The 131,810-nt window shown below is 43.4% G+C and overlaps 8 protein-coding genes and 1 long non-coding RNA gene across 13 annotated transcripts; 5 read left to right on the plus strand and 4 right to left on the minus strand.

Moving 5' to 3' along the window:
- Positions 1-5,632: 5,632 nt before the first annotated feature.
- On the plus strand, positions 5,633-9,388 carry ccdc43 (coiled-coil domain containing 43). The gene is made up of 5 exons (XM_018764301.1): positions 5,633-5,857; positions 6,628-6,721; positions 6,982-7,117; positions 7,738-7,793; positions 8,142-9,388. The coding sequence occupies exons 1-5, from the start codon at positions 5,684-5,686 to the stop codon at positions 8,327-8,329; spliced, it is 648 nt and encodes a 215-aa protein (XP_018619817.1). The 5' UTR covers positions 5,633-5,683; the 3' UTR covers positions 8,330-9,388.
- A 129-nt stretch (positions 9,389-9,517) lies between these two features.
- On the minus strand, positions 9,518-16,296 carry moto (minamoto). 2 transcript variants are annotated; one of them, XM_018764328.2, is made up of 9 exons: positions 16,128-16,296; positions 15,231-15,502; positions 14,420-14,527; positions 13,852-14,018; positions 13,595-13,699; positions 11,501-13,244; positions 11,274-11,408; positions 10,893-11,073; positions 9,518-10,697 (listed from the first exon to the last, which is right to left on the minus strand). In XM_018764328.2, exons 2-9 carry the CDS (start codon positions 15,249-15,251, stop codon positions 10,555-10,557), a joined length of 2,604 nt encoding a protein of 867 aa, XP_018619844.1. In that variant the 5' UTR covers positions 15,252-15,502; positions 16,128-16,296; the 3' UTR covers positions 9,518-10,554. The 2 variants fall into 2 exon arrangements, with proteins under 2 accessions (XP_018619844.1, XP_018619842.1); XM_018764326.2 differs by having other exon boundaries at positions 9,519-10,697; positions 14,420-15,502.
- Positions 16,297-17,119: 823 nt separating this feature from the next.
- LOC108941692 (frizzled-2) lies at positions 17,120-19,632 on the plus strand. The gene has a single exon (XM_018764476.2). It carries the CDS (start codon positions 17,308-17,310, stop codon positions 18,970-18,972), a length of 1,665 nt encoding a protein of 554 aa, XP_018619992.2. The 5' UTR covers positions 17,120-17,307; the 3' UTR covers positions 18,973-19,632.
- An 8,937-nt stretch (positions 19,633-28,569) lies between these two features.
- On the minus strand, positions 28,570-32,442 carry LOC108941587 (CD63 antigen-like). The gene is made up of 7 exons (XM_029254337.1): positions 32,048-32,442; positions 30,634-30,822; positions 30,461-30,535; positions 30,255-30,344; positions 29,880-30,023; positions 29,386-29,469; positions 28,570-28,798 (listed from the first exon to the last, which is right to left on the minus strand). The coding sequence occupies exons 1-7, from the start codon at positions 32,102-32,104 to the stop codon at positions 28,721-28,723; spliced, it is 717 nt and encodes a 238-aa protein (XP_029110170.1). The 5' UTR covers positions 32,105-32,442; the 3' UTR covers positions 28,570-28,720.
- Positions 32,443-35,415: 2,973 nt separating this feature from the next.
- Positions 35,416-56,467, plus strand: LOC108941557 (myosin light chain kinase, smooth muscle-like). Of its 2 annotated transcripts, XM_018764314.1 has the most exons (25): positions 35,416-35,831; positions 37,728-37,872; positions 38,708-38,918; positions 39,293-39,326; positions 40,390-40,470; positions 40,602-40,737; positions 41,066-41,231; positions 41,628-41,673; positions 44,179-44,303; positions 46,646-46,792; positions 47,603-47,755; positions 48,355-48,528; positions 48,903-48,938; positions 49,587-49,714; positions 49,810-49,963; positions 50,073-50,384; positions 50,482-50,578; positions 50,896-51,099; positions 51,700-51,917; positions 52,649-52,772; positions 53,248-53,397; positions 53,493-53,622; positions 54,207-54,297; positions 55,100-55,240; positions 55,939-56,467. In XM_018764314.1, exons 1-25 carry the CDS (start codon positions 35,785-35,787, stop codon positions 56,142-56,144), a joined length of 3,456 nt encoding a protein of 1,151 aa, XP_018619830.1. In that variant the 5' UTR covers positions 35,416-35,784; the 3' UTR covers positions 56,145-56,467. The 2 variants fall into 2 exon arrangements, with proteins under 2 accessions (XP_018619830.1, XP_018619831.1); XM_018764315.1 differs by lacking the exon at positions 40,390-40,470.
- Positions 56,468-58,602: 2,135 nt separating this feature from the next.
- LOC108941706 (coenzyme Q-binding protein COQ10 homolog, mitochondrial) lies at positions 58,603-61,542 on the minus strand. Its single transcript, XM_018764493.2, has 5 exons — positions 61,337-61,542; positions 60,114-60,266; positions 59,620-59,812; positions 59,401-59,502; positions 58,603-58,915 (listed from the first exon to the last, which is right to left on the minus strand). Exons 1-5 carry the CDS (start codon positions 61,435-61,437, stop codon positions 58,754-58,756), a joined length of 711 nt encoding a protein of 236 aa, XP_018620009.1. The 5' UTR covers positions 61,438-61,542; the 3' UTR covers positions 58,603-58,753.
- Positions 61,543-66,958: 5,416 nt separating this feature from the next.
- On the minus strand, positions 66,959-70,871 carry hsd17b1 (hydroxysteroid (17-beta) dehydrogenase 1). 2 transcript variants are annotated; one of them, XM_029254318.1, is made up of 6 exons: positions 70,636-70,871; positions 70,070-70,231; positions 68,147-68,326; positions 67,960-68,053; positions 67,679-67,862; positions 66,959-67,316 (listed from the first exon to the last, which is right to left on the minus strand). In XM_029254318.1, the coding sequence occupies exons 1-6, from the start codon at positions 70,730-70,732 to the stop codon at positions 67,152-67,154; spliced, it is 882 nt and encodes a 293-aa protein (XP_029110151.1). In that variant the 5' UTR covers positions 70,733-70,871; the 3' UTR covers positions 66,959-67,151. The 2 variants fall into 2 exon arrangements, with proteins under 2 accessions (XP_029110151.1, XP_029110150.1); XM_029254317.1 differs by having other exon boundaries at positions 68,135-68,326.
- A 213-nt stretch (positions 70,872-71,084) lies between these two features.
- LOC108941719 (uncharacterized) lies at positions 71,085-95,209 on the plus strand. The gene is made up of 4 exons (XR_001966645.2): positions 71,085-71,256; positions 71,404-71,458; positions 72,326-72,511; positions 95,143-95,209. It is a non-coding gene; the product is annotated as an uncharacterized LOC108941719 (long non-coding RNA).
- An 8,044-nt stretch (positions 95,210-103,253) lies between these two features.
- stk17al (serine/threonine kinase 17a like) lies at positions 103,254-118,585 on the plus strand. 2 transcript variants are annotated; one of them, XR_001966662.2, is made up of 8 exons: positions 103,254-103,654; positions 108,291-108,503; positions 114,838-114,982; positions 115,930-116,056; positions 116,150-116,198; positions 116,407-116,586; positions 118,050-118,396; positions 118,504-118,585. XR_001966662.2 is itself a non-coding variant. In XM_018764720.2 (7 exons), exons 1-7 carry the CDS (start codon positions 103,542-103,544, stop codon positions 118,336-118,338), a joined length of 1,116 nt encoding a protein of 371 aa, XP_018620236.1. In that variant the 5' UTR covers positions 103,254-103,541; the 3' UTR covers positions 118,339-118,585. The 2 variants fall into 2 exon arrangements, 1 of the variants encoding a protein (XP_018620236.1); XM_018764720.2 differs by having other exon boundaries at positions 118,050-118,585.
- The last annotated feature ends 13,225 nt before the right edge of the window (positions 118,586-131,810 follow it).

Here is a 131,810-nt window from a genome sequence, read left to right on the forward strand (position 1 = left end):
GTATACACCTTCAGCTCATTTTGCATTTCTGTGGCCCTCTCTACAGCTTTGCTCAACTGGGTGCCTTTCACCAAGTCCACAAAGGAGCAATTCATCATATCTGCTTATTGATAAACACCATGGTGAATGCAAGACTTACATATGCAAATTAATTCCTTATCATATGACAATCTATTTCTATTTTTAAAATTTCAGTTTAGAGACAGACAAAGACACCTAATGTCTCAGTTCGAAGTTTTTCAAGCGACTCCACGTTCCACCTGCATATTTCTCCAGAAAATCCTCTAGCCACCTACTAGAATGGTTTAAGCATGTCAGGCAACTTCATTTGGACTACTTCAAGTTCAGTCACTCGGAGTCCTGTGCTATTGACAATACAGAAGAATTCTTCTGCTACATTTCTCTCTCCCTACAGCAACGTGCATTGGGAGGTGGGGAGTACATACAGCATATAGTCTCACAGCTGCTAACCATTTTGAACTCATTGGGATATCAGATATACCAGTGGGTACCAGTATTTGTAAAAATATTTGAAATCCCTGCTTTGAATGAAAGCATAATCAAAATTCATTATAATGTACATACATTATTGACAATATTTGCCTCAAAAATAGTTTTCACAAGAATGCATCTAATTCTGTGGCAAAAAAGCTCATGTTAAGTGCAGACTCCTTTTTCAGCTTGTTTCTGAGATGAAAATTAAACCAGTTGGTGTTGAAAAAGCGCCGATCATGTTCAAAATTCTAACTGAACAACAACTCTTTCAGATGCCCATAGCACAGCCTGTACTGTGCTCTGCCTTAATATAAATGTTTGTCACATCTAACAACATTTAAATAGCATTTAAAACTTCACAAACCGGGTGGAGAAAAGAGAATCTTTTCTATAACTGAGCAAGTGGGGATATCAGAGATATCAAACAAAATAATTATATACGTACTCCAAACATTATACTGTGTGAAAATTAATTTATCATTCCCAGCACAATCAATATCTTTGAAAATTCATATTTTACTAATGTAAGAACAGGAAATTATAATGTTATATTGCAAATGGAGGAGGCAAGAGAGAGGAGCAGCTCCATGACCTTCGTTCAGTTTCCACAGAACCGGGGAACCGAGAACTCCAGAAGAGTCCGCTCCAATCCACTGCACAATTAACAAACCTGTCCAGCTCCACTCCAGATATTTTGGCTGGAGCACCGCCAGCCCCAGACGAAACTACACGACTCAACCTCTTGACACCAAATGTTGTCCAGAATTTAAATTATTTTGGTGAAAATAATTGTCTAAAGCAAAGTTATGTTACCAGTTGAAAGTATGAAATACACACACACACATTTTCAGAACCGCTTGTCCCATACGGGGTCGCGGGAACCGGAGCCTACCCGGCAACACAGGGCGTAAGGCCGGAGGGGGAGGGGACACACCCAGGACGGGACGCCAATCCGTCGCAAGGCACCCCAAGCGGGACTCGAACCCTAGACCCACCAGAGAGGAGGACCCAGTCCAACCCACTGCGCCACCACGCCCCCCTAAGTATGAAATACTGGTGTATATTTAAAAAGCAATTCTCTCATATTATCAGTTTTTTGCTAAGCTGAAAGATTCATCCAAAGCTACTAAACATTTTACCTGTTTATTAAGATGGGTAATTTAGGAAAGAATTATCCCCTGATCTTGTAAGTGCGTGATAAACATGTAAGCATTTAATAATTTTTTTCATAATGGAAAAACCTTAATGGAACTACTCATGTAATGGATACTGGTTCATATAGTGGAATGCAATAAACTGACTGCGCTCAAGAATTACTGCATCCACATCCTTCTGTTGATGTAATGCACTCTTTGTGTTGTTCTCTGAGATGCACGTCATTTGAAAAGAAAAGCATCTGCTAAATGTTGAATGCTACAGAAAGGTATCCTTTGCGAACCGCCTACCTTTACACATGATACAGACTGGCTGTTGTGTGATGGTGTTGTGGTTATAATAGAGTTGTTATATCATTACCTGTAACATGTATGTGACAATGCAGCTCCACACAGCAGCCAGTCTTACAACTTACTGACTGTCTGGCTACTACTGTAAGCCAGTGTCTTCAGTCACTAGGCCACATGAACACTCTGGTTTTAGAAGGGTACAAGCAAAGGACTACAAAAAGACGGTTTGTTGAGAATAACAGCTTAGACAATGTGAAGTGAATCCTTTAACATCAGCAGCCACCACCCTTCCATCCTTTAGAAGTAGCTGCTTGTGCAGCACAGGGTCACGATGGCATGGAGCCTATCCTGGAAATATAGGGAATGACGCAGGACATACCCTGGATGAGATTCCCATCCATCACAGGGCCGTCACACACTCATTCTCTCAGTTTTATATGCACGAGGGGAAATGCAGAGACACAAATGTACCTAAAACACGTTTTTGGACTTCAGATGCAAACATGGGGAGAATACGCAAATTCCAAAGAGACTGAATGAGATTCAAACTCGTGTTCAAACCAACAGCACAGGAGGTGTAAGGGACCAGTGCTACTGCCATTGTGTCACCTGCAGTACCCACTACGGGCTATAAAACATTCGGCATCATCCAAAACTGCTCTGCTTGTAGATACTGTTTAGCTTCCACAAGTGATGGATGGATACCATGCTTCTGGTCACCTTTAAACACAGTTTACTCTAATTTAATCACTGATGACATCACCAAAGATTTATAAATGTTGATATTTATAGTAAGGTAAACTGCACTTCCTTTGCAGCTTCCAGAAAGTCCCTACATCTGCATATAATGCCAGTTGATAAGGAAATGTTTTGGCAAGCAAATACTGTTAATATCAGCAAACAAAATAATTGCAAACTGTCTGCAGTTTGAAAGCATTTGAGGAGCTTATTGATTTTAGAAAAATTCCTACAAAAACAGTGTTGTAAACAGTACTGTTTACCGACATGTTCACATTACATCTGGTAGAGAGTTTCTGCCACACAGCATCAGTGCTTATCCTTACTGAGTGGGAAATGCAACTTCAAACTGTCATGATAGTATGTTTATACAACAACAAACAACAATCGTGAAGGAAGAGCAATCTAGTAGCTGACACCTGAACAAACTTAACAGCACCCCACACATGATACTTAACTGGGAAACGGTTTCACATGCACATAATTGTGAGAAAACCAAAAAAATGAATATTACATTTAGAAAATGTAGACTGCATAGACGTATTTTTACCAACTTCCCAGCATGTAACTGACTTGAGTGAGGAGCACAACTAATCTGCTAAAAATGAGGCTATACGCCAAATAGTCCTTGTGTATTTGAATGGAATAATTTTTTTATTTATTCATTTTAATTCAAAGGTATCATTTAAAAAAATCATAAAAAAGACCTAACAGTCATTACGTAGATGCTTCGGCAAATTCACAACCCAAATACCATGAAACATAACCTGGAAATTGCTGTAAAAATTGTGTCATGTGAACTAAGGTCTATAACAAGGAAATACTGTTTCCTCCATCCATCCGCTATCAATAACCACTTGTGCGGTGCAGGGTCATGGCAGTCATGATCCTCAAAGTATAGTGTATTAGGCAGGGTATATACTGGACCTGAAATAGTTCATAACAGGGCCATTACACAACTTCACACTCTAACACATACACAATACAGGCAATTCGGAGTCACCATCTGAAACACATTAACTAAAGAAACCAGAGCACCTGAAGAAATCCACGCAAACACAGAAAGAACATGCAGGCTCTACTCAGCCTTAGCCCCATTCAAATCCACATCCGATCCCACTATCCAGGAACTGTAAGGCACTAGTGCTACCCTCCGTTCCACCCCCAGAGACTGACCTATATGTTTTACATAGATAAGTCAAAAACTGTGAGAATGCTGGTGATAAACAAGGAGAAAGTAATAGATTTAGACCTTTATCACTGGGCGAGGATTTTGATTCCTTGACGTTATCTAAGGTTTGGCTTCTGCTGTAGCTGAAGACTGTGAAGGTCCAGAACCTATACGTGGAAAATCAAAAGTATGAAAAAAGGATATGCCCTGAATAACTGGATTCTGTTGTTTATATCACATTTACCTGATGCTTTTTTTTTTTTTAAGAGAAAGCAACTTACAATGTTAATCTACCAACAATTACTTAACCATTTATGGAGCTAGATAGTTCTACTGGAACAATTCAGGATAAGTACCTTGATCACCAGAACTACCGCTAGAAGATGCAACATTTGAACCTCCAACCTTCAGCTCTAAAGGCAGCTCTTCTAACCACCATCCCAACTATCTTCCTTTTGTCACAGAATAGTTTGGTTTAATTTTGAATGCTGAAACCAGGGAAGTGAGCACACAGGTGACAGTAATGTTTCCCTGTTGAACATGATTATGGTGAAACAAGACTATGAAAGTGATTATTTCATGTTTAAATTAATTCAGCCATTGCTTTTTTTTATTTTCTATTGCTTTTATTCGACCAGCTCTATGAAGTTAAACAACTTAACAGGCCCTGCATTGAAAGATAAGGCCTTAATCTTTAATCTGAAAAAAATATATTCACTCTCAGAATTTGAAAGCTTTCAAACTTCGTTTCATTTTTGAAAAATTTGTCTCTCTCATGTTTCTCAAAAGATACAGAATGTAATTTTCCATGGTAATAATACTTTCATGAGCGTAAACACAGAATCCTTGTGTTTTCTGTGAAAAATTTCATTTTTTAAAACACGTACAGTATCTGCCTGCTCGTCTGAGGCGGCGCGAGATCAAAACCACCATCTCGCAGCCCCACCTGGCGGTAAAAATTTCATTAATTCCATCCCTATTACTACTGAACTCTGAATAAACTGTAATCAATAAAACTTCATACCTTATGTTTTAATTATCTGTCCGGAGTGAGCAATTATATTTTACTTACCATTTTAAGTGAATAATGTAACTGCGTTCTTCTTGCTCTGTTAAAAACATAACGTTTGTTTCCTGTAGAAATGAGTTACAGCGGCATCTTTAAATAATAATAAGTTTTGAAAGTGATATTAAAAAATTTTAAGTTTGGACGACGAATTTGGCAACTCGTTTTTCTCTTCAGGGTCGAATGAAAACCGCTACCGCCTGCAGACCGGCGCGTGCACGTGCGCAACCCGTCCTCGCGCTCATTCAGCGCGGGAAAAATACAGTTAGAATATTTTTAATAAGCGTTAACGAGTTAAGCTTACTGCAATTTAAAAGAAATCATCTACCATTAAAAACTCTCTTTTACAGTATGGAAGGTGAAATATATTTTGTCTGTTACTGAATTATAGCCACCCACCCAGTTAGTTTTATTCAGTTTTCACCTTTACTAACTTACTGTGCGTAGACGAATGTATTAGGCATTCCGTGTTGATACGTTTTCAGTGTTATTACAAATTCTACAGTACTTATTGAGATTAATGTATCCTATCAGGTTTTTTTAAGGAGTTCCAGTTCCTTGATGACTGAGTGATTCGTATCTCATGTGACTTTTACTGAGAAATATACATTTCAGATTAACGAAGAACGTGCGACTCTGTATGACAGCGTCCCGTACACTTGCATTTTTTAATATTTATTTATTTATTTATTTATTTATTTGCTTGCAGAAACTCAACAGGCGAATGCGACGGGCAGTCCTGCATACCGTAGGACCCCGCAGGCAAAGATGGCGGCCCCCGCAGAGGTGGCCGGGGAGTTCGAGCGCTGGTTGAACGGCCGTCTCGACTCATTGGAAGTGGACCGGGACGTGTACGGGGTGTACATACTCGGAGTGCTGCAGGAGGAGGAGAGTGACGATGAGAAGATGGACGCGTTGCAGGGCATCCTCTCTGCCTTCCTGGTACGTGCAGTCTGGCAACGTGGATGCATACTACTAGTAGTCATCAGTCACGATCATCATCGCTCATCGGACCTGCGTTCGCGTCGCCATTATGTCAGCGTAGAATGTGCGAGTGTGTCAGTAGTGGGTCAAAGCCTGGTCTGCTGACAATGACAATGGACCATGATGATGATTACCGCTGTGATCCGTCCGTGTGTCCACTGCGCAGTCAGAGTCTATATTTGGAGGAAACATGAGAGCAGCGCTGTGTGGCCCCTGTGGCTCGCAGCCTCAGCGCTTATTCCACTATATAAGTGCAGTGGACGAATGTTGATGTTCCTGGCTGCTGTGACCATGTAGTCATAGATTGTTGGTTCGAATCTCCTTCCTGTTCTAGAACCCTTGATCAGGTACTTAGCCTGAACTGTTATAGTAGGACTACCTGCTGTACAGTGTATCCACCGAAAAATAATTGTGGAGTTGATGTCATACTGGAAGCCGTGCTCGACGAAGGCCCATATTGTAAAAAGAAAAAAAGTCTGTCAAGTTTTGTTTTTATTTTATTTAAAACCCCATTCTGTGCTGGAGGATTTTTGCAGCTTTGTCCTAATCAGTGCAGTACAGCTGTTCAGTTGACAGGGAGCATCTAGTTTGGTTCCTTTTCCCTATAAAACACACAGGCAGGATACCATTTTTTAAAGGGTGATCTTGGTGAACTCACTTGCCTGAGAGAGTGAGGCTAAAGTGTGTTGCTTTTCACCTTGACTTTTGTGTTTCGGGCTCATTTCAAGGATGAGGATTCCCTAGAAGACGTATGCAAAGAAATCGTCAGGCAGTGGGCCGATAGTTCGGCTCTGTCGGCTGTCAAGAACTGCCAGTCGGAAGGTAAGCAAACCACAACAAAGCTGCACACGGGAAATAGTTAGTTGTGCCCCGGGTGGAATTTTATTCCTGCTCTCCTCTCAGATCAAGGTTCTTACTAGCTGGTAGCGTAGCGGATAGAACCGCTGCCTTTGGATTCAAAGGTCACAGGTTCAAATCCCACCTTCAGCTGTAGCACACTTGAGCAAGGTCCTTACCCTAAATTGCTCCAGTAAAATTACCTGGCTGAAGTCTGCGCTAACTTGTATGTTTTGTGTTTTCAGATGAGGTGCAAGCCATTGCGAACATGATTGAGAAGCAGGCGCAAATTGTGGTGAAACAGAAAGAGGTGACCGAAGATGAGAAGAAGAGGAAGGAGGCTCTACTTGCCCACTATGGCAACATCACAGATGAAGAGGAATATCCTTTAGCTCTGATCTCATGTCCCATAACCTCCGTATTTAGAAAACATTGTATTTGGCTGCATTGCATACATCTAGCTTCAGTTCAAGCTCTGTCGTCTATCCAATTTATTATTTATTCATTTAGCAGATGCTTCTCTTCCAAGTGATTTATAGTGTCAGGGCTGTACGCTAATCTACTGAGCGACTTACGCATTTTTACAGCAGGGTAATTCTTACTATAAACTCTGGGTAAGTACTTTGGTGAAGGGCTCTACTACAGGATGTGGGATTTGAACCAGTCTTTCTGCTGCAGCCACGAGTCTGTTTTTTGCTCCCAACATCAATATTTTCAAAGTCAACTTTATTGTCATTGGGTCTATAGGTGAGTTACACATACAGGAGAACAATATTCCGTTTCTCTTTAGACCCCCGTGCCGCATAAAACATACAGTGCAGTTTGTAAAAAGATAAATGCAACAGACGAGTGACAAGACAGTGCAGTACACAGGCCAGAGTCTGGCGACAACATATGAACAGATTTATGTATAATATGAATACAAAAAAAGGCTATATGGGATGTGTAATTTTACATGTTATTTGATTAATAAGCCATGAAAGCTTCCTTAACATTGATACTGAAGATGGTGCCGAGGAACAAAGTGGAGCAGCTTGTACGTTCGGCGGGGACAAGTGTATCTTTTTACTATATGTCCTTGTGTTTTACCTTAAACGTCAACTGTGGAAAAGGTGTGATGCAGGGCTGGTGTACAGTGCAGTTCTCATGTGTGTATGTATACGTGTGTAAATTAAATGTGTATTCAGTAACTGATAAAACACACTTCATTAACTGCAATCAAATGCTGCTGTGTTATTGGGTAAACAATGACAAAACAACAATATTGACACTAGCAGTTACACCATCAGCAGAACGATGGTGTGTGTGTGTGTGTGTGTGTGTGTGAGTGAGTGAGTGAGTGAGAGAAAAGGTTATCGTAGAAACATCTGGCTTATGTGAGAGATTCTTTCACAAAACACCACAGTGCTCTTCAAGAACACCAACATGGAGGATGTGCTCAACAAGAAGAAGCTGCAGCGGGAACAGGCTCGTGTCGAAGCTCAGAAGAAGAAGGAGCAGGACAAGATACAGCGCGAGAAGGACAAATTGCTGAAACAGGAGCGGAAAGACAGGGAGAAGAAACGCACACAGAAAGGAGAGCGCAAAAGATAAAACTTTTTGGACATCGTTTCGTCAAGTGTTTCTTTTTCTGGACAAGGAAAGCTGTGTTTTTCCTTCAGTCCTCGCAAGGCATTGTTGCAAGTTATATTAACCAATACAAAGTCTGTTGTGCGAGGCATCGTTCACACATTTTAATTTTTTTTTCTTTTTTTTTTTCTTTTTTTTTTCTTTATGGACAACTTTAAATGCTTTGGTCAGAAAATCAATTTTGTAATTGGAAATTTCTACAGAAATTTACGTGAAATGGGTCAGTCCTCTGCAGCCACTGTTCGGAGTTCTGAAGACTGCTTAGTAGCAACTCAACTGAGTTTACTGTGACAACAATTACTGGTCAAAAGTTGTGCAAATACATGTGTAACTTGTGCTTATGTTGGAGCTTCTATTATAAAAAATTGGAATGGGGAAAAATATTGTACATTTAGCTGCACAGTTAAAGTTGAAATCATAGCCTGCTTAAATAACTACTATTAATTAGATAGCCTGTTTTACAAACTATTAAATGATGTGATGTAAAAATAAAAGTGTAAAGGTAGCGATTGGAAATGAGCTTATTTTTAACTTCTGGGGGTTGTAGGGCATTGTGTTCCTAAACATGTTGGAGAATATATCAGTGAGGTAACATCAGGTAACCTGATGCACTGTCCACGTAAGCACTTGAGTACAGCGGTACACACAGTAAACAGTACAACCTGGGGCACATGGCAATCAGTGACCTACCCGTGGTGTTATTCACTATACAGTATTAACTGCGCTTTTCTGTTCTGTATTTGATCTCTTCAAAGCTTCCAATTCTAACAGTTTATGATTTAAAGTTATTACTGTTTTTATGGTTTTGGCCTCATTGTGTACTCAGTTTGCTTGAACTATTCTGTCAGCCTTTTTTGTTCTTTTTTAAACAAAGTTACATAATTAGATCTTTTGATAGTGGAATCGGAGGTACACATTTTAAAATGTATTCTTAATACAGTACATCCAGATCTCTCCTGACTAGCCTAGTGCCTAATGATGATAGCGCGTAAGTACAGAAACAAACCCCCTAGCGTGTACTTCAGGAACATGCGCAATTCATATATGAAACGATACAAAGAGATCTTAGTATTAGTTAATATGTAACAAAGATTTAAAATCTCAAAGGGTACTTCATAAAAAGGTTTATTTTTTTCTCATTTATGCATATGGTTACATGAACTATGCAAAAAAATCGGAATAATTTGGTACAACAAACTTGAAAGAAAAAACTCATACTGAAGCTATATTTAACATTTAAGCTGTAATTAATTCCCATATATTAAACGATTTAACTTGATCATCTTTCCTGTTTTTATGATAAACTCCACAGAAAATATTAATTCTGCTACAGCACACCCGGTCTGGCATAGCACGGGGTGGTGAGGCAGGACGGTCTGAACACATCCCCTGACAAATAACCAATTCGGTATCGTCTCTAACTTTATCCCAAGAGGGGGAGCTGTCTGTGGAAGAGAGCCTGTGCAGCACACACACTGCACTGCTCATCGACACACCTTTGTCTTTCCCTCCCGCTCTCCGTGAAGCAGCTCTTCCCTCATCCTGTTCGCCGACTGCTGGAAACACTAACTGCAGATGGCTACAATGAGTCTGCACCTACTTTATAAGATTTTTTGCAACATGAACAAGATTCTTCAGACTGTCATCCCACATCTTAACAATTAAAAATAAAATAACAATGGTAAATGTTGTGAATTTGCAAATAGCTGATTATTGTGAAAGAAATTACAAGGCACAATTATTTTTATCTAGTGCAAAACAAATCAAAAATTAAACAGATCTAATGACTTTTTTTAAATATTATTTTAGCCGGACTGTAATCATTACATTGTCATAAAATGTATTACTATATTCCATGTCAACATGGAATGTAGTTTTTATTTTATATTGATATTTGTTTCATGGGTGGCAATTAAACAATTATTTATTGCCTAGTACAGGACCATAAACCCAATTTTCATAACTGTATTTATGTAGTAAAGCATAGTAAATATGTTCCCTTGCAGTGATTATGAACTAGCTCAAATATTTATATAGCGACATTGTGTGTTAAACAGAACATGAACTGACCATTCTGCTTGTCCAATGCATTCATCTCGAATGTGTAACTATTGTTTTAAATTCATACTTGACTGATATAAACCAAAGGAACAAGAGTTTGACACCAACCAGAAGAGAAGCACAACCTTTCAAGATTCTGTTCTTGGCTGCTCCTCCACGTTGGGACTGGCAGTTTTCAGCAGTGTCATTTGGACTGTGCACCAAAGAGCAGTGCGGGACTTCCTCGTGGATCCATATAAGTCTTTTAATGCAGCAGACAGCAACAGGATGTCTAAAGTAAACAGGGGCATACAATTTTAGCAATTGAAAGCTACTATTTATGAATGACAGTATTTTAATGTCTTTGTGATTGATATGCTGTATTTTGAAATACTTCACTTTCACAGCAGAAAAATAAAACAACAAAAATAATAATAATAAAGACTGGTTTAAGGGATGAACTCATTACAGTAAAATTCTGCATTACCTCTATCCTCTCTAAAATAACGAACTCCTTGTCTTTGTCTCATTACTGAATTGACACACTCCTCTTTACGATGAGCCTGCACAACGTGAATAGCGTCAAGATGTCTTTCCAGTGCAGCATAAATATTAGCATGGAGAGGGAAGCTGTACAGATGCTCTACATTTCTCAAAACACTTGCAACCTAAAAAAAAAAAAAAAAAAAAAACATTGGGCAGTTTTTATACACCTGTACTGCCAACAAATAGTCAAGTGTTTAATTTCACAGCTCTACAATGCTGTCATTCAGGAAGGTTACTGAAGAGTATTTGTGCTGTTTCTATACTGTAGCAACAAAAACACCCTTAAAAGACAGATTGAAAAGTTGCATTTGCTAATCGTTACCCTTGCTTGCTCACGTAGCTGGTCCACAATAAGACGGTCGACTCGAGATGCATTTGATGGGACCTTTGGAAGTGGACTGCTGCTCACCACTGAGATTTGCTTTCCAGGGAAACTTCTTGCAAGAATGTTCTCTGCCTGTTTAGGAGAATAAAGAAAAACTGAGGACTCATACAAACAATTATTTAAAACACACACGCTAACATGTAAGTAGTATTTAATGTGTTCACCGTTTTCCTCTCTTCTTCCAATAGTTTCAGCTGTTCACGGGACTTTTCAAGATAATGGTAGAGCTGCATTGTGGGAGACCTGTGGTTGTTCGTTACTAGCGAGTATGTCAGAGTAGGTGCTACTCCATCAGGCGGCGTGACTCTGCCTGTTGCATCAGGAAGGTAGGGGTTAAAGGATGTACACTCACTGTCCGGGAGCAAGTCGCACCGATCCATGAGCTTTGCAGCATTACTGTGCAACAAAGTAGACCTTGCGGGCAAATCTCCAGAGTTCAACTGCAACTCATGTGGGGTACGTCTTAAGTCACCCACAGAGTATATGTACGGTAAAAAGGGGGATGGCTGAATCTTTCCTGAAGTGTTCGCTCTGTTTCCACGACCCTGCCTGTGGAAACCATTAACACTTCCAGAGAGGTACGGATTCTGCAGAAATCCTTGTTTCTTGTCCCCTCCTCTTGAGTTGCCAGTTGATGGTTTTATCTTTCCCTCCACATGCTGAACTGAGCACAGCATATTGGCAAAGCTGGTGTGCGGCGTATGATTCTCCAGTTCCAGCTCACATTTACTGTCATCACCTGCCTCTATGAACTCATCCAGACTTAGCCCAAGCTGACTTTCGGCATTCCTGGCATACAGGTTCTGACCAACCCCCAGACCGTTAACTACCAGGTGCTCTGAACCTCTTTGCATTGGCAAAAAATCCTGTGGGAAAAACTCAGGAGCTGAAGATTGCGAGAGCAAATTAGGATTGATATCAGAAATTCCCTTCAATTGCTCGAGCCGATTTGGGTATTGGATTATTTGACTGTGATGGGGAACATACTCCATCACATATCCTACAGTATGATTAGGCATTTGCATTGCATGTTTGTCTGGAAAGGGTGGTAGCTGACTAAAAGCTTCTGGAAGGACATCTGGCTGTGGAAAATGGCCAGAATGATGCTGCCTGTACTCTGAGAAGTCCATCATGCAAAAAGCACTTGGTAGTGACCGCATCTTGACTACAGAATCAGGTGCCCTATAATCTTTAAAGCTTTCTCCCAGCTCCTTTTTAAACCTGTGTATCTGGCCTGCAGTGGTCTGCATTTTAGAGCATCCAAAATCATTCTGCTGAGAAATATGGTCTTCGTAATACCTCTGTCCCAAAGGTCTGTCCTGGCATTCGCTACTGTAAGCATCCTCATTAGTGACTAACAGCCCCTGCATGTCATCAACTAAGTTAATCTCCTTCTTAACTGAAAACTGTCCATTCCTGCTATGTTTCACTTGGTTATGGTTTGAGTAATCAGAATGGGGATTAAAGAACTTATCAGTCATGTTGTTTGATAAATACCCAGAGGGTACAGGCCAATGCAAAGAATTAGAAGAAGAGTTTACAGGACAGAACCCATCATCTTTTCCTGCCGCATTGTAGTCAGGTGCACCAGGACTAGAATTTGGAAGAAAACCAGTAACAGTCTGCACATCCCGGGTCGGCAGTGGACATGAATCAATATCTCTGGTGGTAGGAGGGAAAAGCCACTGGTCGTTGAAATCAAAACCATTGAAATGTTGCTGCAACTCTTTCCTCTGATTAGAATCTGTGTTCTTTAGCTGAACCTGACTTCTGCTGCTTAGATTATGGTACACTGCTGCTTGCGCAAAGGAGGAAACTGACTGAACGTTCGATCCTGACTGCAAGTATTGCTGACTGCCTTTCTTCACCGATTTAGGTGACCAGACAGATGCTAATTCTGATGGTGTCCTGCAAGGATAGGGATAACGGTTAGACACTTAAACTGAAATTTGCTCTGGTCAAGACTTAACTTTAAAATATTTTAGCAAAGATCAACAAATCCAGATTAATTTACCAAATAACAATGAAATACTACAGCTATTTCAAAATATATATATTCTGGATTCCAGACCACTGTCTGTGATAATAATGACATCAACATAAAACTACAATTTCATTTAATATAAAAACTCATCATTCCAATAGCATATATAACAAGTTTTAAAGTGGAACTGTAAACAGATGACGCCAAGTATCTTGCTGTCCTTGAAAGCATCTCCACAACCAATTTTATTAAGAAAGAAATAAAAGCTACTAACATATCTGCAAAGTAGCTATCCTTTTCATTGGACTCTTCCAGAATGTCTGACACTAAGCCATACAGATCTGAATCACTTCCACATCCATTTCCATGTCCGCAATTCCTAGAAAAGGCCAAATACATAAAAACTGAAGACCAGACAGTAAAATAAATTGTTTTTAAACTCTGCAAAAAGCCATGTTTTGAACAAGCGCAACACAATATATCTACATTTAATGTAACAAATCAACCGCTTTGTAGGGTCTGAATTGTTACCTGTTGTTAGCATAGTTCTGGACAAAATCCATCATCTCATATGGATCATCCTGCGCAGCCCATGCAGTAGAGGTCAGTGAAGACTCCTCTGGTGATAAAAACTTAGAGAAAGCGGTTGAGGATGAGAAGGACTGTAGGATTCTACTTCTCTCTCCATTTAAAACTGCCTGTAAAACAGAATGATCAAATTATTGATTTTACCGAGAATCAGAATCAGAAGCGACTTTCAACACTGAAATTACATAACACTGTGTCTGTTATTGCAGCACATAGAAAGATTTTGAAGTGCACTTTTAAGTATCCTCTAACTGCTTCCCCTTCCTCCCTCAGTCCAAAGCCATGTGCTTCTGGTGAACACGTGACTCGAAATTGCCATTTATGTGTGTCTGTGTGAGTATGAGTGTTATATTGCTATGTTGTGTAGGTGGGCAGGTAACTAAATAGGTTAATGTATCTAAAAGTGTACGTCACCTTGGAAAAAGGTGTCAGTTTAAAACTAAATAATAATCACAATAATAAAAGGACATAACATACCCTAACATGTCAGACTTCTTACCAGATTTCTTACCTGGGAAGCAAAGTCATCAGAACCTGGAGCCAAACTCTGGTAACCTCCTAAAGCCATCTTTCCCTCAGTCGCAGTCACAGTGATTTTACTTTTCATAACATTATTTGCCTGGGGAGAAAAAAAACCCATCAAACCACTAAATGAAGGTATTACTCTGAATAAACACATTATATTTTGTTGAGGTGCCACATTTTAAGGCAAATAACACTTTTGTTTACAGTCCATATTATGTGTACATATTAAACTACACGGGACATACGCATTTGTAGTTTACATACATTTTTGGTATTTATGCAAATTTTACGCTCCTTCATTTACAAAAATAACCACTTACTGAGTTAGACTGGTTTTGGGTTGTACACTTGCTAAAGGACCGTTTTAAAACATATTAAGAAACCATGAGAAAAAAGAATTCCCCTCAACATTTAAGGGCATTACGGAATTAAAAAAAATGTGTTCATGTAAAACTACCAAGGCATTGACTCAAGACATTAATATCAGATATTAATTTTATGCAACTGCAGAGAATGTATAACCAGATAAATATTTTAAGTCAAGGTTACCTCAGGACTGTGGAAGGTTAATTTATGTTTTGTCAGCCATCTAATGGACTGTCACATTGCTCAAAATTTTTCATTAGCATTTTAAAAACAACACTTGTAGCAATAAATATTTTTTTTTCCAAAATAGAGACCATTGTCATTGTGTCGCTGAACCGACCTTATTATAACCAGTTGAAGGAACCTGAGGAGATTCAGATCCCCCTCGCTTCTATTCACCACCTCAGTTTACCTGATGTCTACTAACTTACCTGCATCAAATTAATATTCATTTCTGTGAGATTTCATCTGACAAAGTGTTCAAGTTATATTTGCGCACTTTAAAACATAAGTGAAGTAGTAAGTTTTTTAGCGACGACGCTGGACAGCTGCTGAAGCCCAAGCGCGAGCTCGCCTCCTGTTGGCCCTCGAGCGCGGCCGCGCGAGCACCTCGATCAACACGAAGCGCTCGTGGGTACTCTGACAGAAGATGGTCTCCGATTTTGATTGGCTGTATTAAAGGTCCCACCATCCAATCATAGCCCTGCGGAGGGTAATAATAATTAGCGTTGCAAGGGTCGCGTGTTCTTGTCCTAACACATTGATCCGAAACCCTGAGACTTGCGTCTCACACATTTAAAAATGCTCACTTGTTGAACAAAAAAAAATCTCAAAAGCAAAGCAGCTTTTCCTGTCACTGGTGTGTTTTCCTCTCCCTCTCCTATTTGGTCTTTACAGCCTTTATTATATATTCGTTGTTAACCAAAGCAATTTACAGTAAAAGACATATTTAGACAGCTATGTATTTTACTGGTGCAGTAGGGTAACTTACGTAATGGAGTTCTAGGTATCAACCAGCACATGTTACCGCAACTTACAGGACACAAAAATCCAAACTTTAGTCATTTATTTATTTATTACCTATCACCTAAAATGCCCATTCCTAAATGATCAATAACCACTGCACTTGTCCAATGCAGAGCCGCCGTGGTAAGGATCTTATCCTGTGAGTAGGCAGGACACAGCCCGGACAGGACGCCAGTCCATCAAGTCTCACAATATATTATATATAAATATGCACACATACATACAAAGATATTATAGATTATATACATATGTATGTATGTAATATTAATATATTTATATACACAAGGTGGCAATTTAGTCACCTGATCTCCTGATACTCTTGGCTCCGGACTGTAGGAGAACCCCGAAGCACTTGCAAGAAACCCACGCGAACACGGAGGGGACATGCAAACGCCGCGCACATTGAAGGTGGAGCGGTGACGCATGAGCGCCATCAGCCGCGCCGCGGCGCCGCCCTGTTTCCGAGGCCAGCACGTCCGTACTAAGTCACTTCTGCTGCGTTGCAATGACCCGCTGTGGCCACAAGATGTCAGCATTCGTGAACCCCCCCCTCCGTTCGCAATGGATGGAGATTATTAACGCGGTCATAAAATTAAAATTCCTTGGGAAACCGTGTTTTAAGGCAAAGGCGTAATGAAACGAGTTAATGTATTCTAAGCATGTACAATTACGAGTAAGCTATTAGATACTTCGGCAAATCAAATCAAACGAAAACACCAAAGACAATAAAACAAGGGACATAAAATGTCTTCGTAACATCTTTCCAGAGCTTTTGAACGGGAACTGTTCAGTTACGAAGCTTATTTAACTTTTCTCACCAGTCCCCAAAACTTGTGCTGAAAGATAAAATACACGCTGTTTGCTCACGATGAACATAACAGCCACAGACTAATTATTTTGTTCGGTAATCTCGCATACTTCATAACATTTAGAAGCAAATATCAGTTATGTTATAAGGCAGCACATACACGATAAGTGCACCGCAACGGCAAAAAAAAGAAAAAAAAAGTTTAGATCAACTCTCTCCGCCGCGAGGGGTCGGGGGGGGCTCTGTTTGCAGCCAATGGGAGACGGGTATGAGTAGGCTGCGGTCAGCTGATCCCGTCTCGAGCCGGTCCCGCTTCCGTCTCCCGATTGGATGGGAGAACATTTTGGGAAGGGGCTTTTGGGCCGGAAAGTCTGTTTCAAGGCCCCCTCAACCCCCCCCCCTTCCCCCTGTCCCTAATTTCATTGAGCCGCGGGGCACAGCGAGGGGAACTTAAAACCGTCCGGCTGGATGAGGCGAGTCGCACAAAGGAAAAAGTCACTCAGTCTCTTTGCGGAGAACTAGTAGTTCGCTGCGCCGCGGTGCGCTCTGGTCCACTTTTTACAGGTATTTTCCTCTTCTCGTTCTTCATGCCATGAGATTTTAGAGAGAGTCGGGCTGCGTCTGGAGTTAATTTTGGTCTTTTTCTGGCCGCGGAAGAGAGCAGCGGAGCGGGTATGTGGCGAAGGGCGCTCGCGCTGCTGCAGCTGCTGCAGTTGCAGCTGCAGCCGCAGCGCAGTCGGCTGGTGTGCGCGCAGTTCCAGCAGGGCGAGAGCGGCCTCGCGATCCCGGACCACGGCTTCTGCCAGCCCATCTCCATCCCCCTGTGCACGGACATCGCTTACAACCAAACGATAATGCCCAACTTAGTGGGCCACTACAACCAGGAGGAGGCAGGCTTGGAAGTGCACCAGTTTTACCCCCTGGTGAAGGTGCGCTGCTCCCCAGAGCTGAAGTTCTTCCTGTGCTCCATGTATGCGCCCGTGTGCACCGTGCTGGAGAAAGCCATCCCCCCTTGTCGGTCCATCTGCGAGCGAGCCAAGCAGGGATGCGAGGCTCTCATGAACAAGTTTGGCTTCCAGTGGCCCGAGAGGCTGCGGTGCGAGAACTTCCCGGTGCTGGGGGACGGGCACATCTGCGTCGGGCAGAATGACTCGACCGTGACGGCGCCGCCTGTCCACATGCCTGCGCCGGGCACGGCCGGCGTGCTTCTGTACTCGACCCCGGACCGTCCGTTCCGGTGCCCTTCCGTGCTCAAGGTGCCCCCGTACCTGAACTACAGGTTCCTCGGCGAGGCCGACTGCGCTGCTCCTTGCGAGCCCTCCAGGAGCAGCGGGGGCTACATGTTCTTCAGCCAGAAGGAGATCCAGTTTGCACGCATCTGGATTCTGATTTGGTCGTCCCTTTGCTGCGCCTCCACCTTGTTCACCGTGACCACCTACCTGGTGGACATGCAGCGCTTCAAGTACCCGGAGCGACCCATCATCTTCCTCTCTGGCTGCTACACCATGGTCTCCATCGCTTACATTGCGGGCTTCTTCCTGGGTGACAAAGTTGCGTGCAACGAGAGCTTCACGCCCGACGGATACAAAACCGTGGTGCAGGGGACCAAGAAGGAAGGCTGCACCATCCTGTTCATGATGCTCTACTTCTTCAGCATGGCCAGCTCCATCTGGTGGGTGATCCTCTCGCTCACTTGGTTTCTGGCAGCTGGCATGAAGTGGGGCCACGAGGCCATCGAGGCCAACTCGCAGTACTTCCACCTGGCCGCGTGGGCCGTGCCTGCCGTCAAGACGATCAGCATCCTGGCCATGGGTCAGATCGACGGGGACACTCTAAGCGGCGTTTGCTTTGTGGGCCTCAACAGCCTGGACCCGCTGAGAGGCTTCGTGCTGGCGCCACTCTTTGTCTACCTCTTCATCGGCACTTCCTTCCTGCTGGCTGGCTTCGTCTCGCTCTTCCGCATCCGCACCATCATGAAGCACGATGGCACCAAGACGGAGAAGCTGGAGCGGCTGATGGTGCGCATCGGGGTCTTCAGCGTGCTCTACACCGTGCCCGCCACCGTCGTCATCGCCTGCTTCTTCTACGAGCAGGCCTTCCGCGAGCAGTGGGAGCTCAGCTGGATAAGCCAGAACTGCAAGGGCCTGGCCATTCCCTGCCCCCTGCAACACACCCCGCGCATGATGCCCGATTTTACTGTCTACATGATCAAATACCTCATGACCCTCATTGTGGGCATCACCTCCGGGTTCTGGATCTGGTCTGGGAAGACTCTTCACTCGTGGCGCAAATTTTACACCAGACTCACCAACAGTAGGCATGGCGAGACTACGGTGTAATTCACTTGAACTACTCTTGGAGCAGAACTGTACCTAACTGGTTGGCCAGGGACCGTCAGTTATTTGTCATACTTTGATTTGTCTTTTTCTTTGATGTGCGTGCTGGAAATTGAGACACGATCATCAGCTCTTCAAGCACCGGTCAACCAACCTGAGATGAACACGTTTGGTGGGCGATGCGCCAAAACCGTTCTCCATCGCTGCGCTCCCCCGCCCCCCTCACTTCTCAAGGAACCAGAAATAAAGGCCCTGAGTGAGAGACCAGCTGGGGCTCCTCTAAAGTGGGGGGAGGGACAACTGAAAGGAAAGGCCATTCTGCCTAATTGGCTGCATTTTATGTCATTTAACTTGCAAGAAACTGTGCAATTAAAATGAACTGTAAATAGAATTTGTAAAAAATGTCTATATAAATATAATTATATATTTGTATTTAAAGAAGGGATGCTCTGTTTCAATGGTCTTGCAGCTTGGCAAACGTGTATCCCTCGAAATGGAAGCCATAGAATGCCTCAGTGTTGTTTTTGTTGGCAGCCCGGCATGGGCACAATTGAACTTTTCTGTCAAACTCAGATCTGTAATCATTTTTTTTTTTTCCAATGTACCAGATTTAAGGAAGCTGTTTTATATTAAAGGCAGCCTTTGGATGTAAACATTTCTCTGCTTGGGCCCTTCAAAGGAAGTGTTTCAGTGCTACAAAAAGGGTTGTGGGTGGGGGTGGAGAGGGGGTGGGTTTCGACCCAACAGCCGAGCGGCGCTCTGGCTGTTCTTCGGACGGCAAAAACTAATGTTTGTCGGTGATGCTGTTCAGCATGAGGGGAGCCCCCTCCCCTGGATGAACCTGTTGATCCCGATCGATCCAACAGTTGGCTCTGGGATAAAAGAGGAGTGGGACTGAAGGACCACGGTAATTTTCCCACTGCATAGTGGAACGGTGTGGTTTGAATGTCCTCAAGAGAAAACTGCTGCCTTCCGTTGCCTTCAACAGAGGTGCGAAAAAGGCAGCCTTCAAAAACTCCAATGTAGTTCACGCGACAAGAGAGGAGCGTTGAGAGGAAGATGGATGGAATTGAAGGCACAAGACTGGGTAATTTCAGGAAGAGGCGGCCTCCCTTTGATGTGCTGTAATGGAGAAGGGGAGTGGGAATGTCACGCTTCATTGCTCTGATGGCTTTTAGGCCTGTAATGTTATCCTGCCCCCTTCCCCTGGACCCTCTCCAGTGAGCGAGCGCCTGCTCTTTATGCATAGGGTTAAGGGCCTGCTCTGTATGCATTCGTTTTTCCCATTTGCATTTTGTTAAGAGTCTTACTGCGTCTGCCAAAGAATTGTGTATAATCACGTGGCCCGTGTGTTTTATGATCATGTTGGGCACGATTTTTCTACCGTTGTGCGAACAAATTAGGATGGAGTCCTGACTCGATGAGTCTAACGTTGCAGTTTGTCTTGGCACAGCCCCTCCACTTGCCAGAACGAGACACGTTCAATCAACTCCCGATGGCTAAGGCACAGTGGGGAGGGGTGTGGGTCCCAACCAGGTGTGGAGAGTTTAAGTTTTACATTCGAACCTACAATAACTCCTCAGAAATACAATCCTGGTGAGGTGCATGAATGCATTCCTGAATTTGTATCAGCAGCAGATCGTGTTTCCCTTGCTAATGTTTCTCCTGAGGGCTGTAGTTTCCGAGTCTGGCCCCCCGTACAATACTGCTTTCATCTCCACGTCACCCTTGCGAACCCTGACCGGCTGCAGCGAGAGGCCGTTCAGTTTCACCACGGTGCGTTTTCCCTACCTGGACCCTTCCCTTCGTTTCTCTCCATGCTCTTCACACGCCGCAGTTCGGCACAAACAGAAGCTGAGGGGTCAGTGTGTTGAGTCGCCGTTGAAAGACAACCGAGTCGTCTCCAGGGTTCTCTTGTGTGTTTCCACACTTGAGGGCTGTGACCACCCAGTACCTGTACTGTGTGAGGTAATGCTCAAACAAGAGATGACACGTTGTCAAAAGTCATCTTCTTGATGAATATCTTAATACCTTAATAGTAATAATACCTAAAGTGTTATGACTGGAAATAATGATGATGATGATAATTGCACGTTCATAGTCTGGCCATTTGTTTGCAACAAAACAGAATGGTGTACAGATTAATTCTTTTTTTCTTCTTCTGAACGTCTTGAAAGACATTCCCACACAGCGCTAAGTGGAATTCTCTAGTGCGTAACCTTTCATAGAATTCTAGTGGTTATTAAATTTACGGTTATCATCTGGGTAAGTAAAATGCATGAGGTTCTGTGTTCAAAGAATGCGATTTCTATGAAGCCTCAATGGTGGGGGGGGGGCTGTCCACGGGATCCAGTTTCATGTCGTTGGTTTGTTGGCTCTCAGGCACAAGGGTCCACTTTTTCACCTGCACTTCCTGTCCAGCTCCTTCATCAGCACATAAACTGATTCGCTGCTTCTTAGTTGGACTCTGGTCTTCACTCGTCTGCCGCCCACCCCACACCACTACTAAAGACGTCCAGCGCTCCCCTACCAGGAGGTCATGGAGGTGATCGTATCGTACCGCCCTGTCGTACTCGACACGGTTAGGCGATGTTGGGGGTTGGGTGTGGTGGTGTCACTTGCGCTCTTGACAAGAGCACCGTGGCTCAGTTGGAGCGAGCAGGACGGGGCAGGTGATTGGTCTTAGAAAGTCTTAAGAGTCCTCCCATCCAAGCTCTGTCCAAAATCTCCGTCTTTCTCTTCTCTCCCTGTCACTGCGCTACGCAACCTCCCCCCAACCCCTGGTGATACCCCCCACCCTCGTCTCACATGAATTGGGGAAACGCAGTCAGTGAAACGGCTCTGGCTCAGTGACAAGCGGTCTCCCATGAGCGCCTACTTCAAAGGCACCCGAAACCTGACTAGCTCCTTGTAAACAAGGCCGCCGGGCCTGGAGGCCCCGTTTCCTGTGCTTCATTCAACTTAATGGTAGGCTTGTTTGGTCTCTCGCTGGAGCGGAGCGAGCCGAAAGGTTGCAAAGGGTGGAGCTGGCCCCGGGTTTGTCAGGGAGGGCCTGAGGAGATTTATAGATGAGGGGGTGGGGTGGGTTGGGGGGGTGGCGGAGGTGGAAGGTATTTTGGAAAATCGTTTTTTTCCTTGATTTGATCATTTTCTTTTGTGTTTCTTCCAAGTAAAACAAGTCAGAAGAGCGAAGGCCAAGGAAAGAAAGCATCTGCCATGTTGAGAACCTTGGCTCCTTCCACTAAGTGGAAACAGGCCTCAATATTCCCTTTTTTGCAGGCAAAACTGAGCTTTCTGTGCTTTCAGTGGCCGTGGAACCTGAAGTCTATCTTCTGCCCTGGCTGGGGTTCTGTGCGGAGCCACACGGTTCTAAACTGCTGATCGCAAGGTATGGCCAGTTCCGACTGCGCCACTGTCATTATGCGTTGGAAATTGCTCTTGCCGAAAGTACTCTGCCGTTTCTTGACAGCGAAAGAAAACGGCGATGTAAGGAAGACCGTAGCAAAGGTACGGACATTAAAGGAACAGCTCGCGTGGTGGTCGAGTTCAGAGTTGTCATCGCCGCCTGAAGGTTGTTGGTTCAGGTTCTATTGTTCGGTGCACAGCGTTGAACCCATGAGCCTGTCCAGTTGTATAAATAGCTGAGACGCTTGTTTGGAAGTGTCTGCGAAGGAATGGGATGATAATACCGTGAGCGTGTATTTTATATAGAGAAGCGCTTCCTTCGACACGGCGGTGACCGCTGCTTTTCATGCACCGTGGCGGTAAATTCGCACGGAGCAGCCGTGCTGCGCTGCCGCCCACGCCTCTGGGGCAAGACGGGACAGGCTGAGAGGCGGGTGGGAGGAATGCCTTTGGTATAATCTCGTTTCAAGCATCTGCCCGCCCCGTGCCAATGCGATGCCGCTGCCGTTTATCTTGGGGTATTATTATTTGGCGTTGGCTAGCGCCTTCCAGCAGACGCGCCTAAGCTTCTCGGCTTAGCCGCGAGCGGGAGCGAGGGAACGCGCCGGCGTCGGCGGATGTGTCGGGACAGGGCTGTCTCGTCCTCCTCTCGTCCGACGCCAGCAGGAAATCCCGTCCGAGTGAAGACAAACCCTTTCCTTCAACAGGCCTCTATCTTTACACACCCCTAGGATCCTGCTGGAAGCGTGAGACATGCAGTCGTCCTGGAAAACCTCAATGCCACATTAAAGCAAAAAAAAAAACATATCTACAATTTGCACGTAGACAACACAGGCCACGTTACTCGAACTCTTGCTATATTGCGGAATTTGCATTACAGCGCCAACACGTTTAGCGCCTTTTTCCTTTCCTTCCGGGACGTGGCCCATATCGGCAAGGAAATCGTACAGGAAACGCAATCCATTGCAGCTTCTTTTTTCGTCGACGCGGACGGCTTCCGTAGGGAGGCCGGGAGCGCGGCCCCGTCTCGGGCAACGGCCACACGTCCGGAGACCTCCGCGAGGAAAACGCGTTTCGTTTCCCGGCTAATAAGCTCACGCGAGGAACCCGCTCCCCGTATGTCTGGCCCTTGCTCCCTTAAATAGCGTGCGTTCAGCGGGCCGTGACATTCTCTTAGCTTCTTCTTTTGTTCGGCAGCTACTCAGGTGGCTTCATCCGACAATTAGCACGAAAGCGGGAGGCAGCTCAAGACTCGAGAACTTCAAAGAAGACACCAGTAGGATCCTGTTGGCCTGTTTATTGTTGTTGGCAAGCGTTCCTCCTCAGTGAAACAGCCCTCCTTGGCGTCTCCTCTACCGTTCCTGGACACAGGATCCACTTGCAGATCCCTGGAAAGATAATTCCTCTTTTGTTCTCTCTTCTGGACTTCAGCACTTAGTCAAAGAAGCTGCATGGCTTCGCTTTGAGCCCCTCGCCCGTTCGGCTGCTGTCTCTCAGCGGGTTTGGGAGAACCTGGACCGACCCTCATGTCAATGCTCAGCTTTGTGAACGATTAAATGAGTAATAAAATCCAATTTTCTGCACCTGTCGGTACTCCTGCAGATTCTGAGTCTGGCAGAGTAAAGGAGAGAGAACCCAGCGTGTAGCTTTTTTTTTTGTGAAGCGTAGCTGGGTGGATCCCGAAAACGGAGGAGACCTCTTGAATCTCATCGAGGCCTCCTTTGGCAGCTTCACCGTGAACGCTGTCGGAGGCCAGATCAGGTATATTCCCAGCATGCTTGAGAAAAAACGATGTCTCTGTGGTCGTAGCACATCTGTGACATGTGTTCATTACAAGCTACCTTCATCGTTCGTAAAAAAGCAAAAATTCAAATATGCTACGTCGTTACAACTTGCATGTCATTCACCTTCTTTTGAAGATCCTTTCGGGCCTTTTATTCACTTTGCATTCACCAAAGGACAACTTGTACGAGTTGTAATGTAATTTAATGGAATTAAATCTGGAATTAATGGAAAAATGGAATTAATTAAATATCGTTTCAGCAAACTTCGGTTTGAACAGCAAAGAGTGGCTTGCATGGGCAAACAAAACGAGCCCTGTTTTCTCCTGCAATGTCACATTTATTCACTAAGCAGATGCTTTTGTCCAAAGCAACTTACAGTGGATACTACGTAGTGTTACTAGCCTACACACCTTATTCACCGCGGTGACTTACACTGCTAGATACACTACTTACACTGGGTCACTCATCCATACATCAGTGGAACACACACACTCTTTCTGTTCATCACTCACACACTATGGGGGAACCTGAACAGCATCACTTAAGACTGTGGAAGGAAACCAGAGCACCCAGAGAACATGCAAACTCCACACAGACTGAGCAGGCATCGAACCCACCTCCTCTCGCACCACCCAGGCGCTGTGAGGCTGCAGTACTACTCGCTGTGCCACCGTGTCACCCATGAATGGCTAAGGTAGCAGGGGTCCACACATGGCATTGTGGGTTGCTGCAAGGCTCCTTCGCAGGCCAGCTTGAGCCACACTATGACACCGAGTGGTAGCTGCATGGCAGAGCGGATCTAAAACCGCACCTCCGGATGCTGGGGTGACATGGGAGGCGACGGAGCGCAGATGCCGGCTGTCAGCATGGCGCAACGTGCCACGACCTGCCAGCACCGGCTCGTCCGCCCACTCCTCAGCCGCACTTAACTCGAGATGTTTGCGGCTACCTTCCCCACCTCAGCCGCCCTTACCCCGGCTGCGGTGCTTGCGTCTGGGGTTAGCAGCCAGCTAAGTAACCATGGACGAGCCTCCGCTTCGGCCCCGGTGGGGACCGCACGGCTGCCAGTTTGTTGTTGTTTTAGCTCAAGCTGTTCTTCTGCAGGCCAGAGAGCCCTTGCCCAAGCAAATACCAGTGGTTGCACTGGTCAGACTTTGCGGATCTGGGCACTTTCCCTCCACTTAGCATAAAGACCCGTGATCTCCTCGTCTCTGCAAATGCCCGCTTGGCTCCCGAACAGTTTGCGCCTCTATTAATATTGAAGGCGGCACTGTGTTGGTGAAGGACCGCAGGATCGTGTAGCGCTGAAGGAAATCCACTTACTTGTATTTTTTTAGCTGGCAATTTTCTCCAAATGGACTTACAATGTTAAGATACGTACAATTATTTACCCATTTATCCAGCTGGGTAATTTTACTGGAGTAATTTAGGGTACATCCCTTGCTCAAGGGCACTGCAGCAGAAGGTGAGATTTGAACCCGCAACAGCTTTAACCCCTGCACCATCAGCTGCCCTAAGTGGATAAATTTGTATTCCACTCTGCAGATTTTTAGTTAATTACAAATTATGTCTATCTTGCATTAACATTTATTCATTTAGCAGACGCTTTTCTCCCAAACGATGTGCAAAATGCAATGAGCGCTTTACATCAACAGAAGAAATTTTTGATTTGATTTTATTAAAACATCTCATGATGAAACCTTGTCACCTGGGATTCAGGCTGGTGGCTCAGGGTACGATTGACTGTTGTACTTATGAGAAAAAGAACTAAAGCTGAAACCGCGTCACTGAACAGCCATGTTAGTGAAACTGTAGGTTAGTCACTTAGCGTAAAAGTGTCTTGTTAGCATGTAATAAATGCATAGGCCTCACTGATTAAAGGGCCAGGAGAGAGACGGTCCACATGATTTCTCTCGAAGGTGAGGTTAGGTGCCGTAGTTACTGTTGGTCGCTTGTCTCCTCTGCTCTTGCGGGTTTTTGGAGGAAGCAACTCCAGCAACTCCTTGAGAGGAATTTACAGCTCTTTGGCCGAAGCGTTTGCAAAAGTGGTGGAGGATAAGGGACTGGTACCGCTGCATACTATCGCCCTGTCTCATCAGCATCGGGAAGGAAATATACCGTTGGAGGCTGGAATTAAAGGGAGATCGAGGGGGTTTTGGCTGAACATTCTGGAAGGTCCCACCCTTGCGTGTAGTAATTACTCCCATCTGGGCCTGACCCGAGAGTACCAGTGACAGGGCCTCGTTGACGAGGTAAGCAAGATGCATGAATGGGCCCAAACTCCCCCTTGCAGAGCCAGTGTGTTCAGAATAATCACATCAAAATGCTCTCTCTGCTTCTAATTTACTTGCAGCACAACGAAACCGTGTTGTGCAAAGCCGACTCAACTATTGAACTGTCGTCTCCAGAAGACATACATTTAAGGAAGGGCCAGAAGGGTCAGGATTTTAAATGAAATACATTCAAATAAAGCCTGAGCATTTTATGCTGTGCAGAGTCCTGGGGATAGTCAATTATTAGTCTGACACATTATAGCCGCAGGGAATGATACTAGACAACGTTTTCTACTTTACGCTACAACTCCAGAGGCTGAGCTTCTTGACAATTGAGTGCAGCTGTGAGCTCAAGAGGTTTTCAAGACTGGCGATCGAGACATTCCTGCTAGACGTGCGGAACTAATTTAGAAACAACAATCATTTCTGCCAGGAAGTCGTACAGGGGAATCTGGCCATAACATCACAACGAGCCCATTGCTGCCGCCGCTCTCTCCGCTGCTGGGCGGGGGAGATTTAATGGGTAAAAGAGCTGCTGATTTTGAAGGATGAGGGGCACTGATCCAGGCCTGCGTTAGTCAGAGGAGCGGCCGGATCCGACCTGCTGCTCGGTTACTACAAGACTTACGATGCGAGGAGCTTTCACAGGAAATTTCTTTATCCCCAGATATCTGAGGGGGCAGGGAGGCCAAAGGAGTGAGACGTGGCAAGACAATAAGGAGAAGAATACCAGGGTGATGTCCCACAAACGGAGGAGATGGGCGCAGTGTTTAGGTCAGCGCTGATGTGGAAGATCATGTAATTGTGTAACACGTCGACACACTCACAGATGACGATAAACAGGCACCGTAGGGCTACAAGAAACAAAGAAATTGTTTTGAATGTAACAAAATGTGGACATCACATCTAAGCCGTCGCCGCCGACTGACAACGGCCACAAGCAAAACAGACGTGCCGAAGTAAAACGCCCCCTGCCAAGAAACGTGCGTCATTAAAGGCTTCCATCTTAGCAGTGCGGTACTGTTATATGTAAAGTAAAAAAAGAAAAAATCTGCACCGAGACTCAGTTTTGTGCAGCTTAATACAGTGTTACTTGATTAGAGCTCGTCAGCTGTGTTATTACAACTGTTGTCACCACCATGGCAAAAAGCACTTTAGAGTTCAAGAGCTCCACAGAATAAGATCTGAATTTTTATTTCCACCAGCCCTCATTATGCCTAATCTAGCAGTAAAATCACAAGGTGATTTGCCAAATAGGGGATTTAGGTTTACATCAAAGCTAATGAGAGTTTGTGGCAACAGCCTGCGTCTGGCTCCGCTTCAAGCGCAATATGGAAAAGGTTAGCGAGGACCACAGGATTATGACAGTGCGAAATGGAAAACTTGTTGAAGTCTTGGCCTTTTGTTATCCTCATTTGGTGTAATTCCATAACAGAATTGTGGGTGGTTTACATAGTGCTGGAAGGTGAGAAGACTGACAGCAGACAGCCTGAGGAGAAGTTATTGCATGGTCTTACCACCTTCCCGGGGGTTGCATGTATAGAAACTCGAGTCTTTCTCATCAGGTTGGGAACTAAGCCAATGCTCTTAGGGAGGTCGGGGGGGTCACTATTTTCCCCTGGCGCCTAGGAGGGCCAAAAGGAGCCGCGGGGCTCGTAAACCACACAGAAAGGATTCGTTTATCTTTTCAAACGGCTGTGCCATGTGGGGGCTGGTCCCACAGTGACCCCAACACACACCAGCTGTCTGGCCAAGGCAAACCATGCAGCCATCCTAATAGTGAGGGGGGAGGTCATCTCAGGAGTGGTGACACTCCAGCTCAACCACGATGGCCCAGAAGGAGAGGGGGGTTGACAGGTGAGGCCTGCAGACTGGAAAACAGAGAGGTGACACCAGCTGTCCCCTCTGAGTGTGTTATATGCCTTTACTTTTGTAAGGGAGACGATGTTAAAGACGTTGCGGTATTTTCTCAGCACAACGTAGTGGCTCTGAATTCAGTCACATCTGTCTGGGACTTGTTTGCATAGAGTTTGCATGGTGTCCCTAAGTTCTTTTGGATTTCTCCCGTGTTCCATTAAGATGCTGATCACATCCCTGACTGGACACAAAGTTTCACAGAATGTGTTGAGGATGTAAAATTTTTATAAACACTTTAATTGCGGGTCTCACTTCTCCTGAAAATACAAACACTGATGTTAACAGAGAAAAACAAGGTCAATACAATGTACAGATGTTGCAAATGTGAAGCAAAAGGCATATCAGGGTAACGGATACAAAGAAGTCTTGGACCTAATCATCTGAGGTCTTTGTCCTTTTCCCGTGAGGGATGTTGTGCAAAAGACACAATCCCAGAAGTGTGCCCAAGAACTGTGGAAGAGATGGAGGAGAGAGCTGTCCGTTACAAGCTCAAGGTGAAACTGAACAGCCTCATCCCTTCACCTAAACATAAAGTGGAATTCCAAACACGTCAGTTTCCTTGTTTAAATAAATTAACTTTCTTTTAGAGCATTATAATCTACTTTAGTCATTCATTTGAATTCTGGAAATGTTAACCTCTATATATCAAAAACATATGGCGCGGACTGTCGCTTAATTCTGGCATTACTTTATAAAAAACATGACGACACCAACACCATTTTTCAGTCGCTCTACATTATTTTGGTATATGGACTCTAATCTTTTTCCAGCATTTACTTCGGAACCAGAAGGAACACCTTTGCACCAAAAGACCCTCTGCAACACATTCCTTCATGTCCCAGATTAAACGTCTTGGTCACTGATAAATAGCTCAGTTTTGGTCAAAGTCATAGATATTTATAAGCTGACAGACAAGAATCTATTTTAGTTCAAACTGCCTGACAGCCACGATATGTCTATGACCATTAACCTGTTTGATTAAACTGCCAATATTATTCATAAAAATGTGTCTTGGATCACAAAAGCTGAGACTTTACCTCCATGGTCACCAGACTGATGCAGGTGGCTCCTAGTCCCACAGCATTCTTCTCCAAGTAGATTTTAATGGCAAGGACACAACCCTGGAGAGTTTTAAAAGTATAGTAGGTGCTGTACAGTGAAACATATATTTTTATGTAGTGTTAAATGTCAGGTTACATTTGATCTTCAAGGACCATTAAAGTGTACATATGATACAGCGAAGCACGCGGTCCTTGGGATCTTGCAGTGATGTTGCTCTTCGCATGGCCACTGAGGTCATGTCTGATCCTGGAAGGTCTTTGCATTTCTAGGTGGCAACTATCTGAACACTTAACCACTTAGACAAATCTAATTATCTTAGAAATGAGCAGCATGTCGTTTCCTTTTCCTGTATTAAAGGGTAGACAGGAGCCCTCAGGGTCTGGACCTGCTCCAAGCCAGGGCTACACGGAGGAGACGAATGGGTGTGGGGGAGCTGGGCAGGCGGGCGGCTCATCGAGAAAAGCCCCACCTTATGGTAGATTTTTCCGGTGACGGCGTTTTTCCCGCATGCCTTGGAGCTCAACTGGCAGCAGGAGTCCGGCACACTGGTGCCATTATGCCAGCCCCTGCTGTGGAACCAGTCCGTGTAATTCACTGCTCCACAGCACTGGAACTGGAACACACACGCGCACACAGATAAGGGTTCAAATTTACCAGGGAGGGATTTCCTCATCATATATGAGCTGTCCTTCCTGTTTCCAGTTAACATTTAGTCTCAAAACATAGGTTCAGCTTCAAAATAACATGGACATAAGATTATAATTAGAAGGATATTTCCATTATGGTGGCCTGTTTATCTGAGCGTATGTCTATAAACACATAAATACCATCAGGTTTCTATTACCTTACTCTGAAGTTCATCAATGGCAGCTTTGTCTTTCATGTTATACTCCGTAATTACAGCTTTGGCTTTCAAGATAAACTCCTCCTCCACCTAGTATAGAATGAAGGCATGCTATTTCACCATAAAACTCATAATCAACCGGGATAATGCTGGTATGTGAGAGGGTTATTGTTGTGGAATTGTATGATTGCCTCCATCGTGTTTACCTTACTGCTGAAGATGTAAAGGAGAATTCCACCCACAATCTCCACAGCGAGTATCAACATAAGCAAGCCTGCAAACTACACAAATAAAAAACATGTTTCCCTGGTGGCACTTCCACCTACTGGAATTTCCACAATGCACGACCAGTTGAAGCTCTTTGCCCCCCTTGACTCACCAGTCCGAGAAGCACGCGGCTTCCTGCCCACGCTCCGATGCTGCCACTCAAGGCAATCAGGGAGATGGTGGCACCCAGTACGGCCAGCGCTGTGGGAGTGTGCGTCATTGCTGGTCCAGTGAAAGATTCCATCCTGGAGAAGGTGGTGCGACACAACGCACCGACCGTGATCAGGGACATGCCGGAAACCTGGGAGGGAACAACGCCACCGATGAGACATAAAACTCACATAATACACAGTATTGCCATTAATACCCAATGGCTATGTCAAAGAGGGGGGCAGGTGAGGTGGCGGTTAGCGCTGCTGCCTTTGGAGCCAAAGGTTGCAGGTTTGAATCCCACCTCCAGGTACCCTTGAGCAAAGCACTTGCCCTAACTTGCTCCAGTAAAAATTACCCAGCAGTATAAATGGGTAAATAACTGTAAGCAGCTTAACATTGTAAGTCGCTCTGGAGAAAAGGGTCGGATAAATTAATAAATATAAGTCTTCCGCGTGAATACCCACATCCTGCAGTTGAACCCTTGATCAAGGTTCTTACCCTGAACTGACACAGTAAAAATTACCCAGTTGTACAAATGGGTGCATTGTTGTAAGTCAGTATAAAAACCTACCACAGTAAGCACCCTTGGTCAAAGGCATTATTTAAACAAATAAACGCAAATGACGGGAACGCTCGGGTGAGGTAAAGTGGCTGTTGGGCAGTCCAGAGGTGGCAACTCATATTGGAGGTGACAGTTGAAGAGTGTGTGACAGCGGTGTCACTAGGGTTGGTGTCACCCAGTGCGGTTACTCATGGTGTCAACCCCACCCCCATGGACCTCCCCCCTCCCCAGCCCTGTTCCAGACCATAAAAAATCCTTAGTAATGTTTTCTGTACCAATGTTACTCATAAATCCTAATTCCTAGTCTAGATCACCGAATGTAATGGCAAGTGACACAAACAACTAGCAAAATTAAAATTATACCTTTAAATTAAACTGCTTCATTCTCAAAAAAAAGTTATTGATATAGGTTCACAAATACTAATTCCCACAATATTGCAGCTAAAACGCCAGAAAATGTGACAAAGCCAGCGACTAAAGACACGCGCAGCAACAAAACAAGACCGCGCGCTTGTAGCGTGAGCAGACGAAACCACGTGATTCGAAGCGTCATTGTAATTGGGTAACAATTGGGTAGCAGGTACAAAAAGTAAATTAGCAAGTAAGTATATTGATACATGTAAGCTGGGCTTACGAACAATGTTTTTGTTCTTATAACTAACTAGAGGGATTTTTTTTCTTTAAAAAATAATACATTTCTGCTGAAACACTGCACAAAATTTTTATTACACAGTCACTTTGGTGTCACCCCCTCCAGTGACGTCACTGGTGGGCGATCCTCCTTGAGCCGCCGGACAGGGAGCGAACTCACCCAGAACACAGCGCAGAAAACTATGAGAAACCCCTTAATGCAGCCAACCGTGTCCATCTTCGGAAACACTGGAAGGGAACGTAAAACATCCGAGTTACAACCTTCACTTTTCTTCTTGTGTTTGTCTGTAATAAATGAGTAACAGGCAACGAAAGCGTTGGTATTCTTCTGTCAATATTTCCGTCAGGAGTGTAGAGAGCGGGAAGTGTGAACACGCAGGTGAGAGTTTAGGGATTTTTTTCCCCATTTTGTTCCTCATAGCCCTATTGCCAGCGAATAAACGATCACACGTTCATGAAATTACGCGATTTTGCGAGCTTTCGCACACTTGCAGAGGCGCACGAGCGCCCTTCCTCCGGCACACAGCAACCCTGCGTGCTCTCGCGCGCAGCAACGAGCACGTGGCCGTTTTGCTTGTCGCGCGCCCAGGGCCCGCGAAAACGGGGCGTGCGAGTCGCCGCTGATGGCGCGCGCAGGCGCGTAACGAACATACACAATTCCCCCCCCAGTTTATTGTACTTTTCATTTTTATTTTTTACCCCCTCTGACTTCCTTTTCCCATTTGAGCCGTCTTACAATGTAAGCAGGAAAGGTGTAACGTAACATAGTGTAACAAAGAGGGCTGTGTGTCGTCATTTCTCACACGTCGTCTAGCAACTAGTTATTTTACCTCACTCACTGAATTAATTAATACGGATTTTTTTGCTACAATTTGAATTTGGTTTTCATGTTTTATATTTTCAGTTTAATGATTGCCTACACATACGTGTGTATTGTAGATGTAGGTGGACGGCAATTTCTTACCTTTAGCTCCCAAAGGGTAAGTCGTGCGCGTACCCAGGTAAAGCGTGTAAAAGAGTGTGTTTGAGAACTGTTGTCTGTTCAACATGCAAAACGGACTGGTTATCAGTCGACTGCCTTCTGCTATTCACGGGTGAGATAAACCCAAAAAAAGACATTTAAATGGTTGTAGGACATGATGCAGTCTGGTGACGGTGGTCACTTATACTACAGAATGAAAGGTAAAATTTGACACAACTGACAGCTTCCCAAAACATCTCAAACTGTTTAGTTATGACGTCACACTATTCTAAAGTCTCTAGCTACATAGCATTTAATGATGCAAACTTCAGCTCAAGTGCAATTAAAGGAGAAAAACACATCAAAATAATATAAAATTGTAGAAAGGCAAGCCTGAAAAAAAAGGCCTTCGTAACAGATGACCCTTCTGAGGCACTATGGAAATGTGAGATGAGCTTTAAATGTGTGTGTTTTCATCAGCATTATAAAGCAAATGTTTTTCCAGTGGCCTTTATGTTATTTCACTGTTCTGAATTGCAGTACCAAAGCGAGAAAAATGCATGAGATCATAAGGCAGTCCACCTTCCCTGAAATCATAGCTGTGAGGGAAAATGTTTCTGTAGCTGCTTGGAAAAGACTTGTTTCATCAGTCATGTCACTATTCCTTGTATTTCTTCTGCTGTGGCTTTTATAGGAGGTTTAAAAAAAAAAAAAAATGCAAGTTGAGTTTTTAAACTGAGTCTTCGTGACCCCTAGTGGTTGTGCATGGATGTGTCAGTTCTGGAAGGAGGTTTTGCATCCACCATAAATGTCAGGTGTTTGGCTGCATGTTTTCATTCTGTCCATAACTTACATCTGGGGCAGCTTTCATTATGTATGTTCCAGCTGACCAGTGAAAATAATAATTTCAATTAAAGAGTACACAGTAAAAAACTGGATATGCAAAATAGAGTACGTGGAGATTCATTTTGTTGACTGTGAGTGAACCATGTGCTATTCGTCTTCCACACACATTGTCTCTGGGCAAAATTAGCATCAAGATGACAAAGGTAAAGCGAGACCACAAGAGTTCCGATGAGATGGGCCAATTTCCGATGAAGTTACTCCAGATCATTTAGTTCTTTCCGTTCTATCAGCAGTGTATCCATCTTCACTGATCCTTGAATGAACACCAAGGCCCCTCTTCACTCCTTGCTGGCAAATTACACTTGGCAAACTTATACATTTAAGTTCACATCGAAGACTTGTCTCAGAGCTTGTTTTTGCGTGTAACCTTTTTCCCCATCTCTGTCACTCGCCCTTTTGTTCAACTCCTTACTCTTCTACCTCAGTCTCCCGCTCTCATTCATCCGTCCTTCTTTCTTCTCCATCATCCAGAGCAGAGGGGGTTTACAGGCCTATCTGATGATATTGATGCACCTTAAGCAGCATGATGCCTGGCGCTTCTGGGGCTTCCTATATTCCTGCAGTGACCTCTCCCAAGGTCTTCTCAGCTTACTTCTGAAGCTGGGGTGGATGCTGCTATGTTGTGCAGCCCCGGGACTTAGGTGAGCAGCACTCCACTTTCCACTCACCTCCTGGGTTTGATGCTTGACTCATCCTGGTTAGCACCAGCAAAACAATATCATGTATTATCATTTCCTTTCCCTTTCGTTTTTGAGGACTGAGGTTTTGGTTTGCTGAAAGCACTCTGACCCTGATAGAAATACTGCTTCGCAGTATATCAGTCATTGATTCCACTGCTGTTGAGTCACCCTTTTTGTTCCAAAGAGACTATTTATTTTACATATCAAACAATGAGATGGTAATCTAGTTATTTTCTATTTAGCTAAATCTTATCTAGCCAATGCTAACACCTTTGTTTTCTTAAGGAGAGGTTGTACAGTCATAATGTTAGCAGCATTCTGAGAACTTTATCTTATTGATGGATTAAGCAACCATTTGGAAACATAAGAAGCCTGACCCAAGCAAAGGGCGTAATAGACTGACACTACAGAAGGAGATATCAGGCTGGCTGCCAATGAGTGTGAAAAGGGCTGTGTGTGAAATCATGCCTGTGGCCAGTGAGGTCACGCTTTCAATGAAAAGAGGAAACCTCGCCTTCTTGAAGCGTGGTTACTCAGGGAGTAGCACCGGGCTGCCACACGCACGGAGACACAGGTGCACAGGCACAGGAGTTGGACATGCATACGTACAGCTACGTACAAATATATACATTGGCACCACCGCACACACACTGTGGAGAAGCACTTTCATGGGGAAGCTGTTTTTTCAGAGACATGTACTGTCATTCAGGTACACTCACATAAGCACTTGTACGGAGATGTTCTCTGGATCACGCGCACGCTCACACACAGCCCGATTCATGGCAACAAAGAAAGATTGCAGGCTGATCAGAACCTCAATTGTGTCACAGTGCAAACAAAGCTGAAAAAAATGAGACAATAAGTCTTGTTTGTGCGCCTCCATTGTTTGTCCTTGCCTCACTTATACTGTGCGCTCCTGTGTTTTGCGTGGGTACGTAATACATCTGTGGCACCGCCTATTATATTGAGAACATTCTTGTGCTTAGTTCACTTAGAGCAGGTCTTCAAGGTTCTTCCTTTTTCTTCTTCATCCATGGGGGTGAGCAGGCCCAAACAGCGGAAGAAGCCCTGCTCCATACAGAGTCTGACACTGGAGATCCCTGCTGTCCGTATGACTCGTTTCAACTTTTTTCAAGCTGTTGTTCCATGTACATGGGTTTCCTCTCTGAGTAGTTTTCCTCCCTCACGCTGGTGACGCCATTCAGGACACTGGTGCAGTCCAGCTGACGGAAGGCACCCTCACCACATTTGCACCTCCTTGCAAAGCTGGACGAGGCGAGGAGCTATTGCTGGTACCACCTCTAAACACAGCTTTCTGGAGGCCAATGCTTTTTTGAGGCTTCATACGGGATGCTGGCCTTTCGTACCTCTTCCCAGGAGAAACAGGAATTTAATCTGTAAGTCTGAATTGAATTACAAGAAAAGGTGTTCATATCTTACCTGTTTTGATGTTGTCACAGATCTCAAGCTTACCTGTAAAGCACCCCTATAAAAATGTAGTGACTGACTCAGCCTTTATTACTCATCATTAAGACTGCAATCTTGAAAAGGCATTTTTGATGAAATACAAAAGTTGCACATTTCAGTATTTGGGAGTAATTTTGAGAAACATGATAATCCATTTCAGTAATACTTATTTACTTATTACTAAAAAAAATGGATGGATGCAATTTGAATTGTGCTGGAGCACCCTTTGAGTTATTTAGTATTTTTCTTACGAAAGCTAGTGCTGTGTGTGTCATCTATAACTGGGAGAATGACACATCGTGTAACATGTTGGTTGTACTTTTAGGATATTAATATTTAAAATAAAAAGAGAGTATTTATTGCGCTTCATTGCCGGTCATAGGTAGATGTATTGTCTACTGGCTAATCCTTGTCTCAGTTCATTCACTTTGTACTCGGATCCTTATAGTAGACCTTTTGGATCTGTGTTTAGGTGTGTCTAAATGAGAACAGGTGCAGCACAATGTCGATCCCACAGTCCTCCGTTCACAAATAAATGACTCCAGCAGCGAGATGTGCTGACCATTGATACAAAATAACAGCAAGCAATTCAGTCTGTTGTGTCTAATGCACTTTGAACTCAAATGAAGGACCCAAATAAATAATTTGCAGAGATTGTAGTGTTGATGTTGTAGGACTACAGAACTGGAGCAAGTTTAAGGAGTATAGCCAAGTTGCTTTCGAAAGAGTCATTTCATGATGGTATCATATCTATATGTAATATCTGATACCATGCTGAAAGATATTTTTTGCCACTGAAGAAGACAGACAAGTGTAATGTGTTTTTTCAGATTCATGACTAGTTTGCGGGCAGCACAGTGGCACAGCAGGTGGCGCTGGTGCCTCACAATACTTGGCCTTTGGGTTTAGACTGGGTTCTGATTTGGCAGTCTGTGTGGAGTTTACTTGTTCTCCCCGTGGGTTTCCTCCCATAGTTCAAAGGCAATATGTCATGAGAACTGGTAACTGAATTGCCTGTAGTGTGTATGTGTGTGATAACTCTGTGATGGACTGGCTTCTTGTCCAGGGCAAGTGGTTATTCAAGGTGGAAAGAATGATTAGTGGAATAGAGTTAGACCTGTACTGTCGTACCTATTCTCTTCCTTTTCTAGCAGAGGTGTTTAGGTCATCGTTTATTGTTTGAAAATGTTAGCGTTCACATACAAAAAAGCTGTCTTTGTTCTTTTTTCTTATCTGTATTGTTCACGAGAGCTCATTTTGCTAGTGACATAATTCAAAACAAAACAATATAATCATATTTTAAGGGTGGATGTTTAACTTCTCGATTCATCCTCCCAACTCAAATATGCTTTTATTTTCCTTATTTTTGTTTCTCTACCGTGGTTTCCTTGAATTTGTCTCATATATTCACTTTTTTGCAGCTGTGCTCCTTTGTTTTTTCAGACAGGTTGAAATACTTGATCTCAGGTTGTGTATACACAAGTTTTTCCTCTGATCAAAATTGCTTAACTTTATACTTTGAGACTGACATTTTTTAAATGGATTTGGACTCCACATATTTCCCGAAACCTTCAGGATATACTTCATTAGGTTGGGAAGGTTGTTCATCATAAATAGTACAGGTAATTTACTAATTAGAACAGTTTAGCAGGGGCACTGTGTTGGAATGGAAACTGGCAGACATTGATTTGCCATAAGTTGAATTTGGTCAAATTTGGTGCTTGTGAAATATATTCGGTTATGGTGTGGTTTCCCCTTAGTGCTGACTGGAGGCATTCTTGATTAGAGGAGGGTGTCCTTCATGTTCCAAACTGTCTGTTCCCCAGGGCGGGGTCCCCTGTGTCTCTCCGCCCGGTGCCCATTCCTAGGGGCCACCGGAGTCCTGTGTGTCTGCCGGAGGCTCCTTACTTCCTGCTGCCCCCCCGCAATGCTGCCGTTCACCCTGGGGACAAGGCTACATTCTATGTCAAGGTGAGACTGATTTTTCTTTTTTTTTTTTTTTTCTGGGTGGAAGAGACGTTGCCTTCGGCACAGAGCAGAATGTCTAGAATATCTGTCAAGGACTGTGAAGAGGTTATGTTTTTTTTTTCTGTCATCATTTATATTAATGAAGACATTTATGTTTAAAAGAGTTTGTCCTGTTGTGGTTGAAATGCAGAAGCATTTCTGAAGAACTAAATACTTGCTATGTAGAGATTTTTTTTTTTACTGGGTGTGTTTGTGGTCCATGGTGGTGTTGGATTCTGGTAAAGGGACATATGAGATTGTTGCTAGGAGGGGGCAGGAAGGGGAGTGGCACAGAATATGATGATTTTATTTACTTAAATTTACTTGATTTTGTTAAAGGTAGCAGGTGTCAGTTTTTGTCTGTTCCCTTGTCCTTTGAACTGAAGAACCATGCACTCTTTTTTAGGATACGCTGACTTGTGTTAAGCACTCCACACTTACCCCTCAGTCACTCACTCTTTCCACCTGACTTGAGGAAGAAAAATCCCTAGACAGACCCTACCACAGAACTGTTGTTCACATCTTGTACTTGATTTGGGGAACAACTCTGACATGCTTTAAACAACCCAGCAGATACCCTTGGTTTCGGGATCGGTGAGGAAAGAACAGTGTGTCTGCCGGAAATGGGCCAACTTACTGCGCGAGAGGGATTGCCATGAAACACACTGTGCAATATTAAACCACTGCCACATCAGAGCAGCTATCATACTTAAGCAGATTGAATTTACACCCATAACTAGTACGTTTCCCGTTCAAGTCTTACTTCCTGTCTGTTAGATCTGCATCTTTCTTTGTGCAGGTTCAAGGCAACCCTGAGCCTTCTGTGATCTTCTTCCACACGGGGGCACAAGTGGATCACTATGTGCACCCTTACAACCTCTGCCGCCTGGGCCACGGTGTCCACATCCTCACCGTTGTGGATGTAAGCCCTGCCACTGCAGGTCGCTACACATGTGAAGTTACCAACTCCGCTGGCCAGGTCCAGATGAGCTTCCGCCTGGAGCTGAAAAGTGAGGAGAAGGAGGCCATGTGCAGTGGTGTAAGGGGGAGGTTTGGAAATGATGCAGGATAGCGTGACAGGAGTAAATATGCAGCAAAAGCCTAAATGTGTTTCCATGATTAACACCTTAATTCTGTTTCGTTCCTCATGATTTATTCACCATAAGTTTGCTGTTATAAGATGTTTAGCAACAATATCCATGATTAACAAAGTAAACACACAAATTTTTAATGCCATTATCAAACAAACTCTCATTCAGACTGTTAACACAATATTTAACATTTCAGGTTATTCATTGCAATGAACGAGATGGACGTCTTGTGATAGTTGTAGTAATCTTTATCAGGATGTTCTGTTAAATTCTGGGATCCTGATGTGTTTCAGATCAAGTGGGTGAATCTGCGAAACATATACTGAGGTGAGCAAGAAGGAACATGCAAAACCTTTATTGTGTTGGAACAGCCATCTAAAATAAAATATTTCAGTAAGTAGCTGGAAAGGTGCTAATTTAAGAGAGCCATTGAAAAACTATTCATTTGTCAAGTTTATTTCGATACGAAACTACATAAATATATTTGCTGTGTGTGCCTGCTGGTTAGGAGCCATAAAACTTGTTTTTTCTGGTTTAATGTTTATGTGCAGTTCAGTGATGTTGTAATGGTGATAACTGTCTTACAAGCATGACAAATCTTCTATAGAGACCATCAAAATATCTAACTAGCTCTGTTCAGTTGTAGATAAGAGAAAACTACAGGAAAGAGTTAAAGCAAAAACCCTCTTAAACCTAACTGGGCCCAACCCTGTGCCCCAGGTCTTCTGAAGAATTTCTCTAGAACTGGTAGCATAGCGCAAAAGAAACAGAAAACATATGAGCGCAGAAACAGATATGCCATTATTAGGAAGGATTGTCTTTTGCCAATAGAGGAGGGGGTGCGGTGGCGCAGTGGGTTGGACCACAGTCCTGCTCTTCAGTGGGTCTGGGGTTCGAGTCCCGCTTGGGGTGCCTTGCGACGGACTGGCGTCCCGTCCTGGGTGTGTCCCCTCCCCCTCCGGCCTTACGCCCTGTGTTACCGGGTTGGCTCCGGTTCCCCGTGACCCCGTATGGGACAAGCGATTCTGAAAGTGTGTGTCTTTTGCCAACAACTTTTGTGTTCTCGTGATGACAGTCCCAAGTTCTTTGACTGCAGTTACGTCCCGTCTCCTCGTGCTTCTTTCAGTGGCCTGAGAGACTTGGGGTGTCGGTTTCAAAGATTTCAATTTTGACAATACCGCTGTAGTGAGGTGAAATGGCGAAAATGTGGACAAAATGGCGTATATTTTGAATATGGGTGCAAGCATGCATGCAAACTAAATAAGCACTTTTCCAAGAGATTGTTGACTAAGGCTCGTTAAACGCATATTTAATGTTGAGGTTGCTGATGTAACATTGCATATCTGAAAAAAGAAAGGCGTGAAAAAACATGTTTTTATGTTTCTGCCAGCAGTTCTCAGTTAAGCTGTGTTGCTTGTGGTGTCAGCTGCCAGGAGGAAGTGCTTCGGAGATGTTCACTCAGTATGCGACTGTGGGTTGCCACTTGCAATACCCTCATTCCCCTGTTATCACATCATATGCTTTAGCTCATTCTTTTATCCACTCCTCCTGTTTCTGCTTGTCTTTTTCTGGTCTTTGTCACACCTCTTTTTGTCATGCTAGGCGATACCACAGCTGGGGAGAAAGTCACCCTCGTTTTGTGACCAAGCCATGCAGCGTTACAGCGAAGGAGGGTGAGAGGGTGGAGTTCAAGGCTCGCATCACAGGGCGACCTCCTCCCTCTGTTAGTTGGCTGAAGGTGCATTTTTCAATCATTTAAAATCTCCCAGTACAGGTTTCCTGAGGTTTCTCTTGCCTTTAGCATGATTACTTATTACTGCGCTTTAAACTTTTCTTTTAAAGAATCATTGGTGATGATAAAAATAACATTAAAAAGTTTTCAAAAAAGCAAAAAAAGAAATCTAATAATCAAAACTCTATTATTTACAAATAGAATAGAATAGAATTGCCAGCATTGCAACATTGTGTAAATAAAGCACCAGACACGTGAAACCAGATGCTGTCGTACAGAGGGTAAACTAAAGCTCCATTTACTGAGTTAGCTTATCTGTTTCCCTCTCTCTTAGGACTCCATGGTTCTGCCCAGCACCTCTACAATCCATTCCTTCTTCTCTTCTGGCTTCCACCTGCTGCAGCTGGGCAAGGTGCAGAGGGATGATCAAGGCCTGTACACATGTCGACTGTCAAGCATGGCAGGGGAGGCCAGCGCATCTGCACAGCTCACTGTCACAGGTGGATGTTTCTCAACCACAGCGCTATAGACACCTATCCCTATCAAAAAAGCAGTACTGAAAAACAGACACCTAAAGATATGTGATGTGCACTGATCATTTGGCCTTTGTCCATTCCTTCGTTTGAAACGTGATGGAATGGCAGTGACAGTGAATCAACACCTTCATACACCCTTTCAAACAGAGACATTACAGTCCACCCAAACTTGGATCTCATGTTATCTGAGCACTAAAAGCTTTCCTGGGGTTTCTAAATCAGTTCCTGAGTCCACATATGAAGACCATTTTAAAGTGGGTCCTACTTCCTGCACTCAGATGTGTCCTGAAATTCATAACAGAATGGACTTTGATCACATTTGCTACAACTGAAAGCTACATGTCATGTTTCCTTTTGTAGAAGCCAATCCATGCAGTATTCTGACCCACAGCTGTACTTCAAATGAGTGAGTATTTTTGCTCTGAAGGGGAATAATTCATAATTGCTCTTGACTAAAGCCTGGCTGATGTCTGGAGCATAGGCATCACTCATACATGAGTATGGTATTGCAGCAGAAGGCCTATGTGGACCAGTGTTGGTTCCTGCTTCCCTCCTGGTGTTCGTCACAACCTTGTAGTTCCTTTTCCTTTCACACACCTGTGTTGTTAAATCTTGAACATCAAAATACATGCATTTTACAGTGCTGTGATGGTCCTTGGGTGCAGCAGGACATCATTTGAGAGGATGTTTTCATGGGAATTGCCTTAAGGTGGCTGGCAGGTCTCACCATTTAGAGAACCTGTGGAAGAGATGTCATAACACATGTAAACAATGTAAAGAAAGGCAGAAAGAGCAGGATATTGGTTCATCTATCACACTGAGCTGTTTCTGACACATACAGAAAGCCTTTTTCCACAGTGCCTTATAATGCTGCCAATCAAATAAGGATGTGTGCATCATATGACAGGCAGACAGTGTGTAGCATTTGAATTAAATATCACAAATATTTTGCTTAAACTAGTACTACAGTTTCATGGGTTTAAAGCAGTGGCATTGAGCATGGTGTCAGCAAAGGCTAACAGCTGTTCACATTGTTCCCACAAGTGGAATTAAGTCATGACAGTAAGGTGGAACACTGCCTCAAATTTTACAGATACCCTTTTCCTCGTTTTAATCCATTAATATTTTGAATGGCCTCTAGTGACTTGAGACAAATACAAGCAGCATACTAAAAGCGGACACCAGAGACACGAAATAGGGAGGAAGTGGTCTGCAGAGGTGAGACTGAATTTCAGCAAAAAGCATTGCAAAGGCCACTGCTTGCAATGACACTGCTCTCGGAAGGAGCACTTAGTTGAGGAGCTGGAATGAAGGGCTGTTGCTGTGCCCCAGTTGAACCAATTAGATCACCACCTGATATCATAGAGACCTTTAGCTCCTTTCTGTGATCTGACGCAGAAACAAGCAAGTCAAGACCTGCAAATGTGTGTAGATTTTTGGAATTTGGTTCTCCAGACATTGTTTACATTAGAGCTGTTCGGGCAACATGAGTAAAAGAACCGAAATGGCTCTCTGATGACATCTGTGCAGGTCAGGGTGAAAGTCTGCAAACAGTGCACAGAAGCCCCTTTGTGCTGACATTTACTGCAGAACCTTTGTTAGCCCTTCATTTTACAGACCACCGCTTCTCTTTTATAAGTTTTGTGATGTACATTATCTAGTGATTTGGCTGTGGAAATCTCAGACACCTGTCTGTGAAAGCAAATTGGAAAGTTCACCTTCCATCCTGACAACAGGACAATTAAAGCCAAACTAGCAGACGCTAAAAAATCCAGCATGAGATGTTGTGGACTGTGGCTCTGCCATTGCATATTAACTTCCTCTCTGGGCAACCAAATGTGGTCCTCGCTGCAATAGTACTCTGTTACGCAGCTTTTTGAATAAATACAAATTAAGCTCTCCAACCATGTTCACTAACATGGAGTTTTTTAAGTTTCAAGTTTTATTTGTCACATACACAACCATACTTAGTACTACGTGCAGTCAAACGCTTTTCCGACTGTCTGCGGTACAGATAAATAAGGCAATACAAATAAGTAGAAATTAGGAACATACTACAGGAAGATGAGGAATATATAACGAAGAAAAGAGGAAAGAATAAATAATAAAATAAAGTAGGCTATAAATATGTGTAGTGCAGTATTAAAAGTTAAATAAAAGTGCAGTGTGTGTTTTGAATATCTAAGAGTGATAGCAGTAGTTTCTATTATGACAGAAGCTGTGTTAGTGGAGTGCGGCAGGAGTACGTAAGGTCTCCCCACCCCTGGTGGACTCTAACCCTTGGCCTGTGCCCTCTTCATACGCCACCCCTCCCCTGTGGGGCTTCATAGTTTGAGCTGGAAAAGCACCCTGCACCCAAGTCTGTCAGAACCGAATGAAATTTCTGGAGAAAGAGGAGGGGATGACTGGGGTGGGCTGGCCTCTGTGTGTGTGTGTGTGTGTGTGTGTGTGTGTGAGTGAGAAAGAGAGCGAGAGACAGATTGAAGGACAGGAAGAAAGATTTAGTGTGAGAGAGAATACTTTGTTTTAGACAGAGAGAAAAGGGCATACTGAACTGTAGGAGGAGACAGACAGAGAAAGAAGTCACAAAGACATGTGGAAGAGTAGTTAATATGTGAAAATAAGAAAGAGCAAGAAACAGAAGCAGAAAGTGAACTTTGGTGAGGAAGGAAGGAGTGGAACTCAACGAGAGGAAAAAACATTGACAGGTTGGGAGAAAGACAGAAAGGGAGTCAGACATAAAAGTGAGAGAGAGAGAGGGAGACGGGAGGCTGACAGACACGAGGTGCAGGCGACTGGGTCCAGGAGTGACTATCTAATCTGTTACTCCATTGCGTCTGGTGACCCGGCTCAATGTTCACAGAGCCATGAGCGGCGACCCTTCGAAAAAGCGCTATGTGTCCACTTTCAGGATGTACCTGCAGCCCTCAGTGCAGGACCAAGACAGCTCCGCTGGCGGCGGCAGTCTGGGCAACGGGCCCACCCCGGGGACAGTGGTCTCCAGGAGCAGGACATATCCGGTTCAACTGGCCACAGGTAAGGAGCAACAACTGAATGAATGTGGTACCTCTGTGGAAAACTGGCTTTTTTTTAAAAGTCTTTTCAGATGTTTTTCAAGTGTTTCTAGGTATTTCACTATTTTGGTCCTCTGCAAAATATACTGAGAAAGCTGTCCTAACATGGGGTAGTAGGTGGTGTAGTAGTTAGGTAGGGGCTTGTAATCAAAGGACTCAAATTCAAATCTGCACACCTACTCTGGTACCCTTGTGTAAGGTACTGTGAATTGCTCCAGTGTTCAAATGCTTTCCTGTATAAAATTATTTTTAAGACGTCAGAAGTAGCTTTGTAAGTATAATTAATTTGTAATATTTTATATAGTTTATGCATTAAACTCATTTTAAAGTCATTTTTGCAAATCTCTGCTGTTTCTTGTGCAGTGTTCACCATTCCCATTAAGATGTTTTTTTTAAGCAGTGGTACCACTGTTGGAATCACAGATTCCCGCCTTAGGCAAGAGTTGTTTGCTTATGATTAATATGATCATACAGGGCAAGCCAGAACAAGGGACCAAAGAGAACTTGTAGATCCTGAATTAATGTTTTCCGCATGTCAATCTTTATTGTTTGTTTTGCTTGGGAAGTTTGATTTCAGTTCTTCATTTTTGGTAGTCTAGTGTTCAGTTTTCGACATTATTAGAATGTTTCAGCATGAAAGGGAAACTAAATGACTAAGTATGTTTAGTTTTTAAATTGCTCAGTCAAGCTGCACATACTGTATACATATATATATATATATATATACACACGGGGGGCGCGGTGGCGCAGTGGGTTGGACCACGGTCCTGCTCTCCGGTGGGTCTGGGGTTCGAGTCCCGCTTGGGGTGCCTTGCGACGGACTGGCGTCCCGTCCTGGGTGTGTCCCCTCCCCCTTCGGCCTTACGCCGTGTTGCCGGGTAGGCTCCGGTTTCACCCGTGACCCCGTATGGGACAAGCGGTTCTGAAAGTGTGTGTGTGTGTATGTACACACACACACACGCATATTTTGAGAATGTTTTGTTTTTACATTATGATAGTGTCTCAAGCACCTCAACTGCAGCATTCAAGAAGTTCGGTCTGTGGTCAAAAACAGGAAAGAGATGCAGTTTCACATCCTTTCAGTGGGTTTTTCTCAGGCAGAGTACTGACCAGTTCAGAGGTGCTTTGAAGCTCACAGGCCAGATTTTGTTGCATATGATGTAGTTTGAGTCTGGGCTCAGTATAGGTGACCTACAGTGTCAGAGTTCAACAAAGTTTGTACATGCCACACCTTTTGATGTAAGGTACCGGTGAAGAGTGTGAGTATACATGGGCAACCTGGGCAGTATCTTTGCATCCCATAAGTGCTCTACATCTCTTGGACTTGCTGCAGATGAGTTTGGAAGGATGGATATGTCATCTTATTTTCTGCTCAAATATGGTTACTGAATGCTTCATGGAAATATTAGTGTTCAGCGAGTGTACTCAAACTTTTGACTACTACTGTAGGTTCTTTATGTCTATAGAGTGACAAATTATAATATTCTCCATTCTCCCAGTGATGACAATGTGTTTCTTTGTGCCAGGTACAGCCTCCTGCTAAACACACCAATCTAGGCTTTACTCAAGAGGTTGTTGATTTGAGAATAGCCTGAAAAAATTGTCAGTCTACAGTGATACCATGATGCATTTTTCAAATGAGCAACTAGAAAGGATACTGCATCCTTATAAGGAAATATACACAAAATGTACCATATGTAGCACACATGAACATTTAATCTCACTTGTTTAGTCAGAGGAGAAACCCAAAGATGACAACTGAAGAGGAGGGTTAAAGTCACACTTATCAGTAAACATGAACTTGCACCGCAGAGCTCGCTGTAATGAGAAGGCAGGGTGCAAATAGCCTTTTGCAGCCAAGGTCACTGGGAGCTCATTAGTCACCTATGAAGCCTGTGGGAGCTGTGGGAATGCTGGCTACAGTGGGGGACAAAGGGAGAATGTTAGTGAGGGCGAAGGCTGTACAGTGCACTCCGTGGCAGTGGCTGAGTGGTTAGGAGACGATATCTGCTGGCGGCTGCTGGTGTGAAAAGTGCAACACTTTGACCCGGAAATGGGCCAGCCATGCTTTGCTTAACCAGAGTTATGGGTACAGAAAGGGACAGTCAGAGTCAGTGAAGCTTATTAGGCTTGACACTTAAAATTCATAAGTATCTTGTTAAACATCACATGACAGATCATATTTAATTTGTTTTGGTCCTTTGGAAGAATTTGCAGAAATTCACAGATCAGGGAAAGTGAGGTGAAAATGAAGCCAACCAGCTCTATCCCTTCAGTTTTTCCTTCCTACACCATCATCTCCAGAGAACAAGCCAGGTCCTGCTGCAGAGTTGAACCCCCCTCGCTTCACTGAGCCCCTCAAGGATTGTACGGTGGACGAAGGCTGTGACATCGTACTGCATGGGGTCCTTGCGGGAAGCCAGCCCTTTCACATCTCTTGGCTGCACAATGGTGAGCGTGGCTGGAAAACTGCCCAGAAGCCAGACCATGTCATTTTCTGTCCAAATGATGACTTGTACTCAAGCACAATGGAAGCCACTCATTCACTCACTCACACATAAATAAATACCTACTCACCGCTGTAGAGCTGATCTCTCTGTATCTGATATCAGCACAAATACACCAATCTCCCATTATTCAGTCTCTCGATGTCTTGTCTTTCACAATTCTGGTTCGACATTTTTAACACCACTTATCATTAATTGGTTTGTATTTTAATTTATGCGGTCCACGACATCCAGATTGGGCGCACGATAGTTGGTCTTGCTTGTTAATATGAAACTACATTGAAACTTGCATGAGAGTGACTCTGAGATGTGCTGCATTGTGGGAACAATGTACCCATTGGAATTTTCCTCTGTAAGAAATAATGGAATAAATAACTTTGTTATCCGGTGTTTTGATATTCAGCCAATTTTCAAAAATAAATCAGGAGCGGTCAATGGGTGGTAAGTGTATGTGACTGCATGCTACTGATGTTCACTAGTACACAATAGAAAGATTCAGGATAACTTGTTTAATCAGTCAGCTTTATTTTTTTTAATGTAAAGCCTTTCTGAAAGCAAACTGTTGCAATATACATTATGACACATGCTCCAAGGAGAATCAGAAAAGAAATAAACCATATTTGCCAATATAAAGATAAGCAAAAACTCAAGAGCCTTTCTGGAGTGATAGAGTTCCATTCTTTTTCTTACACCGGACTCTTCTCGCTGAACTGGGGGAGATGCAAGTCATGGCCATCTGTGATCCTATCCTCAGGCGAGCCTGTGCACTTTGGGACACCCTCACTAGATGGGGTCGTGGTAAGGCTAGTGGTGGACGACTGCTTGCCCGAGGATGCTGGCGCATACACCTGTGTGGCAGAGAATGCAGCAGGCAAGACATCCAGCAGTGCAGCGGTGTGTGTTCGAGGTACAGTAAACAGTGGGGACAGAATTCCTTGCAGACTCTGAGTTGGGAAGTCTGACGGTTGTTGATGGTTAAGAAAATAACGGAAGGAGTATCTGTAAAAATGGAGAGTCAACATATTTAATGTTGATGTGTTTAAAATTTGGTATGTTGTATTCCACTGAGATCTCAAGGTGCTGAGTTGACAGGAACAGTCTGTACATACAGCACCAGTGGTAAGTGTAGGTACACCTGGGCAACCTGAGCAATATCTGTATAGGATGAAGCTGACAGAAGAGTAAAACAAAAGCAACATGCAAGTGCTCCACTTCTCTGTGAACTGCTGCACAAGTGCTAGGAAGACATATTGTCTGCCTGCGTACTCAAACTTATGAACCAAATTCCTTGTGATAGCACGCTTTTGACTGCTGATGTATGCTTAAGTCTTGTTAATCAAGCACACTGGAATATTAATTGCTTGTAGTCAGTAACTCACAACTGACAGGTTAAAATTCTTCTTTTGAAGTCTGACCAAGTGAACAACCTGTATTTCCTGCATTTCTCGAATGAGAAGTGAAACCATCTGAGACTCTCTCATGTGCTTTGCACCTGGAACACACCAGATTACGAAACCATATGTGCGATCCACAACAAGAAGTCAGTCACTCCCCCACTACCCAATTGCATTCTGGAGAGCAAAAGCTGGACATTTGCTCACGGTCCAGAGAACAACAGTACCCAGCAGGAGCGGAAGGAGCAAAAGACCCTGCGGAGCTTTCCCGTGACGCATAAGAAAGGTGACAAAATTTTTGTTATGCTCTCCTCATGTATTTTTTCATAGCGTGCCTTGCATTTCTTACTTTTTCCATCATGCATACATTCAGATAGCCATGCCATGGCCTGTGCTTTGCTTATGTGGCAATATCAAGAATCTTTGCTAACTGTCCCAACAGTTCCTATAGGAGTGCTGCTATTTTGTGTTTCACCAATTTAATACCTATATCTACCCAACCTTCAAGTAAATTGATAATAGTACTAAAATCTGATAAAAATTCATAATAGTAATAACCAGGGTGTTATTCTCACCCATAACCAGTGCCATGCACGCTGCTCATTAAACACTACGCAGTCCTTCTGATAAAGGACTGACACATTTTATCACTCTCCGTAGGAATTACTCCAAAGAGGAGAGCCAGTTCAGGAACAGGTAAAAGACATTCAGTCCTGTGATTCACAATTAGATAAACCTTTTTGTAGGTGCGTCCAAGCTTTACACAAAATAAGCAATACAATTTCTCGATAAAATGTCAATTTTTATCCCTAGGGTCAGCTTTGTCCCCCCCCCCCAATATTCTATTTATAATTTTCATTACGTGACATGCTTCATTTTTTTTTAGCTGAGTTATGTATTCCCTTATTTCTTAAATGCTAAATATGAACCCTGTGCAGTGTTGCTGTTTGCTTTCTTTCCTTGCATAATGGCACTTTGTACTGTAGTAGGTGCAGGTCGTCACATGCTCTCTGTACTTCAGCAAATCGCACTGTTACTCAAGGAAAGATTAGACATTGTTTGCTTTCATGTCTTTGTACAGAAGAAATGCAAATGACACTGTTTATGTCCAATAAACCAAGGGGGGGAAGGAGGACACTGGATTTTTGTTTCCAGTCTTCCAGTAATGTTGGTAAAATATTGCTTGAAATCAAGTAAAGGTGTGTTGATATGAGGCCAGTGGGTTGCAGTCATTCACTCACCAGTAAGAGCTGAAATGGTGAACAACTTGTTGTGAAGGGCTGTACCAAGGAAGTGATGTTGGCACTAATTACACTTGTGCTCCTGTGTATCTGTCTCTGTCAGGGCTGCCTGTGCAGCTGAAGGACCCCCCAAAGCAAGTGGAGGTGCGAGCTGGGGAAACCGCTCGGCTGCAGTGCTGCTTCAGCAGCAGCTTCCCAGTGGCAGCCTGCTGGATACATAACAAAGACCAGGTGCTGCTCAGTGCTTGAGAAGCCCTTGCACATCGCCAGCGTCTAAGCACAGTGAGAGCATTGCCTGATAAGCATCGCTCTGTTACCCCTCACAGGTGGTGGATGGTTCTCGGATCTGGGTGGAGAACGGGGACAAGCACAGCACACTGGTCGTTGCAGAGGCACAGGCCAGTGACGTGGGCAGCTACATAATCGTGGTCCGGGACCGCAAGGGCTGGGTCCAGCATGCTGTCAGCCTCACGGTTATTGGTAAGCCTGCAAAAAAAAATCACAAACATTTGTAGCATTGTGTGTTTTTGATGGCTTCGGAATGGTAGATATGATTGATGACTGTATCAGGGTGCTCTCCTACGTCCAGACCGTCCCCAGCCGCCAGCCTCCTGCCCCGTCATCTCACAGATCTCCGGTAGTTCCCTGGTGCTCTCGTGGTCAGGACCCTGCTACGATGGGGGCAGTGCCATTGTTGGGTACGTGGTGGAGACAAAAAAGGAGGGTCCCGGAGAACCAGGGGAATGGAAGGAGCTGACAGGCTGCTGCCGGAGCACCTCATACCGGGTGCGTTCAGGACTCGAGCCCCTGTGCGAGTACAGCTTCCGAGTGCGAGCTTACAACGCAGTGGGGATCAGCAGGCCCAGCAAGGAGTCAGACATCATCAAGATGGACACTGAAGGTACAGAGATTTAAACAGTGATATACTTGGTTAAAGAAAGCAGTAAATAATTGTTGTTATATCACAAAAATGTTAACACGTTTATTTGTTTTACAAGGTAAAGTGCAGGAAGAGCCTCAGGTATATGAAGACTTTGTCATCGACACCACTAACAAGGTCACGGATCACTACACTGTGTTGGAGAGGCTGGGCATGTGAGTATTTGTCCAAACAGTCCATCTGTGCGATCTACTAATCTTGAGGGTTAACTGAGTCCCAGAGGATATCACTTGAAAATAAGAGCCACCAGCTCTTATTGCTCCTTACTTTTTTTTTGGTTTTCTTCGGTATCATCTAAACTGCCAAAATCATAAAGTGGATAAATGAGACCTCTAGTAGATGTTCCAGTAGTCAAGCAGTTATGTAAACTAACATTAACTATTATAAACTAATACTTCAGTCTCTGTTCATAATATTTTTCATGCATCAGCATTTCATGTGATTGGTCAAAACCACAGAAACCTTTTTGCAGGGGCAAGTTTGGCCAGGTGTTCCAGCTGGTCCACAAGGAGAGCGGCCGGGTGTGCGCCGGAAAGTTTTATAAGGGTCGGCGGTCTATGGAAAGGGAAGCAGCTCGCCGTGAGATACAGCTGATAAAGAGTCTGCACCATCCAAAGCTGGTCCAGTGCCTGGGAGCCTACGACAGTCGCTCAGAGATTGTCATGGTGATGGAGTAGTAAGTGCCACTGCTGTGGTCTTCACTGGTGTCTTCCAAGCATAAGCACACCAAGCTGTAACTTACAGACGGCTTCTCCCGAGCAAAAGGAAACTTTCTTGATAAAAATGTAAAACCCATGAAGACCTAAGCCAGTATCATTGTCTAGAATGAATGTAAAATTAGTAATCTGCCACCTGCTCCATAGCTGTCCTTCAGAAACAACATGTAAGCTAACATGCACGCACGCACACACACACGCACACACACACGCACACACACACACACACACACACACACACACACACACACACACACACACACACATCTACAACTGCTTGTCCCGAGCGGGGTTGCGGTGAGTCGGAGCCAAGCCCGGCAACACAGAGCACAAGGCTGGATGGGGAAGGGACACACCCAAGACGGTTTGCCAGTCCACCGCAAGGCACCCCAAGCAGGACTCAAACCCCAGACCCACCAGAGAGCAGGCACTGGCCAAACCCATTGTACCACCGCACCCCCCCATTATTGTATCTAATACCATCTAGAGTCCAGAGTGAATGTAAACTGAGTTCCCGCCGTGTTGCGATTTATCATTTGTGCAATATGTCCTTTCCATAGCGTTGCTGGTGGAGAGCTGTTCGAGCGCATTGTGGATGACAACTTCGAGCACACGGAGCCCACCAGCGCACGTTACATGCAGCAGATCCTGGAAGGCATGCGCTACATCCATCAGCGAAACATCGTGCACCTGGACCTCAAACCCGAGAACGTGGTATGTGTAGACAGTTCCGGGACAAACATCAAGATCATTGACTTCGGACTGGCCAGCAAGCTGGGTAAGTTGGGATGAGGCTCTGGAGTGTCTTGTATTACAGATAAGCCCTTGTGCTAATTTGGCTGAATGTTGCTTCAGAGTGGGTGGTCCATGTTCTGGGAGCTCTGAGTTGGACCAGCTCCCTGTACTTGGATTTGAATTACCAGCTGGAAACTGCCTCAAAGGATCAGCCATGTGATCGGTGCTTATTGCCTTTGTTAATGGATCATTCCTGTAGTGCTTCTCCTAAAATACACTGTAGACCCTTAAAGCAGAATACGATTCCAAACATGAAAATACATTTTGCAAGGGGGGCATGGTTGTACAGCTGGTAGCACTGCTACCTCATAGCTTCTGGGCTGTGGCTCCAGACGTGGGTTTGAATCCAGCTCAGTATGTGTTTAATTTGTATGTCCTCTGTGTGTTTGTGTGTGTTTCCCCAGGTGTTGCGTTTTTCTCACACAGGTTTGTTTCAAGTGAACTGGTGGCTCTCGATTTCTGCTAGTGCGTTTAAGTAACTGAGTGTGTGTGATAGCTCTGTTCATCGACAGGTTTCCTGATCAGGGTGTACTCTGCTTCATGCCCTATGCTTCCAGGATTGGCCCTGAACCATCATGTCATTAGTAATGGATGAATAAATCTTTCACTTTACATACTGCTGTTGTATCTCATGCAGTGAAAGTTTCTTGTGTTTTTATTATTTAATATGTCAAAACGTAAATCCTGCTAATCTGTTCTCTCTGCATCAATCAGATCCAACCACCCCGCTGAAGATTATGCAAGGGACTCCAGAGTTTGTAGCTCCAGAGGTGATCAGTTTTGAGCCTGTGGAGCTGGCAACTGACATGTGGAGTGTTGGAGTTATCTGCTACATTCTGTGAGCGCTTTGTCACCTCTTAAACCCCAGTTAATAGCTTAAATTCCTTTGGGTATGTTCTGTCCGGCGGTACAGTGGACAATGATTGGATGTGCTGCCACCTCCTGGTGCTGCTGTGCCACTGCACATCTGTCATGTTTTGGGATGGCAGCCTCTTGTCGCTTCCTCAAATCTCATTAAATCAGCCAGACTCTGTAAGTTTTGTCAGACCATTTAAAGCAGTGGGAGCTGATATTTGTTCATTTTTGCTCTCATTAACGAAAGCATAGCAACATGGACAAACAAGTGACCTGCAGCTGATAAGTGATGCAGCCTTCCTTCAGAAAAGACTTTAGGCATTCATAACAAAACATCTGGAGGAAGGAAGTCAGAATCATCCAGTGCAGAGTGCAAATGAGCATACCCTCAAGCTGTATGATCTTTTCAGGTTGGTTTGTCTAACCCTTCTTTCACTCTGCACTGCTTCCTTGGTCAGGCTGAGTGGAGAGTCGCCATTCCAGGGCAACAGCGAGTCCGAGACCCTGGCGCTGGTGACGGCCGCAGAGCTAGAGTTTGACGAGGACTTCAAGGAGATTTCTGATCAGGCCAGGGACTTCATCAGCAACCTGGTGAAGAAGGATGTTAGGTGGGCCTAGGGCAGGCAGGAACGCTCGTGTGCTGCCGTGAATTTCGTGTTTTTGTGCAGCTATAACACTCTCCTTGATATTCCTGGCACAATAGGCGCAGACTCTCCTGTGATGAGGCTCTGGCCCACCCCTGGATGGCTAGCTTTGCCACGGCTAACCCACGGTACACAAAGACACTCCCAAAGGAGAAGATGAAGAAGTACCTGGCCAAGCAGAAGTGGAAGGTCTGACTGCCCTGAAAATGCTACAGATAAATTTAAACAATTATTCTCCGTGTTTTTCACCTACCACTGGTTGCCTGCATTGTTTTAAAGTGGCCGTTCCACCATTTCTTGTTTATTTTCATTGTAACATATTTATATAAAATTAAAGGCTACTAAGGTGTTATACCTGGATATAGAAATAGTATTTTGTCCTGCAAATAAACAAACTCAGCATTAAACTTTATGGAGTCATTACATTTACTTATTTAGCTGACACTTTCCTTTAAAGTGACTTACTATGTTAAGCTACTTAAAATTATTTACAGATGGGTAATTTTACTGCAACAATTTAAGGTAAGTACCTTGCTCAACGGTCCTACGGCTGGGTGCAAAGGCAGTAGCTCTAACCATTATGCTACCAGCTCCTCTCTAAGCAGATTATGACCAGTCCCAATTATTTATCATAAAACTGATAGAATTGATCATCAGATGACCAAAAAAATGATATTTTCAGAAGTGATTTTTGGCAGTAAGGGGGACTCATTCCTTGCATACTGTCATTAAACCATGTCTGAAGAGAGTGTTTGTTTCGGCCTTCCCCACAGAAAACAGGGAAAGCCCTTCTTGCTCTCAAGAGGCTGGCTCTGCTCTCCAGTAAGGTGGATGGAACCAGCAGACCTACCAGTCCTGGTGAAGGTGAGGTATCTTGGAGAAAAATAGAACCTTAGAACTTAAATCATCAGGCTTGTTTTTCCTTTTAAGTGGTCTCTGCATCAAATATAGGGGCACAGAGGCATAGTGGGTAGTGCTGGTGCCTCACAGCACCTGGGCTGTGGGTTGAAACATGGATTTAAGTCCAGCTCAGTCTGTGTGCAGATTTATGTTCTCCCCGTATTCTTGCGGGTTTCCTCTAAGTGCTCTGGTTTACTCCTGCAGTCAGATGTGTTCGGTTGTCTTGGAATATTTTTCTTCTGAGCAGTTCTGAAGTTAATTTTTTAATGTAGTTCGAAGTTAATAAAAATAACAATAAAGTGCTACTCTGTGATGGATGGATGGACGGACTTGCATCCTGTGTGGTGTACCCTATTCCACGTGCTTTGTTTCCAGGATAGAAACTGAACCACTACAACACTGCATTTGACAGGTGGTTATTGATAATGGATTGATGGATGGAAATGTTAGTGTATTTTTTACACTTCTGAAAAAATTTTTTTTTATTTATTAGAGCTCTGTCTGTGCTTTTTACAGGACTTAACCCATGAATCAATAGATTGAGTTATGTTATGTAGCTTTTGTTGTATGTGGTAAAAGTGAATTTGGAATTACAGACTTCCAGTCCCAAACTGAGGGACTAGTGTAATAGTAACCAGACTTCCCCTTTGAAGACCACATCCCTGTTTCTTTGTTTTACTGTGTTACCCATTTCCATGTCTTGTTCCTTTACAATAAGACTTTCTCAAGGACATATGACCAACCTACATCCTCCCACTTCCTATAGACCCAGGTTTGACACCAGAGGTTGAGAAGGCTTTGAAGTCCCTGGAGGAGAAGCTGTTGTCTCAACCCTATTTCTCCCAGCCTCTGATGGACCAAGTCGTCCCACGGGGCTCCACAGTCCATTTAATCTGCAACATCCAGGGTATGACAGTCCCGCAGGAGCCTGCTCACAGCATCCCACAGACTTCCATGCCTCGGAGACTGTCCTGAGCATACTGATAAGATGTGTTCAACACTGACACCAGTGCAAACGTGTCTTAATGTTGACTGCATGATACGTCTTGAGGACCTTTGTATCTTTTACATGGCCAGTGTCCCGCAGATTCTCTAGCTCTCATTACATCACTAGGAGAAAGAGGTTTCGTAATAGATGTTTCATTGATCCAGGTGGTTCACTGGCCACGTGGAACAAAAAACCATCCATACTGTGATCAGCAGCCCTCCAGAACAGGAATCTATTAGCAGCCCTCTTTGCCAATGAGTACCAAATCTGTCCTTGAGGAACTAGCTGTTATTGTCTGTATTTGTTTTCTTTCACCATCAACGCCCCTGATTCTGCTTATCAAGTAGTGAAGGAATTGTGCTTATGGCTGGATGGAAATTGTGTGCGGGATAGTTGACCTGGTCCCAAGGAGAGGTCTGGGAATCAGTGATCTACAGCACAATGTCTTGGCATTTTGTATGTGTAGCTTTGCTTTGTGGTGATTATAGTTCGGGTAACAGACATGTAGATACGGCTATCAAAAGTCGGGTAACTGCCAAGATGCATAGTCCAGCGTACGGCGCTTTCTTGCCCCCAGGCATTTTTCAGCTCTCCCTCACATGTGCCTTTGAACGTAGGATACCCTGACCCAGAGGTGGAGTGGCTGAAGGAGGAGGAGTCGCTGAAGGAGTCATCCCGTCTGCGTGTCGAGTATGAGGAAGATGGTTCCTGCATGCTGCTCCTTGCTGATGCTGAGTCAGGCGACTCAGGTCTCTACACCTGCAGAGCCGCCAACAGCCAGGGGGAAGCGCACTGTTCGGCAAGGCTCTCTGTGGAGGGCTAGAAGGCTGGGAGATCTTCTGCACTGACAGACAACTTTAAACCCATCTAGCACTTGGTCCAGGTGGGAAAACCTGCACATTTGTGTAAATTTGGACCCATCAGGAAACAGAATTCCTTTCATCCTTATTCTGCACTTTCTGCTTACAAGCACTTGTCTAATAACATTTTCAGGTTTGAAACTGCTTTGACAACATTTTGTGTTTTCATTGGGATCATAGTCCTCCAACAGCACAAAATGCTGTAAAGAAAAATTACAGCCAGGTATATTTTTTAGCCAACATGTCATGCACTGGTTAAATTTTCTCATTTTACACATTTAAAAGGAGGTGGACTCAAAAGAACTTAATATGTCAGAATTGGTGAAATAAACTTTTGTTTACCATTTCTTCACGTTTTTGTTCATTTTACCACAAGGTGTCAGGTTGTTCCTACTTCTCACAGATTTAGAACACAAGGTAAGAAATACTTTGCAATGTTCCCAGGATTATGCTCACAAGACTGGGTCTCACCAAGAAATGTGTGGGAATATGAGATGAAGGGTTTTGGGTCCCACATTCCAAACACTTGATTTCAAGCAAGTTAAATAAATTTAATGGTTCTACTGTTGTTTCAGCTTCACGTGAGAAGCCTGTCCTCATTCCCTGTGGTGGAAGTGTTAGCAGACAGTTTTCACAGATTACAGGTGAGGCAGTGCCAAAATTCCATTTGTATCACACCTAACTTGACAGCATGCCAGGAACTGCGATTAGATTCCCAGCAGCCACCTGTTCCCGCCTTGAAACAGCATAATTATTTTGTGGACCCATTAAGAGCTGTTATGGTTTATGGATCTGCTGGTTTTTTTTTCCTCTCACCAATATGCATTCATATAAGCAGCACATTTTTCCACTATTTTTACTTAATGACAGGCTGTCAGACTTACATATACAGAATTTTCATACCATAGTGCTGACAGCATGCTTACTGGTACTCAGTTCTGGTGTGAGTTGAGTCATCGTGCTGTAGCCAAAATACTAATAATCTCAGCAGACAAGAGATTATATGAAGGCTGCACGAGTGGTAAATCCATGTCCACTTAGCCACAGAAATATTCTTACTCCTAACCTTCATGCCACTGAATATTAATTCACTTCTTTACCAATGCAATATAAAATAAAATTATGGCTGTTTATATAGCTATATATTTTGAAGTAATCTGGGATAAGATCAGGTCTCTTCATGGGAGATGAACCTATACCTGTTACCAGTTATGGAAAAAATCATGTGGCGGTAACAATTACAGTACCTGATAAGTAGCTTAACATAACGTGTTCTGTAAGTGGTCAGTGAAAGCTTATTTTTTTTGTCCTGAATCTTATGTGTCATAACCACATTCTCCTTCAGGATGAGACCTCTTTACAGCACTTATGTGTCAACAGGCATGATTTTCTTTGAATGCTCTGCCAAAATGAGGCATTTCTTTCTCCACCCATTGAGGTTCATAGTCATGGTTACAACACAGAACGAAGATAGTCTTTCTGCCAGGACTGAAGTATACTGTCGTATCTCATATGAACTTTGCTCTTTTTAGAACACCAAGTGCCTGGCAAGATTACAAACTGAATCACCCACCAGTCAGCAAATCCCACAGTAAAATATGAATCTTTGCCTATTACTCCAGTCATCCATATAGCGCTGTCAGGTGTATCGCTTTGGAGAAAGGCATCTGCTAAACATAATATACCTCTGGAGAAATCAAGCCTATAAATACAAAACACAGATTTCCTATTTGCAGTTCCTATTATTGAGACAAATGCTACCATAATATATGGCGGTGGCACAGTGGGTTTGGCCAGGTCTTGCTCTCTGGTGGGTCCTGGGTTCAAGTCCTACTTGGGGTGCATTGCAACAGACTGCCATCCCATCCTGGGTGTGTTCTCTCCCCCTCCAGCCGCACACCCCGTTTTGCCGAGTTAGCCTGCGGTTTGCCCCGACCCTGCTTGGGACAATTGGTTTCAGCCTGTGTGTGCATGGTAGTTTAAATATACTGGAAATATTAACTATACCTACTTGACAAAGGCTAACTATCAAAATGTGTTTCTCATGTACTTTGTTTACCATTCAAGAACCTAAGTATTGTTTTGAGGCTCTGCCAAGTACTTTGCTGTTGCAGCATGATGCAAGCAAAACCACAATTTTATTGTACTTCAGTACATGCTAGAGGAGGTAGCATGTTCAAGTTTGTCATAGGTACAAGTATCATGAAATTATTCTTGAATGCTTCTCCAGACTTCTGAACAGAATGAAAATATTACCTTTTATTCATTAATTTAAAAAAAAAAAAAAAAAATTGCATCAACCTTCAAAGTGCCAATGAACTGTGCATTGTTATATCTTTTAATTAAAACTATAAAAAAAAGATTCCTGAAATAAATAAGTCTTTAAAAAAAAAAAGAAACAGTAACATGTCACAGGAGACATCCAGGAAAACATGGATGAATTTAAAATAAAGTTAAAAACAGAAGAGCCAGTCTTCTTAGTAGCACCACATTGGAAGTGGCCAGTTTAAAATTTAGGAATGAGGGGTGGAGAGGTCCTTTTAAGCCCCCCATAGAGGGACTCTGGGTGGGCTCACAGCACCTTGCTCCTCACTGCCACCTTCTGAACCAGCCCACGTGGGCCGTACAGCTTGGCTGCCCGCTTCTCGAAGGCACTGACCATCTGCTTGACCACCTCATCGAAGAAGACCGTGGCAAGTTGACTGTGCAGCAGGGACTTGAACTCGAAGGACACCTGTGAAGGTAGAAAGAATAGAACTCCAATTACAACGGTCAATGCGACTTTCCCCACCTCAACGTTCCCACATTTTAACAATAGAATCAACCAAATAGACCACAGAGAAAGTCAAGTTCTCATCTTACTCCTTGTGAATAAGGCTACGCCGTCAAAGCCAAGATAGTCATTGACACATGCAGCCAGGGTACATCCATAGTCACTGCGTAAAGCCACGGCAAATCCGCACCGGTGAGCCGATTGTATATCGAGGTCGCAAAGCCCTGTCCAGCGCTGCACTGTTGACCTGACTGCAGGCGGGCTTTTTTTTTTTTTTTTGAGCTCAGTAAATATAGCCCCTAACTGGATTTCCACAGCTACTTCCAGGAGGGAGGTGTCAACAATCATGTAGATTAAAAGCACAGGGGAACCTGGGCAACACTCTGACCCTAGGAGGGGTAGAGATCGCACAGATGATAGGTCACACCAGGGACCACAGCACTTACATGGAAATCCACCTTGCATGAAGCAGGCTGACTTGGCGATGCAGGACTGATCCGCCATACAGTCTCTAGGTGGTTGAAGAGAGAGGCATCGGTGCAGACTGCCTGGAGCAACACACACACACGCCACATTATTCATCAGCATCGACCACTGTGACAACAGCCATTTTGTTTCTGCTGTACTCAAAGTGTTCTGTTCACTTCAGTAGAATTAAAGCTCACCCTGACTTGATGGTTGGGCACAACAGTGACAAGGGAGGTGTAGCGCTCCACAATGGGAGGGAAGCCAATCTCCAGCTGAGCCTGCAGCTCCCCATTTCGTTCCACTAGCACCCTGGACTTCTTACACCACGGTACAAACTGCTCGTACTGGTCCACGCTGGCCACCACGTCATACACCTGCTCTGGAGAATAGCTGGAACAAGGGCAGAACAGTGACACATTAAGCACACAGGGTTGGTCACCGTCACACGTGGTGGGACATCAGCACATTCTGTTCAAAGGACATCGCAGCCAGTAAGGCAGTAGTTAAGAACTTGGCCTTGACATGTAGGTTCAAGCCCCATACAAGGCCCTGCTGTTGTGTCCTGGAGCAACTTACTCAGCACAAGTATTGGAAAAAAAAAAAAAAAAAACACTTATCTCTACACATGGGTAAAAACAAATGCTTTTAAAGTTATTAACTAGAGATGTATAAGTTGAATTAAAGGTCTCACCTAAAGGCCCGGCTCTCGGAGAACTCGGTCCTCCGGGCTACGAGCGGGCTGGCCAGGTTTATGAAGCTGCGGCTGGGAGTGCTCAGCGGGCCAGCGGTGGCGGGAGGGAGGCTGGCCTGCCGGCCCACGGGGATGCCACCGGACCCCAGGTGTCTGAGTAGAGAGCGGACAGGTTGAGGACCTACAATCGCACATTTCCAGGACTTCCCCAGTCACAATTAAAACATGTCCCCGTTGGGCATCTGGCCGTTCTCAAAAGTCACGGTCCATTGGCCAGAAAGGTCATCGAAATACTCGACTCTTCAGCTTGCAGACTGAGGTTTCCTTGGAAACAGCCTAAGACAATTCAAACTTACCTCATTTCATTAGATCTTTCAAAGTGTCCCCCACCCCCAAGTCCTGGGTGTCTGCCGGGAGGCCCAAAAGCGGAGGTCAGGTTACAGCCTCCAGCAACCCAGCAAATGGCTCTCTATCACTACGAACATCACACTGCGTGCGGCGTTAAACGGCTTTTAAAGGACCCATTAGAGCCGTAAACCTCCCGTCTACGGCTCAGCAAATTCTGCCAGGAGGGGACTAGTTTGACAGAAACCATTTTCTTCCAGAATGATTAAAATATTTTAATTGTGCTACCCCTTGAGACTGCCCACTGCTTTTCCTTCGATCAGACTTATTATTTCATCACTTTTCTTCAAAATTAAACTTTTTTTCCCTTTTTTATTAACTGGCAGGTAAACTTAATCCTTAAACTCTCCAGATAATCATGCTGGAATGCAACCTATAAAGACTGACTGCTTCTAGACGTACAAAGCCTCCAGGGTCTCCTGAGGTTCCAGAAGCGGCGCGCGACAGGCCATTATTAGGAAGATGTGATAATGACGTCAAAACACAACCCCCCCGTTACGTGTTAACGGGATAAAACACTGCTGGGTTTTCACAAAATAATTATTTTGATACTCTTGATTTAAACATAGCCTGGAAAATTGTGAAACTGAGTACGGACCTAGTGAATTTTAAAACATTTGTTCTAAAAGTGCTATTTAAATTGCTGCAAGTGGACCGTCCGCAGCAATTAAAAACAAGACTTTCAAAGAAGTAACAATTTCATGCGACAACTTACATAATGTACCCACCAAATAAAGAAAGAAAGAAAGAAAGAAAGAAAGAAAGAAAGAAAGAAAGAAAGAAAGAAAGAAAGAGAAGAAGAAAGCATAGAGACAAACCTGGCGCGAGTCTTGCCCGGGTTTCCCACGAGCGCCGTACAGGAGCGCGTCTCGCTCACTTCAGCCAGAGTCCGGAGGAGAGGAGTCGACCTGCCAGCCATTTCCCGCCAATTATAAACCACAATAACCTACAATGGCCGCTCACTAATAGACCAGACGGAACTCCCGCAGGCAGAAAGTTACAGCTCCACGTCCGTTCCGAGCTCCGAGCGCCGGTATCTGAGACTCCCACCGTTATCTGAGACTCCCACCGTTAAGGGCTTCACTCAGTCTCGTGGCGTGACGTCGGAGGGGGAGGGGCTGGGGTTGGCGGGCGCCGTACCTGTCCGCTGCGTGACGTCATCGACGAACGGCCGAGAACCCGAATCGATGGAGCGAAGTGAGCCCTTCTCGTGTAACGGAGCGGGGAGCGCGAAGCGCGGCGTGGAAGCCATAGGAGCTGAGCTGCTTTTAGCTCGAGGTCAATTAGGAGGCTGAACAGGTCATAGTTAAACGTGGGGAGAATTTTTCCAAAGGAAGGAAAGTCGTTGTTTTGGAATTCTCACATTGATTGTACAAGAAGAAGTGGGGAAAAGAACGGATTGTGCCCTGTAACTGCTACAGCCCTAAAGTGAAAGATTAAGAGTTTAAAGTTATTCACACCATCCATGCCATCATGGCATCATTTATCCTGTAAATTCTTCACTCATAAATTTGCAGATGTGCAGGATGCTGTGAGAAACCTCTTGTTCACTTTTTCTTTGAATATAGAGTCTTAAAGGTATTTTGGACAGAATTAGCTTCTCTTTCCAAATATGTCTGGGGCAATTATTCATTTTCCCTCAAAGACATTATTATGTATTAGGAAAATAAAAAGAGTATTTGTCTTGATTATATTGTGAATGTTCTAATTTTACATGGCAAATTTCATGTACATAAAAGTTCTGTAAAATCTAAGCTGCGTTGCTTTCTTTTGGAAGTAAATTATATAATCAGTTTATTTGAAAAGTTAACCTGCAAAAAAAGTAAATTACTACAAAGCAGGTACAAGGTGATATTCACTTATACCCTTTTATTGATAGATTGCACATATTTGTGTACTTGTAAATATATATATATTCTGTACAGGTATCACACCATGTATCTGTATGCAGTTTCATCTATTGATCATCTATTGTTTTATATTATGATGTGTTAAAAGTGGATTACGATCACAAAAAGACTGCAGACCAGGAATGTATTGTATATAATTAATCTATTATAGTCTCTTGAAGAAAGACAGCCAGTCAGAGGCACATTTTATGTATTATTTGCATTATTCATGTCGGACAGCAGGTATTGTCCTGTTAAGGCTTTGCTTTGCAGTCTGATGGTTCTTGCGTCGAATCCCCTGTTCGCTGTGGAACACTTGACCATTGTACTTGTCCCAGATTAATGCGGTAAGAATTCCCTGCTGTATAAATGAGTAAATAACTGTACAAGTCACTTGTCTGACACTGTAAATTCTCTTGGACAAAGATGTTAGATTTCAGAAAAAAAAACTAACAGCGAATAGCTTTTATCCCAAAAAGTTAAAAATCTTCAGGTTTGTTTGAAAACCCACACGTGTCAAGGTTCAACTGCCCACAGGTGTTGCTAAAAATAGTGCTGGAGTCAGATCCAATTTCACCAAGCGCTCAGTGCCACAGTGATGGTCGAGGTCATTGCCTTGCTGCGTAACCATTGCTAAGCGGTTTTATTACTGCAGTTCTCTCCCCATATGCATCTAGGAACAAGGCCAGGATCCAGGTGGGAGGACCGTCTGAGAGGCCCTTAACCACACACACCTGCAGGACTTGTACACGCCTGCACTTTGTTCCAGCGACGATGACGATAGCAGGGACAGAGCAAACAGTGTACGGTAAACAGCTAAATCTGTGCAACACAACCAGCCTGCTGCTGCTTGGCAGCATTTTCAATGCCATAATAAAAAATATTGTTCGTCTCGCACGGTTCATTGCAAAATGTTTCACATTTTAAAAAAAAACTCTAAACCCTCCGTGAATGAAGCTCTGATTGCCCAGCCATTGACCTTCCAAGTTGATCTACTTAGTCTCATCAGGACGATGGTTTGTCCCATTCAGAAAAGTGCAAATTGGACACCTGCCTCACAAATGCAGTTTAATCCAATAAGAAACGGGCGACAGGCGTAAGGGCCCTGAAGGTCACATTAGATAACCCACAAAGGGCCAAGCGCTCTTTCTATTGATAGCCATGCATTCGGCTGACGTAGAACATGTTCCGCCTTTCAGGGCTCCAAAGTACAGGGTTCATACTCATGTGTCCTCATGCTATACCGGTACATGCAGTGTGTTCCCCACGTGACATTCAAACATTTCGACAGCAGTTATTGAACATCTCTGGTTCAAATCCCCCTCCTGTGGTACTACCCTCCATTAAAGTACTTACCCTCAATTAATACAGTAAGAATACCCTGGTGTATAAATGGGTGAATCATTTCACGGTGATTATCTGATATTGGAAGTTGCTTTGAATAAAAGTGTCTTCTGAATAAAGGTTAATAATAGTTGTGTTGTTAAAGGCCTTAATTGTGTTAGCTGGGACTGGAGGGTAAAGAGGGTGTAAATAGTGACTTTGTCTCTGTGGAAAATCACAGCTTGTCATTTGAAGCAAAGAGCTGCAATAGAGGAAGACAGGCAGAAACTGGGGTGGAAATGCAGAATTTTGGGAGCAGCTTTCAAAGCCTTTCGAATGATAGTGTTTTTTTTATGTTGTGTATGTTGCGATAAGCGTTTTAACTATATTACACAAATCTCATTTTGAGTGGACTTGTGACAAGGGTGGATTTAAGGGAGGGAGGCTCTTTCCTGGGTGTTTCTGGCTTTTGTTTTGACAGACACCGTGGTGATTCCCATCAGGAGGGGGGTCTGCTAGGGAGAACTTCAAGGCAAGATACGTGAAAAAGGCCAGAAAAGCTTGAGAAAAGGTTTGTTTGTCTACAGGGTTCATTTTCAGAACACGTAAGCAGAAATGTTACTGCGTTGACTGGAAAGTTTGACTCCAGGCGTGAATGTAAGTGGAATCTGGCCCAACAGCCATTTGGACCCAGCTCTTGGTCCCTCTCTTGCTGTTGAAGTTTTCTTGGCAGGATGAAGACCTTGATCAAGGATGTTCTTCCTCAGGAAATCAGGGGTAAGGGACACAGCCTTGAGACAGTTTTTTTATCCTCCCTTTGTGCTCAGGGGAAACTGGGTCCAATCCTCTTTGCGTGGCATAAAGTCAACTGGGACGACTAAGAAAAAAGCCAAGCCTCCGAGACGGCACATCCCACCCATCCGCTTTCAGCACCACCGAGAAACCTTCGTCATGCCCAGGGAACAAAGAGTACATAACGCTGCTCTGCTAAGATCAGTTAAATTCCACAAAAAATTCCAGGGCAGCTGGTAGAGCTGCTGCTGCCTTTGGACCTAGAGGTTGCAAGTTTAAATCCCACCTCCAGCTGTAGTACCCTTGAATGAGGTAGTTGCTCCAGTAGAATTACCCAGCTGTCGGAACAGGTAGCTAATCATAGCTGTCTTAACGTTAAGATGCTTTGGAGAAAGTGTCAGCTAAGTGAATAATATAAAATGTGTATGAAGGATCAAGGGTAGTGGGAAGAACCAGATTAATGAAGCAGTGGTTTCTCAAGCATGAACTGTACCAATAAAATGAAGAAGATAAAGTGGTGATATGAAGACTGGTGTTCTTGTATTGATTCTCTATCCATTCCTTCTTAGGTCCGTGCCTGCAAGATCTCGGTTCCGCAGGGAAGAGCCCGATAGCTGTTGTCGGTCAATGTTTTTAAACTTGCAAGGCCGTTGCTTGGGTTTTATCAGCTGTTATGTCTGCTGGAAATCCAAAGGAAGTGAAATGGTTTTGGTCCACCTTCGGACGTCATATAAATCAAACACGTGTGGCCTTGTAGGGGACAGCTGGAGAAAAGGGAATCCGTAACACGCGTAGACACAGCAGGGGGCGAGGGGTGTGTTTCACGAGGCTCCTCATGATATACTACATAATAATAATTTTAAGACTCATTCCAACTGTCCCATCACTCAGTATTGTGATGGAAATTGCACTTGGCCCCTAGTGTTGGTGTGACGAAGGTGTCAGTCTGCTGAACCTCATATTGGGAATGAGTTCCGTTCCACGTTAAAGTCGACTCAGTGCAAGAAAAACTCTACTACCTTTTTGTGGAAGACAAGGCCAGAAGTTTTAATGTTTTTCACTTGGACATGTTTCTCCTGCAGACCTCCTGCTTCATTCAGGATGGTCTCAGTGGGGCCTCTGTGGGCCACTGGACAGTTTGACCGGTCAGAGAAAAGTCATGTCACTTGCACAATTAAACTGTAATATAAATCATATAATATGTTCTGTGAGCAACTGGTACCAAACTAAGTTGACAGAGGGACTCCTGGCCACTGAAATCTCTTCTTTAGGCAAAGCTCATCTGGGCTTGTGATGTGTCCCACCCGGGAGTTGGAATTTTATCTGAATAAACTGCCTGATCAGTAATTTTAATGAGATTTTTGCCTACCCTTTCTTACTACATTTATTTATTTAGCTGAACTTACATTGATTTACCCTTTCATACAGCTGAGTAGTTGATAAAATAGAGCAATTTAGGGCCAAGTTTCTCGATGAAGGGTTCGACGGCAGGAGATGGCATTCAAACTTCCGAGTCCTGAAGCCGTGGCGTTTACTACTGCACCATCTGCTGCCTGATATTTGACATTTTTGTTTGATGTGTTTATGATTTTATTATGTTGGGAGCATTATTTCTTTTCCATGTGGTTTGCTGTCTATTGTTAATTTGTATTTGGTCCAATTTTAAGTATTATTTCAACAAAGAATTGCTGTTTGAAAGAAAGGTGTATGAGAGAAATATGTATTAGACTTTCCAGTATGTGGGGTCAGTGGCCATGAATAATGTTCCTGTCGCCAAAGAGCTCCATTATATTTCTTTCCTAGAAATGTGTTGTAAATACAGTAATTACACTTCGTGGGAACAATCTTTACTCTGAGGAGATACTGAAAGTCATTTTTCGTTGAAGTTTAATTTCAAACCTCTAAGTCATTTAATATTCCGCGATATGTTTGCATAACATCTCATCTTCTCACAGTTCGCTGCCGTGAACCCTGGCTTGCATTTTTTCCCATTCGCTGCATCCTTATCATTATTTTAGGAACACTGTCTGCATCCTTTGAGAGATAGAAGAATTAAAACAGGCGGCTGAATACTCCACACTCGTTTCCAGGCCCACTAGAAAAAGCAAAAGTGATTCTATGGCTTACAGACATATTGCAATGTTATTATACCTAATGCAGACCTACCAAGACAAAAAAATTAATAAATGTAATTGCCATAATGTCTCATTTTCGTGACGGATTTGTGAATAATAACTTGAAAGATTTCTTGAGGTCTGCGTTTGAGTGACGGAACTGAACCTCTAGACATCTATGACGGGATCATACAAGAGAATCAACGGCAACTAAACGTTTCATTTAATGCGTAGCTCAAGGTCTGCAGAAACATCACTTGAGTGTATTTCCCCAGCGCGCAGAAACGGTGTAAAAATACTACGGATAACACCGAATTGCAGTATTGTTTTTTAATGAGTGTATACAGACCATATTTACTACTGCCCTTATTTATAATAACATCTCGTTGGGAGAGGCATAATGTTTGGTTAAGGACAGGAAAACTGGTGTACAAGTCAGCGTGGTCCCTTCAGGCATAAGGAAAAATAATATTATTCTCCCTTTTTCGTAGGAACATGGCAGCTCAAGTGGACCCTTAGGGTTCTTGTGCCTTGTGAGAGGAGAAGACGAACTGGCTCATGGACTTGACGTACTGGGAGCCGTCACGCGCGGCCAGCTTCAGCGTGGTGAGCGGCAGCAGGGCGCTGTTGGTGTAGTAGCGCAGCGCGGGGCTCTGGGACCGGATGGCTTCCAGAAACACCTGCATCAACGAAGGCAACGCCTGTTGGACCGTGAGCGGAAACGCACGCAAACACAGTGGTAACATGCACACTCTTCGCTGGCGGAGCTGGATTCAAACCCGCATCTGAACCCTCAGCCCAGGATCCGTGAGGCACCAGCGCCACCTGCTCTACCCAGTTGGCAGTATGAACTGTTACGAAGCAAGAAGTGCCAGAATGCAATATATTTCACCTTCAACTATCTTAAAATAACTTCAAAGTACTTTATGAGTGATGGGAATATTAGATATTAACACCTCAGTATGTTGACCCTACTTCTTTAAAAAGAGGCTGTTCACGAGCACTTTAAATGCGTGCGGCGTGCCGGGGGCAGTGGAAACACCTCTGCGATGTCCTCCGCTTCCTGTGCTGCATCCTGGAACATTTCGTCACAGTGCTGGAGGTAGGTGTCATAGAGGGCGCGGGTGCGAGGGTCCACCCGCGTCAGGGTTTCTTCGTCCGGTTCCGGCCTCCGCAGGTTGGCTAAGAAGTTCGTGTTGACGGGGCCGCACTCGATCAGGCTGACGCTGTGCGGGGGGAACCAGGAGAGGAGGTTGGGGTCAGTCCGGCTGCGGAGTACAGCACGGGGGGTGGGGAGGAGGAGGAGGAGGGCGCTCAACTCACTGGATGTTGAAGTGCTGCAGCAGGATGGCGAGGCTCTCACAGACGCCCTCCACCGCAAACTTGCTGGCACAATACACCTCGTTGAAGGGGAGACCTGGGCGCGCGAGTCGGTAAGAGGGGTCATTTAGGGGCAGGACACCATCCAGACATTCAGACACTGACACACCCAACCCACCAAGGCCTTCACCTTGCAGCCCTCCAACGCTGCCTGTCACCAGCACGCGACCTGAGCGTCGGGCCTTCATCCCCGGCAGGAAGGCCTGGATAGTGCGGATGGTGCCCAGCACGTTGACCTCCAGGATCTGCCTCATCACCTCCAGGGACTGGACTTCCAGAGGACCGATGAGCCCCACGCCGGCGTTGCACACTGTGAGCAAAAATATCGGCACGAGATCTCGACATGCAGAGCAGCGGGATCGCGAACGCTTGGCTGAAAGGCTGAAGGTTTATGAGCTTCGCCCAGTACGCACAGCGATCAAGCGTATCGCTGTGGATGGATATCGTACAAATGTTCACAACAACAAACAAACGTTATGACAATTCAGTTCAAAGCAACGCCATCAAAAGAAAGATGATACCATCACGATCTTTTGATGTGTCCTTAGTCACGCTGTCCTTAACACAGGATACACTGTCCTCCTGCTATCTAACGGAAGAGCCGGTATCACAGTGTGTTTATGGTTTAAAAAAAAAAAAAAAAAAGATGTGCAAGGTGAAAACTGTGTTTTTCTGTCCTTTGATTTGCTTACAGAAGGAAAAATCGGGGCAGCTGGTAGCATAGCGGTTAGAGCTGTTCCCTTTAGACCCAAACGATTGCAGGTTCAATTTCCAGCCGCAGTACCCTTGAGCAAGGTACTTGCCCCGGATTGCTCCAGTAAAATTACCCTGGCGTATAAATGGGTCGATAGTTGTAAGTTGCTGTGAAGAAAAGTGCCAGATAAAAGCGAGAGGGTTTTCAAGGCTGCTGCATACCTTTTGTGTGTTTTTTGCAGTATGTGGGCACACCGCCATGGAACAGACTCACATTTACTCACTTGGCAGATGCTTTTTTTCCAAATGGATGTGCCATTACTGTTAACTAGTACTAGTAGCAGACAGTCCACTTTGGCTTGCAGCACTAGATATACTATAGTAAACTGCCTGCAATCGCTCACCTATTTGTACTGCAGAGCAACGTAACACACGCACAATGTACTAACGCAACGTATTATTTCTTTTTCTGATGCTTTTCCCCAAAGTGACTTACAGTTTTCACCTGCTTACAGTTATTTACCCATTTATACAGCTGGGTAATTTTACTGGAGCAATCCGGGGTAAGTACCGTACTCAAGGGTACTGCAGCTGGAAATTGAACCTGCAATCGTTTGGGTCCAAAGGCAGCAGCAGCAGCTCTAACCACCTCTTCCCGCTTGGTGTTCTCACGCAGAAAAGGTCAAAAATCTAAAGTACCTCCCCCTTTCACTCAGAACTGCTGAATCTCTCTCTACATTTACAAAGCATCTTGAAACCCATCTCTTCCACATGCACTTCGCCCCCGATCTCTTAAGTGCCTCTTAATGTGTAAATGTTTATATTCAACAACTTTGTGATTATAACCGAATAATGGGTTAAACCTTTATGCAGCTACTCTTGTGATGAACATGGGTCATATGGCAGGAATTAACTGTGCTTTAGAATCACGGGTTTGCATCTAACTCTCCCTTTCTGCTAATGTAAAGTAAGCACTCATTGTATTTTCTCTGAGATGTAAGTGCTTTGGACAAAAGTGTCTGCTAAATGAAAAAATAAATGTAAACACACACACACACACACACTGGGGCAACTGAGTCCCCAATCTAAGAGTCACCAATTCAGCTCAAACACACTCTTTAGACTGTGGCTGATTCAACCTCTCTCCCTCCCCCCCCAACCCGTCTAAACCTACGATCCGTGAGGCACCAGCGCTACGCGCCCGTCCGCAGTGCCGCGCCGCGCCGCGCCGGATCGTTAAGCGACAGATCGCCACTTGAATCTCGGTCCCAGGACGTTTGATTTGAAATCGCACGCGCCGCAGATCTGAGGTGACGCACACGCTGCGGACACGTGGTGACAAAAAGAGCGCTCGCCTCACCCAGGATGTCCACCCTTTTCTCCTTTATCATGTCCCTGGCCTCCAGGATGGACTGCTGGTCGGTGACGTCCATCTGCAGCACGTCCATCGTGTCTTTGCGGGAGCCCTTCACGCACTCCATGAGCCGCTCCTTCTTGGCCACGTTGCGCATGGTCGCGTACACTGTTCGAGGACAAGGTTGTGAATGAGCGCAGCCTTAAAGAAATGCTAACACGTTTACAAACCATTCCTTTTACTATTTATTTGTAATAATTATTTGAAAAATAAAAAAAAAAACACGGCGTCTATGTGCAATAATACTTTTTTTTTTTTTTTTTTTTTTTAAGGCGCAGCATACATTTAGTTAAATGTCAAACTCTATTTAGTAATTTTTTGAGTTTTAAAAAATAGTTCTAAATTTCAGGTTAAAACTGTTAGCCATCATAGTCAGTGTTTGAAAGAATTGCACATGAAATTTTAAAAAAAAAATCCCATGATAAATTGCTTGAAGGGCGCGCGCGCGCACTCAGGCCGCCGTTCGTTCCCGCGCAGCCGGTCGTCTCGCGCATCCCGCGCCGCGCGCTCACCCTTGTAGGCTCCGCGCGGGTCCGCGGCGAGGCGCACGGCCAGGCTGAGGCCGATTCCTGACGAGCATCCCGTGATGAGCACCACGAGCCGCTCCATGTTCGCAGACGCGTCGGCTCCGGGTGCGAGGGGCTGGACGGACGCGCCTGTTTTTGTGGCTGAAGTTTACATTACTCCCGGGCCTTACAAGGTCTCGCGCCTGTAAATACGCGGGAGTTTTCTCACGCGTCCGAGGCAGGTGGTCTCGCGCCACTTTTTCGCCTGACGAGCAAGTTGAAGGCGAACCGGCGCATAAACTGGTGTTTTACTGCACTTGTTTTTCCTTTCTTAAGTGAGTTCACCGTGGTTATAAAGAACGTGTGCTGCTTATTCCCGTTGAACCCAAGAAAGAAGGTTTTTTTTTTTTTTTTTTAAAAGCTGATGTTGCTAATTTGCCTCCCAGTTTTCCCAATTCTAGAGAGGTCCTAAATGTTACGTTTTTCTCTTCTTTAACTTTTAAAATCGAGGTGGCCACTTTAAGTGTGAACACTTAACCTTGCCTGTTGACTTAGGTATTGATCAGAGCATCACAACAGGGTTTTTACTTCACTTCTTTTTACTGCATTTCCTCAAAGGGTTACGAGGTAAGTTAGCTTACTCAGTAACGTACTGTCTGACCTCCATATAGCTGTAAATAATTACCATTTTAATGGTGTACAAACCCTACTGAACAGTACACTGTTTTTACAGAGAAGGGTTAACAGCTTTTTCATCCCATTTTCCCTACACAGATTTATTTGAAAAACTCCCAGATGTGCAAAGCTGGCTGGTACCAGGCAACTGCAGGTGAGGTTTTTTATTATCAATTTTAAGTGATGCATTTGCATTTATTTAGCAGACACTTTGGTCCAAACTCTATGTAATGTTATCAGCCCACACCCTTTATTCACCAGAGTGATTTACACTGCTAGATACACTACTTACAAAGGGTCACTCATCCATGCAACAGTAGAACACACTCTCTCTGTCACTCACACACTATGGGTGAACCTGGCCAGCATGTCTTTGGACTGTGGGAGGAAACCAGAGCACCCAAAGACTTACACTGGGTCACTCATCCATACATCAGTGGAACACACACTATGGGGGACTTAGAGTCCCCAGTCTGCCTGAACAGTATGTCTGTGGGAGGAAAGCAGAGCACCTGGAGGACACCCACCCAGAGAACATGCCAACTCCACACAGACTGACTGTGGATTGAACCCCTGTCCTTTCACATCACCAAAGTGCTGTAAGACAGAAGCGCTACTCACTGTGCCGCCTAGGGTGATGATTTACACCTATTACCACAGTGCCACTGTTCTGCCTAGCCGCCCATTTAGGGGGAGCTACACTATTAGACAACTTTATAATGAATTATTTACATTTTTCATTCAGCTTTTCTCCAAAGTAGCTTGCAGTGTTAAGCTGTACTTAGTTATTCACCAATTTATAAAATGAGGTAATTTACTGGAGAATTTTTTTGGGTAAATACTTTGCACAAGGGTACTACATCGTGGTCGTAAGATCTGAACCTGTAACTTTTGGGTGTAGAAGCATCAGCTCTAACCACTACACTACCAGCCACCCCTTACAGCTCTCACTGATGTTAAGCAGCAACCTATAATTATCCGTGTAGTTACGCAGCATTGTATTGTTACTGTATTAATTCAGGATAAGCACCTCAATGAAAGGTGCTACAGCAGGACTGGGATTTGGACCTGGGACATTTCAACTAGAAGGCAACAGACTGAACTACAAAGCCACCTGCTGCCCATTTGTTTAACATTACATCTCTCATTGATGTTAACCTGCAACCTGAAGGATCAAGAAGAATCACTTACAAAGCAACAAGCCAAGGTAACCAGATACAGGATCTCTCCCCAAAATGTGGTATAAACTTATTAATGACTGTCATCATGTGATTTATAATTACTGTAGGGACGCAGCAACTATAGCCCAGAGACAACAACTCTGTAATTAGCAAAAGCTTTTTAAGTGGGCAAAATTACATACAGGATAATTGTAGGTTACTGTAAAAATAACTTGTATAGGAGAAATGACCTGTTACTGCCTTCATATTTCACTTTGTGTACTTGCAATGACTGCGGGAAAGTGTGGTGTTCATAAGGTTTGCCCCTTGTTTTTGATGATGTAGCAAGACCAGGGTGTCAGGTGGGCTTGACAGACAACCTTAAAGAAAAATTATGTTCCGTATTTCTGCTCCCTTTTAACAGTGATCCTGCAGAGAACACAAATATAATGACCTCAACAGTGCCTGTTTGTCCTATTATATATTTCAACTCTTACTTGTTGAAATTGCCAGTAATGAGGAAAAAATCGGCAAGAAATTTGTTGCATTTCTGCAGTTTGTGGGGAAAAAAATGTAGCAATGTGCAATGTTCAAATTTCTTGATCGGTTCTAAACATAGAAGGACGTGTTAATACCTATGTCTGGCCACAAGATGGCAGTGTATAATTTCTGTTGTGTTTCTTGTCACATTTCAGTAGAGCTATGACAATAACCTTCCCCAGTGAAAAATTGGGAATCCCGAGGGCTTACACTGTAAGGATAAACAAGTGTATTCATAAAAAGGGGATTTTAAACAGCTTCTGCACTGATGCTTCACACATAAACACAGAAGTGGTTTCCCATTGTGATTTGCAGTTAAGATTCAGGGTGGCCCATGCTGCACCTGTGCATTTCTTCCGCTTGGCAGCTGTGTATCTTCTAGGCCGTCCTGCTGACTGCCCTTGGCTTTTCTCACAGCAGGCTCCCCCTCTTAGTTGTCCCTGATTACTGCCACGGCTGTGGCACCAGCCCTGACGTAGGGGAAATGGGGGCACTTTGTCCTTGAGGGCCACAGGGTGTTCTGAAGGATGTTTAATCTCAGTACTTTGAGTATGACTGAAGATACTGTTTGGACAGTGGTGCATCTCACCTTGCCTCTCGTGTACATTAGTGAATAACTGGGAGATGACAAATAGCACCACAGCCCATCACAGTGTACCCAACAGCCAAAGAGAACACCATGCACTGCCAATATTTTGTGGTTTGCCTGACTTGGTTTTCTGTTGGTTGCTTAGAGCCTGATCCTATAGCTTAAAATGAGCTGCTAACACATCACTGACAATCTTGATGTGTGCCATGGAGGGCTTACAGAAGTGGAGCAGTACTTCCACGCTGGTGGCTGAGCTAGGGGTACCAAGAAATATGGATGGACTCTATATCAAGCTTTGCATCATTGGTCGTACCTGGGATAGTAGGCATTTGTGCAGCAGTGGCATTTCTGCAGATCTGTAGATTAATTTACTTACAGTATATTGGATTCAGCACCAAAGGGTGGCAGGTAGCAGGTAACATATGTTCTGAGACCCTTCTTGAACACTGAGAGAGATTCAGCAGTTCTGAGTGACAGAGGGAGATTGTTTCACCACACTAGAGCCAACACTGAGAACGTTTCCACCTCTTGTGCATGGGATCAACAAGCAGGCAGAGAAGGAGGAGCATAGCAGTCTGGTTGAGGTGTAGTGAGTGATCTGATTCTGTAGGTATTGGGGAGCAGATTCCCTGATGGTCTCATAGGCTGTAGCCAGAGTCTTAAACTGTGGTAAACCAGTGGAGAGCGCGGAAGAGGGGGAATACATGGGAACGCTTTGACAGGTCAAACACAACTCATGCAGTGGCATTCTGAGTCATCAGAAGAGGTCTGATGGCAGAGGCTGAAAGACCAGACAGGAGAGAGTTACAGTAGTCTATATGGTATATCACCGTAGCCTGGACTAAAATCTGTGTGGAGTTTGTTGTGAGATAGGGCTGGATCCTGTGGATCTTATGCAGGACATATCTGCAAGACCTGGTTACAGCATCAGTGTGTTGAGAGAAGCAGAGCCATGAGTCTCTGGTTGTAGGGGTTTGGAGCCTGTCGCATAAATACAGCAGGTAGGGCAGAGTACATCCTGGACAGGATAGCAGTCCATTGCAGGAGAATCGTACACTGACACACACACAAATTACAAGCAATTTGGAGTCACTGGTTCATCTAACAAATGTATTTGGACTTGGAAGGAAAGCAGAGCACCTGGAGGAAACCCACACCAACACGGGGAGAACATGCAAACTAAATACCTCCAGTAAAATATTTCTCTCTGTATGGGTAGATGTCATTTTTAGATGAAAATATCAACACACACACCATCTGAAACCGCTTGTCACATAGAGGGTCACATGGAGCTGGAGCCTAACCCAACAACACAGGGCGCAAGGGGACACCAGTCCGTCGCAAAACACCCCAAGCTGGACTTGAACCCCAGACCCACTGGAGAGCAGGACCCTGGTCCAACCCACTGCACCACCACACACCCTCAGCTACAAAGTAATAAAAATAAATATGTAATCAAAGTGGGAATACACTATGTACATACAGTAATCAGGAAATTACAAACAAAATGCCTTGTTTTGAGAAGTGGCTGTCAGCACCATGTAGACTGTGGTTAGAAACATGCTGTCCTATTATGACACAGAAACATATTTTCTAAGCTAGCAAGGGACACTGCGCCTCATTTTTTTTCAGTTGTTGGTCTATAATAGTCTCTGGGTTAAAGTTTATAGGTTAAAGTAAAACATGTCAGTACACACCGCAAAGGTAGTAAGCCCATTTCGCCAGCATGTTGTCACTTTACATTTCACTGCACCATTTTGCTCCTCCTTGACCTTGCCTCTGAAGTAGCTGCGTGGGAAGCTGCTACACAAAGGCTGCTTATTAAATATGGAATTCAAATCAGCTCCTTCCTGCCCAGCAATAATAAAAGCAAAGTGCACTTTATTCAAAGCAAATAAACTCTCGGGTTCAATTAATCATGTGAGTATTTGCCTGTGAACGACCTTGTCCGTTAATCCTCTCTTGAGATGTCCATTCTACCGGCTGCCAAGGAGACCCCCCATTTCAGGCAAACCCTCAGCTTCCTTCGATACGGCTCACTTCCTGTCATATAGTCCATTTCGCTGCTGTTTCCGGGAACTCCTATCCAGTCATGTTAAGCCAGAGCCATTAAAAGTCATTAATTTAACATGCTGATATACAGTGATGAAAAGTACGCCAGCTTATTAATCTTTATTTGTGAGAAACTGTAAAATGAAGAGTAGTGTTGCTTCCCAGTTTTAACAAGGGCCTCAGTACAACTTACACTGTTTTCTTTTCTTGGCTGGACAGTGATTTAGTGTGTAGATGCGTGAGAAATGCTGATGGGAGGCTGACAGAGGGGTTTGTCTGTATATACAGTGCAGAGGGTGTGTGGTGCGTGCATACTTTCTCACACCATGCAAGAGTCAGTGCTGCGGTCAGAAGCTGAGAAGCATTGTACTGCTTGTTTGCCCGTGGACATGCTGCCTCTCCTCTGTAGGGCTTTCCCTCTTCTTGTCGAAGCTTGGCCTTTGACAGCACTGCTGAGGACAACAGGTGTTGGGACTATTGGATTTCAGCTTGCTATGAGCTCTTCTTGTGAGCCTCCTCCTGAAAATGCAATCTTTGCACTTTTAAGAAAGATTTTTTTCCATGGCAGCCCTGTTGACTTTACAGCTATTCTGCTGTTTTTTTTTTTTTACTGCCTCATGGCCCTGTTTTAACTGATAAATTAAATTGTTTTGCAGCTGTGTTTCCCCAAAATTACAGAATCGAAAGCAAGAATTTTTAGAACATTGGGAAGAATTTTTACAAATTTCAGATGTTATGTATAATGTAACATCAAAAACTGTTTAAAACAGAAACAGTAATCTAAAGTAAATCAAAATAAAAATAATAATTAACAGTATAGTGTGTTAAATGGCATTTGCTAATAGTAACTATGAATTCTCTTCTTTTCTTTTAGTCCCGGTCATGACGATATCCACTCGTTGCTAACCACTTATGGGATGGGATGCTAGTTCATTGCATATTGTGATATTCAGATGAAGTTTTATACAGCTACTCATGATGTACATTGGTTCAGATGGTGGACGGCAAAAGAGAATATGCAGACTCCACACAGACTTAGCCTCAATTGACCATACCAAAGCAAAAAATGCTACCCACTGCTCCTCCATTCTACCCCCATCTTTGATGAGTTAAATAAATCGTCACATAACTTTTATGTTGTGGAAATAGCATTCAAATAGCTTCTCTTGGCATATATTTTCAAGGTACAGTAATGTTGCCAAAGTAGTTTATAACAAGACAATTTAATAAATGGATTAAAAAGCAACTGGAAATGAGAAAAACAAAGGAATATAACAATGCATATTGTGTAATGGTCAATATCTGTGGTCTCCATTCTTTGCTAGTCTAAGTTTGAAGACATGGCATGGTGCCACAGATTGCATACGGTGCTGGGTTTCCTCTGAGAGTTACAGAATAACCTATAACTCTATTGTTTTCACAATATAGCAGGAAGTGATTTCTTAATGCTGCCTCACCTTTTGTACAGCGATCACATATTTATTCCTTGATTAGCCATGATTGTTTCATCCATCCATTAGTAGCGAGGGTTGCAACTATCAGGAGCCAATCTCAGGAAGTAGAGGAAATACAGCCGTTAAGACCCTGGGTGAGAAGGCAGTCCATCACTCACTTTTTTGTTTAGCATGGTCTCTTTCCCAAGCTAAATATGATCTGATTTCCTGTGGTCTGGATTTTTTTTGAAGTCATGAATTTTTTGATCATTATGGAGGAAGTTCACTGCCGCACATCCAGTCATCCATTCTCTAACTACATTGCCCTAGTTAACATAAGCAAAGGCTGTGTGCTTTACTTTTTTCCCTTTTATGAAAAATTGCTACAGCATATAACTTTTTAGTCTTTGGGGAATGTCAGTTGATTAAGTTGTGAAGGATGGAAACAGATTTCTTTGTTGTGCTGGTAGGAAAGCAAGCTTTTATTCAGGAGAGGCATTTACAGTTTAGGGGATTTAGGAATACCACAGAAAAGCTTCCCTAGGTCATGAAGTGTAGTTTAGTTACTAATCCAGTTTGTCTGCACAGTTGTACTTTGGGCATTAAAGTCCTCGTTTCTAGATGCCAGGGAAGCAGTCTGCTTGTAGTATTAGAGCTGTTCAGAGTTGTTTTTTGATTTTTTTAAATAGTCATATCTGTATCTGTTATTTGATGTTTCCTTAAACAAGTTTTCAAAATGTTTTTAGTTGTAGGTACTGTATGTAAAACTTTGCCTTATTTTATTGAAATTCAGGTGGTAAAATTTATAGAAGGCCGTTCTTGATCATCATGACATAATTTTTGCAAGATAAAGCAGAAATGAGCTGCTTTTTTCCCCGAATAAGACTTTAAAAGGTTCAGACTTAGTTTATACTTGTTCCTCTCATATTCTTCAGCAGCAGTGTAACAACTCATCACGTATTGGGGAGATGAACAAAAGCAGTAATGCTCAATGGGATTATCCTCAAATATCAACAGGATGCATTTAGCTTGTTTGAATCCCTCTCCTCTTTTCTAATACCTGTGGTTTTTGGTTAAAAACTGTGCTACAACTTGCAGCAACACTGGCAAATGGTGACAGCAGTGAGAGTGTGTTTTCAGCAGTCACCACAATGTGGCGATAAAACTTCAGTTCCTCCTTAACTGTGCCCTGAATACAGTCTGGTATGCATTGGCAGCTGTCCCCTTGATTTCCTTTGTAAAATGCTGTTATGCACGAGCTAGTTAAAAAGCTTTTTGTTCAATTATTCTTGCTAGACAAAAAGAGATATTGAGAAAATAATCACCATATTGTACATCTGTTCTGTGCATCTGTTATTTTTTTTTAACCAGTTTTTTTTCAAATGCATTCAGGAGCTATTATCTATTTTCTTATAATATCGCTATTTTCAGTCCTTTATCTACAGTCATTTTAAGCTTGAGCTTCCAGTGGGCTGTAGACTGCCCTCGTGTCCTTACGTAACTTTTGGATGGCCTGATTTTTAAAGCATTCTTTTGGTTGGTGGAACATGTTGGTGGAAGCCAACCAGAGTGGAATTTCCTGTCATTTTTGCAGCGTTCCTCCCCTGCTTTTTTTGTAAATCCTGAATAGACCTTGGGACTGATAACAGTAGTTAGAACTCTATCAGCAACACCATTGCGTAATAATAGTCCTCAGCAATCAATGAGAAATGGCATTAGAGCTGACTTGCTTATAAAACAGTAGAATACAATGTGCACAATAAGTGGGTATCGGTATGAAAAAACAGAATGCGAAAGTTTGTTTAGTTTAGCTACCCAAGGATGTCTAACAAGTAATGCCTTTATGTAGCTTCTACTAAATGAATTGTCTGCCAAAAGAATAAATGTAAATGTACATATGCTGTTTTTATTCTTGTCCTGCTTTTTATGCAAGGTAAAAGTAAATGTTTTTAACTTTGCTGTCCATGTAGCAAGGGGATGTGGTGGCGCAGCAGGTTTGGCCTGTGCCTGCTCTCTGGTGGGTATGGGGCTTGAGTCCTGCTTGGGGTGCCTTGCAACAGACTGGCATCCTGTACTGGGTGTGTTCCCTCCCTCTCCAGCCTTGCGCCCTGTGTTGCCAGGTTAGACTCCAGCTCGCTGCGACCCTGTTCGGTACAAGTGGTTTCAATCAGTGTGTGTGTGTGTGTGTGTGTGTGTGTGTGTGTGTGTGTGTGTGTGTGTGTGTGTGTGTGTGTTCGTGTAGCTAAAAAGATAAAAATGGGGGATAGTTGGGGAAGTGTGTGTGTCTGAAAGAGAGAGGCTTCTTCTGCCTCAAGTCTTTACTCCTCCTGATCATGTATGGAATGTGGTCCATATTTGTTCAGCAATGCTATGATCAGATGGATGGGCCCAGTGCTGTAACAAGGGCCTTGGCATCACATTGGCCCTTGCTGCACTGCACATGACCTCCCGTTGATTTATGCGTGACCCTTTGACGAGGAAGGAGGGTGTTGTGTCTGGAAAAGCTCTTATACTGTTACCTGATGCTAAGCAAGCTCCTGAGGGGTGAGTGTGCATGAGGGGGACAGAAGGGAGAGTGTTTTGCCTGGCAAGGACCAGTGTTTGACCTTATGGGATGGTTTTTTTGGATTTGCAAGGAAAGAGCTGTTTGTGCTGAGCAGCGCATTAGTTATGGTTAGTTATGTGTGGGAAGAGACCAGGTAAAACTGTTGGATATAGTACAGCTGTAAGTTCAGACTTTACGGGCACTGAAAGTAAGACTGCAGGTATTAATTCCGATTTTGTCATTTCAGGATTGCCTAAATAATGTTTACCAAAATATTTCTTTGAATATTTATTCACAGATTGATATTCAAGCAAATGTAGAAATAAATAAATTTTGTACTTAAAGTGCTTTGAATTGATTGGATAGGATTTTTAAATGTAAAATTCCCTTGACTGTGCTGTTACAGTAAGATTTAAAACTACAAAAATAATGATGTAAATACAGTGAATCTATTGTTAAATGCATTTTCTTCATGTGCACAGTTTTATTCATATATTTTTATTTTTAGTGATTTAAAATAATTTTTAACTTTAACATAGCATGAAGCACCCATTTTTCAGCACAGATGGGTAGCCCTTCACTGCCACCATGGAATGGGATGTTCCTGCTGGGACACGGATTAGCAGAACCGAAAAGTCAACAGATGCCTTTTAGGTGCGGAGGCGAGATTAATTTGCATGTTTCATCTTTTCAGTTTGTGGCAAGTTTTTATCTCTTCAGATCTAGGGACATACTTCTGATTTATGGTAATTTAGCAGCAGTGATTCGGAACCAGCTTTTTTTCCTTCCTGGCAGATTCAACAGAGTGTTGACAGATTGCTGGTTAGGCTATTGATTGATTTGCTCCCCCTTCTTGATCTCTTAACATTCACCCCATGAATACGAATGGTATGTCTTTTCTTCTTGATCGACTGGAGCACACTACGGCTCTCTCAGTAGAGCTGTGACTTGTGGAAAGGCAGGGGTGTGATATAACATGGACTGTCCTGGGTCAGTGGGTCTGCTTTGTTGTCCAGCTGTTACAGTCAAAAACCTGTCATTGCCACTAGGACAATAAGCCCCTTTGTTGTGTTTCATGTCAACCCAGGCCTAGGTGAAGGTGATGACACACCCAATAGTGTCATTAAATATACCATGCACACCTGCTGTTAAGTACGTGTATGTATTGAATAATGGATATTTTATGAGGGTAGATTTAAAGACATCTAACTGTTTAAATCCCCGTTTGCCCATGAAAGATCATTTGAAGGAAATTTCCCATAAAAAATTTTAGGAAGTGTATACACTGATTTTACAATCACATGGAATATTTGCTATTTTATCACAGTAAATTCTGTTTGTGTTATGGCAAAAAGGCACTTGCCACTGTGTGAGCAATCACAAGTATATGTAGAGGCATCTATAAACATTTTACCCTGGCTTTTAGCTTTGTTTATTGCTTTAGATGTTTACTGAGCTCTAAAGCAAACAGTTCTATAAGCTAAAACAATCTGTATTGTTTTTATTATTTTATGAACAACACTGGATCACAGCAAAATACAGGCAGAGACAATACACAATGAAATTGCAATTAAGTCCACGTACATAGAGCAAAGGGAAAATGTAAAGGTTAGAATTTTTTACAGGTGTGATCATGCAGCACTGTCTAATTCCAGAAGGGTATTCAGACATTCAGAGTTGTCAGGCACATCAGATGTTAATTTTTCAAGTGGAAGATGTTGGATAAACCTTCAAGTAGCTACTCGTGTGATGAACATTGGTTCATATGGTGGAAAGTTGCTAACAGTACTTGAGAATCATGCGTCTGAATCTACTGTAACTTAGTCTCTCTTTCTGCTGATGTACATTGATTTGCAAAAAAGCGTTTGCTAAATGAATAAATGTAAATGTAGAAATTGAAACACTTCAGTCGTCCACATATTTACAGGGTGAAGTTGAGATATAGACCATGGAATCCACTGGATATTTAAATGATTGCTGCTAGAGTCAGCCGCACTTATTCAGAGTTCACCATCATAGATGAATTAAATGTAAGTGTCAAGCTCTCTGGATAGATCTCTGGATATAATGATTAACATATACTCATTTTCTGATTTGTCTCATTGGAGGAAAGCATCTGCAAAATCAATAAATATAAGTTAAAAATTTTGAAGTATAATCTAGATTAAAGGTTTCTTACTCTAAGATGCAGTCAGTTTGAATCACAAAAAGTATGAATTGCCCTAAACAAAGTATTTCTGACAAAGTGATCCTTTGTTACTTTCAGCTTTAGAGCACTGTACCACAGAAGGGTGAAGGCATAATTTTTCACATAATTACATAATTACCTTTTTTCATATAATTACAAATTTTGTCAGTTGTTTTAATAACAAGAACAAGGTGGGACACAACCAGCCTGGCCTCACTCTGTACATTGAAGATCCTTGATATCTAAATCACACCATTAACCTAACTGCACTCTGGCTCACAGAGTTTGCTGTAGCATGAGCAGGTCCTCCTTACAGGCCTGCTGTGAAGGCAGTGGGCTGCTTATTTCCTCAAATTATTTCTCTGCTTGACTGGTACAAATCACAAAATGGGTGAATAGTTTCACATGGCTTGGATCTAGCCAAGAAGGTAAGCTTTTCTTATGTCGCCCCCTTGATTTTCACTGCTGACTTAGAGGATCTTCTGCATTTGAAGAAGGGGGCACTTGTCCCTGGCAGGTGGTATCTATTGATTGTGCTGTCATTTCTTTGGTGGGTCTGGTGTAATAAAAAGATCCTATCCTACCTTCTGTTTTTCTTGTGAAGACTGCAATCCATGGACTGACACCTCTGATTTTCTGCTCTTGTGCCAGGAGGTCCTGACTTGGACAAATGTTTGATGTAGAATATTCAGCAAGTGTGCTGAAATAAACTTATAGTACCATCATGCACAGATTATTTCCAAGTGGTACTGAACAGTCAGTGTTAACATTCAGAATCACAACAATTATTATATTTCCTGTTAATGAAGACATTCATTGCAATTATATAGATGTAAATGAAATTCACAAATGCTGTTTTTCTGGGCTAGCCATCAAACTTGGTGGTATTTTAATGAATTCCCTTATTGCTTTGATTTAGTCGCTTACTCTTTGTCATATAACATTCTATACAATTCTCATAAGCAGGCTATAAATGAACACATGCCACCATATGTTTTGCTGCATCAAATATGCTTGATAATAATCACTATTTTAATACTGACCACACCAGAATTAGAATTCAAATAAAAGTCGATCCTCTCGTCCATATCTAATTTGAGTTTCACAATTACACAACATTTACAATAAATTTGTCAAGGCCATAGAGAGATAATACTGATACGTAATTGGTTTTCCATTGGTGTAAACACTGGCTATAGTAGTACAACTTCCATGGACTCTGCTACTTTTTCATGATATTGCTTTGTGCTGAGTGTCTTTTATCTGATTGTATCATGTGAACGTTTGTGTGTATGCTACAGTGTTCACTGTATTTTAGGAAGGTTTGAGTTTAGATGCAGAAAGTATTGCTCAGAAGACGTGATTATTGTATGAACTACAGACTATATCCAAAATAGACTGTTTCCTGTTGACAGTTATAAATAAAAAGATGCTGCTGGCAATAGGAAGCACAGAAAGGAAAACTGCGTTCTAGGGAATAATTGCCATGTAAAATCGCTTCCAGTGAAGCCAAAGACTTGTGTGGAGAGGGTGAAAACCAGAAATAGAAATACCTTCCTTATACTGTGAAACACATTAATAATACAATGCATGCAGGAGTGGAGTGAGAAATTTGCTCGAGTCATTTTGATCCAGTGGGGTCGAAACTGAGCTATGGGGAGTCACTGAGTATAGATCTGCAGCCTACAAACAGATGTGAAGTGTGGAGATAAAATGCTGTAGTATAGCAGTAGTTTGGCACTGAAAATCACAAGCAATGGTAAATGGAAACAATCTAGAAGCATACAGAAGCTGATGGTGCCTTGTGGAGAAGGACTATAAATACTGAAACTGAAGAAGCAAGGAAACTACACAGAAATCGGTAAACTCCAAAATCCTCTCAGTCATCTTTAGCCACTCATTTTTAGCATTACCTGATCTAGTGAGGCTTACAGTGAAAACACTTCCAAATGAAATCACATTCAACTTAGTGAAGCGCATGTTTTAGTTCTTTGATGAAAACAAGGTAATTTACAATAGTGGAAACAAAATTGTATATATTATTAAGGTGGATCATAAGATTGCTGAAAGTAATAAATGATAGCAGTTCTGGTAAGAGAAACAGCTGCATTTCGGCACATAATTGGAGGCTTCAGAAACTTTGGCTGGCTTAATTATGGCAGGTAAAGCAGTGGTTAAGTGCGTATGAAATGAATGTTGATGCCTTCCCGGCACTGCTCCTGCTTCAGTGCACTTGAGACATGTACTTAATTGCTGCAGTACAACATCCAGCTATATAATGGGTTTGACTGTCATTAGCTTTCAATGGAACTTTCTGCTAAGTAATAAAGAAATAATCAGGGAGACGCTAATGAAGTGGTAAGAGGTGCCACTTTGCACTCGAAAGGCCCAGGTTTGAATTCTACTTCCTGCTGTAGTACCCTTCAGCAAGGTCTATACTCAAAATTGCTTCAGTAAAAATGACCCAGTTGTGTAAATGGGGAAAGTTTTAAAGAAAAGTGTCTAAAAGGCTAAATGAATAAATAAATAATTTAAAAATGATGTTCTGTAAGGAGGTTATGAAGGTCTGTATCATAGTGGCTTTTTGTTCCTCTTTGGGAAGATTAGCAGGTGCCTAAACTCAGAGTGAGAAGTGACTCGGAAGACTTGGTGCACACAAGTGATTTCTTTCCTTTTCCCCTGAAACCTCCACTGAGGTTGATGTACTAAAAGGTCCACGGACAGCCCACGGGGAGACATTTGCGTCATCTGCTCCCCTGTTGCTCCCGAAGTGGGTCTGAGGGTGGGAACTCTGCTGGATGGGTTTGTAAACACGGCTGAGGGCCACAGGAAATACCGAGCTCTTGCCGTGAGAAATGGAACACCGCCTTACATTCCATTGCTGGTTCTGGGATTCTCTTCCTGTGACCCTTGCAGTTTGTCCAGTTTGGGTTATAACCTTATAGGACCAAACTATGCAAGATTGCATAACCAATCTGTCATGTCACATTCATTTTGTCTTTTAAAAGAGTTTTTTCCTTTTTTGTTCTTATAAACTAGCAACTGCTGTAACTGGGCAACTGATGTGAGGAGATGCTGTGGCAAATCAAGAGATTCAATTCAGTTTATTTTTATAGAGCACTCCTCACGCAGTGACACAGAGCGCTTAAACAAAGGCATAAGGCGAAGAAACAAAGAGATGCCTGGAAGGTTCAGCTATTACAATTTTGTATAGAAAGTCTCCTAAACCTTAATGCCTATTAATACTGGAATACACACACACACACACACACACACACACACACACACACATTTTCCGAACAGCTTGTCCCATACGGGGTCACGGGGAGCCGGAGCCTACCCGGCAACACAGGGCGTAAGGCTAGTTAAGTATATATAGTTGGAAAAAAGATGTTGAGACACTGGATTTTTGTATTCATACAATCAGATTATGCAGAATGCATAATCAGGCAAGTCACCAGATATTATGGCCTTTGGACTCGGCCCTATTCTGCATCACAGTTCACATGCAGAAACTGCAATTTTGCAGTTTCTCTCCCTTAAGGTTAGATGAGTGCTTATTCAATCTGTTTTGTTTACACTCCAGTATTTATAGATATGGTAAATAACCCGTCACACAAGAAGTGTTTTACAGAGGAATGTGTCCATGATATGTTGAAGGTGAGGTGAATGTGACTGTCATGCTGGCAGTGTACTTCCTTGTCACAATGCCTTGCTCTGTTTGTTTTTTTTTTTTTTTTTTTTTTTCCCCCCCCCAGCATATGTCACCAGTATGACGCTGCCTTTCTGTTTTGGTGAAAAAAGGTTTTGCTTTTGTCATAGGCATTTCCCCCAGAGAAAAGAGGCAGAGTATACATTGGATGTGACATTGCGGGACAATCGCACACATGTGCTTGCACATATTAAGCGCAATTTAGAATCACTAATTCAACTGGAATACATGTCTTTGGACTGTGGGAGGAAATCTGAGCAACCAGAGGAACCCCACACAAGTAAAAGGAAGAACATGAAATCTTTCCTCATGCTGAGCTGGATTTAAATGAACATCCAAACCCACAGCCCAGGAGTCTTGAGACACCACCACTACTTGCAGCCCAACAATTTTGGTAGTTGTACAATTATCGCATAGCCAAGTGAACTAAAGTTCTTGCAACATTCCATGTGCTAACAATTCAAAGAAAATTCTCACATTAGATTACATTATAACATCTCTGGGGAAAAAAACAGACCCAGATTATTTTATTATAGGCACTCTTCGCAACACCAATTGTAATATTTGATATAGCAGATTACTTCTGAATGTGAGTTATGAAACCTACAGTATGTGTCTGTAATGGTTCAGTACTGACAAGAATGCAAACACATTATATACCAAACATTTCTCCCCTTTCATGCTGCAAATACCACATTGTTACTTTCTCTTTCAGAGATGTGCTGGGACAATGCTGAGAAAATTGAACATAATGTGTATGTAACCTGAGGTTGCATGCCGAAACCTCAAAAAAGTGCCCTGCCTTTGTGTTTGGTTCAGTCTTGCATTCTTGCAGTAGAAACACAGGCTTCACTGAAAAGGAGAAATGTGGTACTCTTCCATTCTCTGCGTGCCTGTTATGATGTGAACCTCACCTTGTTCCATCCCAGGTTCATTTCTAAATGGCTATTTTACCTCACCTGCAAACAGATCGTCCAGTGGTCTGCTGGCCCTGGCTGTTTGGCAGGATTACAGCATGCTCTGTCATAGCAATTTCTTGTTAAACTACTGATAATTTTGCTTGATAATAGCTGCTCCAGTTCAGTGCGGGTACCTGTGACATCATGTGAAACCCTGGCAGTGTTGTTGTGCTTTGAAAATTTTGGTTTCATAAGTTTATACTTTTCTTGTAAGATCCCACATACATTTTCAGCAACTGATTTCAGTTTTTTAAACTTCAAAAACACAAAATTTTCTGCATTCACTTAACCACTAAGTGCCCAGAGATTTTGGAAAGAAGTTTTTATTCAGCACTGTATCAAACATCCTGATTCCTAAAGTTTAAAATATTATTACAATATTTTACTGTATTGTGGGAACAGGAAGAATAGTCTCTAAATTGTATAATTGATTCTTGTTGACTGAAAATCCATCCATCCAGCCATCCATCCATTTTCATTAACCTCTTCTCATGCTCATTGTCGATCATTGGGCACAAAACTGAGGGGGGTACACCCTAAACAGGATGCCAGTCCAGTGTTGGATAGCCCTATGTGCACATCACTCACTCCTTCACTCATTCATTCACACACTATGGGCAGTTTTAGTGTCACCAATCCACCTGAATTGGATCTGTCTGGTCTGTGGGAGGAAACCAGAGCACCCGGAGAAAACCTGCGTAGACATTTGGAGAACATGTGAACGCCATGTAGACTGAGCTGAATTTGAACCTATGCCTGAGCAGCTCAGGCGCTGCGAGGCGGAAGTGCTAGTGATTAAAAATGATACTAAAAAAACTTTCCCTACTGGTTTCAGTGAGTTCATCTGAAAATTGTTTCAGAGAAGAGCTGACTTTCTCAGCATGTTAACTGAGGTTTTGCAGGGTTTTAGAATAGACTTCACTGAGAGACATTCTGCTCCATTCATTCTAAAAATGTCTCTTGGCTCTTACAGTCATGTAGCCAGGGAGCAGTAACTCATTCTCCCATGTGAGCCACTTCCAGTTGTCCAAGATTCACTTGTTTTATTTATTTTAGAAATACTTGCCTTTTGAGGCTATGAGTGTAGATGGTCACTGCAGATGGACGGAACATTCCAAATCCGCATTGAGCCTTATCTGAGACCTGTGCCTTGTGTTTTTAATTTTGCATTCATCGTTCCTTTTTACTGAAACTGGGTTTTTTAGAGCCTCCTTGTCTAACACATCGCAACCTGGAGAGCTTTTACCAGAAGTGTGACTATCAGCAATGATAAAACACATCTTGATAGCGCTCTCATGTTCCCTCTTGAGCAGAATAGTGAAAATAGGCCTTTCCACTTTGCAAGAGATTATCGGCATCCAAGAAATAGACAAACAAACCCTTCTTATCTCCCGTTGCCATTTACCCAGAAGCAAAGATAGCGTCTACTTAGTCAAGTCTGTCATGTATATTGTTGTTTCTTTGTAATTGTTTGTTTGAGTGGGTTTAAATGGAAGCTGCACTGTGAATATTACACATTCTAAATATATTCTAAATGACTTCTGGAGAGCATATTCAAAGTGCACTCACGCCTCACCAAAAAACTAAGGAGCTTTATGAACTTCAAGTGCATGAGTACCTCCTACTGCTGTAGCCCATTGAGGATCACAAGAGGGGCAATTTGGTTTTTCAGCCAATCTTATCTCTTGTTATCTGTTTTTTAAGGATTTCACTGATTTAACAGAATTTACTATGAATTATAATATTCTCTTTTTTTGTTATTGTGCTCCTCAACTTCTATCCCTGCCTCCACCCAATATAAATTCTACTTTGATTATCTTTTCAGTCTGTTAAAGCTTTTTTCCCTCAGGTGATTCTATTTTGTGTGTTGAAGGTATATTGTAAACTTCTGACAGTCTTTACCACTAAAGATGACAACATGATCATCAACAGTCCAAGGACCTTATATTCAATGGGAGATGGATGAGTGACTAATTGTAAGTAGTGTATCTTGCATTGTACGTCACCTTGGGTGAATAAGGCATGGGCTGATACTGCTGCATAACGTTCATTGGAAGTCACTTTGGAGAAAGTGTCTGCAAAATGAATAAATGTAAAGGCTAAGTTCCTGGTTTTCTTACCTTGTCACACTTATGGTATCAGAATTCACAATAAGGGACTGGTGTGTTAGTTTTATTTGGGACTTTTCAAAGTCTACATGGTGGAGTTTCACATATCAAAGTGTTGTTACATGTTCAAACATGGTTGTCATGCCCGTGGAAGCCAGCATTTACCATCACACAGGCTTGTTTGATTTTCCATGACTTTGATCAGACCATTTAGCCATAGAGTTGTGTGGAGGCTTGGAATTACTCCCTTCTGGAGTGCAAAGCCAGCAATTAGTCAAGTATCACAACATAAGAAACATTACCAACATGAAACATCTGACACACACTCATGTTGTGTTTTAAGCTCACAAAATATTTTACCTTGTATAAACCTGTTTTAGATTGGTTCATCTACTTTCTTACGAGGAGTGACACAAGTATACCACACACCACATTGACTTCTGATCTCTTTTATTGAGAATGAATGGATTAAACTTTTCTTGAGTTAAACATTGAATGTTCTGTGAAAGGTGTAAAAGTATTCCTATAATATTTACAGGTACTGCTCATAAGCTGAATGACAGCTACAAATAAATATGAATGCGTCGTGTCCTGTGCTTTTCAGGATAGGCTCCTGACCACTGTGACTATTTTCTGGACAAGTGGTTATTGATGATTGATGGATGGATGGATGTGACCTTTGGTGTCGTTTTTATATACTAAACTTGTACAAGTTATTCTAATATATTAAAGACAAAGCACATTCTGTAAACCTAACCTGCTAAAAGAGCATATTGTGTTTTTTTTAGTATCTGTTAGCCTTTATTCCAGGCTCAAATTTGAGCCTTAACAACAACAACAGGAATAATCTTAGTACAGTTAAATTTTGACACGCCATGACAAGGCCAGAAGTGTGCTCTCACTTCCAAAGTCACAGACTGAGGCCAGGATCTATGCCCCAGCAAGGGGCAGAGACCAGACCAGTGAAACATGAGATTCCCAATGCCTGTCCTCAGTAAGACGGATCAATTTACATGAAGCTGCCACATGGGTTTGTTTTACTCAGACCAAGAATCACCCCATTTTAATGGGTTTCACGGTTAATGTCTCCTCACGTCCAATTTGTCAGTTTCCCTAATCCCACAAAGCATGCTAAAATGTCAGCCCATTGCTGTAAATCATCCTTCTGGTGTAAATTCCCATGTCGAAGTAGCATGCGTGGGGGATAATGAACCCTGGAGCTGAAGACAGTTTTGCATGACCGAGGTTGCATTTTAGAGCCCCAGGGTCAAGAGTAACAGTACATACAATATCTAAGATCAGGGAGACCTGAGTTGCTGGCTGTCAGTGAATGTAATCATTGGGTGGCAGGGTGGCACAGCAAGTAGTGCTGCTGTCTCACAGCGCCTGGGTAGTGTGGAAGAACGTGGGTTTGATCCTCGCTCAGTCTGTCTGGAGTTTGCATGTTCTCCCTGTGTCTGTGTGGGTTTCCTCCCACAGTCCAAAGACATGCTGGTCAGGTTCCCCCGTAGTGTCTAAGTGTCACAGAGTGAGTGTGTTTCACTGATGCATGGATGGGTAACCCCTTGTAAGTAGTGTATCTAGCAGTGGGTGGGCTAGTCACACTACATAGTATTTGTTGTAAGTTGCTTTGGACAAAAATGTCTGCTAAGTGAATAAATGTAAATGTAAGTCTGAGCTCAGTTAGCAAGTGTAAAGAAGAGGAAGTGGGGACACATCCTGGAAATAGTGCACTGCTGTAAGGGATGTATCTCCTTTGCAATGCTGTGGCTCTGGAGTTCTCAAATGTTGGTTTGGATGCGGCAGCCGAAAGGCAGTCTTTGCACCGGGTCCCTGCCAAGCAACACACAGCGAGATGAAGAATGGCTCCAGTTGAACATTAATATGTATGTGTGCTTAAGTGGCAGAGTATAAAAATTAATGTTCAGCAGCAATTAAGAACACCTGATGGCTACCAGTTTGTCTGCCAGGAGGGATCTTGACACTGCTCCTTTTGAAAGACACAACCTGAATTTTTCCATTGAGCAACTGTGTAAATTGACAAAATTATAAATTGCTTTGGGAAACTGTCAGACACAACAGTACTACCAGTAAGAAGCATGTGCCAGAATGAAGAAACTGCGAAGAAGAGAAAGAATGGGCAGAATTTTAATGGTCCCCCTCCCCTAGCGTGTTAGTGAGTGAATGGCCGGTGGTGCGCTGGAGACAGTCCAGACTCCCCTTCAACATCATGCATGAAGTTTATGGGGAATCATCAGAAAAATTCCACTGGAAATTGCAGGGCAGTGAACTGACCTGTGATGGGGAATTGTAGTCAAGATAACAGATATAGACTTTTTGCATTCATTTTGTCTGACTGCAGCTAACACTGCCCCTCTCACAGTATGCTGCTGTCAGTAGGTTTTGAGTTACTGGAACAGAAGCAAGTTTCCAGGTCTGCTATAGGCTGTACATGTCAGAGATGTTGTCAGCTATTGTTGGGGGCCAATAGCCCACTTGGGATGATGGATAAAACTAACATGTCAAGTTGCTGAATGTGTATAGTTTACATTTATCTGTATTTGTTTAGCTGACACTTTTCTCCAAAGCAACTTACAATGTTAAAGTTACAATTATTTACCAATTTATGCAGCTGGGTAATTTTCTTGGAGCAATTTAAGGCAAGTGCCTTGCTCAAGGGTACTCCAGCCAAAGGTGGAGATAGTGAGCTTTGGATCCAGAGGCAGTAGCTCTAACCACTACGCTACCAGCTGTCTCTTGTTATAGTTATGTTCAGTCATTTGAACATGCATTATGTTTCGTTCTCAGGGTGTACCTATTTGTGTGTGTTTATCGTAAGGTTTTTTGAAAATGTGTAGAAAGAATGGTTGCTTAACAGAAATTTCTTGAAGGTAACATTCTCATGCTACTGGTGGATACAATACTGAAATTGGCTTCAAATTGTTTGTTGTTATTGATGGCTTTAGTAGTCAAATTGCTTTCCTTCTGTGGTTCTTCTCACTTTCAACAAAAGCCAGAAGCTGCAAGCTGAGAAACTGTGTGAATGTGTTTTTGTGTGTGCTAGCTAGAGCATGTGTTTCAAGGTATGTCCATGTGTGTGTGTGTGTGTGTGTGTGTGTGTGTGTGTGTGTGTGTGTGTATTTATGTGAGTTAGAGGCAGAGTGAAAGAGAGTCATGTCGCTTGGTCATTCCCTAGCTGTTGAAAGATGGGAAAGCACAAAGTGCACTAGAGACTGACAGTCATAGCAACATGCAGGCTTCTCCAGGAGTTCTGAGTGAGACCAGTGTTGTAGACTAATTGCAGACTTCAGGGCTGGGGGATGGTGGATCAGACATGTTGTTGAGGAAGACCATTTGTGGACGATGAACTCAGATGGTGACTTGGAGGGCTGCTGCAATACCTGTATGCATTGTCCATTACGAAGATTACAAACTGATGTATGCAACATACTCCATTTCCCAGGGCCTGTTCTGTTTTGTTTGCTTGTATCCTCATACCTTTGTCCTTTCAAGGTATGAAGTACCTACTCATTACGATCCTCTGCCCAAGTTCTCAACACACCCAGTGTACATTAACACAGAAATGGGTATTTTCAATATTTTTCAGTCAGAGTGTTGCAACTTTTTTAACAGGTTTTATTTGACTTGTGAATTACCTCAAAATATTAGACAAGGCGACTAACTAAACAAATAATGACTTCCATAAGATAATAATATAAAAAAGAAAAAGCCAACATGCCCTAAAGCCCTTAGGAACTGGAATTGCCCACCCATGTGTTAAGACCTGAGGCTCTGTTTTTCCTGTCAATCATATAAAACTGGGCCAGCCACTTAATATTTTGGATTCCATAAGGCCATGTCAAATGAATGGAGACTGCATGGAGATTTTTCCAAGGCATGACTGAGAATAGGGGGCCGAGGAAAAAAGGCTCCTCTCTGTTTTTCAAGACAGGAACTCCTCTGCCCACCCAGCTTTGTTCCCCCCTGCAGACTTTGGAAGGCTACCAGATTCCAGTTGCAAGATCCTGCATCTGTTCCGTGAGAAAGCACCAGCTATGGTATTACCCAAATATCTTAGACTGTATTTAAGTTTACAAGAAGCCGCTTCATCCATTTATTTAAAAGATATTTTTAATTTTAACTGTTACAAAGAAAAAACAGAGTAAACATGAAGTTAAATGGCATATTGTTAAAAAGGGGGACTGAGATCAAAGCTATGGAGGGAACAGTATTATTATTAACTTGTATTTAGCTGATTTTGTCCAAAGCATCTTACGATGCAAGATCCACCGTACTAAAGTATTTGCAGTTATTTACATATCCATATGACAGAAACACACTGCAGACCAGTTGGATCAATCAGTCCACCCGAAACACATGGCATCACAGAAGTAACTTGTGTTTCCATCAAAAATTTACAGGTTCAGGTTCAATAGGGGTCTTTTGCTGTAAATCTCAGCTTCACAACTCGGCAATGTGAAAGATAAACAGATAATAATTTGGAAGATTAATCTTCTGTATTATTCTTTAAGTATTTTTCATGTTTTTTCATTGTTTCTTGTTTGAGGTGCTGGACTGAGGCAGGACTAAATGATTTTACCAAGGAAATTCAAAACGGAAAACATAATATTATAAGGAAAACCCTGGATGAACACACCAAACATTAAGAATGCAGTGATTCCAAACACATAGGTAACCTTAAATTCATCGAGGTAGGGTGCTAGGGGGACAAGTTTGTTCATCTGCAGAAGAGAAGTCTACGCAGAAAGAGAGAGGAGTGTAAAAACATTTACATAAAGGTTAATTGCCTCATCATCACAATTCATAGGACACCCAGTCAGACTGGTATGACTGGAAACTTACTAACCTCTTAAGCCACAGTTAGGTTTATTGCTGACAAGAAACAATCCATTTAATTGCTACACAGGCAGTATTTAAAGTAATGCCAAATGCTGTGCTGAAATATTTTAATAACGTAATGATAACGGAGGGGCGTGGTAGCACAGCGGGTTTGCCCGGGGTCTGCTCTGTGGTGGTTCCAGGGTTTGAATCCTGCTTGGGGTGCCTTGCGGTGGACTGGTGTCCTATCCGGGGTGTGTTCCCTCCCCCTTCAGCCTTGCGCCCTGTGTTGCCGGGTTAGGCTCCGGCTTGCCGCAACCCCGCTCGGGACAAGCGGTTGTTGGCGATGGATGTAATGATAATGCTGTTTCTCTGCAAGTTTTGTCTGTTGTGGAATGATAATTGCCTCCTGGAGGTGGTGTTTGGTGAGTCCTTTCTTAAAAACAAAAAGATGGTGGCAGTTTGGGCCAGGACTGCTTAGCATTATCTGAAGTGGCTCAGAGGATTAGCTTCCAAGCAGTACGTTGATCATATAATACCTCTGCTGCATTATCTGTAGGTAACCACAAACAGTTAAATAAAAGCTGTGTATGAAAGAGGGTCACTGTTCATATGTGGAAAGGGGCTGTTGTTAAAAAGTGTCTGCCTGCTTGTACATCTCCTGTTTCGATGTCATCACAGGTGTCCAAACAAACATATCCATCAAAGCAGCGCACCTGGGCAGGCTGTCACTGCATAAAGTGGGTTGCCTGACACTTGATGTAGCAAGGTCATCTGAGCCTGGATAGCATTCAGCATCGCGTTTTCTATTTTCACCACATGGGAACAAATGGCGCTGTGAAACACGTCACGTTGTATCGGAGAAACGTTGAGTTCTCAGCCACTCTGCTTCAGATTGTGAAATAAGTGAAACAGCAGTTTGCAGTTCCCTTCATGATTTCGCTTGATTTCTTTATTACAGTAAACAAAACACAAGGAATCAAGTGTTTAAAAAGCCATGGTGTGCCACCCATGTGGAAAATTCTTCCTTGTTGAAACTTAGACTGAAAATAATGGCAAAGCCATTATGCATCATACACATCATAAACAAGGCAAATTAGCTGGCTTTACAGATCAGAAGCTCTTAATGTGATGTGTAAAGTAGCTCTGTTTTAATCGTGTTCTCTTTTGAAGACCAGTTCAACAGCTACCCCCTACCGCTGATCTCTGATGAGTCACATTTTCTTGGCGAGGCAGAGTGGGGAGTGCAGACCTGCTCTCTAAATGCTTATTTCCTTGTGCTTTACCTCGCAGATGGTCCCATCTCACCCAGGCTATATTGCTGACACTGTTATGTTCTCCCAACAGCCGTAATAATTCAGTGAGACACGCAAAAGGATCCATCTAATGCTGCGTTTTTGTGACAATAAGAGAACCTTTTTAAAGTGACGAGGGTGCCCAGAAACAGGTCCTCTTGAGCCGCCCACGTCTCGATATATACTACCTTGAATCTCTGCAAAATACTCCACCTTAGTACAGATAGCAGATAGCAGGTGAGGTCCTGTTTTTTTGAGAAAGGTATGTCAACCTGCATTGCTGTAGTAGACACAGAAAGTTGTGTGAATGAGTACAAGTGTATGTTTCAGTGGATAACATGGTGAATTAAGCAATGAATTAATGGCAGTCATCAAACAAAGGGAGTTACACAAAGCTTACTATAGTCTTGGCTTGCAGGTGCTGACTTCTGAGTTTCCCCAGATTAGTCTTCCAGTTGAGTGTGTCCACGCAGGGCCATACGACCACATAAAATCCAGCAGTTCCAGGAGTGCTCTGTCAGTGCAGCTGGGGATGATGCATTAGCTGCCAGGCCAACGGTCACGGCAGAGATGTGTTGGGGGGCTTTCTGCGTATTCTGGTAGCTGGTCCTCCTTAATAAAAAGCTTGCATCTGCTCGTTTGCAGTGTGTTATTTTTGACCTGCTGTGGTTCTACAGACTCAGCGGCTGGGAAGACAGGTCTAGGTTTGCCTAGCTTATCTGCAAATGTCTCCTTGCTGTCTGTGCTGCAAGTTTCTCTCCAGCCCATTTCAGGTCTTATCATTGACCTAGCTGGAGTGATAGTGGGTTGACATTTGGGGCTCCACGGCCTAATAAGAGCCCTAGACTCATGCTTTGTCTAGGCTCTCCTCACAGTTGACAACTGGATGACAAAGCAAGTGTCCGACTGACCAGGGTCTCAATGTAGAGTTAACAAGCAGGACATTTTTTTTCAAAATGTTGCAGGAAGCACATTAACTTTTCCTGTATTCTTGTGAATTTCTTTATGGAAACTGCGTAATGGCATCTTTTGAGCAAGTAATAGTATAAATCTCTCACACACACACACACACACACATATAAATCTAAATGTCGTTTGCAATATTTTATCTTTTGTCTGTCATGTCTTTTTGTGACTTTCTACAAACATTCTCTCCAACAACTGCTATAGGGGATCAGCTGAATAAGGCAATAATTTGCATTTTCGTTTATTTATTTAGCAGACATTTTTCTCCAAAGCGACTTCCAATGAACATGTCAGCTCGAGTAGTTTCAGAAACATATTTGGTTTCGCATAACTCTGAGGTGTTTGTTTTCTCCTGCAACATACTGTCACGCATATTTCTACTGATAATATCATTTACATCAGCACTGTCCTTAGGATAAGTCCTCTTATGTGTGCAAACTAATGCATAGAATACCTCAGCATAGTTCCTTTATGGGCCTTTTTTTTGTGAGCCACATTTCGGGGTGATGCAGATGTGCAGTGTCTATAGACAAATGTCCAGAAGAGCAGCAGGATATGGTAACCGTTTCTGTCTGCTTCACATGCCTCTCACTTTCACTGGCTTACTTATCCTTTGTGTCATCTCTGGTTGCTGCGCTTGTCTGCTTTTGTCTATGGGGTTTCGAAAATTGGAAGAAAACGGTTTCCTGCCCTGAGTAAGAATATACCTGCAAGTTGAGTGAGCTGAGAACCCACAGGAGCTGAAATGTGATCTTGACCTTTTCAGTCCTGTGATGTGGAACCCTCCAGATGTGTAAGAAAACTGTAGAAAATCTAGGTGTGTGTCAGTTACATGCAGTGGATGTTTAAACTATTTCTTCTTGTCTCTTTAATTAACTATCTGCTGACTGGAAATCAGCTATAAACATTGTCTGCTTCATTTCAGTGTTTCTTGTCCAAAGGTAAAAATAATCTCAGCTAAATTGTGTGCTTCACAGTCACAATAACATCATCGAAACGTCCCACTTTGCTTCAAGATAGTAAAATTCAGGTGAAATGATTTTCATTTCATGAATTACTTCTTAACAACTTCCATTTGTTTGATGGATACGAAAATAAAACTGGCAGCTTCATAACTGTCAAGCGCGTTGGGCCGACCATTGTTTCTTAGACACTGGAAAGCTACAAGAGCAAACATGGCTCACATTATTGGTATGCAGCACTAGGTGTTGGCTTTGGCCAAGTTCCAGGAGAGTGAGATGTAAGTAATTAGCAGGACGTACAGCCCAGGGGCAGGCCAACAAATGACAGCCTGTTCTGGCCTACAAAAAGGTAAGCAGAGCAATACCACTCTCATAAAGAGGGCAAGAAGGGAGGGGCTGGAGGGAGGCTGCAAAGTTCAGCCAAAACAGTGGTCCACCTTGATGGCAATGGGGAGGGAGACCTTATTTGAAATATGAGCATCTTCAATGGAAAACCCATCAAGGCTTAAAAAAAGGAGAACAGCACTTTTGGGAGTAAAATCAAACAACGGTTAAGGCAAAACCGTGGAACCACTCAGTAATCCCCTTCCACTTAAAAACATGTGCGTGTGTTCAATTCACAAAGACATGTTCAAGGTGAACGTGCAACATTGCGACTCGTTATGGAAATTCCTGCAGAGGTCATTGAATCACCAACTGCTGTCTGGGCCACCTAACAGCTTAGACTCAGAGTTACCACTTTATGATGGCTGGTTCAAGAAAGGTGTTTAGCTTAACCTGACTCTATCTAGATGTATAAATAAGTAAAATTGTTATTTTAGATAAGTAATGGAAAAAAGATTGTATGCAGTCACATTCAAGAGCATCTACTGTTATTCCATGACAGTATCTAAGTGCTGAACTATTTGACCAATCTGAAAATAAGAAATGATTGCATTATGAATTAGTTTTGCTTCAGTGCCTGTGTGTGAGACGCAACAGTTCACCGTTTTATCTTAAGGAAGAACTGCTGAAAAATGCCTACATAGGTCAACAACTGTTCCAAATGTTTCAGAGCTGAAATAGAAATTCTTTCTTTTATTGCTTGACATGACTTTCACTCTGGTTAACTGTGCATGCAGTCTTATGACCAGGTGAGATCATTCTTTGGTTTTTGTCATGTCTTGGTACTAAAGGACAACAACATTTCTCACTGTGCTGGCGGTATCTGTCTGCATGCCTTAATAGATAAGACGTCAGTCGAAGAACGTCATTGCAAGGCCTGCCATTGAATGCTGTCCTGGGCATGAAGCCCGCTTCATTGTGTGGCTGGGAAGTGATCAAAACGGCACAATCGGTCACTGTCCGCCTAATTATGGTGTTATTTGTTCTCTTTTTTTGTGACCGAGGTGTAACAGTCACCCTTTGTCATGGGGGTACACATGAATTGCGAAGCAGCAAATTACGGGGGGCATGCAGAATGAGGTAGTTTTTAGGCCCCCCCCCTCCCACCCTCCCATTGCGTAAACATGAGGCAAAGGAGGAGTATTTGCGGGGGGTTTTTAAGGTGAGGCCTTTTTCCCTACCAGGGAGTCATCAAGGCATTGAAAACAATATGTGTAAGTTTTGTTGCACCATCCACAAATATGGCAGTGCCAGTCAAGGGAAAGGAAAGTGACAGGATAGGCATGCAGATAGGTCCATACAGGAGGAGTTATGGTTAGGGGACTGCACGCATGCGCAAAATATTCAGCTCCACCCACCCCCCCAGTGCTAACGTACTCTTGAACTTGAGCAAAGTTCACCTTAATTACGACAATAATAACACCATCTGTATACACCATAAGTGTATTAATATCCCATAGAAAAGCTACACAACAGCAGTAGGAATAAAACACCAAACAATTTTTAGCAAACAAATATTTCGAGCACAGCTGACTTTGGCTAGTGTTGTGTCCCATTGGAATCTGTAAAGGAGGGATTTACACCCAGTTTACAGGGTAGCCTGTGTGGACACAAGCCTTTCGTTATTGAAAACCAAGCAGCGTGTAAATAAGTTTCTTCGTAAGAATCCTAAACTCCTCAGATTGATGCCCATCAATATTTTCGCATAAACATTTTCAAATGTTACCGCCATTTGTTTTGTGACAAAGGATCATTAGTTTGTTGCACAAAATACATAAAGCCATTATTTGGGAAGGTTTACAGAACCAATAGACAGGCAATGAAAGCCACAACTAAGCAAAAGAAGTACGTTGCTGGTAGAATTAATGTTGTAGTAAAAAAAAAAAAAAAAAAAGGTGCTACCAGCTTTCAGCTTGGATGTGTTCCATTGATTATTATTACTATGACAACCAGATTAAGATTGTTTGGGTCTTTTCAGAAGTCTGAAGAGTGTGTCACTGGTTTGCACTGTGAAAAAATGTGGTTCTGTAGATCTCACAGTGGCTGGAAACTTATTCCACCACAACTCAGTTGATGATGGAAGTGTAGCCTTAGGGGTGGAAAAAAGAGAAAGAAAGTCTGTGTGGGTGAGAGGACAGTGGGTATTCTGGCTGCCCTTGAAGCTAGCAGCACCATCTGACCTGATGTGGGCGGCTATGGGCAGCCAGTTGAGAAGCGCAAGGACGCAGGCTGTGGCAGTTTGGCGGCTGGCAGAGTGTTGGTCTGGACGGGGCAGGACAGGGCACTTGACAATTTGATTGTTTGAATGGTTATAAGTAATTGGTTAGTAAAAAGATATTTCTTGGGAAAATATATGCCACACTTTATTTATAACAGATGCTTCTTCAAAATAAAACAGCTATAGAACCAAAGTCTAAATGCAGCATTTCCATTAAAGAAAAATATATGAAGTCCTGATAAGGCAGGAAGGGAAAGCAACACATGCCACCTATGTTTGCTTCTAGAAACATATAAAGTGTACAGTTACAGGACTAAAAGCTCTGCTTAAACTCATCTGCTATACAAATAAAAAACAATGTCAAAGAAAACATCCCAATGGCAACAGACATCTGAAGTTCCAGAGGATGTATTCTATTTGCGTCAGCACAGACACCACAAAGGAGAAAGCTGTGAAAGAGACTAGATCTTCATGTCTCCCCACTGGCTCTCTTTCAGCAGCCATGTGTCAGAAGGCATGGTGAATTATGTAATTGAGCCTTTTAAGGATTTTGATTGCCAAAAAGAGAACATCCTGACCACAAGCACAAAAAGCTGTGTGTTCCTGAGAAAAAGGTTGCTTATTTAAGGAATTGATGTTGGAACCTTTTCAGGTGTGACTCTGTGTCACGTTGCTGAGGGTGTTCCTTGTCGTTTTTTAGAGTGAGCCACAGCTGTCATTTCTTGGTTCACAGCAAACACTGCCAGCGTTGTGTGTGTCTGGCAGCTCCTGGGTCAGTTCATGCGGTGGGTGTGAGAGTCCCGCTGTCAACCAGCATCCCCGCTGTGGTGTTTCATTTCAGCCAGTTAAGGTCACACTGGTTGCAGGAGCAACTTATTTCTGTCACGTTGCACACTCCGTGGGATGACAGGTCTAGAGAATGTTTATGAAGGCCTCACAATATTTTTAGCTCCTCGTCACATAAAGAAAAGATTAAGTTACTTTGAATTCCTGCATTAGGTGAAGTAGTTTACACTACATTGCTTGCAGTGTGTGACTGTGGGAGAATGTGCATATGTGTGAACGATGGATGGATTTCGGGGGTCCACTGTAAGCATGCATCCAGGTATTGCCCTAGAGTCACTGTGATCACTCACTGTATGAGATGCTGTTGAAAATCAATTTATGTACAGATACAAAAGTAATGGTAATCCTGTAACACCTCATGGGACCACACCACACCACACCACAAAAATCAGCAGAGTTTCCTAAATGGGTGTCGTGGCCAACAGTCTGAACCAAACCAAAGAAGAATGAAATGGAAAGAGTTTGTAGACATTGAAGGCTTCAGCCAGGGCCTCTTTGTCATGGCCTGGAATGCATCCAGGGCTCTGGGGTTAGGGGCAGACTTCCTGTATTTACGCAAGCTGAAGCCAGGGCTGGAGAGCGGAGCTGCTGGTATGCATCCAAAGGCCCTCAAGGGGGCCAGACTGAGTCCCATCTAATGTGACCCGTCTGAACCTCTGGCCTCTCCTCCATACGATGGCAGCGCCAGGGTCACGGCTTGGAATTCTAACAGGCTTAAGGTAACAATTTGAGGATGTATAACAAGGTTACGTAACCAGCTTCTTGTTCTAATGACTCGGGATGCTGGAATGTTCGTGTTCAATAGCCTTGTTTACAGCTTTGCTAATTACCGTAGTAAGGACATTCATGCACAGATCTCACTTACAGTTTAGGTTGACTTTATGGAATTTATTCCAGCACCGATGTGACAAAGTAATATTTGTCTTTTGAAGAGCTCAAATTTGTTTTGATGTAGTTAGATTTTTTTGGTTTGTATTTCAGATTTAACACGTTTTCTAAATCACTGTCACTTTCTGCCATTTTAGTCAGATAGTAGGTTTCTGGCTACAGAGTGCGTGGCGTGGAAGCACATACCAGTGGACCAACAACTTTTGGTTAATTTTCGCTGCTTCCAATTATGCTGTTGTACTCTTAACATCTGAGATCTGATAGAGAGCCACAGGTCATGTAAAGGCAATACTGTGGCACATGTCCGTTGTCTTTTGCAAATAGGGTCATGACCCTCTGCATTTATTACCACTGGCCTCACATCTACACACAAACACTTTGCCTCTGTTTACCTTGGGCCATCCTTGCCAACACAGACAAGGGTAAATTCAGCATTTGGCACAAACACGACCTCATTGAGGCCCTAGTGCCTAGGTGATAGATTTCCCCAAATTCGATTTTACGATCTCCAAGCATACTCGCAGCAAACACTGAAAATTTCATGAATGCTGGACTCCTTCTGTGGTTCTCTAGTTTTTGTCTACAGGGCTGGTGCAGAAGGTGCATCAGGGAGACGACAGTGTTGCAGCTGCTGTATTTGGGTTTGTATTTGATTTTTGAGCCCTCGAGAGCTAATGCCTCATGTTTTTAAACCCTCACAAGCCAAATACTCTTGAGTGTTTCTCTCAAGTTGCACCTTTTTTGTCCAGAGTGCTACATATGTGAATTGGCTAATAACAATGTATGACTATTCTTTCCTGGAATAAGTTTCCTTATGTGATACACATTGTTTGTGGGTAATTTACTTTCATAAGTACACTTTGAGTTACAGGAAAGTACTATATGAGTATATTAGCTCTTTACCTAAGTTAAACTTAAGGCCTAACAAACATTCCATGTAGAATTCAGTTTCACTGGATGTATAACATAATTATACATAATTTTTATATTAAGGATCTCTGCAGTTTTATGCTCTTAAGTGGGGAAAAAAAAAAAAGGAATAAGTTCTGTGAATTTGTTTTCTTAATGACAGTTTAATCCAGACAATTATTCCATTAGTCATCAGGATTGCAGTTGTAGATGTCAGTAAATCCACTCACTTCTGACAAGAACATCCTCTAGGCAACTGAGCAGTCAGGTAACAATGCAACCAACTCATGTTCTTACCATGGCTGCATCAGGTAAAACATGCCGTTTACTGTCCACAGAACATTCGCTTGTTGTGATGGGGCAACAGAGATCGTCTGGGCATGAAGCTGAACTCTTGTTCTGTGCAGTGTGCAATCCTGGCCAACACTTTGCCTTAATGCTGCAGTGTGCCAACTGTGGGGCAGGATGTCAGAGCTCCCGCACCTTTAAAAACGAGAATAAATTGCTGCTTTGCCCATGCCCATCCAGCTCTTGGAATAAGCACCTTCAGAGCCCGAGCCAGGAACTACAGGAACTGTAATTACTTGCGTTCCAAATGAAACGGTGCACTTCTACATATGATAGCAGGCAAGTGAGTGTTGCACTACTAACCTGTGGTTAATAAAATTACACAGAACGGAGAGAAAGGTGCAGGTGAATATCAGCTTAAGAAAACTATTAGAAACAAAATGGGAAAAATTGTGATGGAAATTAATTACATTTTAGATGAGATTCTTATTATAAAAGCTCCTCTAATAAGAAGGCAGTAATAGCAGAGCAGAAAAGTGAAAACAGTCTCAACAGCTGGAAGGGCTACAGTCAATACCTGACTACAAGGTCATATAAAACAGAAAGATATTTTTAAATGAGTACAAAATATTGCAGGTCTGCAGTAGAGCAGTGTGTGGGGAGCACTAGATATTATGAGCCTCGTCCAGCTATGCATGACCCATGGGATGGGTATTTTATCTCTGCTTTTCAGTCAGTGTAAGCACCCAGTTCAAAGGTACAGCAGCAGCACTCTTCAGGGTGTAAGCTCATGCCCGTACGCTACTTTTACTGCGGTAATACCCTGGAGCAAGGTGCTCAGCCCTCATTGTTAGCGCATCTCTGCGCCCTTTCACGAGGATGGAAAATTCGCTCCCACGCGCTTCCCTGCCTCTGGTCCAACGCTTAATAACAGTGACGGATGAAACCCTGCCCCTCAGGCTACCTTCGCCGTGTGATTGGCTGCGACCGAGTGACGTCAGCAAACGGGGCGGTATCTGCTTGTCGCTTTGTGCTGGGAGTGTGTGGCGTTAAAGCGCCTCTCGCCACTACCAGCAGCAGCGCGCGCGACGAGCAGTTTATTTACAGCGCACTTTATTAGCAACTCTTTCTGTGAAAGTTTCTTACTTTCAGCGAATTGCATGCGCTTCTACTACACTGTTAGTCGTCATACTGTACAAATTAGCTTGGGGGGAAAAAACTCCCGAACACTTAGCGTATATATTATTATACACTGTTTGCTTGTGTCTACTCGACTTCTCTCGCGATTCTGATATGAAGCGGACTTGACTTGTCGTCTTCCATTGAGAGAAAGTGCACTCGCCTTAGGGGTCTGCAATGCCCGATTCCATGACGATGAGCAGGAATGGCATGGTGTCTAAAATACAGACACGCATACGGACGGATGCCTTCAAAAACAACTACGACCTGGTGGGCAAAGAGCTGGGCAGGTGAGTACCCTCCCCCTCCATCATCCCCCCGGTCTCTCTCCACTTACACTGAGCTGCGCGCAGCGACAAAGAGTCCTCTCTGCACGTGTGCTCTGGATTGTGCAAATAATAATAATTACACTTCTGCATGCTTGCAAATCCGGATCAATTAGAGCCTTGGCCGTCTGGAAGCTGACTGGCTTTTTTCGCTGGAAACTTACTACTAGGCTTCACAATCACATTGATTGCGTTAGAATAAAATAAATCGCGTTGCGCTGCATGATTTCTGCTGCTTAGGAGCAGGAGTAGATGGAAGATTAACTTGTGAATAAGAATACGGTTTCCTCCACTTTACGGCGGTTTTGTATTGGCTACTTCGGAAAATGAAAAGCGCCAATGAATTAGATTTAATTACTCTTATCGGTATGTTTTTCCAAGTTTCTGTAGTATAGTCCTCTCCTCACGTCCAGTGATTGTCACCTGTTTCTCTTGGACTCAAACTAAAAAGCCAGATGAAGGAATTACTAATTAGGTCCAATAATGGTAAATACAGACTGTTGTATGTGAACAGAAGATGTTCTGGATGGATTCATGCATTGATCATTTGCGTGATGTCAGTGTTTACATGGACCTGCACTGGTGGTTCATTGAAAATTGGTCTGCAGCTACTCCACCAGCTTTACATTCGAGTTGAGATGATGGTGGGCTTTGAGGAGATGATGCTCCGACACATCACCTTCCCCATCATCTGCACAAAATCCCCTTGAATAGAAAGCATGAGTAGTCAAGTTGGTAAATGACCCAGTAAAATTTTATCTACTGATCCCCCAATGGTGGTGTTTTGAAAATGCTGAATGGAGAACTGATGCGGTATGAGCCAGGAAATCATTTGTCAAGTAAACATCTTTTGCAGATGTTGGGGGTGTGCAATACCTCAGTTTTTAGCAGCGGGGCTCTTTTTCTGTCCTTTATAACTGCCTTCCACAGAAACCTGCATGCTTATTTTGTGTACATTTAGGTTGGTGCACCTGCAGTCAATATCCAAAAAGTGTTTAGTCTCTGTTGTTGGCTTTGTTTAATTTGGGAAGTGTGGTTAATTTGTCACCAGTAACACACCGTAGGTAAAGAGAAGCTATGCCCTAGATAAATGCAAACTTGGTGCAGACTGTATCGTATAATTGGTGTAAACAGTTATACGTTAAAATCCACACCAGTTTATTCTTATATTGACATCTAGCTATTATTCAGTTATTTATAACATTGATACACATGGATAGAAAGGTTTCACGAAAAGATGTCGAGCAAGTGCTTTAAAAATTTGGGCTGTACGTCCACGTTTTCTTACTACCAATATGCAGATTAATTTACAATGAAGGAAATGTGTAGTTTAATTTCCTTCATGAGTGCTTTGGGGCAGAAGGAGGACTTGTAAAGAAACATACCCTTCAGAATTGGTAGCAGAAATTTACTTGTTACATGTTAGGGCATTCAGCTAGGCCAGTAAGACTAGGAGGCCAGTCTCCCTGTACCACCACCACCCCCCAAAATACCCCACTGCTCTCTGCCACCGCCCTTCCACCTTGTCAGTCTCTGCATCCTGAGGTTGGGCCATAAATCTGATGTAATTGCAGGAAAGACATTCATGCTGATGCTAGAAGAGCAGCTTGCAAGGATTAGATCACCCGCATTAGGAAGCAACATTGGCCAGTCCACTTTTTTATTTCAGGTATTCTGTCAGCTCTCTCTCTCCATGCTTGCTTCATAGAAATAATTTTTGAACTCCTGCAGGTGGTTGTCTTGTATCAGGAACAGCACTTCAGCTCAGTCTAGGCAAGGCAGGTCTTTGTTGGATTCTCACCGGATTCAGTTTTTACAGCTATTACAGTGTGAAGCTTTGAACTTCTGAATATGGCACCCAGTATTTTTTCCAGTATTTCAACTGTGTGTCCATGTTTCATGTCATATACCAGAAGATGTCAAACATTTTTGCGATCCGTGTCACACTCATACTACATTCCTGTCTGACTAAGCTATTACCAAAGGAGCTTAATCTGCTCACAATGTGCCAAGAGAGCATTTCTCACCTGGGTGACAAAGTAGATATTTGGCAGTCATCTGTGCTGCTTTTCGGCATTACAGGTTTTGGGTGTGGAGAATTTTCCACCTTCCAAAATGAGTGTGTGTTTGTATTGCACCACGGCTAACGCTGTTTTAGACTTCACATGAGTGTAAAACATGACACTTATCTTTTTCTACTCATTGGACAAATCACTGAAATAATGTAAGGAATTGGCATTGATGTTGATCTGACAATCTAAAATACGTTGTTACAGGGAAAAATAATGGGTAATTCTACATAGCTTGAGTATTTTGCTGATGGCAAAGTATTGATGATTTGGCAGTTGTTTTAAGTCTTGCCAGAAAGTGTCCGTTAAGATATGAAAGAGGATGTGGATGGCTTTCTGCTTGAGACATGAGTCACGGTAGAGAAGGGTTGAGGAGTTAAATGCCACAGGAAAACCATTTTGCTAAATTGAATTCTCACTATCGCATGCACTACAATTTTTGGGTCACATCGTATTTCAGCAACTGCAAAGCAGCTAATGTGGCTGTTTTTTCATATTGAGTTCAACTTCCTTTTACGGGTATGTGAGTTGCATCACATCACCTGTGATGAAGTCAAACAGCAGGTATTTACTCAATGCGTTGTACATCAGCAGTGTTCGTAATGGGCAAAAAATGGGATTTTCTGTGATTTAAGTTCTTAATACGGAGCAGGGGGTTTCGCCACCCGCCATGTCAGACAAGCTGTCCCGGTAGCAGTTGTTTCGACAAAAGGAGTACAAGAAGCTGTTCTCCTAGAAACCCTGCTGTTGACCTGCTCTAACTCCTCCCACTTGTCTTTTTAGTGTCTTGTTTCATTAATACCCAGTGATTTATTTGTTTTGAATGTGAAAGGGCCTAATAAAGTGTCAAGTCTTTAATCCTTCATGGCTTGTCTTCAGACGGGGATCAGTCCCTTTGCTACTTGGCTGTCGGTGGGTGTTTTTTCGGGTGAAAAAGAAAAGAGAGATGAAAGAATTCACTGGGGCAGCAGATCTTGCGGAGGTAGAAGAGGCTGTGATCCACTGCAGAACAAACTTGGAAAAGCCCTGTAAAAAGTTCTGCACCGTCAAACAACTACTAGATGAGCTAATTCGATTTAGTATTTCATGCTTTGTTCATGGATATGTTTTGGCTGGGTCGGTGCTGGATTTGAAGCAGTTGCACAAAGCTGTAATGTTTGCAGCCATCTAAAGCTGCCACAACCAATATGTTCTTTGCTTTAAAGCTTTACCTCTCTGTTGCCATGTAAGAAAATGTCACAGTTTCTTGACGAGTTATTTCCTCAGGGACAGGATCAGTGGCAACTCCACAGAGCCATTGATTATTCTACAAGTGGAATCAAATCTCAATCCAGAAGTTATGATCCTGTGTGTAAATGTTCCCGGTCTGTATGAGTGCCAAGGTTTGCTGTGAATGGCTGGAACTTTTTCAGCTTCAGTCTGCTGACTGTCAAATGTTATGGTAGTTGTAGTAGCACTAAAGTGTCTGGGCAATTATCACATGTGAAGGGTGGTGGGTAGTTAAGGTTTCAAGTATTTAACAGAGGAGGTGGGACATCTTTGCTACACTGTTGAGTTTGCTAGACTGAGTTATGTTTTTAGATTGCCTGGTCTCGTAGCATTCTGAGTGCGTGCATGTGTGTGTCAAAGGCAAGAGCTTGACAAACGTACACTTATTCATTTAGCTGACACTTTTCTCCAAAGTGACTTAGTGTTAAGGTTACAATTATTTACCTTTTTATACAGCTGGAGCAATTTAGGGTAAGTACCTTGCTCAAGGGTATTACAGGCAGAGGTGGAGATTGAACCTGCAACCTTTGGATGCAAAGGCAGAAGCTCTAACCACTATGTTACCACCTGGGTCTTAGTGGAAGCACTGCAAATTCCTATGTTTGTCTGTAGACAGAAGAATGGGGAAAGAGTACAAGTCTAGCAGCTCTTTCCACAGCAAGCTCAACATAGCCTACAGATTTCTTGCTCACATTTCGCCTGCCCTAGCCATAGCAATATATCCATCACTGAAATTGTGATACTTAAAAGCTTTTCTTGTGTCTGTGCACTGTAGAAGATCCTGGATTGGACTGCCTGGATAGTTCTGCTGGTAGGTTGTGTGTTATTGAGCAGTGAGAGAGTGAAGGACTCAAGAGCTATTTTGCTAATCTCATTTTGTTGCTCTTGCCTGTCAGGTTCCCGCTGAACACAATAAGTAGACCTCTATTTTTGAGTTGCCTGCCTGCCGTATGTTCATTTTTCCAATACTGTGCCGTTTCTTTTGCGCTATCACATGTTTTTCCCCTTTCTACTTCCCTCATCACTCAAGGGGTAAGTCTCTTGTTTTCATCCTGGCTTCTTGCTCAACTTTCAGTTTTTCCATTTTAATATCTTATTTCTGGATTGAACCAGAGTGTTATGTTGGGTTTCATCCTTTTCAGAATAGGCTGTATTGAAAGCTGGTAATGTTGTCTAATGTGAGTGAGCATTACTGTTGCTAAGTGGGTGATCTCTAACAAATGCAAACTTTGGCTAAGAACCTTTTCTTTTCCTTTCCCCAGGGGCAAGTTTGCAGTGGTCAAGAAGTGTGTGGAGAAGTCAACTGGAAAAGAGCATGCAGCCAAGTTCCTGCGCAAACGGAGGAAGGGACAGGACTGCCGTGTGGACATCATCAACGAGATTGCTATCCTGGAGTCTGCTGCGGGGAATCCCTTCGTGGTGTCCCTGCACGAGGCCTATGAGACCGCCTCTGAGATTATCCTAGTCCTGGAGTGGTAAGCATCGTTTTCCAGAAGTCACCTGACAAGAGTCAGGAGTTATGAGTTACTAGCATGTTTGCTCATGGAAAGAATTAGATGGAATGAAATGTTTCAGTTGAGCGACTGAAAAGAACTGATTACGGTGCATTCAGAAAATATTCTTCATTTCTAGATGTGTTATCTACATAGTAAGGAGGATATAATCTGAACCTTACTTATACTTTGGCCTCTTGAGGTTGTTTGGTGTTTCTGAAAACACAAGGGCCTTTCCATCATACCCAAGGACCTGCAAAAGCAAGATCATAACTCAGATTTTCCATGTGTAGCTGATAAGAAATGAGATATGGTCACTGGTTCTGAAAACTTGACTTCCTGAATTTGCGGTGTCAAGAGAATACAAGTGTCTGTTTCATTCAGTCTTGCCTCAGCATCTTCTCATACACATACTTGCTACCTTATAAGGCAGTTGTCTCAGCAGCAGTGTGTTTTCTTACCTTCGCTCTAACATCTGCAGAGGAAATGGTTCCTTTTGTATTGTCTGCATTGCTGTGCTTATGTAGTTGGGGTGTTGTGCGCAGGTGATCACTGAAGCAGTGTTTCGGTTTCTACTAATGAGAGCGTACAGAAGTGCAGCTTGTTCTAGCGAAATGCATGGATATTGAGCTTTGAAGAAGCCTATCATCTGTCCTGGCAGAGGTGTGTATGTATGTCTAGAACATACATCTTGCTCACTTTGAACACTGTAATTTGTGAGTGTGCAGGATTGGCCATACACCTCTCCCTGACAGGTTGTTAGCCCTGTTAAAGGCTCAAAAAATGCAAATTTGAACATACTGCAATTGGCTCACATCCTTCGTCTCTGTTCAGCAAGCTGAGCTGGCCAGAGATCTTGGTGTAGCGAGTCTTCTCTGATGGGGGGGGGGGGGGGGGAGAAGAAAAGCTGTGTGGTTTACCTTCTTCTTTAGAAGAGGAGACTAGTCTACAGCAAAAGAAAGCAAAGCTTGGTAACAAAGATTTAGAGTCAACCCTTAACCAATGGTTTGTTCAAGGTTGTTTAAAAAAAAAAAAAAAAAGTGTTTTTCTCATTCATGTTTCATTTGTATGATCAGTTTATTTTCTACACATCAAAATATAAAATAAATGAAAACGAATGTTTTCCCCCCTCTCCGTTACTGGAGGACCTGACCCTGCAGTTGAATTTTTTTGGACCCCACCCTATCAACACCAGTGACCCTGTGGGCTGGTGTGAGTCATTTTTATGTTTGTGCATGTGTCCTTGAACTCTTATTGCAAAAGGTATGTCCAGAAGGTATGTTTTGGCTGTGTTTGTCAGCTAGGAGAATCTTCTACACTTGAAGTCAGCAATAGTAGGCCAGAAGATTGCAAGAAGTTTGGACCCTGCACCCTAAACTGGGCACTGCATGTGATTTTTGTCTTGTAAGTTGGTTTAGTGTAGATTGGGTTGTGACACTGTCCAGCTCACAGTCCACAGGCAGGGCATAAAGTGAGCACACTTGGCTTTAACCTTCCTTCAGCTCAGCCCTCTTTAATTGTAGTGTTTTTTAAAATATGGCTTTAGTGCAGCAAACCACATCTCACATTAGTATCGGCATCTGCCCTGGCTTGGGCAGGGGCCCAGTGCGGGTTTGCTGACCTCAGCGTGGACTTGCCTCTCTGCAGGCTTGGAGGGGGAGAAATGGTGTCCCATTTCCTTTGGTTTTGTTTGCAAGCCTTGCTGCTGAGAGCATCCACGAGGGGGAAAGACTCGCATGCCCGCACACACTCACACTCACTCAAGATTCGTGACCACATCCCTTTCAAGGTGCAGAAAGAAGAGGCTGATTTCATTTGAATTCTGATCATTTGGTTGCTTTGGGTTTACCCCTGTGCGTAATTGGGTGGAAAACAGGGGTAGGCAGTTGATGACAGGCTTCCATGCTGACATTGGGATGGGGAGAGGGGAAAAAAATGTTTTCATCGTTATGTATTCTGATGTTTAAATGATTTTTGCGGTTGTGATATGTGGGGTTTTTTTTTTTCTTTTTGTATAGTTTATGGCCAGACAGTGATGATGGCTCAGAATGTGCATTCTGGTATATACTGTATGTTTAAATGTACACAGGCCAACACTGACTATTCTTTAGTTCACGTGTTTGGTGTTAAAGTATGGAAAAAAAATGTCAGAAGCTCATTATTTGTTTATACCAATGTGCATAAAGTATACAGGATGAGACCGCACCACTGTACCCCTGTGCATCTTAAAATCAATTTGCAACTGAGTTCTTGCAAAAAAGATAATTGTGAGGTAGGTTAAATGGCTTTTGCTGTAAAAGGGGACCCCCGAACGTGTCCGTCCTTTTTGTCAGAGCATGTGCTAAAGAGTCATCGTCAGGATTTGTTTCCGCTTGCCCCCTCTGCTTGTGCCAGCCTGTGGAACAAAGGCGCCGAGACCGTGCGAAACCTGACACGCGCTGCTGGCGGAGTGATCTGCTGGAATTTCAAAATGCTGGAATCCAGAGTCACAACGCCTAATTGGTTCTGTGTGTGTGTGTGTGTGTGTGTGTGTGTGTGTGTGTATAATCTCTGCCAATGCTGGAAAGTATGGTTTTAACTGCCTCTCGGCTTTCCTTGCAATGTGATATTTCATGAAGTGGGCAGACCACAGCACTTTTGAAAGGTCTCGGTGCAGCCTTTTCTCCTCATCTTAAAGATTCTTGCAGCGATTCTTCCCTGTTGGGTTGGGGAACGGACTTGTAACTTGTATGTTGACACTTCAAGCCCCTTTCCCTGCTTGTACTCCTTTGTTTTTGAGAGAGTTGCTCTCACTGGAGCTGCATATCTGATATTTTCCCAATAAAATTACCCAGTTGTATAACGTGTCAAATACAGCAAGTTGCTGTGTATATACTGTAACTGTTAGATGGGCAGCAGCAACATTATTGCCCAGTAGTTCCCCAAATGTGGTGCTGAAGATTGACTTCTTTCTAGGTTGAGGCATTGCATCCCAGCCGCCACTACTTTTTACATCTTTTACCTCTTACTTAGGCCTGTGCCTCTATCTCTAAGGAGCTCCTTCCTCAGAAAGAAAATCTCAGGAAAATGAATCTGGGATCTTCTAATGGTTTGGCACCGGTCAACATAAAAGGGAACTTTTTTACTTGTGGCAGACCACAGAGTGATGAATGAGGTCATTACACTAAAGAAAGGGGGATCAAGCCATACTGGTGTGACCTTCCCTTCAACCCGTTGGAATGCTTAGATCACAGTCTGTGGGACACGAGGCCTGAAATGACAGCACTCCATCTCAAGGTCCCACCCCTGCTTCGGCACGAGCTCCCTCGCTCCTCGATTCCGCTTTCGTGGGTGAGCGGCCCTAAGGACTGTTTTACAAAAATGCATCTTTCAAGCAGCCCAAGAGGTTTGGTTGATCTCTCAGGTCTGGCAGAAGCATTCCTGAGGGTTTAGTTTGCTTTCATGGCATCGGCTCTGATCTGTTTTTTCAGCCATCCTCTTCTAATTGAAATGGAGCACTAGGCACCCTACCTCCCCCTGCCTTTCCTAAATCTCCTTTCATCTTTGCTCAGCGTAGTATTATCTCATCTTTTATGTGGGGATTTTGAGGAGTCTTATGTAACCTGGAAGGTCTTCGTCCATCAACTGTTCCTTTTTGGCTTGGGAAACATCTGCAGGTTTCACATAAGTCTGTTTTAAAAGGTTTAGTAACTCACATGAAGCTTTACTGTCCAGTTGTAGGATCTAGATGGTCCTTAGGACAACATAATGGTTTGTTTGGACTTCTCATTGGCGAGAGAAATTTGGTAAGCTGCCAGAAGGTTTGCATTTGATTAAATTCTGATCCAACTATAGCAAAGAAAACCCTATACAGACAGCTGTCCAGTTTTAGTGTGTTGCTTTGATGCAAGCGGGACATTGTTGGGTCATTTGAATGCTAAGTGGAACCAGGAAAAATTCAAAACATGTAAAGCCTTTTTTTTTTTTTTTTAAAAAAAAAAAAAAAAAGAATTCCTGCTTTAATTTTATTAAAGAGCAAAGAATTTTGTATTGTGTTCCCCCTCTCTCTTTCGAGGGAATGTAGCAGAAAAGGTTTTAAACACACACTTTCCTTCTGACCCGTTCCGTATTTTGACTGCTTGAGACCATGGTTTAGTTTATTTGAAAAGCAAATCACCTTCAAGCATATCCAACCACATCCTAGTGTGGGAGGTTGGATATTCCGTGTATGTCCCACAGATGTTTTGTACTTTGCACCGTGTTCCTCTCTGTCCTCTTTTCCAAGTCTTCTTCAAGCAAAGATGGTGTGATCTGTAGATCCGTTGGATTGCAAGATGCCATGTCCTGTCTGGCTGGTTTGGAACCCAAGTACAGAGACTTAAGACTCTGCATCCAGTTCATTTAGGGTGCTGATTAATTATTCTGGCCAGGTTAGCGAAGATGTCATGACACTTGGGTTACTTCACCTGAGCCTGTTCCTCTAGAGCAATCCTTCCTACGTACGGGCTATTCTAGGAGCTTCATTAATGTAGCCAGGTTAAGAGAGATGGATGTACTCTTGTGACTGCCTTATGGCTGGCCAGTGCAATGCATGGAGTTCCGCAAAGCTTCTTTGTAAACACCCAAGCAGATTTTTCTGAATGAATGTGCCGAAAGAAAGTCAGTAAGACCCTTGCAGTAATCTGTGGGAAAATGTTTTATAAACTGTTTGTCTGCACCACCCAGTTGCTGATAGGCTGTACAATTGTAAATCTAGAGTGCAAGTAAAGGGCATTGAATGTATTTCATAAGTGAAATATTTCCACAGTGGTTCAAGTGCGTCATCAGTGTTTGGGGTTTTTTTTTTTTTTTTTTAGTTTTTCATGATTTGATAGATTGAGACTGATCTCTTGCTTGTTTCCCAGCGAACCAATTATGGCTCTTAACACAATGGTAAGAAATACAGTATACTGGATTAAAGTGCTATACACTAATAATGAAAGACATTTGCATGTTCTGTGCTCAGACATGAATTTTGCTTGCTTTTTTAACTCGGTCGTTAAGCGCAATGTAGATTTATATATTCAATAATTTTTTCAGAAGTAACTCCGAACCACATGTTCCACCCATTGTTGCAGTGTGCACACATGTGTATGATATATACTCACACACACATACACGAGAGTTACTACGGAATGGGAAGGTGTGTTCATGACCAGAGTACTTTTCAGTTAGACATGGTGTAAGGTTTCTACACAATAAATGTCCATCTTCAACTGGAATCAAAGATTGTGTTACATTTATAATGGAAGATATCTATATAAAGCAGCTCTTTTTCAACACCTGAGGGCAAAGATGACAGTAAGCAGTTGTTATGTAATGATTGAACCCGCAGCATGATGGTAAATTCTTTCTTTATATTGCTCGCCACATATGGTTCTTGTTTTAGGGTTTAAAAGTACCTCTGGGCAACAATGAACAGCAGAGCCTCTGTCAGATTTGTTATCTTCCTGCAGCGCTGCTTTCAATTAGAAAAAGGTGAAGGAAGGAGAAGACGGAGTGAGGATTTGCTGCACCTTAGCTTTCTCATTCTGCCTCTGGCTCTGATGGAAATCCAGTTTCAGGCTGTTGATGCGCTTCTTAATTTGTCTCTTTTGGATGGATACTGGTAATTTGTCGTTTACTGGGCTTCAGGTTTATTAACGGTAATGGCCTCTCCCTCCCCAACCTCGTTTCCTAACTGCCACTTCACCTAAACCAAATATGGGAGCGTTTTGCAGAATTACCATTTTCCCTTCTTGTTACCTTTTGATCTTCATTGGAATTAATCTTATCGGAGCTCTTTGTCTCGACCTGCTGCAGCAAAGCCCTGGGGGCTGATTCCCTCTGATTTATTGGTGTGACTGCTGGACCTCAGGATAAAGCACATGATGTCTGTGTACGAATGTGGGCCCGTTTTCCCATGCTCATAGCACAATACCAGCCCTGCTGTGTAATTCCAGAGCAGTCTTGGCAGTTGTTCAGATCATTGTTTTAAAGACAAACTGTGGAAGTTGTAGAAAAGCGCCTTGTTATGGAAACACCGATTTGCTCTGTCCTTTCAGTAAAGATGACAGTGTACAGTCACTGTCGTTAAAGATGAACAGCTCAGCCACCAGCCGCCGTCTGTTATGAAAGACTGCATGTTAATACTAATGTTAAAATCAAAAGCTTGAAACATTGTGTTCAATGAAACGGTACTTTGTGAAGGTGACAGTGCTCACCGACACCTACTTTCTCCTCGACTGCTGCTGTTCATTCACCACCGGTGGTTGTGTGTTTGTTGGTAAATTCTTAATACTCCCTATTCCTGATGCAGTGCTGCCGGTGGGGAAATCTTCAACCAGTGCGTGGCAGACAACGATGAAGCCTTTACAGAGAAGGATGTCATTCGGCTGGCCAAACAGATCCTGACGGGTGTGGCCGGATTGCACCGGAACAACGTGGTTCACCTGGACCTAAAGGTCAGTGGACGTAATGGCTGTGTCACTCGTGGCACTTTCCGTGTTGCACGGCTTCTGCTTTTGTAAGCCTATTGTGCATTTGGCGTTTGCGCTATCATTTCATCACTGTCATTTTATATAATGTTCCTTTTATTTTTTACAGTGCTATTTTTGTAGAGGTGTAGTTATTGCCTACAAAGGCTGAAGGTTTGAACTGTGCTTTACAGAATGGGCGAACAGACCTTGTTTGGTGTGTTGATGAGAAGACCAAGGGCAAGAAAGGAGACGTTGTAATGACGCTCTGTACTGATACTGATATGTTTAATACCGTCAGTACTAAACCTATTGCTGCAATGGGTTGCAAAGGGCGGCTGCTCATTGAGGAATGCCCAACACCACCCTCTGATCATTACCCACAAGTGTTAGTCAGCCAGTCCTGGATTAAATCGTTAAGCCAGTTGGTTTGTTTTTAGGTCTGTAATTGACTGAAGTGATGTTTCAAGCATGAGAACGTGGTAGCAGTGATGACATTGATGTAACAGGGACCTCAGTTTTCCTTCGCAGTTGGGTCAAGGAGGAAGAATTGTGTTGCTGCTGTGATGTCACTTCTGAACACTGATTATGAATACTAGAAGAAGAAAAAAAAAAAAACACATCCCAAATTGTGTTATTGGTGTACAGCATACATTGGGATGGTCTCTGATTTAATATAAACACCAGATTAGAAGTGGCTCAAGGTCACTAACTTGACTATATGAGCAAATATTTTATTTGAAATTCTCTGAATTTTGATGTTTATGTTGGCTTTGTAGACACTCCTTATATATTTAAACCAGATTTCTTCTAATCTTGAAATTAGTTGTCGGGGGGGAAAAAGACCTTTTTGTCCTACTGTTAAAAGCCTGTAAATCTGCAGGTGATTACCCTACTGGGTTCATACTGAATCATCTCAATGATGACCCTTCTAGCCACAGAACGTTTTGCTGACCAGAGCTCATCCGTTGGGGGACATCCGCATTGTGGACTTCGGCCTCTCCAGGCGAATGGACAGCATGGAAGAGGTGCGGGAAATCCTGGGTACCCCGGAGTATGTGGGTGAGTAATTTGTGAGTGCCTGTGTGAACCAGCATGACGTGTATTCTCTAATGGTCAACGCAGGAAACTAAGCAAAATCTCCATGTGTTGCAGCCCCTGAAGTCTTGAACTATGAACCCATCAGTACAGCAACAGACATGTGGTGAGTTTGAACCGAAAGTCTTTGCTATTCCACGCTAGATTATATTAACAGAGAAGTCAGAGTAGGGGTAGAAAAACAAACAGTCCTGTTTCTTCAGTGTTTTAGTTAGTTTGTAAATGTGTTCTGTTGTCTGTGGAAAGAGCCCAGGAAAGTGGGAAAAGATCAAGTCTAGCTTTTGTTGGTGATAATATCCCACCCCTCTCCACAGGAGCATCGGTGTCCTCATCTACGTCATGCTGACCGGCGTGTCCCCTTTCTTGGGTGATGAAAAGCAGGAGACTTTCCTCAACATCTCTCAGGTCAATGTAGACTACTCCCAGGATGTCTTCGAGGGCGTATCATCGCTAGCTGTGGACTTTATCAAGTCCCTTCTTGTCAAGAACCCTAGGTGAGTATAACCAGAACTGCATGTTGGCTGACTCCACGCTGGGCTTTGCTGCGCTTTTGTTGCGTGCTATTTTTAGCACGACATGTCCACATTCATGGTCTGCAGGCCCAGAAAAATTGTACTATATCTGGACAAAAACAAGCGGGACTCCTGACACTGCAAAAAGCACAGGTTTGAGACGTGAATTGCAAATTACGTCTCGTCACTTGAGCCGTTCGCTTAAGTTTCACTCCTGGTACGAAGAGGCTCTTAGTTGTGACGGTAATAACATTGAGAGCAGAAGTGTTGTCTTCATTTGAAATCTAGTCTGTCATTTCCTGGATTGGAGACAAAAGACCAGAGTTCTTTGCTAATTGCCCTTGTTGACCCTAATTGCTTACCCTATAACCAGTAATTTTTTTTTTTTTTTTTTTTTTTTGTGCGAGACATGGAAAATAGGACCTATTTTCATCCTCCGAGAATGACCACGTCACCCTGTGAACTAATGTCTTTAGCGTAACCTCAGAAAGATAGTGGGGCTGTTACTGAGCATGGCAGGCTTCTGTATGTGAATGTCAAGAATGCATGCTTTACCACGGTGTATGTACATTTATGCTTAAAGAAGACGAGGTTGTACTGAGCGGGGGAGGCGGGACTAGCTGGAGCGTGTCCCACAGCAAAAGGCAAGGTGGGCAGCTGCACTGTTTCGTGAAAGATCTGTGTTGATCTGTCGTTTCTCTGAACCCTGAGAATCTGCAGTTCTGGGAAAAGGCCTGTGGTTCCTGGCGAGTCCCAAGCAGCGGAGTCTTTCCGTCAGCTGCGTTCTGGGGCAGCCGAGCGATGTCGATCGCTGGAGCCGAGGCCTAATCTCTCCCAGCCGCCGCCAGGGTGCCGACAGCAACTCGGCGGCATTAGAGCAGCACAAATTAAATAAACTGTGGGTGGAGGTCAAAGTTAAGCTGGAGTGTCATTGTTGCAGGGTAATAGGAAAAAAGTCAGGGTTTCAAATTCCAAGTGCCTGTGCTGCAGCAAGTTTGACAGTTGACCATGTCTGACTAAAGATTTGAAAAAACAACCCATGTTGTATTCCATATGTATACATGTAATGCAATACAGGGAATGTATTTGTATATCATGTATTGCTATGGTTCTATGTGCGTGTGTATTGGCAATCGCTCGTCTGTGGGCAAAGCATACACAGCTTCTGCAGCATCCACAAATTTTAGTGTTGTGAAACATGGGAAAAGCCCCCCAAAAATAGTCTCGTGTAGATGTGCTGATAAGGGGAAATCGTATCTTGTGGCAATTGAACAGTGGAAGTTAGCCAATAAGGCTTTTTTTTGTGCTAAGCTGAAAAATATAAGAAGGCAGTAGAGGAGTTTGTGAATTATGGAACTGAGTTGGCTGCTTGGCTGCCTTCTAGTATTGCATGGATTAAAGGCTGTATGGAAAGTATTAATGCGCAGCTGTCTCTGTCTCTGCAGGAAGCGGGCCACTGCAGAGGAGTGTCTGAAGCACCCTTGGCTGAACGGACACTCGAATCCCCTGCCCCACCTCCACAACGCCCTGCGGTCCTCTCTAGACGAACCCGAGAACAGCCCGTCCGAGTCCGAACCGGAGCTGGAAAGCCCCGCCCCCTCGCCAGAGCTGGTCATTGTGACTTCTTACACGACGTGCTCAGGCCAGAGCGAGATGAAGTCGGTGAGGGGTGCCTTCGCCTTTGACGAGCCCTTCGCCGCCCGCTCAGAGATCAAGCAGGAGCTCATCTGCTAGGCCTCCATAGGCAGTTGGACCAGGGAGAGCTGAGCCGTGGTTGTTTGGACTAGCCCAGGTCAGCTCGGTGCCGCTCGGAAGCACTTTGAAACCCTGCGTGCGTGTTGTGCGGGTGCTTTCTGACTGCTTGTGTTGACCGTATATATTTTTTTTCATGAATGCCAGGCTGTGGGGTCTAGAGTCCTGCTTGATTCATTTGCCACCCTGCTATGCCTGCACACCCTTTGATGGAACTCATAGCTATAAACCAAAAATGGTATCTTGTTGGCTCACGGTTGCCACACTCCCCAAACCCTGACCAGACCACACCTTTTCCTCGCACCACTAAATGGAAGTTGGAGGAAAGATGCATCCTTCCAAAGGAAAGCTGAGCCACGAGAACACCTAGCATGCTTTGGCAGGTGCATTGTTTCTTTCTTCTTTCGAAACGGAACATGTGAGGAATCCCTGTAGGTGAGTTTGATACGAAGGGGACACTTCAAGCTGTTTGTGTTCACTTGACCTGGTCATTGATGGACTTGGTGGACATTTTTCTTCTACAAAGCAGCTCTCACCGGGGAACTCGCGGTCTGAGGTTTTGTATGTATGGATATTTGCGAGTGTCAGAATGATTTCTTCAGCCGTTTATCTCCTTGCAATTTTTCCACACATTAAGACAAGCTCCTCCCAAGGAAGGAAGTGAGTTCTAATGGAGGGGCACTCTGACAATTTAGCACTTTTGTCATTGGACGGATCTCATGTCAGTGCCGGAAATTTCTTTTGTAATTGCGGTTCAGGCATTTGTAAATCTATAGGCTGAATAAGCTGTCATAATCAGTCTATGAAGTGTTTTGAATAACATTCCACCAAGTGCCACATGATGCACAGATTAGGTTTTTTTTAAAATATATATATATATATGTATATATTTAATATGAAGAACACACCTGTTTCCTGATAATGTTGCACATGCCATTTTTAAATATCTGTTCTTCTACATGGTTCTGCTTGTTTCCTCACTTGTTTCTTCACTGATCCGCTGGTGTAGGTGTGACACACGTCGGCAGGTCACAACTGTCAAATGTCACAAAAACAGGCAAGAAAGAAATGTTTGTGTTTTCAGCTGAAGCATATTGGGAAGGTTAAAAAGTACAAACATTTCAAGACCTGTTTTGAGTGCCTAACTACAGCAATGCATATTTGTTTCAAGTAAAACATGCTGTGGTTAAAAAAAATAAAAAATATTTTTCTACTGTCAACTTCTTTTAAGATTGATAATGTAAAATATAAAAATTGTGCTTTCTTTTACCTTGCTTCTACTGTGATATCAGGATGATGATGATGATGCCAGTTTTCAGGCAGGGTTATATTTGTTTAATCATTATTACTAATATTATTATTGTTATTTTGCCTGCCAAAATTGTATCAAGGGAATAAAATTGTACATGTTGTATTAAAGAACTTTTGTCAAAATCTGCAGTTATTATGTGAAAATATGTTGATTCCTTTTAGAATAGGAAAACTGATATTTAATGATTTGTTTTCGTCTCTTGAGGGGCAGCAACTGAAGTAGTCTTTTCTACCCCAGGTTGTTGTGCTTGGAGCTGTTGGACTGGGTCATCGGAACTCTGTGCCTGGATTGTTTGGGCTGTAGGTATAGCTTGCTCAGATCTCAAAATTCTGTGCAGTTTAAACATGACTGCATAGAAGTAACCCCCTAAGTATTTTCAAAGAAGGAGGCAATCACCCTGCTTACGAGAAATGGCAAATATGAAAATGCGATGCTTAGGCCTCCCTCTTCCCGCTGTGCCTTGTTTACCCCTTCGCAGGGTGAACAATGATGCGAGCTGCCAAGAATCCCATTCCTCCTTTAATGTGGGCTTCCTGTGCGCTGCTAGACCTCGTCCGTGACGAAGCCAGCTTCCTCGGGAGGCCCTGTGCCAGAGGCTGCGCTCGGGCGTATCTGCTTCCCTCAGGAATATCCTGCCGCTTTACACCCGCAATAAGAGGGAGTCGTCCGTCTTCCCTCATTTTCATTTGGGTTTTTCCCCCTTCGAGGAACCTTTTTTATTATTTCTGACTAGTGGCTAACCCCAGCTAACCCCCTGCTCACACCTCGATGTACATTCATGTCCTAAGTGTAGAGGTTCCTTCTCTGTAGTGGCAGAGAGAACTGGGTAATGGGCCACAAGCATCACACTGAAGCACTATGAAGTTTGTTCTACATCACTCCTGCTGCAATCCCACAGGGTTATGGCACATACCTTGAATTGCTCTCGTGAAAATTACTCTGCTGTGAAAGTGGGTACAGTTTAAGTTGCTTAAAGTTGCAAGTCACTTTGGAGGAAAGTGCCAGCTAAATGAGTACATGTAATATGTATACTGATGTAAGGCAGCGGGAAGCTTGGAGGTTAGACCCCTTATGTTCTGCCCTTTTCTTGGCAGTGTTATTTTAGTAAATTTATGGAATTTTTTACCTAGCAATTATGGCATTTTTCATTTATTTCCTTCTCTTCTTACACCACATTTTGTAATGCACCTTTTAACCAGTCTACATTTTACTGACATGAAGAGTTGTAATTTTCTTAACTTTCTAAAATATAGGAAATATCTTTGAATATAACCATGCAGCGATACAACTGTCCCCATGCTGGACTAAGTACACACAATTTACAAAGAACTGTTGTAACAGCTTTTTCAATGGATTTCCATTGGCCAAATTCAGTGTCACCTTATACTAGTTTCCCAAGATGTTTATGTACCATGTGGAGTTGTTCCAAGTGTTTGAAGGAATGAAAATTGGTGCAACAGCCCGGTGTGGTTTCAGGTGTGGGAAGTGCTTTCGTTATCTTACGGTAAATATTTGCCCTATTTTAGCTTTTGGGCAGAGACTACTTTATCAACACTGGAAAATACAGTGGGCTCCTACCCATTGGTCTTGCAGACTCTGGACTTTTGGCACAACTACCCGTTTCCATAATTAGGTTCGTTCGTTGCTAGACTAACCTTGCTTAACCTTCATGCCTACCAATAAGAAGTGATCTGTTGAATTTGAATTTTTGAATGTATTGCAACGTGACGTGGCGTATCTGATTTCGGGAGTGGCCGGGCCAGAGGCTGACATCAAGTTTGCAGCAGGTGTAGCTCAAATGTATGTCTGTATGGTGTCTTTTTCAGAAATCTGCAAAGTAAAAACGAGTCTCAAATTAAGTTTCAGCTGATGATAAATGGCCATGTTTCCTTCAACAAGCCCTCATCTAGATGCCACTCTCAGAGAGATGGGCACATAGGATATAACTTGTAATGCTCTATATTTCAGCTCTTTTATTTATTTAGCTGATGTTTTTTTCTGAAGGAACTTGTAGATTTAAGCTACAATGCATAATTTTCCTGTTGATAGAACTGGATCATTTTGACTTGAGCAATTCAAGGTATGTGCCATTCTCTGTTATACTTACATTTATTTTGCAAAAGTCCACATTCATTCAACTGAGGCTTTTCTCCGAAGCGACTTACAGTGTTAAGGTTATGATTATTGACCCATTTACACGGGGATAATTTTACTGGAGCAAGTCAGGCTAAGTACCTTGCTTAAGAGTACAACGACCAAAGATGGAGACTGAACCTGTGATCTTTGGATCAAACGGCAGTCATACTAACTACTACGCTACCGGCTGCCTGCTTCAGCAGAAGGTAGTATTTGAACCTGTGTCCTTAAAGCACAAGTATTTGCACCTTCTGAGAATGAAAGGCAAGGATGCCCCAGCTGGACCCCCTTGATGACAAGTGCCGTATTGTCAGCACATTAAAACAAATTGTGTTCACACGATCACCCAGGTGGTGGAGAAGAGAAATGGAAAACATCTACAGGTGTGATATAGCATGCATGTTCGGTATGAGCTGTATTTGGCGCATAAAGCTGAATAGCATCTGAAGTAGCTGGATCGCATGCCAACAGCTTTTTGCATTGTTAGCAGGCTGTTGTAATGAAAACAAGCGCTGTACAATGAGACGCTGACGACTTGGAACAAGGCGTACGAGCCAAAGAACTGTCTAGAAAGCGAAGGCGCGTCTGATGAAGAGGACGAGAAAGTGTGTGCAGTGGCAGACAAAGGGCATGACAACGTTATGTTTGGCATTTGACTTTTTTCCTCCACGTCATCACCCAAAGTCATCTTCCTGCTTTAAGCAATCACAGTGGTCTTCTCAAGACCGTACGGACCTGGTCACGTTAGAGACTAGTCGATAAAGTGCAATGTCTTCTTCCAAAAAACGGATGATCAGTTATTGATGCAGGATGAATGCCTGGAGGAGCAGATAATGTGTTAATGTAAAGCACCCCGGAGTCTTTCTGCTACTCCAATTTAATTGAGCCCGGTGTCCCGTTATAGAGCGGGTGAGCTGTGGGCTGCGGGAACCTCCGTATGTGTGAGAAAGGAGGAGGACAAGAGGACTTTGTGGGGCCGGATGTCACAGCCAGGCAACTGTCCGCTGACCGCTCGCAACACCTGGTGCTGCTTGTTAGGTGGCCCGGCGGTGCAGGAAGCGTAGGAAATTAACTTCCGAGCAATGGATGTGGTCTGTTGGGTCTTCCTTCATCACGTTTTTGGCAAAGAGCGGCATACACGTGTGGCAAGCGCCCAAGGAACTCTCTGCCCCCGATTCCCTGCTTCGATAATGAAGTGTAATGGTGCGGGCCATCGTTTCCTGGTTTGAGCGCTCATTCCATTCCATTGCTCATCTCTTGTGTCCCTCCCTAATGATTCAAAGCCCATTCCCAAACAGAGCTTGTTGACGCTGTCTGGCAAGATGCCTTCAGCTGTGTTTTCTGCCTTCATCGAACCGACGTGAACTGGAAGGAGTCGCTGTCAGAGCATTCTGTCACTGGCTCTTTTACACACCTGACGCTCGCAGGTCCTTATGTGAACAAGGAGTAAAAATAGTTAATCTGCTTTCGGAAAAAAGCATTTCCTCACACTGCTCCGTGCGTGTCCTTGAACGCCTTCTTGTAACGTACATGATTTAAGTGTTCCCGGTGAACAGTGATCACATTACAGGTAATATAGACAGGCGGTGCTCTGAGGTCACTCGTTCTTCACTGTACTGAAACAATTCCCACAGTATTAAGTATTAAGCTCTTTTATGAATGTTTTCTGTTCGCGGTAATCCCTCATCTCGGCTTATCACCAGTGTTGATTTAAACAAACTCGTCGTGTTTGTTACCATGACTGCTGCTGTATTATTGTGCTTCGAGTCTGCAGCTTTTCCAAAGTCGCACCCATGTGATTCGGGTACAGCACACGGGGCGGGTACTCCTTGCACCTGTTTTTATTTACGTATGATTTTTTTTACCTCTATTTTTCCAACTAATGCACAATAACACCCAGCCCTCGTATGGAGAATGCACTGAAACATACAAGCGTTCCCGATATAATTTCAAAGGGAAGCTATCGATCCCATGTTTTTATGGAAGGGCGAATTTCGTGGAGGCAGCGCTAGAGCAGAACACCGGTTGCTTCCGGAACCGCCCCACTGGAGACGTGGCTAAGGAAAAGATTTATTTTGGAAATGATGCCGAGGAACATCACGTGCGCATGTTGGCGCGTCTGGGAGCCCTGCCACCCCTTCCTTCCCCACAGCAGCCCACGACAGAGCTCCGAGTCGCTTCCACGGTCTGCGACCCTCCCAACCCAAAAAACAGCAGGAAAGGCCTGTTTCTTTTTCCCAACGAGCCCATTTAGGACTGGAAACGAACTCTTTTTAAAAGCACAACCCTTTGTGGAAGTGGACCAGGCACAAGTTGCGCAACGCTGCCAAACGTCAAGAGGAGAACGGTTTCCTGTAAGTACGAAGTACGGTGAAGCTCTGGGGCAGCTGGAGGCACAGCGCTTGTTCTCACAGATACCCGTTGAGTTCAAACCCCAACTCTTTCAACTAGCGAAAGAACTCCCACGCGATCAGCCTGAACAACAGAGTTATTCCTGATCATCGAAGCTCCCGCTGTTTTGCGTCCTGCATCTCTGCATCACATCCAAGTCCCCGAGCGCTTAGGGCAAGAGAGACAGGTTTTCAACTGGATGCTGCTCTTGTACTACGCACCACTAATAAGAGGCAGTAGGTAGCAGAACATAGAGGATAAACACTTCTAACCACAAAGGAGCTGGTTTTGAGTCTCAGGTGAAGCTCCCATGCAGTTTCCATGAGCAATGTGTGCAATACTTGAGTAAAAATACCATGCTTTATGAATTCAAGTGTCAACTACAAAGCTGTCCTTGGGGAAAGTGTAAAAAACAAATATGCTGGTGAAGTGATTATGTCATTAACATTCTGGAGTAAACAGAACAAATCTACAGCAAACAGGATAAGATCGCTCTTAAAAACATTCAAACAATGCCCTTGGGTTCCCCCCCGCAGCCACCGAGTTTCGGTCTGGGGAGGAGCCATTAATTTCACGATTGCGTGGCGCTAAGGCAACTAATTCAGCATTTTTTGGGGACTAATTGTTGGTCTCCCGTGATCTTGTCGACGGCAAAATGATTTTTGATTTGGCCAGCAGCTCGTGTCCATGCAGGATGTGTGTGCTGCGTAAGGTGAACCAGTTGGGCAGGATTACAGTGGTTCACGCAGTGTGTGGCTCAGCTTTGCCTTGTGGGTAAAAGGGTGTAAAATGACAAAATGATCGCTATGTACAGTATGTAACTCACAAATTTAATTTTTGTATGTAGAAGCTCAGTCGGTTGAATAAAGTGAGCAATTTATTGATGTGGTTTGACCGAAGAGGGACCAGGAGGTAGGGTATTGGTGGGAGCTGCTGCCTTGGGACCCAAAGGTCACAGGTTCAAATCTTACTTCCAGCTGTTCTACTCTTGAGCAAGGTTATTTACCCTAAAAGTCACTCCAGTAAAATTGCTCAGCTGTATAAATGGATAAATAATTGCAAGAGAATGTTGACTTTTATTCAAGCTTCAAAGACAGCTTCTTTATTTTGCAGGCTGTGATATAAAATCGCCAAGCTCTTCACTCTATGTTCACATTAAAATGATATGCGCCTTGCAATGGACTGGCATCCTGTCCAGGCTGTACCCTACCTCGCTCCCTATGTAGCTGGGATAGGCCTCCAGCCCCCATGACCCTGCACTGTACAAGCATCACTGGCAGTAGATGGACGGATGGGTGAAATGACATGTGTGATGTGCCAGTTTTAGACACCATTTCTGCATTGTTCGACCCAAATATGATCCGATGCTCCAAAAAACACAACTGCTCCTGCGTCCACAAAATGCCACTGTAATTTCGGGGTGTGCAATGAGCAGTGTTACAGTAAATGTATCAGAACAGCATTCTTTGCACTTGTATAATGTGTCAAAGTCACGCATTGACGTTTTTACAAATATGCCCGTGAATCATGAAAATTGGAATTCCAGCACATCATTAAACGTACCACTGTTTACAGAGCAGTCTAATGACATCATATCTGCATGCGTCTACACATTTATAAGGGTGGGAATTTTGGTTGAATGATTGAGGCCAAGGGTTCATCAAGGGTGCTCCCTTTGGACCTCAGAGCTGCAAACTTCAGGGTACGAGCCAGTGCTGTTACCCCTCTGCCACCCTTCGCACTTCGCTGTGCGGAGAGAAAAATACCCTGTAAAATCCGTTTTCACAAAACCTAAACATTAGTGTGTCCCGGGTAGGAAAACAAGCCGAAAATACCTCTGCCAATAAAATCCAAAGCACAAAACAGTGAAATTAAATGAGAAATATAACCCTCCCTTAGACAACAACACATTTCCTATGTAATTCATAAGGGAAAAAGGCTTTTTATTTATACCATGCACAGTGCACACATTTTCTAATAATAACTGTGTTTTGCAAGCCGCACAACTATGGCAGAATTTCAAAGTCAATCCGTTAAAAGAAATGACTGTAAACAAATATAAATGCACCTTATTTTGTCTTTTATGTTCGGATGCCACTCCTAACCACGGGTAATTTGTTTCTTATGGGGCACATTCTTCACTAAATGTTTTGGAGAACAGATCTGTTTATTCCTTGCCCCAGATTCCTCGACCGAACAACAAACGCATTCTGGGCCAGGAGCGGCGCGAGTTTCGGACGCTGGCCCGGTTCTGCGACGACTTTTTGCCAGCGAATACTTCCCACGCACATCCACAGCTCGAGACCCAGCTGGCAGGACAACTGCTAGCCTCCGAAGAAAGGAAAAATAATAATAATAACAACAACAGCAAAAAAAACCCCAAAACAAATCCAAATAATGTCCATACCAACAAATGGTAGCTACTCCATTCTTGACCTGTTTCGCATCTATTCCAGTTCAGCAAGAAGAAAAAACAAAGAGCCTCTCATCACAGTGGTGTCTAACAACCCTTCCCAAGGGGTCGTGGGGTTAATTCGAGGAAACACCGATGAAGGGAGGTGGCCTGAGCAACACCCAGTGCTTCCAGGACAGGCTCCCGACCACTTTGGACGAGTGCTTTATTGATAATGGATTGATGGTTGGACTTCGTTACACTACTCACACACACACACACAGTAGCTGAAACCACTTGTCCAAGTGAGGTTGCGGCAAACTGGAGCCTAACCCGGCAACACAGGGCGCAAGGCTGAAGGGGGGGGGGGACACACCCAGGACGGGACGCCAGTCCGCCGCAAGGTACCCAAGCGGGACACAAACCCCAGACCCACCAGAAAGTAGGACCCTGCCAAACCTGCTACACTATTGCACCCTCCTGCTTTATTACACCGCTTTTTTTTTTCTCCAGATTTCACCATTTTCATGGGTACCGCAAAGTAGGGTCCTTTCTTGAATTTAACCTACACCCTTTTAGTTAAGGGTCCAAACAGTGTTTAAATGCTGGTCAAGAACGGTTGGGTCTTGCGTTGGGTAGGTTCTATAAATTCCTCGGCAAATAAAAGGTGAATAATCGTAACTGCAGCATGTCCATAGATCCCATCTTCTCATCCTCTCCTTCTTCAGGGAAGTATTTCGCGAACCATCGCCGTCGTCGCCTTCGGTAAGTAAATTACCGCAGCAGGGGTCACGCGAAGCCGGTGGTGGACTCCTGGCACCGAGGCAGAAGCGGAGAGGACTGGCCCGGGGTTCGAGGAATTGTGTGGCCTGAGCTCAGCTGGAGCAGCTTGCTGTAGATGAGTACATGGTTTGGGTGCATAGAAAAGAACTTGTTGCACAGCTGGTAGCATAGTGCTTAGAGCCACTGCTTTTGAACCAAAAGGTTGCAGGCTTGAGCCCCACCTCTGGCTCTAGTACCTTGGATCAAGATGCTTAACCTGAATTGCTCCGGTAAAAATCAGCCAGCTGTATAAATGTGTAAATAATTGTGAGCTGCTTTGGAGAAAAGTGTCAAATAAATGTATCTGGGACTCACTCCATTACATCCAGACACAGCTGAGTTGACTGCTATTTAGAAATATTGAACTTATTCCCCTTTGCCTGCCCCATCTGTAATGGTCACTGCAATAACGCATCAGCAGTGTGATCAGTGAATCATACCGGTAAACTGGGCATCTCAGTGACAACTTTCATATTACAGCGCTGTTATGCAACATCCGGTCGTCCAAATGCTCGCTTTTCGGCATACGGGCTTGTTTTATAATACAGGGAGCGGCTAACGCTGTTAAGAAGCGGTCATGCCTGTTTATATGCGCGGGAACAGAGCTGCGTCTGGAATCCTTGTGCGGCGTGCGAGATGAGAAAAATCGTGCCGTTTCAAAGCGTTCCCGCCGCCATCCGCACCCTTGGCTGCGTGTCTTATGTAACCGACTGAAGCGGGAATACCTGGAAAGCGATGCTCTCGCCGCTGACGGTTTGAGGCGTTGCGTGCAGCTCCTCTAATTTCGCTCAGCCACGGAGAGAAAAGGTGGAACGCGTGGATTTCTGAAATCGCCTCACTTTTGTACCCGTGTAGTAATTTGTCCGACACACGACATGCGGCATCGGTACGGGAAGAATGGAAAAGGCTCGGGGACGACATTCCTAAGAGCACGTTAGGCCGCACAAGCACAAGCAAACTTTAAAAAAGACAATCAAAGCTCTTTTGCACGAAGGGCTAAATGGGCCTTTTGATACGGACGTCAAATACTTCTGGGTTCCGGGTTCAGAACCGCTGAACCGCACACTCTGAGATTATAGTCGTAAGAGAAACAAGAGGTGTTTTATTTTATTTTATACTGAGTATTTTCAAAACAAAACAAACGTGGAAGTAACTGCAGCTAAGTTTCTTTTATTGATCAATGGCAAATGTGGTTAGAGTTCTGGACTTTCTATCCCAAAGGTCGCAGGTTCGATCCCCAGCTCTAGTGTACTTGAGCAAGGTACTTACCTTAAAATTGCTCCGGTAAATTTACCCATCTGTATAAATTGGTCAATAACTGTAAGCTTGTAACTGTAGTAATTGTAACCTTAACGTTGTACGTTGCTTTGGAGAAAAGTGTCCGGCAAAATGTGATATATTGGACTGATTTTGTTTGAAAAATAGACAAAATATCTTGTTTAATTAAGTACAACAGCAAATCTACCGCTCTTCACAATACATCAGGTTAATGCTGGGTTTCGAACCACTGAGCTGCACAGTCTGACACTGTATTCATAAGAGATGCAGAGTCCCAAGCTTTGTTATTTTCCTCATTGCTCGATTAAAGCTGAAAATCAACGTAAAAGTAACTGCAGCTTTAACTTATGGACCGACGTAAGACGTTCGTGTGCAGCACGTCCGCAAAGGGTATAAATGTAGAGGGCCACGGTGGCCCAACGTGTAGCGCTGCTGTCTCAGCTGTCACAGTGCCTGGGTGGTGTGAATTGACATGGGTTTGATTCCTGCTCAGTGTATATGGAGTTTGCATGTTCTCCCTGTGTCTGCATGGGTGTTCTCTGGGTCCTCTGGTTTCCTCCCACAGTCCAAAGACATGCTGTTCAGGTTCACCCATAGTGTGACAGAGAGAGAGAGAGAGTGTGTGTGTTTCACTGATGTATGGATGAGTGACCCAGTGTGAGTAGTGTATCTAGCAGTGTAAATCACTGCGGTGAATAAGGTGTGTGAGCTCATTAACACTACATAGAGTTCATTCATTGAAAGCCGCTTGGGAGAAAAGCATTTGCTAAATAAATAAATGTAATGAATTTGGGTCAATCGGACTTTAATGTAAAAAAAGGGAAAAAGGAACATTATAATTATGTTTCTGTGGACGGAGCAGCGCGCGCAACGGCCGTCACGAGGCGGGGGAACGAAATGTCACAGCCAGGGGTCTGCGCTGAGTTCGCGGCCCTGCGGAGGAGCAGCGAACATCGTGTTCCTTTCCCATCGCGATCACGACTATTTTTAAGCACTTTCCCACGTCGGTGTCACGGCCATGCGGTCCGAGGACGACTGGTAGCGGAAGAGCGCTGAGAAACTGGAACCAGGAATCCTGGAACCCGCGGAGTAAATCAAAGTCAAGTGGTCGCGAACGAGGGCAGAAGAACCTCCCACGGGACGGGCAGCACAGCGCTTCTTCTTCTTCATCACACCGTCATAATAATAATAATAATAATAATAATAATCATAACAATAATCACCATCGTCATACCGTTCGAGTTGTTTGCAGTCATAACAAGTTCGTTACCATAATATTGCCCTGTTATGCAACAGGTCTAACTGGTGGATTCCACCGAAAGGCTGATGAATTAAAACAAAGACGCCGCCGCACGTGTTCTTAAATAATAGGAAAGCTGAGTCGGGTAACACTTGCATAACTCTTGGAGCAGTTTTGCAGGCAGTTAGTAAGTCAAGTGGGCCTCAGCTGATTTGTTTTTCATTCGTAGCTCGAAAGGAAGGAGCACTTTGCATGAGAGCCACAGGCGTCGCGGAGATTTATTTGAAAGCGGAACAGAGTCTGCGGAGCATCTGGGGAAACCGTGCGGGGGTTTTGCTTTCGTGAGCGTTTCGGAAACAACGCAACGCGACAGCGCCGCCGTGTGGACGTCGGGGCGCGTTGCAGAGCCAAAACCATGATCGATTTCCCGATTGATTGAGGCACTGAGTCATTCATTCTTTGACTGATCGTCATCGTTTATCGGACTGTAGAAAGAGGCGCGTCAAATTCAGCGGGCTTGACTGCGCATGCGCAACCCACCCCGTTAAAAAAAAATGAATAATGCGGAGAGGTGCTGTGAGGAATTACCTGAAGAGAAATTTGAGTTTCAGTGTAATTTTATTTCACAATTCTAAGACGTAATGTGCACGTATTGCGTGTCGTTGTAACTTCTACTCCGAAACTTGCTTGTAGTGATAACGTTTCCCACACAGAAATCATCAGTCAGTGTGTGTCAACTTGACAGAGAAAAAAAGCCAAGCCAAGGTGAGTAAAAAACACACACACAAACGAGCGAAGTGGTGAAATACGGTTCTTAAACGTTTTCTGGGAGATGGCCCACACTTGCTTTCTTCGAATATACGAGAAAACGCTCGAATAAATTATGATAAACGTTAACTGAAAGTCAAAGTGCTTCGCGGTTCAGTCGCGCGTTTTGGCGCGAGGCTCCTTCTTCAGCAGCAGGCGGCTTATGGTGGAGCAAAAAAGTACCCAGAAATACCATAAATATCTGGATCATGGGCAAACTAAAAAAGTGTGCCAGCCCTGAAGCTGAAAATGTTTAATGTGTCTGGGTTCCAAAATTGTTTTTTTTTTTTTCCCCCAACATCATGACATTGGGTTGAACATTTCACATCGTTTTGTCTCCACTATTTACTTTTTTATCATCATCATGTTCTTCATATTTCTTCCTCTGTTGGTCCGAATTTGACACAAATATCAGGAATTCTGAGGCAAATTCTTTTCCAAAGCGTAATAGTGACCCAACAGAAGGGGGGGAAGGAGGAATAATAACTTGCATAACAGAAAATAGTTTTATTAATTGAGAGCATTGCTAAGAATCTTCCAGAAGCACTACTCAAGTCCTTCAGTCACTTCAAATATGTCCAACAAGGTAAGCTGCTTTGGATAAAGAGAGATTCTTAGTCCAAGGACCTCATTTATGAAGTGGGAGTCCACAGTGATTTTATTGTTAAACTTATATTTCAATTTAGGAAGCCAAAGGGAACACACACAAATGCCAAGCCAAACCGATGTATATGAGCTTTCTGGAAACATCCGTTCCTCATATAACGGGGTTTATTTATTGCAAGCGATCACTTACTGCAGGGCAGAACTTCTGGAACTCATAAAGGATGTACAGTTTATTCATGAAGGGGGGTGCAGTGGCACAGGGGATTGGGCTAGGTCCTGCTCTCCAGTGGGTCCAGGGTTCCAGTCCCACTTGGGGGGGCCTTGTGATGGACTGGCATCCCATCCTGGGTGTGTCCCCTCCCCCTACAGCCTTTTCCAGCTCCCCTCAACCCCATATGGGACAAGCAGTTCAGACAGTGTGTGCAAGTTCACTCATTACTTTGAAATGAAATTCTGAGTGTGGGGTTCTG

Source organism: Scleropages formosus, chromosome 8 (assembly GCF_900964775.1).
Source record: "Scleropages formosus chromosome 8, fSclFor1.1, whole genome shotgun sequence".
NCBI lineage: Eukaryota > Metazoa > Chordata > Actinopteri > Osteoglossiformes > Osteoglossidae > Scleropages > Scleropages formosus.

Bases quoted from the DNA above. Each gene is read 5' to 3' on its own strand.
- ccdc43 (XM_018764301.1), top strand. From the start codon at position 5,684: ATGGCGGCCCCCGCAGAGGTGGCCGGGGAGTTCGAGCGCTGGTTGAAC. The intron at 5,858-6,627 runs GTACGTGCAGTC...GCTCATTTCAAG, and splicing joins GCATCCTCTCTGCCTTCCTG to GATGAGGATTCCCTAGAAGA. The intron at 6,722-6,981 runs GTAAGCAAACCA...TTGTGTTTTCAG, and splicing joins CAAGAACTGCCAGTCGGAAG to ATGAGGTGCAAGCCATTGCG.
- moto (XM_018764326.2), bottom strand. From the start codon at position 14,587: ATGTGTTTATTCAGAGTAATACCTTCATTTAGTGGTTTGATGGGTTTT. The intron at 13,700-13,851 runs GTAACAATTCAG...GGCCTTTTCTAG, and splicing joins CAGAACTATGCTAACAACAG to GAATTGCGGACATGGAAATG. The intron at 10,698-10,892 runs GTAATGCAGAAT...TGTTTACTTTAG, and splicing joins TTATTTTAGAGAGGATAGAG to ACATCCTGTTGCTGTCTGCT.
- LOC108941692 (XM_018764476.2), top strand. From the start codon at position 17,308: ATGTGGCGAAGGGCGCTCGCGCTGCTGCAGCTGCTGCAGTTGCAGCTG.
- LOC108941587 (XM_029254337.1), bottom strand. From the start codon at position 32,104: ATGGACACGGTTGGCTGCATTAAGGGGTTTCTCATAGTTTTCTGCGCT. The intron at 30,823-32,047 runs GTGAGTTCGCTC...GTTCCCTCCCAG, and splicing joins TTTTCTGCGCTGTGTTCTGG to GTTTCCGGCATGTCCCTGAT. The intron at 30,345-30,460 runs GTAAACACGATG...ATTCTATACTAG, and splicing joins TTTACATCTTCAGCAGTAAG to GTGGAGGAGGAGTTTATCTT.
- LOC108941557 (XM_018764314.1), top strand. From the start codon at position 35,785: ATGCTGGCCTTTCGTACCTCTTCCCAGGAGAAACAGGAATTTAATCT. The intron at 52,773-53,247 runs GTGAGCGCTTTG...TTCCTTGGTCAG, and splicing joins GGAGTTATCTGCTACATTCT to GCTGAGTGGAGAGTCGCCAT. The intron at 53,398-53,492 runs GTGGGCCTAGGG...CTGGCACAATAG, and splicing joins CTGGTGAAGAAGGATGTTAG to GCGCAGACTCTCCTGTGATG.
- LOC108941706 (XM_018764493.2), bottom strand. From the start codon at position 61,437: ATGGCTGGCAGGTCGACTCCTCTCCTCCGGACTCTGGCTGAAGTGAGC. The intron at 60,267-61,336 runs GTTTGTCTCTAT...CTCTCTACTCAG, and splicing joins CCGGGCAAGACTCGCGCCAG to ACACCTGGGGTCCGGTGGCA. The intron at 58,916-59,400 runs GTAAGTGCTGTG...CTACCTTCACAG, and splicing joins CATGCAAGGTGGATTTCCAT to GTGTCCTTCGAGTTCAAGTC.
- hsd17b1 (XM_029254317.1), bottom strand. From the start codon at position 70,732: ATGGAGCGGCTCGTGGTGCTCATCACGGGATGCTCGTCAGGAATCGGC. The intron at 68,054-68,134 runs GTGGGTTGGGTG...TCGCGCGCCCAG, and splicing joins GCTGCAAGGTGAAGGCCTTG to GTCTCCCCTTCAACGAGGTG. The intron at 67,317-67,678 runs GTGTTTCCACTG...TCGTTGATGCAG, and splicing joins AAGCGGAGGACATCGCAGAG to GTGTTTCTGGAAGCCATCCG.
- stk17al (XM_018764720.2), top strand. From the start codon at position 103,542: ATGCCCGATTCCATGACGATGAGCAGGAATGGCATGGTGTCTAAAATA. The intron at 103,655-108,290 runs GTGAGTACCCTC...TCCTTTCCCCAG, and splicing joins GTGGGCAAAGAGCTGGGCAG to GGGCAAGTTTGCAGTGGTCA. The intron at 114,983-115,929 runs GTCAGTGGACGT...TGACCCTTCTAG, and splicing joins TGGTTCACCTGGACCTAAAG to CCACAGAACGTTTTGCTGAC.